The sequence below is a fragment of the Malus sylvestris genome, chromosome 3 (assembly GCF_916048215.2).
Source record: "Malus sylvestris chromosome 3, drMalSylv7.2, whole genome shotgun sequence".
Lineage (NCBI taxonomy): Eukaryota > Viridiplantae > Streptophyta > Magnoliopsida > Rosales > Rosaceae > Malus > Malus sylvestris.
The window spans coordinates 16,156,560-16,300,738 of NC_062262.1; the positions used below are offsets into that span (position 1 = coordinate 16,156,560).

At 38.6% G+C, this 144,179-nt stretch overlaps 9 protein-coding genes, 2 long non-coding RNA genes and 1 pseudogene across 13 annotated transcripts in view; 8 read left to right on the forward strand and 4 right to left on the reverse strand.

Moving 5' to 3' along the window:
- The first annotated feature begins 849 nt into the window (after positions 1-849).
- Positions 850-1,462, forward strand: LOC126617022 (uncharacterized; annotated as a pseudogene).
- Positions 1,463-10,677: 9,215 nt separating this feature from the next.
- On the reverse strand, positions 10,678-12,103 carry LOC126617386 (protein FANTASTIC FOUR 3-like). Its single transcript, XM_050285434.1, has one exon. The coding sequence runs from the start codon at positions 11,928-11,930 to the stop codon at positions 10,893-10,895; it is 1,038 nt and encodes a 345-aa protein (XP_050141391.1). The 5' UTR covers positions 11,931-12,103; the 3' UTR covers positions 10,678-10,892.
- Positions 12,104-12,287: 184 nt separating this feature from the next.
- LOC126617387 (uncharacterized) lies at positions 12,288-13,739 on the forward strand. The gene is made up of 2 exons (XR_007621349.1): positions 12,288-13,272; positions 13,384-13,739. It is a non-coding gene; the product is annotated as an uncharacterized LOC126617387 (long non-coding RNA).
- Positions 13,740-21,044: 7,305 nt separating this feature from the next.
- On the reverse strand, positions 21,045-27,645 carry LOC126617462 (rho GTPase-activating protein 1-like). 3 transcript variants are annotated; one of them, XM_050285517.1, is made up of 6 exons: positions 26,816-27,645; positions 25,973-26,123; positions 25,711-25,830; positions 22,808-22,861; positions 22,631-22,693; positions 21,045-21,867 (listed from the first exon to the last, which is right to left on the reverse strand). In XM_050285517.1, the coding sequence occupies exons 1-6, from the start codon at positions 27,232-27,234 to the stop codon at positions 21,364-21,366; spliced, it is 1,311 nt and encodes a 436-aa protein (XP_050141474.1). In that variant the 5' UTR covers positions 27,235-27,645; the 3' UTR covers positions 21,045-21,363. The 3 variants fall into 3 exon arrangements, with proteins under 3 accessions (XP_050141474.1, XP_050141472.1, XP_050141473.1); XM_050285515.1 differs by having other exon boundaries at positions 22,631-22,861; positions 26,816-27,643; XM_050285516.1 differs by having other exon boundaries at positions 22,631-22,861; positions 26,003-26,123; positions 26,816-27,640.
- Positions 27,646-41,859: 14,214 nt separating this feature from the next.
- On the reverse strand, positions 41,860-42,770 carry LOC126616416 (uncharacterized). Its single transcript, XM_050284466.1, has one exon. The coding sequence runs from the start codon at positions 42,671-42,673 to the stop codon at positions 42,122-42,124; it is 552 nt and encodes a 183-aa protein (XP_050140423.1). The 5' UTR covers positions 42,674-42,770; the 3' UTR covers positions 41,860-42,121.
- Positions 42,771-62,251: 19,481 nt separating this feature from the next.
- On the forward strand, positions 62,252-64,184 carry LOC126616414 (peroxidase 60). The gene is made up of 4 exons (XM_050284464.1): positions 62,252-62,580; positions 62,687-62,866; positions 63,311-63,470; positions 63,622-64,184. The coding sequence occupies exons 1-4, from the start codon at positions 62,353-62,355 to the stop codon at positions 64,062-64,064; spliced, it is 1,011 nt and encodes a 336-aa protein (XP_050140421.1). The 5' UTR covers positions 62,252-62,352; the 3' UTR covers positions 64,065-64,184.
- A 150-nt stretch (positions 64,185-64,334) lies between these two features.
- Positions 64,335-65,330, forward strand: LOC126616415 (putative germin-like protein 9-2). Its single transcript, XM_050284465.1, has one exon. It carries the CDS (start codon positions 64,596-64,598, stop codon positions 65,217-65,219), a length of 624 nt encoding a protein of 207 aa, XP_050140422.1. The 5' UTR covers positions 64,335-64,595; the 3' UTR covers positions 65,220-65,330.
- Positions 65,331-91,728: 26,398 nt separating this feature from the next.
- Positions 91,729-92,699, forward strand: LOC126616417 (uncharacterized). Its single transcript, XR_007621153.1, has 2 exons — positions 91,729-92,034; positions 92,432-92,699. It is a non-coding gene; the product is annotated as an uncharacterized LOC126616417 (long non-coding RNA).
- A 5,098-nt stretch (positions 92,700-97,797) lies between these two features.
- Positions 97,798-98,400, forward strand: LOC126617023 (uncharacterized). The gene has a single exon (XM_050285105.1). It carries the CDS (start codon positions 97,798-97,800, stop codon positions 98,398-98,400), a length of 603 nt encoding a protein of 200 aa, XP_050141062.1.
- Positions 98,401-103,263: 4,863 nt separating this feature from the next.
- Positions 103,264-104,643, reverse strand: LOC126617024 (uncharacterized). Its single transcript, XM_050285106.1, has 3 exons — positions 104,092-104,643; positions 103,551-103,785; positions 103,264-103,409 (listed from the first exon to the last, which is right to left on the reverse strand). The coding sequence occupies exons 1-3, from the start codon at positions 104,641-104,643 to the stop codon at positions 103,264-103,266; spliced, it is 933 nt and encodes a 310-aa protein (XP_050141063.1).
- A 30,982-nt stretch (positions 104,644-135,625) lies between these two features.
- On the forward strand, positions 135,626-137,078 carry LOC126616689 (uncharacterized). The gene is made up of 2 exons (XM_050284775.1): positions 135,626-135,822; positions 136,438-137,078. The coding sequence occupies exons 1-2, from the start codon at positions 135,693-135,695 to the stop codon at positions 136,836-136,838; spliced, it is 531 nt and encodes a 176-aa protein (XP_050140732.1). The 5' UTR covers positions 135,626-135,692; the 3' UTR covers positions 136,839-137,078.
- Positions 137,079-143,414: 6,336 nt separating this feature from the next.
- LOC126617025 (uncharacterized) overlaps positions 143,415-144,179 on the forward strand; it is a 1,475-nt gene continuing 710 nt past the window's right edge. Inside the window, exon 1 of the mRNA XM_050285107.1 lies at positions 143,415-143,742. Coding sequence (XP_050141064.1) covers positions 143,415-143,742 — 328 coding nt within the window. The remainder of the gene's footprint in view (positions 143,743-144,179) is intronic.

Below are 144,179 nucleotides of genomic sequence, written 5' to 3' on the forward strand. Positions count from 1 at the left end.
CCTCTTCTCCTCCAGCCCGATTTGTGCAAGCTTCTCCGTCTTGGGCCAATCTTTCAAAGGTACATCATTTCCCTCAAAACTTGTTATTTTTCCAATTCTTAAGATCCAATCTCTGACTTGACTTTGCTCTTTTTAGATAAAGACAAGCACTTCAGCACCTGTAACTCAACAAGCCCTACTTTATCTCATTCTCAAGTTCCTCTAGCCATAACGGTGATTCCCACTTCTCAATTCAACCTTGCAACTAGAGAGTTGTTTCATTTTGTAGAAGACGATAATACCCCTGTAATTTTCTTCTATTAGGTGTTTTTCATTATAAGATCCCCATTTTTATTATTATTTGGAACCGATGCTTTAAACTTTGTCTCTGCCAGTCTTCACCTCTTCCAGAAGTTGCCAAGTCTTCTACACTAGCTGCCAAGGAACCAATGGTTCTTGAGATACCAATTGTCTCAGAGGTGACTAGTCCTAGAGCCTCCTCATCTCTATTTCCAGTAAACCAACCATTTCCCCTCAAAGCAACTACATCTGAAATCCTTCCAACCATGGCTCAAGACTCAGCTAAGGTATACTTAACTCGATAACTTGTCTTTTTTCTCATTTTAGCTTAAAGTTAGCCTCTTAATTTATTCCTTTTGCATCTAATAGGCCTCTGGTGAGGGTTCAAACAAGCCTTCTCAGCCCGTTGTGAGCTGAGTAGTCTCTCATCGACTCCCTCAGGCTATTAGAGCTTCAGGGATTCCTATCCCTAGGCCTAGGAAAGTGGCCGCTACCCGATCTTCTTCCTCCTCCAGTGCTGCCACTGCAGATATCGCCACTACTGCCGCTGCTTTAGGTGGTGTCGGCGTTATGCCCTCTTTATTGGCTTTTCTCCCAGCCATAACTTCATTGCCCAAGTTAGTTAGGGAGTTCGGTCAAATTAGGATTAAAATGAGGTTTCCAAGGCACCCTTCTGAGCCTCACCATATTAAAGAGCAGCGCAGAATCTTCCAAGAATAGATGCAGATGGACCTTCTTTAGTTTTAAAGCACTTTAAGATGCGGAGAAGGCTTTAACTGAGTTGTACCAGTTCCAGCAAATGACAAAGGTGCATTATGAGTCTTTTATCTCATTTTTCGAGAACTTAAGGGCTTTGAAAGATCAGCACCTCAGGGTTGAGAGGCAAGCCAATAGGGTAAAGTGCTACAAGGAGAATCACACTCGGACTTCCACCAATTTGCAACAACTTATGGAAGAAGGGTCAACCATGGAGGATATGATCATGGTGGTGGCCGCAGAGATTCAGAAGCTAGAGGAATAACTTTCTGCTTTGAAGGCTGAGTAAATGACCTTCTCCAACAAACTATATAAAAAGATTGAGGAGGTGAAGAATGTGAACCAGAAGGTAGAAGAACCAGAAGCTCAGCTAACCAATAGCAACGTAGATTTAGAAGAACCAAGTCATATTTTTACCATAATTTAGACTTATCATTCTAGGATAGCTACTCTGGCTAAGGATGTAAACTTGTAATCTTTAGGAATTATGTATTCTCATGATTGCTGAATAAAAAGATTTTTCCTTGTCTCACTACCTTATTTGCTTATTTACAATTTCCAAAAGTAACTTCTTTGAATATATAAAAGATTCCAGAAAACAACCTTAAGTACCTAATTTCATCAATGTAACAGTCTTTTGCATCCCACAGAGTTGGGTGATACTTTTTTAAGAATTTAGCATTGATTTGGTGTTTCTGAGAACTTCCTTCAATATCTACCAAGTAATATGCCCCCCTTATCTAATACTTTGATAATTATAAAGGGGCCTTCCCAAGTAGGACTCTATTTCTCAAATTTTCTAACTTGAGCTCCTAATGGTAGAACTGCTTTCCATACCAACTCTTATTCTTCAAAAAACTTCAATTTTACCTTTTTATTATAAGCTCAGGCAACAACTCTTTTTCCTTCTTGAACCTTGTTCAAAGCCTCAATGTGGATGACATCCAAATCTTCTTTCCCTTGACACATGGCTTGCACGAACTCATCACTGTGTAGATCAAATTGGTTTTATATTCTCATGGAGTTCACATTGATTTCCGTAGGAAGCACTGCATCTTGTCCAAATGTTAATAGATAAGGAATAGTTCCAGTTCCTACCATTTTTTAAGTTCTGTAAGCCTAAAAAGTATCTCCCAACTTTTCATGCCATTTTTTTGGGTTGTCTACTACCATTCTCTTGATGATATTAATCAAAATTTTCTTGATGGCTTTTGCTTGACCATTAGACTGGGGGTAATAACTGGATCATCTTTATCTTAAAATGTTTTGCAAACTCCTCTATATCTTTGGAAACAAATAATGGTCCTTTATCTATGAAAATGACTTCGGTCCCACCATACCTATGTAGTATCTTGGTCTCAATAAACCTCTTGACAGTGGTTGAATTGATAGTCTTTACTGCTGAAGCTTCCATCCATTTGGTAAAGTAATTAGTTGCCACAATTATAAAGGTGTTACCTTTGCTGGAAGCTGGATATATTTACCCAATAAAGTCCATAGCCCACCCTCTCAAAGGCCATGGCTTTACAATCGGGTTTAGAGGTACGGATGGAGTGTGTTGCAAATGACCATGCCTCTGGCATTCTTCACATCCTCTAACATAAGCCTTGCAGTCTTTCTCTATATCGGGCCAGAAGTAACCATATCTTCTTAGCAACTATCTCATCTTTGTTCCTGCTTGGTGAGCTCCACAAATTCCCTCATGTACCTCAACCATTACTTTCATTGACTCTTCCAGACCCAAACATTTCAGCTGAAGCCCATATGGGGGTTTTCTCAACAAAATCTTTTCCCACAAAACAAACTTAGTTACCTGTTGTCGAGTCTTTTTGCATGTAGAGAGAGAATGATCTTTTAGGTACTGAAGAATATAAGACCTCCAATCTCTTATCTCGGGCTCTCCTGTCATTACATCCAAGTTGAATTTTCTCTCAAAGATGGAAGAAAGCCTCATTGTTTGTATTTTCACTTTTATCTTAGGTGTTTTTCCCTGGTCATGTGCTCAAGAAGCTAGTTGTGGCATCTCATTTACAACCAAATTCAACTCCCTAGGAGTATGATTATTTGTGACTTCACTTCCCCAATATGCCAACAATTGAGTGACAACTATATAATATCCTGCCATTGTGATATGTCTACAACAATTGAGTGATAACCACATAATATCCTGCCATTGTGATATGTCTACACTTGTATTCTCCATTCAATTGATTAATCACTAACTCTGAGTCTCCAAAGAACTCTAGTTCATTTGCCTTTAATTATATCATAATCTCTAAACCAACGATTAATGCTTCGTATTCTGCTATATTATTGGTGATACCATCATAATTCAAGAGAAATGAATAACAATGGTGAGCCCTTTATGGATTGACAATGACTACCCCTGCGCTTGCAACCCATTGTGTGCATGATCCATAAAAATATAACTTCCATGGAGTGATCCAAAGACTGGATAACCTTTTAATTTCTTGTTGGACCTAAGCCTCTTTGCCTAAGCTGCGTTCTCTTGGTGGAAACCATACACTCGTAATTTCCAAAGTACCAGGAGTATTGATAAACTCATTTTTTGGTTCTTGGTGTTCCGTCAAAAAAGTCTACAATTGTTTGTCCCTTCACAGCTCTTTGAGGCACATATTAGAAACTGAACTTTGATAATACCATAATCCACTTCCCAATTCTCCTAGTCAAAATAGGTTTGGACAACATGTATTTGATCACATCATTCTTATCAATTATATGAGTGTGACAAGGCAGTATGTAATGTCTCAACTTGCTAGCAGTGAAATACAAAGTCAAACATAGCTTTTCAACAGGGTTGATCTTGTTTCTACCTCAGTAAGGATTCTACTGAGATAATACATTGCTTGTTCTTTCCCTCCTTCATTATTTTGAGCCAATAAACTCTCTATGGACTTCTCAGATGCTAAGATGTAGAGCTTTAAAGGTTTTCCCCCATTTGGGGAAGCATAAGCACTGGAAGAGATGCTAGGTAAGCTTTCACTTTATCAAAGACTTCTTGATGTTGAGGGCCCCACTCAAACTTGTCTTGATTCATTAACCTTAGCAAGCGAGACAAGGGTTGAATCTTACTTGCTAGGTTAACAATGAATCTCTTTAAGAAATTAATCTTTCCTAGCAATTTTTGCAATTGTACTTTGTTGGTAGGTGCATGTGACTCTATTATGGCTTTAGCTTTATTCTTGTCTACTTCCACACCTTTTTGATGAACCAAGAGCCCCAAAAAGTTGCTCAATCTGACTCCAAAGGCACATTTTCTAGGATTCATTTTCAATTTATGGGTTCTCATTCTTAGTAAAGCTTGTCTAAGATCCTCTAAGTATTGCTCCTCAGTTGTAGACTTCACCAAAATGTCATCAATGTATACCTCCATGCTATGCCCGATGAGGTCATGAAAGATAGCATTCATTGCCTTCTGATATGTAACACCAGCATTCTTCAATCCAAAGGGCATCATAACATATTCATAAGCCTCTACGTGTCTAGGACACCTGAATGTCGTCTTATGTATGCCATTTTTAGCCATTTTTATCTGATTATATCTAGCATTTCCATCCATGAAAGATAACACTTCGTGTTTTGCAGTATCAATGGATAAGTCAGCCATGGGCATAAGGTATTCGTCTTTAGGCGTTGCTTCATTAATGTTTCTATAATCTACGCAACATCGAATGTCATTAGTTAATACTTTTAATATAGGTACAATGTTTGGCAACCATTCTACATACTTTGTAGGTCTAATAAAGCTTGCTTTCATAAGTTTCTCAATTTCTTCTTTAACCTTCCCTTCTATCTCTTTTGACATCCTTCTTGGGGCTTGTTTCACCGGCTTGTACCCTTCTTTTATAGGCATTATGTGTTCTACCAACTCAGAGTCTAATCCTAGCATCTCTGTATAATGCCATCAAAACAATCTCTGAACTCATGCAAAATATCAACTATTTTGGCCCGATTAGCAGGTTCTAGCATGCCACTAAATTGTATTGGTCTTGGATCCTCCTTATTCCCCAAATTAATGGTTTTTAAGGGGTCTTGGAGTTCCGGTGCTGGCTTGTCCAGCTTTGTAGATAAAAACTCCATTGCCCTTGGGGCTTTAGGCACATCATCGGGCCAATCTAGGTCATATATACATTCTACCATGTGTACGACAACTCTTATACATTCTTAAAAAAACTTTCCTTCCTGACTATCCTTTGTGCCAGAACTTACATCCTCTCACTCTGCTATTTCTCTGGCTGAGCATTGCTTAATTTCCTTTCTTTCATTCCCATACTCTAGCAATTTTTTTATTAAGGACCTGATTGCTACCACCTGGTCCTTCTTCTTCTGGTCTGTCAACATTGGTGGTGGTGAGCTGGGATAATGTGTGAGGTTTATCCCATTCCTCCTTAGTGAGTAACAATCCTTATTCCAAGACCTTCTGGGCCGTCACCTTGGTAGGGTGGCCGTTCTGATCAGCTCCTGAAAATTGTAAAACTCCAACATTTGGGTTGTAAAAGTTGGCCTCATCAATATTGGCAGTAGGGAGAAATAGTCATTATTCGGCCTCCACTATTTCTCAGAACCCTTGCCCGACAGTAGTTAGTTCATGGTAGACAGTAACTTGTTGATGTAGGGTTGATGGTATGGACAAACTTTGGTGTATCCAATCTTTTCCCAATAAAGCCCCATAAGTGGAATTGTTATCCACCACAAAGAATGCCATCATGATCTTCTTGGACCTCAGATCCCATCTCCAAAGGCAGTATAACATGTGTCTTAGTAATAGCCCCAGAAAAACTGGACACTGTGAGATCCGTTGGAATAAGATCTTCTTCACTTCTAGCAAGTTTCTCATCTACTTAAGTGGTAGCACATTAACTGTTACCTCTCCATCTATCAATATTCTTTTGAAATGGCTCCTTCCAAATGAGCTGTCACATAGATAGGTTTCAAATGGTTTGCCAATGTCATACTTGGCTTTTTGAACACAATTTCATCAATGTATATCCTCTCAGGCATTTTTCCTATGGGATCGGGCAAGACTACTACTCTTGATTCTTCTTTGCTGGTTCTTTCAAGGTTCATAAGGGCCATTATTAGTTCCTGTGATAAATAATCTTCTTGCATCACAATTGGTTGATCGAGATCAGCGCAAAACATGGAGGACAACACATAGGTCATTTTAACATAAAAGTTGTTAGATCCAGATGCCTCTTCTTTCTTCTCCCCAATCTGGCACATGAACTGATCCATCCAAGCTTGTGCTTCTTCATTCAACATCAGTTATAGTGCTTCATCTCCTTCTCCTACTGGATTTATGTTAAAATCAAGCAGTTGCTCTGTGGTCTTAAAAGGAATGCCCCCTTGTAAGAATAGGGGTGCAATCCTTTTAGGAGGCATAGTCCCAAAACAAATTGGCATTAGGTTCCACCCTGGGGTGGGCACCATCACCATGCTTTCCTGCATTCTTCTCAATATCTTGTACTTCCCAAGGTGAGGAGTTTGAGGAACATGTTATCCTCATCCCCCCGTCTTGTTATTAGATTTCTAGCTTTCTCTATCCCCCTTTTACTTCTCTAGCTTGGATGCCTCTCACTTCCCATGATAAACTTTTCAATCTTGACATTCCTAGAACCTTCTGACAGAGTATGGATTTGTAATGAATTCATATGTGCTTTGTGTTGTCTTTACACCATTTTTATCATAGATGCCCCCATTTCTCTCATAGGTCTTCCATCATTTCCTACCACATACCTTTTTCGACCCAGTCGAGTTGAATTTACCTTTGTGACTGGTGGCATCAGGCTCATATTCCTTTCTGTCCTTCTTGATCTTGTGTTACCGTGACTGGTTGAACAGGGTACTTTAACATCCCTCTATCGTGGTAGCCTTCCATCCTTATCTTCTACCTCTTAAGAGAATTCAAAGTTCCTGAACACTTTAGAAAAATTCTTAGGTTTTGAATCTTTTCCCAATTTATGAAATACATTCTTTGAGGTTTCCTTCTTTAAGTCAGACGCCCAAAGGTTAGCCCTGCGGGCTTTTTGTTCTTCTTTCTCCTTTTTTTTATCTAACTCTTGGTCAATGATGGCACCTAGTGCTGGTACCTCTAACTCACATTCACATTGGCACTTACTACATAACATTACTCCCCTGATTACCGTTGCCTTAGGCCTATCAAGCAACCTTTTAATAGCTTTTCCTTTCCCTTTCTCCACCCAATTAAGGTTTATCATATTAATTGGGACTTCGGGGAAATGATCTGCATCAATCATCATGTTAGCCTAGGGTTTTTCTAGTAACAACTTCCCCTTGACAATCAAGTCTTGAATCCAATCTCTAAACTGCACACAATTGGTGATGGAGTGATTGAAAGTATGAATCTTGCAATACTTCTTCCCTCTTAGTTCCTCAAATTTGGGCATATTCTTGGTATTATTGAGCAAGATAACTTAGGCTCTTACTAGTTCCTCAGCAGCCTTGGTTAAATCAAAGGAATATGCTTGATATTTTGAAGGCTTAATAAGAACAAACCTTCCATTACTCATCACAATCTTTTGATCCTTAATTGGTTGAACTAGAGATTTCACTATCAAAGGCTTGAAAGGAGTAGTCATCTCGGTCGCACACAAATCTATTCTTTATCTTAAGTTGTCTTCATTATCTCCTGTTTCCGAGCTTTTAAACTTTAACTGATGTATTGGTGCTTTATTTTTGTAGAATGGGGGAGTCTTGGATGAGCGCTTTACTTGTTGTTCTTCTATCAACAATTTCTCATACTTGGTAGCTGCAATCACCAACTCTTGGAGTTCATTAAATTGTACATCGTAGAACTTCTTTCTCAAGAGCAACATTAAAGCCTTATGTGCAATGGCTATAAGTTGAGCATGATTGATAGGAAACTGGCACCTCATCCTGGTCCTCCTGAATCTCATTATAAAATCCTTTGTAGGCTCATGTTCATACTGTTCTACCTCTACCAAGTCGTTAATGGTCATCTCTGGCTCTACTGTATAGAATTGTTCGTGAAAAGCCATTTCCATCTGCCCCTAATTAACAATGGAATTAGGGGCAATAAAGAATATCACTGAGAAGCCAGCCCCACCAGGGAGTTTCCAAATAGCTTTAACTTGCAGTTGGGGTTGTCTTCAAAAGCCACACAATAGTTTGAAAATTTGAAAATGTGATATCTGGAGGACACATGGCAATCTTCCCTACTAAAAGTTGGAAAAACGAGCATCTTGAAATTAAGAGGAAAAGGATTATGTTCATCCACGTATGTTGGGTAAGGCTTTTAGTATATGATTCTGCTTTTAGTATATGATTCTGAACATCATACAGGCTTAAGGCTGAGCATTTTGCATCACCATCCCTCTTAGTTCTGCTAGTTCATTCCCAAGTTGCTGATTGGCCATAATATTCTTTGGGGAGGAAGAATTCCCCCACTTTAGGCCATGATCTATGCCCGATAAAAGTTCTTTCATTACGTCAGGCTACCTCCAATTAGCCTCTTCTCCCCCTTTATTAACTAATGGTGGTGGTTGATAGGGCGGGGTTTCCCTCCATCAATGGGCAAGCTTCTGGTACTAGGGCCCTCACCTGGGTCAAGCGTACCAAATTTCATCACATCTAGCTCTCCTAGCTTTTTGACCTCAAGTGGTGGTGGCAAGAGATTTGGCAAGCCTACTTTTATGGCTCGTCTCTAACTTCTCCTTGGTTGTTGGTTCCTACATGTTTTTTCTTTTTTCCTTTATCTGTTTTCCTCTCTAGTAAGGGAAATTGAGGGAGGGTTGGTCATTTCTCCACCTTTAGCCACAGTTCATTCCCTTGGTGGGGAGTACTCTAACTCTAACTTTCTCTATAATGTCCCTGTTAAAGATCATGGTAGCTTGCAAGTCTTCATTGGTTACATTTCCTCCAGATTTTTCAGAAGAAGTTTGGCTCTCTATAATCCTGGTACTGAGTGAAGAAGAAAAATCTCCCAACTGATCTGTCATGTTTGTCTTTGTAGGGCAAAGATGCTGCTTGAATTCCACCTTCCACTTGAACGTTCGATCCTTCCTTTGTCTTGGCATGCAATACTACAAGTTATGGTCCCACCGAGCGGGCCAAAATTATGTTTAAGCTAAAACTGTCCCTTGCATAACTCCCCTGGCCTTTCTCATCAAGCAAAGTTTAATGTTTAGTTCCTTGCAACATAAATTTGGAATTAGTCTGAGAGTTGCCTTTGTGGGGCCTTTCTTAGGCCTTAAGGCTCATAATCAAGATTAATAGAGATTCGAGTGTGCCACTGTTTTTTTTTTTTTTTTGTCTAACAGATTGTTTACTTGATTGTTCAATTAATCAATTTCTTGAGCTACAAGTCACTTTAACTTCTTGTAATATCATGATTGTTCACAGATAGGTTAAGTATCTTTTCTTTGCCTTTTGATCAAGGACTTTCATTTGTAGCATCACATGTTTGTATATAAAGGAAGTTGAGATTAATCAAGTTGATTTCTTAGTTATTATTTTAGATCGACAGCAAGGTAACCAAAATAATTAGTTGACAAGATTAATTGTGACTAAAAGTTGAGCAAAAATAATTAGAAATGACTTGAAGTTCAAAGGAAGAAACAAAAACTACAGATCTACTTTATGTAAGTACAGATAAAGGAGATTCGGGCAAGATTACAACCTTGGCGGGCAAGGTTTATCTTCTTGCGGACACCTCTCCTTGTATTTTACAGTGACTGAGATCTTTGGAAAATGAAATATAAACAAGGTTTACTAAATGGATTCGATACTACAAAAAAGGGAAGGGTAGTAAAACTTCTAAAATCAAACAAAAGAAAGCTTTTTATAGTGGACATGAGACTTGAAAAGGACAAGGGATGAACAAACTAAAGTTTTTCTTCTGGTTTGAGTGTACTGATAGTTGCTTGATTGATTGGTTGAGAGAGACTTTATGCTTGTGCCCTTCCTTACTTTTATAGACTTTCCTAGCCCGATTGTCCAAGCCTTCCCTTTTGGTGATGGCTTCCAGTGCATGGTGAGTCATCATCTGATTTTGTTCATTACCTACCGATACCATGGAAAAGTACTTTTTCGCTGAAAGTGAGTTGTCCTCTACCGCTTGTCACCTCACATAGGCTTGCTGCCTATTAGTTGGTAGAAAATGGTTTTAAATTCATCTTGGTCTACTACATCCTCAACCCAATTCCTTTCTGATTTACACATGCCTGGGCCTTCACTTGTCTTGAGCCCAATATTAAATATCCACCCAAACACTTATTATGGTGGCAAGAGTCCTATGGTTGTCTTGACTGAGATGACAAAAAATAGGGAAGGAATGGCTCACTATCTTTACTCCATCACTCCACATCAAACACTAACACTATGTTTGGATGAGAGAAATGAACTTGGAATTTTGACAAAGTTATTTCTCTCAACTTACTGATGGCGCTCAACTTATTTCTATCGATTTTCGGCTCAAAAGATTCGGTACAATTATTCTCGGCGTGGGGTAATTCTTAATGGAATAGGGATTGGTCTTGTAGTAGTAATTTAGGTTATTCTTTTTTTTCTTATATACATGTTTAATGAAAATGGGTTTGGTATAAGGAAAAAAAAGAAGAATCTTAAAATACTACTAAGAGATGAACAGAGAGAGGTCATGAATTATCAGACATTGGCAAAGGCTAAGGCAAAGCAATATCTATCCATTTTTGTTTCCTTTCTTTTATCTAACATTATTTGCAATTCCTTAACCCTATTGGCAGGAATTAATCACAGAAGTTGAAATTAAGCCTTACTGGCATCCCATGCTACAAATTCAACACTGAAACTTAATTTCCTACCTAAAACAAACAACCTCATGGTTGTACCTCATAGTTATTTGTCTTTGCCTCATCATTTCCTTCATTATTTATTGAATCACGAGCACCATCTTCATGTAGATGATCTTCTTGTTCTTGTTCTTCATCTTCATCTTCTTCTTCTTGTTCTTCTTCCTCTTCTTCTTCGACGTGGTATGATAGATCATCATCAACATCATCGTCTTCCTCACCTAGAATTTCGTCGTCGGACATGACGAAGTGCAGTTTGAGGCGTCCATCTTCCCTGTAAGCATGCAAGAACTCTTGTGTGGGAATTCTGATTTCTTTGAGGACAAATCTGCCATCATGCCTGTAAGACTTGAAACAAACCCAAGGCTTCCCATTCTTGCTTATGCAAGATATCGGCGGAGGGAATCCCCCAACACTAGTACTCCTTGACCTCCTAAACCCTAATTTACCACCAGAACAATTATTATTTGTATGATAACTAATTTCTGATATTGGAAAATATTGCTTTGTAAAACTAATCTTCTCCTCTTGGACAATAATATTTTCTTCATCCTTACGATATCCATGATCACTAGGAGGACTTTCCTTGAACAACTCCTCAATCTCGTCCGAGCTTTCGAATCCAAGTCCCTCCGTGCACAGCTGCAAGCTCTCCGAATTCATTGATGAAAAGCTATCACTGCTTTTGTGAGACTGAGACATATTGTAATTGCTCGAAAAGGACTCTTTTGAGGGGCTCTTCTGGCCGTTCATCTTCTTCATCTCCTCCTCAATTTTCTCATTCTTGGTTTTGGGGTCAAATCCTACGTCGGACAACGTCAATGAGGAGGAGGAGGAGGTCGACATGGAAGGTGATGAAAATATTGGAGAACTAACATTGTTATTCTCTTTGAAATGAAGCTCCCCAAACATCTCAGTGAGGGTCGACGATGGATTATTGTCGATGTTGGATGATTTGGGAGGCTGGATTTGGTTCCATGAGGAGGAGAAGGATTCAAGAAGTGTTGTCGGGGTATCGGGTAATGGGGTTTCAAAGATGTGTTGGAGGCTTCCACAGGCAGCCATGGCCTAGATTTGTTCTCAACTGGAGTACTCCTACTCCCTCTCTCTCTACAAGATGATGCTTGGGACGAAAGAAAGAAAGAAATAAAAAGGGTACTACAACTTTCCAGAAAGAAATAGAAGGATGAGATTTTGATGGTGGAGAGAAAGAGGCACGGGATCAGACGTGTGGTGTGAGTTGAAAAAATCAAAGGGTGCTGTTGCAATTAATAAAGATTGGTGGTACGAGTTGGTTCTTCTACACCTAAATTTGGTGGTTATTGTTGTACCCTTTTTTTGTTAGGGTTTTTTGAAGCTTGTAGATAGGGCAGGCATATGGCATATGCTCTTGCTGACTTTCTACGAAGAATTTTAGTTTGAGACAAGATGGAACTCAACCTATATTATGCTAGATAGTGCAATTTTCTATCGATATGCTTTGATTCATTTAGCGTTGAGTGATTCCAATTTTACTAGTTGTCTTTCTGAAGAGTGGGATAAAATAATGAAGATTCCCAAGTTTTTGGGGTACTTTTATGAGGTTACGTGCTTATTCTCTGGGACAAAGTACCCCACATCAAATTTGTTCTTCCCTACGGTGTTTGTAATCCAACTTCAAATTAAGGCAACCACGGATGACTCTGAAAGTTTCATGAAAAAGATGGGGACTTACATGTACATGAAGTTTAAGAAGTATTGGTTAGAGTACAGTTTGATTTTGGCAATTGCAATCATCTTAGACCCTTATTATAAATTGCATTTTGTGGATTCGGCTTACACAAAACTTCATGGTGTGAATTCGGTCGAATTTACAAAGGTTAATGACAAATTGAATGATCTTTTTGGTGTGTACTTGGAAAAACTTCTGCATCTTGATAATTCAAATACTCTAGTGAATTCAGTGCCTAATCATCAAACAAAATCTATAGATGTTCTCTTTGAGGTAATCTAATTTTGTTTTTATTTACTTTATATATTTGTAGATTGTAGTATTAGTACTATAAAAAGTGTTGATATTATATTTGAAATTGACATGATGCATGATTTTTTATGATGTAGGATTTTGATAATAATTACGATGGTTCAAGTTCGATTGAAAAAAATGAATTGCATAAGTATTTGGAGGATAAAAGAATAGATAGAAAAGTAGACATAGATGTTCTTTCTTGGTGGCAAATGGAGCGTTTTTATTATCCGATACTTTCTCAGTTAGCACGAGATGTGTTAACAATTCACATTTCAACTGTTGCATTAGAATTTGCATTTAGTATTAGGGGTAGAGTACTAGATCAGTATCGTAGTTCATTGTTACCAGAAACAGTTCAAGCTTTGTTGTGCACACGAGATTGGCCGTTTGGAAAAGGAGGTAATATATTTTTATATGGTATAGTACTATTGTTTTATTTCTGTTCATAATTATTTTGGTAAACTTCTCATAATTTGAATGATTTTTAATGTTTGGTTTTTCTATACTTAGTTTATGCAGAAGAGAGTTCTGATGTGGAAAATCTTACTAAAAACATCATCAACATAACTCATGAAGGCCAAAGTTCCAATACAATTTCCTCATGATGATTGATGTAAATTGAGGATTTTGTAAAAGGAATAACACGCAAGCTTTGAGTTCCATTGGCAAGGTTTAAACTTTTGAGAATGGCTTCACAACCTTGAAAATAAAAACTCTTTCATTTTGCATATCCTTGCACATTTAATATTTGTAATAGATTAGTAGTGTATGTATTATTTTTTTATTAGGCTCTTATTTTCGAGTGTAGATATAGTACTTAAACGAAAAATGTATTTTAATATTTTGAAGTAATATTTATGTGGCAATGTGTGGTATATGCAAATTTAAGAAAGAAAATATATTTTTTTTAACGGGTCATAATGGGTCGGGTCACTTTACCTGTTGGGTAAAGTGACCCGACCTATTAAGGACTCATTAAGATAACGGGTGTGACACGACACGACCCGATAAGATAACAGATGTTACACAAACATGACAGACACGACCCGTTTGCCAGGCCTACTTCTAACAATTCAAACCATCAATTGTCAAAGTCCCTATTTCAAAGACAGACTATTCTAATAATTTTATTTAAAAATATCAAAATACATTGACAAACACAATAAATAAGACCAATCGAAATGTTCAAAAGATAATGGAAATATGGTTTCTGAGTTTGAAGCAATAATATTTGAAATATAAATCTGAAAATTAAACGGTTTTGATAATCAAATCATATTTCGCAACAAATGTCATCTTGATGACTCTTAAGATCGAGACTCTCCATTTGATATAATTGTGATATTATGATATAGGTGGTGATGTGATTTGCTAGAGGATTTGAACCAATAGCCTTTCAGCATGTATAGTTCTTCAGTCTTTATATCATCTCTACATTTCTTGTCGATGCCTCCCCACTACGGGCTTGTGATATCAGAAACGAAAGTGACTTGGTATAAACACTATACACGATGGAATTAGGAATTGTTCTTGATTTGTTTCTTTTTTTTTTTTTTTTAAAGAAAGAAAAAGGGGACCAACTAGTGGCTTAGCCACGGCGGTCCATCTTTTCGGGAGCCGGGAAGACTTACAGAGGCATTTCAACCTCGTCCTGGCCACCATTGTGTGATTCACTGGCACTTGAAATCAAATTTAGGACGTGCCGTATGGAATATGGGCCTGGAATTCATCCCAACTATTGGGCCACCCCATGATGGTTATTCTTGATTTGTTATTGGATATTTGTATATTAATGGATGATTAGTGATATTATTCATTTTAATGATCGAATCAGAAATCGAAAAAAAAAAACCAAAAACAAAGCAAACTCTAGATTTATGTTAGAAATGAAATTTGAAATAACATTCTCCTTAGACTTGAAATCCATTTCTTTCGCAATGGTCGTTTAGCGTAAGTGGTTGAGAGTTATAATTGCACATGAGTTCTTGTGTTTCAATTTCCACATCCTTCAGTATCGCCAATATGAAAAAAGAATACAATCTGTGACAACCTGTCCCAAATTTTATTATTTTATAAAATTTAAAAGCGTGATTTTACGAAAATGCCCTAGAAGTGAAGGGTTTTGGACTTTCATTGACCAACGTATAGTGAGACGTACGGAATTCTTTTAGCTTATTCCTGAAGTACTCGACAATACGGGCTCATAGGCACAATCAGAAGAGGATTTGGAGTTACGTTTAAAGTTTTACGGAACTGTAGACCCGAAAAGTATTTTGGTTTCAGTTAATATTTTTACTTATATATATATATATATATATATAAGTATTTTTTTATGAGTGTTGTTAGAATATGGGAAAAGAAAAGAAGAGAGTTGAGGAGGAAGAACAGAGGGCAAACGAGAATAGGCAAAGCTGCCCAATTTGGAAGAAGAAAGAGAGGGCGAATCAGGAGAAGAGAGAAGGAGAGGACGACCAACTAGAAGGGGGAAAAGAGGGAGAAGGAAAAGGAGGGGAGTAGTCGGGTTCTTTTAACCCGTGCGAAGACCCGGTTTTATAGGGTTGTTTTCCCAACGGTTTTCCGTCCAAATTTCCGGTTTTCTTCAACCTCCCATCACCCTCAAACACCCTTAAGATATCCCAGCATCCAATTTGACCCAAAAATCAACGAGTTTCATTGTGATTTCGCGAAGAACACCCACACGGGTGCCGTGAGATCTTTGCTCCAAATCTACCATTTTTGAAGCAATTTCTTCCAATTACCACTACCCATACACTTCCCTTGAGCCTAGAAACAATGCCCAATTGTCGGTTGGAGCGGAGGAGTTGAGTAGAGGACGAATCGATCAAACCCAAAACCTAGGGTTTCCGAAAGGTTTGAGCAAAATTGGAGCTCTTTTCAGCCAAATTGGCCTTGGCCGTAGGTATAAAGTTTGCTCTACTCTTTGAGATATTCGTATAATGTAGATTGATCGTTTGGACCTAAATTCATTATGATACGTTGCTTGATAAAATGTGAATTGATAATCCTACCGTCGGATCGTCACCAAACTTTAATATGTTATAGTGCGTAATATTTGAGAACCATATGAACTTACGAATCGGGAATCTGACATACGGATCTTTCCAAATTGGATTTGTAAGTTCATAAAATAAAATGTTAACCGCCACTTGGTTTTGGGCAATTGGCAGAGATCCGACCGTTGGATCATAATGAAATTTTGGGATCATGTTTTAGAAGCATAATGTGGATCCTTGAAAGTTACTAATCAGAAATCTGAGGAGCGGATCTTCCGGATTGAATTATGTAGGGTTGTGGACCCTACCGTCGATGACTGACGATCAACTTGTGGCCATTGGGGCTTAAATCACTCTAAAACGTCTTTAGGGATGGTTTTACATATATTACATGTTTTGTTGATAAGAATTATGAGATGTGGTTGATAATTGGCCGCAGGCGCCGATTGCTCGAGACGCCTCGATGGTTGTGCTAGGAAGTTGTAGCACGGTAGGAAGTTGTAGCACGGATTCCAGGTGAGTGGATCTTTCTCTTCCTATTGTGTGTGTGTGTGTGTATATATATATATATGATCGATAATTGTGTATATATATATATATATACATATGATTGATAATTGTGTGTGTATATATATATACATATGATTGATAATTCCACAAACGTTATTAAGTTGATTTATGCATATTACCCACTTGTAATTATTATGAATACCTTGAGGCATTGTGTGAACTACGAATGACTTGATCCCCGCTTAGGGTACATAGGCAGTCTAACAAGACGTTAGATGTAGCCATATAATAAATGAGAATGAATAATCAAGGCAATAGTCTAGTTTGGGAAATTGAGCAATTTGAGGGACATTGGTGGAAAGATTATAAGATTTGACCCTATGTTTTAGTGGTTAAATGTCGATCATAAATCATTGCGTGAATAATCAGGAAATTGAAGTAAGGAAAGAGAATTAATTGATAGCTAATTTAGGTAGTGTCTAATTAGGCTTATCATCAATGATTACTCTCAAAAGTAAATAGTTTGGGAATGGGGCATTACAGTTTATGCATTCTAGACCACTTGTTTATATGTTTATATATCTGGAAATATTATGATAAGTTGAATTTTAGACTTACAGACTGGTATTTCCATCTGTATATTCCTTGCACATATTATTGTGAACGCTCCGAAGTGCAAAGGTGAACTCAGGACACACAAGTAAGTTCAAGTAAGTTTAGGTAAGTATACAATATTAGTTGAATTGATGGGGTTATGGTATGACTACATTTATATTTTAAGCAACTCTGACACTGTCGTACAAGTTGCAATAGTAGGCAACTCCGACATTATCGTACATGTTGTATTAGACACAGTTAAAGCTCATAAAATTACACCCCGGTGTTAGTGCTTCCGCTTGTGGCCAAGGCACAGTCCTTCACGTAAAGTACACCTCCCGCACCACACATTCACCTTGAATTCAAGGTAGGTGCACAGGTCTGTCGTACAGACCACTATAGGTGGTTCCGACTCGTAGGTGACTAGCACTTGGGCGTATTCATTTACACCCAATCCTGTCGTACAGACCACTACAGTGGTTCCAACTCGTATGCAGGCGATATGCCGTATAGGTCACTATATGTGACTCCGGCTAGATTGATTGATGGGATAAGAATATATATGTGACTCCGGCTAGATTGATTGATGAGATATGAATATGCCGTATAGGTCACTATATGTGACTCCAGGTAGATTAATTGATGAGATATGAATATGAGATTGATTGATGAGATATGAATATGTCGTATAGGTCACTATATGTGACTCTGGCTAGATTGATTGATGAGATATGGATAAGTTGTACATGTCACTAATGGTGACTCCCGACTTATGAGCTAGCATATGTGATAAGATATGTGATGAGCTAGTATATGTGATGAAATATGTGATGAACTAGCATATGTGAGGAAATAAATGATGAACTAATATATGTGATGAGATATGGGTAAGTCGTACAGGTCACCCTAGGTGACTCCGACTTGCGTACTAGTGTGAGTTATTAATCGCATGATTATTTGATATTACTGATGAGATGATGTGTTGTGGTATATTATGATTTTCTGGAAATTACACAACTGTTGCAACGAGGGGTTATAATGTTTTATATAGTTTCTATTAAAATCTTACTTACTGGGCCACTGACCCTTGTCTTGTCTTCACCCTGTAGGTTTTATCAGCTGAGCTTTCTTATCGTCGAAGATTCGTGATGATTCTTAGTATTGGACATCATTTCGAGGGTACGATTCTTAATTCACTCTTCTGTACTTATTTATGCTCTAACATCACGTGTGAAGTGGGTTTATTCCCGCTCACTAGTGCACTCTGGTATTTAGGCACTCTTAGGTTTAAATTTATTCACAATTTTTCCACATCATCATCACACTTTATGGCTTCGTCACCTTCTAGGTGTCGGCCAGCACAACTCGATTCGGAGTCCTAGTGTACATTCCGGGTCGGGGTGTGTCACAATCTCATAAGGATTTTGTTCACATAAGAAGCTTAGGGAACATTTGATTACCAATTTGTTTTAGTTTTAAATTTTCATTTGTTTAAAAACTAAAAACTACATTATTTGGTAACTACTTTCAATTTTCAAACAAATGAAAACTGAAAGCTAAAATTTGTAAACTCAAAGAAGTTGCTTTCAGTTTTTATTTTTTATTTTTTTTTAAACTAAGTATTTATCTGTGGTAAAAAAAAAAAGTGGTTACTAAATGAGTTTTCAATTTTCAAAAAAATCGAATACAACTAAATGGTATCAGATAGCTCTTAATATTTCTAAAAGTTAATTAATACTTTCCACTAAAATTTCCAATCTAAATCCACCATTTTTATCATTTTAAAGGTTGGAAATTTTCTTTTAATGAAATATCTCAGAACTTTGATGTAAATAAACAAGATGAATCATATGCTTTCAAATGTATGCCACAAACATCAATTATGTATGAATAGGATTTGCTTTCATCAAATTTGATCACACAAGACTGTTCAACGAATGTTGTAATTTCGTACATGAGGAAAAGAAAACTTCCTAACAAATTATAAGGGTATTGATGTGTATGCAACGTTCATGATATTGAGGGGTTGTTATTTTGTTATATCCAAAGCAAATCAAGCTTAATCATTCTCTTTAGTATTTCTTTTATTTTTGTGACTGTGTAGATAAAGATCTTATCTAAGGTATGATGGTCTAGTTTTCTTATTTTGTCTAGCTGTTGATTACTCTAATTTTGTTTTCAGTTTTCAATTCTTAGCTACCTTCAATATTTTTAATTAGTTACTTGATGCAAACTAGAGTAAATACCAAACCAAATTTTTTTTTGGTCAAATACCATACCATACCAAATTTGAGGCTTGCTTCTTGTGCGTAAGAGTTGTAATTCTTTTAGGACAAACTATCATATTCCTATTCCTAGGAGTACTATGTGTTCACTCTTGTACTGAATACTATGAAAAAGTTGTATGTAGAGATATATTAGTCTAAATACAATAGATTATCTATACGAAAGGAAAACAAACCAATAACATCAATTTGCTTAATCAACGGATAGGTAAATATGAGGCTACATTGGACTTGATTTTCAAAGCTCTTCTTGTATAATTGTCTTCTTAAATTTCTTGTTAATTTTAGTACTAAGCAACCATTCACATCAATCAAAAGTTTTTTTATTTTTTTATTAAGATTTGAGTGGTTAATTGGTCAATTCTCATGGAAACAGCCTTAGTTTTCTCTTCTTGTACTATTATTAATTTTATGTAGTTACTTATGTTTAATTTATCTATTTCGTAAATAGTTTGAACTCAGATCATATTATGCGTCTGAATTTGATTCTAAGATAATTTGTTTGTTTCAATTTTCTTTTTGTTCATAGAAAGAAGGCTTCATAAGTTAATCTAGTTAGATTGAATCTATACCAAAATTTAACAATTTTGAACTTAATGCCTAGTTGGGTGCACCACATCCAACCATCGTCCTACATTTCCTCCTCTAATTTTCAATGGCATGGTGAGGAATATTCCAGTGGTTCATTTACAGTAGCCACCTGTTTTATAAGACAATGGTTGGCTCCCATCACACAGTAGTCTGATGCCTCATCTAAATATACATTAATATATAATAAACAAGCCTTTCATATTTGATGGATGCCGACTGCTAGTGTTTGTGGAGAGTTCCATAATCCGATAGATTTTGTATCGTCTTGGTATAATTTTCTTTCCCACGTCGTGTTTATTGGCCATGGATTTGTGGTCCCACTGCGCATACGATGGGAAAGGACTTACATACTCGACGTCACGTTAATGTTCCATGGTGTTTCAGGAGAATGATATAATGTTATTTCATATGTATATCTTTTTTCTTTTCTTTTTTTAATATAAAAAGTATCTTACTATACATTGACGAAAGAATCATCTCCCTCTTTATACATCTTTGGTACCATGTGAGGCGGCAACATACTTTTGATCAAATGGGACACCAAAGCAGAGTCAATAGCTCCAAAGAATGCATTCATTGGAGTTCGAACTTGGGATGGGGATTCCAGACCTTAATCGCTTTCCACTGTACCAACTTATTGAGGGATATGTGTATATCTTTATTTACATGAAATCGTGATACTGATTTGAGATACCACTACAATGGTAACTTAAATTAATAGTATGCGAAAAACTCGTTTGTTGACAATTTAGATTTTAATTTTCACATTTTTACTTGAGACATGAGGAAAATAAAGAAGAAAGAATGGAAACAAAATCTAAAAAGCAAAAACAACTTAATATAGTTTTCCGTTATCAATATGTTTGCTTTCCTATTACCTTTCTTCTACATACCTCCAACCAACCTTCTCCCACTCTTCTAGACCCTCATTTTTTTCATGTGCTTCACCTCTATCATAACACAAAAATAAAAACCAAAAGCTAAATACGAAATGGTTAACAAACAGGTGTTAAAAATTTTTAAATTTCACTAAAATTTTCTGGTAGATTTGTGCATCACTCCTGATCAAGTTCCCATTGATTGTTTAATGATAGATAACGTTAAGAGGGTCTCCGGCCATGCACTGCTCGTGGGCGACTGATACTAGCATAGTTTCTGAAAGTGAGAAAAATGGTTCCAGAATTCATTTTTACTGACCAAATGAGAAAATAAAAAGAAATGTTTGATCACACTCATACATCAGGAACCACGCCAATGGAGATTCCTATTAACAATGTTGGTTAATACTAACAAATCATCCATGAAATACGAAACAGGTTGTTAAGCAAACCACCACCCAGCAAGACAGAAAACACATACATGAACAATGCACACTCTTCCCGGTCTTGCAAATCATCCAAACTTTATATTCACACAATGTCATAGAATCAGTTAAATCCACAATTGTCGGGTCGAGCTTTTCTTCACCGCCAGGCTTCAATCCGCTCCATCGTTCAATCTATGCGACTCAGAGTGCTGATTCCCCTAGCCTTCTGAATAGGCCCTGTTCCGCGTATTACAGACTGCTGTTCACTTGGTCTTTTAGGCACCATTTTGATATTTGAATCACTCGATTGACCAGGCGCGCTCTTAGAGAAGTCGTGCGCTTGAACTTCAGAAGTCATGTTGTTGACTCTGCCAGCTTCCATTTCATTAACCAACGAGTCATCTTGCACCACATCATCGCAACACCCACTGACTTTATTAGAGTTGGAGGAACTTCCAGATCGAGGTTCTTCCGTGAACACCGACTGCTCTTTCCCTTCAATAAGTTTGCCAATACCTTCCTTCAACGATTGTGAAGGGCTCTGGTGTCCATCCTCATCAGAGGGTTCTACATAGCACAAAGGAGGCTCTACAACAAAATCCTTCCTTTCGCGCAGTGTCTTCAAAATAAGTGTTATCAGGAAGTTCATCACTTGGGCTGCATACATCAATGCTGTCAATGGATCCGCCATCTGAATCCAAAAAACTCAGTTAATATCCGTCAACGCTCCAACCATTCAGTAATCTGTGATCCTCGGTGGCTCATTGCTGTCAACATTGTATTTTTATGTTTTACTTCTATTTTTATAAGGGATTACAAACTTAGTCAGAAAAAATTTAATGACTTTCTATGTATGTAAAACTAGAGCAGTGGGAGGCGTTCCGCTGACGGTTTACACCTACGTCAGTCATATAGTACAAAGCTTAGCCTACAACATATGACATAGTAACATCTTCAACATTAAACAAAAAGAAGATGAGAACAAAAGAAGATGAGAACTAACTGGAAATTTAAAAACTTATTACATGTACCAAAGTAAAGAACGAAAATAATACAGAACTCATACGTGCAGCGAAAGCATGTATTCAAGTCAGCAATTTGATTACAAGAAAGCCTACATGCAATCTTTCAGAAGATATATTAGAGCTCGTTTGGATATGCTTTTAAAATGACTGAAAGCACTTTTGGTGAAAATTTTTGTGGAACCAATCCTTGGTAAAAATACAAGTAAATTCTGGAAAAGCACTTAAAGTCATTCCTGGAAGAAGCACATAACTGGTGCTTCTTGCAGAAAGCACTTTAAGTGCTTTTGGAACCAAAAAACATTTTCTCTAAAAGTGCTTTTAGTCATTTTAAAAGCACATCCAAACGAGCCCTTAGTTATACTTGCCACAGTACTGGTATATCAAACGCACTCTTCAGGCAAGACAGAAAAAACAGGAAACTAAACACACCTGAGTCATGTTTGGTGCAAAAACCATGGCTATGTTGCGTGCATTCATCTTGTTTAGATGTTCCTGTTGGACAACATCAGCCATAAGGTTAATGACCCAATCCAGTAGAGAAACTTCAGTCGGCGGTAGAAGCCTCACAAGCTGGGAACAGTCATCTTCTGACTGGCATTGCATTACCTGCTCAGGCGATAGAGAATCCAGAACCCCGGCTGGGAGTTCCCTAAACCAAGCCTAAAAAATAAAATCAAACATCAGGTGAATGTATCAAGAATAAAGATGATGCAGGATGAAGTAAACAGCAAGAAAGCACTTTTCCTTATGGCTGCTCACAAAAATCATGGATAGGCGTGGGAGTCACAACCATGAGAAAACAATTGAAGATAACATTCAAGTCATGGGAACTCAATAGTCCTAGAATTTCCACCAAACTCAAGAGCAGCATTAGAAAACGTGCACCAGAAGAAAACTAGACAATGAAGTTTGACTTGTAAAAGAAATGTAATGATTGCGATAAAAAATGCACTGATTACAAAATTAAAAGTGAATGAAAATCCAAGAAGTTTTGACTGTGCAAACTAAAATAAGGACCTTAGTAAAGTATAAAGAGAAGAAGATGTAGAAGAGAGACCAGGTAAACAGAAGAAAGGAAGCGAAGATCAAAAGGGAGCCCATCTGATTTCATAATTTCATAAATCAATCTGTCCCACAAAAGTTGCACCATAACCTAATTTGAGAACAAACTCCTTTGTCAAAACTCTAACAAAATCAAATCAGTAATCGAAACCTTAATTTACTTCTAAACAAACCCTTAAAATATGATAAAAGGTCTCAAAATAGTAATAATTCTTTTATATTCTTCATCACTTTCCCTGGACCCCAGCTAGAGGAGCTTGTCTCCTGCGAGTTAATGTTCTGGTTGAGAACAAAAAATGAGCATGTGATGCTGCAAGTATATAAACTTCAAAATCATTCTTGAGCACTTCCATTCGATATCGAGGAAAGGTATAAAAGATAGCGACAACTGACCAACTATACCTGGAGTTAAAGCAAGCGCAACAAAGGAGGCTCAAGGGTTCCTCGACAAAACAACGATCAAGCTCCCATTTGTCAACTGTTGCGCCTTAATTAAGTTCATACTGTGCTTTTAGCATGAGCCTTTGTGGTTTTTACTTTTTAAATGGAATTCACAATAAAGTTAAACACGTTCTGAGTAGAAGACAATTCACAGAGGCACATAAACAACAAACACAGAAAAAATTATCCAACCCTTTCATCTTCCATAAACCCAATCTGAAAAATAAGAAGGATTTGAGAGAGAGAATGAATTCCCAGTGAAATGTTTTTCTAAGGGCTTCTATAAGGGCATCTCCAAACCATAGTGGAATCTCACCTGTTTTTCCATTTAACTTTATTGTTTGTCCCTGACTTTATAGAGCCAGTCTGAAACTCCCACTTAATCAAATCCCATAGACAACTCCCTTGAAATTGAATCACTAATTGAGTACTGCTAAAAGTCTGAAAATAGTTAAGTAATTATCGCAGGACCTTCATTACCTGGACATTTATTTAGAAACTATATTCTAAGCAATGTAAAATATGGCAATTTGAAAATTTCTTTTTCACAAACTAACTACGGAAATACATTTAAATTTATACATGTTGATGCCAAAATTAGATCAACCATTCCATTCTTTGTGCCTTGAACATTCATTAAATCAAGGGGGAAAGTGGGATCATTGAGGTGGACAGTGTAGAGTCAAGTCAGCCAACGACCCCAACAATCAAATCAGTCAAGCCAATGTGAGAAAGCACAGAGGCAGAGATTTGGCTTAGCAAAAGACAGTGAGCATACACTACTCTTCAACAGCAATGTGGTATTTATAGGATTCCTTCTGATCGTTCTTGGTCCTTTCCTAAGAGCATATTTGGCAAAAGGTGACATCTACACTGTGGAAGAAGATACTCCTTGCTTTCAGGGCTGGCTACCCTACTCCCATGGTAGCCTACACCTGTGTTTGCCCACATTACAAACCATATGGATGTTGTATCTTGAAGATAAGCTGAACCAGATTACAAAGGACCTAATAACTACCCAGAAACGATACATACCAGGACATCATCGAACTTAATTTTCCTGTTATAATTGTCATTCTATAAAAGAGGTGTTTTTTTCTATCAAGATTCATCAACCCAACTACCATGATAATCAAAGGTCTAATGTACACATAGAAACAGTCATAGCATGACAAAATTAAGCACAAAATTAATGCAATGGCCTAGAATAGTCAAGAACTTTGTGACCATGCTATTCAAAAAGTGGTGGTACATGTACCAAGGTGGCAAGGGTGGAGGTGGATCACAAAAGCAGCATCAGTGGTGACTTTAACGTAATGCAACACTTAGAAATCATGGTAGAATAGGATTTCCTTTTCACTTTTCCTTTATTAGGATGAACTTCATAGACACGACACCTGTATTAAATAATATAGGACGCTTTTGAACTCCTTGCTCTACATTGCAACATAATAATGTACAATGCGGCTGCCAGTGTGTAAACATCCATATAGTTGAGGGGCACAAAAAGCTGATTATTTAGACGTACTCAAAATCCATTCCGCCAAAAATGGTAAAGGGGTCATCTACAAAACACGTCTTCTGCAAACGAGTTCGCTTTAGTTATATAATATAAAAGATTCTAGCTTTGTATGTTTCATTTTATTCAGATGTATAACTGCAATGGTTGTGTGAAATAGTGTAAGATTGACACTGGAATTAAGAGTTTTAAAACAAGCTGACAAAAGCATACACTTGAAGTTCATTGTTGAAGTCTTAAAACACAGAGTTATTTAAGACACATTAAATTCATATATACATTGAACTTCTTTTGGGATTTTTTTGGCACGTAATTTCTGAGAACTTGAAAAGGAAATAATTAGTCCAAAAGAAGCTATTAAGTACAACCCTTTTTGGACTATCCTAATTCATCACTCAGATCAGCTAACCTTCACATATTTCTTGCGAACAAGCATATGCCAAAAATGATGCAATACATTAACTATCAATCATATTCATAACTCTACCTTGATCAGTCCTGCCAGACAGTGTATATCAATGCCTTCTGGTACATCTCCCCTATTTAATTGGTCCCTTACATGCTCCTCTTGACTGTTTTCAGCATTAATTCTGAAAATCCCTTCCGCCTACATGTATAATTGAACAATTTGAGAAAACTTCAGGGGAAATAATATAGAACAGGAACTACCCCATATCACACGGGAAATACAACAGATGAACCAGAACTATAGTTTTACCAATTCTTAAATCAGAATTCGTGATATGTACCTGGAAAGCATGGAGGGAATAAGTGAATACCTGAAGGCCTCCTTCTGCATATAACCGTCCTTGCATAAGCAAGAGAATTGTTGGCACACTATTACCTCTAGAGTCGTATGACAACTGCATGGACTCCGTGGATACTCCAAAAACAGTTGTACTACATATTAAAAACTTAAAGTCAAGGGATAAACAGAAAGGCAGAAATGTTAATACTTGAATGATACACGTTATCTTTCCAAGGAAAACAAGCACTACCAAGCTTTGAGTCGGGAACAAATAAATTTACAAACAAATAGTTGAGCTCATGTAATGTTGTAAAGGGTTCCTTACACATTGTACAATTGTAAAGTTTAATCTCGTTCACCTGCCATGATGCTGGATGAGATGGAATCCGCAATTGTCAATTTCATTGCCCTTACCGGATTAAAGACACCACCTTGATCAACCCATTGAGAAGATTATACTAAGCAATACTTTTGACCAAGTCATAACTAGACCAAAATCAAGGAGGTCAATAGAACATAATCAGGCAGTGCATGTACCCTCACAATGTCGAGGTTTAATCAAACCCGACCGAACAGACAAAATCAGAAACCGGTTGTAGTGCACCCTCAGAATCTCAATAATGCCATAGCGAAAGAAAACAATACTATAAAACATGCAATAGTTAAGTTCAAGAAATTCACAATATTTTTAATATCGACCAAAACCAAATGCGAGCAAAACCCATCAACCAAAACCAAATGCAAGCAAAACCCTTCAACCAAAACCAATAATTTATCAATCGCAGTAATTGGGTCAAACCCACATTGACATAATTTCACCCAGAAAAGTAAAAAATAAAGTTACCTTGCACTGGGAGGTCTCCTGGGCACTTCGGGTTCAAACTCCACGGGCAAACCCAAGAACCCATTGAACCTATCAAAGGTTACATGTGCCACGTGTCGCACATTGGTTGGCCAGCCGATCTCCATAGCGCAAAGCTCCCTCCTGTCACTCTTGCAAGGAATCAAAGATTTCCTGAAAAAGGTTACCAGCAACGCCAACAGAGAAAGCTGCTCCCTTCTGCGCTTGTCACGGTCCTTCGCCTCACAGTAAGTCGCCGCAGAGTCGCAATCGTCGTCGTCTTCGGTGGGCCGGGGTGCGCCGGATAAAGAAGACGGGGCTGCGCAGGATAAGGAAGAATTGGAAGGAGGAGAGGAAGAGGAAGAGGAGCAGGGTCTTGGGGAGGAAGAAAAATGGGAAGGGGAATGGAGGACCTCAGTCATGGCTGGCAACGAAAGCAACCCTTTTGCTTTAACTCGATTAAAAAACAAAAGAAAGCGTTTTCAAAGATTGTTTCTTTGGCTTGGTCTTGTTCAAGGTTTTACAGAGGAGCGAGCGAGAGTTGGATGATAATTGGATTGAAAGAAAAGGGAAAGGGTCTCATTGGGGGAGATGAGCAATGTGGGACGTGAGTATCATTAACTGAAATAAATATGGTTCCTTTTGTTTTCAGATGGTGGAGAGAGAGAGACACAGAGACTTGGTGATTTGGTGGGAAGTCTTGAGAGGGAAATAAAATACGGTTGGGGTCGGCATTAAAAAATGCACGATAATGCTGAACTTTTGTATTAATGAAGACATCAAGAAAATGAGAATTGTAATTAGGGGGTGATTAGGAGAAATTATTAGGTCAATGCTGTCATCCGTGATACTTCCTTTTAAAATTTGACATGTGAACTTTTTTAACACAACTGAATTTATAATTTACATTCTAATATTAAATTAAAGATACATCCTTCGCCATCTGAATTATGCAACACCACACTCTGACGTCGGTACAGACACGTTCTTCACCCTCTGGGTTTTGACCATGGTATAAAATATTGATGATATCGGAAATATCGATAGTCCATAAACACGGAAATTTCGATGGAAATATCGGAATATTATCGATATCGATAAAAATTGAATAAAAACCACGGAAATTGTAAGAAAAACTTGGAAATTTTTATTGAAACTTTGCAGGATGTTTATTTAGTCAATTTTCTATTAGTTTATTACAAAAAATTGGTAGGAAATGCATTGCATGATGGATTTAACTGATTTAAGTTGATTATATAGTGAGCTGGCAAACATTGTAAGTGTAGAAAATATGTAGTAATTAATGAAAGAAGTTTAAACACATCATAATCATTTATATATAATGAATTAGTACAATATTTTATATTTTATACATTGCATGGTAAGATACATGAGTGACTTATATGTAGAGTAAGTGTATTGTGAAGAATAGTCATCAAATGATAAATCCCCAAAATAGTTTTGCATGTAATTGTTAACATGCCACCATATGGATCCGAGATTGGTTGACGTTGTCCATAAGCAAAATCATTTGAAGATTGAGTCTCGGATTCTTTCCATGAGTCGCTCGATTCCATCCCAACATGAATGGGATATGAAGGGTAGGGAAATGGAGGTTTTTCAATCCCAACAAGAAACGAAAAGGTGTAATAGAGGTTTTTCAATCCCAACAAGAAGAGAATGGGATATTAAGATTGAGTCGCTCGATTCCATCCCAACAAGAAACGAAAAGGTGTAATAAAGGTTTTTCAATTTTCGAAGGGTAAAAAAATGTGTGATGATCTGATACTCCACCTCTGAGAATGTGAAAAAATATCACGCGTGACACACGGTTTTGAATCTTGATGAAACCACCATTATTTTTGTCTTGTCAAAAATTGTACAAGTTGTAAAAGTTGAATTATTTGGATGCTTTTTTTTTTTTTTTCACAGGCCACCACACACACACACACACAGAGTCAGAGACTCTCACACGCCACCACACACGCACACAGAGATCACACAATCACACAGAGGCCTCAGCCTCTGGATCCTTCTCTCTTCTCCTTTCTCCCTTCTCCCACACACACGCACAGAGACCTCAGTCTCTCGATCCTTCTCCCACATGGCCTTCTGCTCCTCCCTCGCCTTCCTCCTCGTCCGGGTCTTCCGCCTCGTCAGCGCTGTCTCTATCTCTCATAACCTCTACCTCAAGTCGGTCATCCCCATCGGCGCCCTCTACGCCCTTCGTAGTACTCTGTCAATGGCATCATCATCACCATCTAAACCTCGTTTTTCTCTCCCTTTCTCTCAGTGCAGCTAGGACAGTGGAAACCATGAACTCTTCGGCGAGTTCTCTTGATCCTTTTCCGGTTAGGTAAGCCCCGGGTTACCTCAATTCATCTTGGATGTTGTGTGGTTGAGATATACTAAGTTTTATCTCATTTTTTTAACAAGGTTTTAGAACAAGATCGACCCGGAGGAAGGCACACCAGCTCCGTGTGAGGCCGTGAGTGTCGAGGAATTTTCCGAACACCTCCAATCGTTTCACAGCAAACGGAAGTTATAAAAATATTCCTCTTGTCTTGTATTTCATTTTGATACTTAGAATGGAGTCTAAGGTGCTCTTTTACAGTCGGCCAGAGCTATAGAAGCTCCGGCGTTCTTCTCCGATTCGCACCAGCCTAAAATATCACGATATTTTGACAAAAATTCAGTTGATAAGTGTGAAAATATCGCTCTCACAAAACCGATATTATCGGCGAAATATCGCTGATAATATCGGTATTTCAGACCATGGTTTTGACCTCAAAGCCCTCGAATCACAAGCCAAAACACAAACAATTCTTCGAAATTTTGAAATTTGTTGTGAAAAAAAAGTAAAAGTAGCAAATCAAATGAGGATCAATTGGGAGGAATTTTGTTAGGATCAGACAGAGCTAGAGCCAAATCGTTTATACATAAAATAGGACCAGACCGGCAGAGGAAGAAGAGAGAAAGAGGATCAGACTAAGTTTTTTTTTTTTCAAGTATTTTATTTATTTTTAATTCCTAAAATTATAAATCCAGTTTTGTTAAATAGGTCCAAATGTCAAATTTTAAAAGGAAGTATCATGCATGACTGATAGTACAATATTGCCTAATAATTAGGGGTGGGTTCAAAAAACCGAAAACCGAAAAAAACAGAAAACCGAACCGAACTGAAGTCGAAAAAAATCGAACCGAAACTGCCAAACCGAACCGAAAAAAAAAACCATATATAAATTCCTTAAAAATATGTTGGCGTCAAGGTTTTGAACGCCTGACCTCCAAGCTGGGATTGTTGCTTTAAGCCAAATGGACCGTAAGCTTTGTGTTGTTATAATTGTACCAATACGTTATTTATAGGTTTCTAACATTTAATGTTTTATAAAATTTCTTAAGTTTACAAACCCTAGCCGTCGCTTACTCCCATTTCATTTTTCACCTTTTCTCAGACACACACACACACACTCTTTCTCTCCCCTTCCGTTGCTTCCTCTCTCTCTCTCTCTCTCTCATCTTCAGTTTTACCTTGGCTCTAGCTTTGCTTCATCAGTCTCTCTCTCTCTCCCCCCCTTCTCTCTCTCTCTCCTCATCTTCAGTTTTACCCCCGCAAGAGAAAAAGAGACGACATGGTGGCTCTGAACCAAAGTTGTCAATCTCCTATCTTCGTTTGTTGGTTTGATTTATTTTTCAGTTTATGGGTTTTTAATTTTATGGTTACCCATTTGAATTTTATGTAATTTAAGGTGGAAAAGTTTGTATTTTTCTCTGAATATGTTTTGGAATTTTCTAGATCTATTGTGGACTTGACTTTGAATTTGAATGTGAGCATGCGATATTGGAGTCCGATTATGGCATTTAGACGAACCCATTTGCTTTGTTTTTGTTTCGATCTGCATCGATCAGTTAATTTGTTGAATTATTTCATGATTTTGCAAATTTTAAAGTTTTAGAATTTTGAATCCTGGCGATGTACATTTCCTTAAAGAATATATCTTTCTGTATTTGCTGATATATGAGAATTGGGAGGTTGATAGGCATTAGGCAAGTTCCTTCCATTTACATAATTTTTTTTGAAAAAAAAACCGAACTGAAAAAAATTAAATCGAATCGAAATTTCGGTTTGGTTTCGGTTTTGACAAAAAACCGAACTGTTTCGAACCCAACCCAACCCTACTAATAATTTCCCAATGAGGGCAACTTCGATGGAAGATGCAAAATGGCTTAAAATGTGTATTTTGCATTTTTGGTTGGTCGGAAAACCTTTAGTGGAGAGAGATGTAAAAGATATATTTTGACTAGAAATGAAAATAAAAACCTAAATGTACATATTTATTTTACATCTTTGGTGGTGGGTCCCTCCCATTGAAGTGAAAATCTCATCTAACTCCCAAAACTCTTTCGAGGCCAATTTGAGACATATAACCATCATAATAGTTAATTAAATTGTTTAATTAATTATTTTTCCATGTTAATTAATCTAATTAATTATTCTAATTCTTTTGCTGGATTTGAAACTCATCTTTTAATCTACCTTTTTGTGATTACAACAATGATCATCTTTGAGGATCTCATAGACCATGAGAGATGCCTAGTTGCATATCATGGTGATTAATGTACTAATTACAAGAGAACCTATTCCGTTGTAATTACAATGTAATGCAATCATTCTCTAATACAATGCTCTCGATCACATTATTTAGCTTATTTTATGTCAAGTGCTTAAGTGATCACATATGATTTAACTCAGTAGGTTTGGAACTTCATTCTAAATCATGGTGCTTTGGGCAACGACTTCTGAATCACGTTGATAAGCATTCTCCTTCAATTGTGAAGATTAGATATTCTTTGTTGTACATTCATTTGCCTTTATGATTAGGTAGTTTAACTCTAACGATGTCATGGATACCCTCTCACATCGGAGTGTCTTTAACATAATCTAAGAATAAGGACCTAATCACAAGACATGTGTGATGCCTCATATCCAAGGATTAATTTGCATTATTGTAGCAATCGAGTTCTTATTGACATGAGTATGTATCTAGTATACATAAATAAGATCTCGAGGAGATCACATTTAGTAAACTTAATCCTTATTAAGCACCTACACACTTGTCTTAGCTACTCTCGCTAATGACTTGAGACTAGACAATTGTGTAGACATAGTGTGTACCAATCTTATTGGAGTATATGATATCCACTCAAACAATACAACGTCCAGGAACAATGTTTAGGATAAACACATATGAAAAATGTCTTTTTAACATTATCTCAAGGGTGAATTGTCAATTTAGTCCCTAAATTATCACATGAGTGAAAATTAGGTCCCTAAACTATTTTTTTTTTCAGAAAAATGAATTATAAAAATTTGCCAATTACATCCTTAGTATTATATTCAAAGCTACCCTATTCAATTTTTCGTAAATTTTAGTCACATTACTTGCATGTGATACACATTAGGGGGTAGATTGATAATTTTTCATAAAGAAAGGAGTTAACTTTGGAGGGTAAATTAGACATTAGATTCACAACCTATATGAAATGTTAAGGAAAATGTTAAGGGCTTATAGGTGAGAAAATAACTATATTACATTCTAAAGTGTGTCAAGTGACTTAAATTGACAAAAAAAATGGATAAAATAGTTTTGCATATAATAGTAGGGATGAAATTAGCAATTTTTAATGAATTTAGGGACTCATTTTACAGAAAAAATAATTCAGTGACCTAATTTTCACTAGGGGGATGGTTCAGGGACTAAATCGGCACTTCACTCTTATTTCAAAGTTACATCTTACACATATATATAATCGTTATACATGGGCTCACTAATGATATTGCATTGGTAATCTGTCTATTGCGATCTTGCCCAATGAACAGATTATGGACTAATCCTTGTTTTCCCTATAGATTTGATTGATTTTAAGGCATATTTCCAACAATCAAGTGGGATAATCTTTGTTGAAACGGTGGTGTATGGGAATGATGCTCATCCGTTGGTGGACACGGGGAATCTCGTAACTTCATGACCGTGGGGGAAGCTAAAAGACTTGGGTACAAGTCTTGAAAGAAGGTGAGATGAGAGTAATGAAATAGTCTGCCATCATGATTAAGGGAGTAGCTCGTGGAGTGAAGCGACACCTTGGCACTTGGAGGGGGAGGTGGATTTCATTGTGATGACAATGGATGACTACAACGTCATGTTGGACATGGAGTTCATGGATAACATTCCCCATTACTCATACTATGTGCATTGTACAAGATAAAACAATGACTTGCATGGTGCCGTTGATGAGATCTACTAAGCTAAAATGAGAAGTTCATGTCCGCCATGCAGTTTACAAGGTCGTGGAAGAATGGTGAGGTGATCTTCCTTGCAACGATGAAGAAGGATAAGCTCGTGGTGGACATCTCCCCAGTCCCTAAGATTGTGCATCTCTTAAAGGAGTTTGGCAATGTGATGCCAAAGGAGTTGTTGAAGAAGCTACCGCCAAGGATGGTGGTAGACCATGCCATCGACAATTGAACTAGGTGTTAGGCAGCCAACCAAAGCACCTTACCGCATGTCAACTCCAGAGTTAGAGGATTTGAAGAGACATCTAAATGAGTTACTCGATGCTAGATACATCCCACCGACTAAGAAAATTAATTGAGTGCCTGAGCTTCTCCTTCAACTTAGTTCCGGCACTAGAAGTACGATTAAGAGAGGTACGACTACTATGTCCTGTAAATATAAAGGTAGTGGGGAGCCGAAAGTTATTGATATCATACTCTTGTTGTATAGTTTGCATGAAGACCTTATCAAGAATTTTTTTTTGGGGGGGGGGGGGTGCAAAAGTTATTAACATCGTACTTTTTTGTATGCTATGCATGGAGACATTATCAAATTCAGAATAGGAAGTAAAAGGAAATGAAACACCACTGCTTGTTCTATTCAGTCCAACAACTCAAAACAAACCCAAAAAAACAACTTTTAGGTTACATTTAAAGGGAAAAACCAATTGAAGTACTTGAAAATTAGCTTGAAACCTAAATTACTGAAGATCATAACATTATGCAATTGCAAGCCCATCACCAGAAATTGAATTTATCAGTCCAAGATTAAAAACAAATAAAAATTTCATAACCCAGGAAAGCAATTGACAAAACTCACAAAGAATCCCAAAACCTCTAAGAATACATAAATTTTGCAGTATTTTGTAATACGAAAATAGAACAAAAAAGCGTGATCTTAACAATTTAAAAAATTCCAAGAATCCACAGATCATTGCAAAACCAAATTCATCGTCAAGATTAAGAGCAACCCAATAACACAATAACAAAACAAACACAAATCAACAATCCCAAATCACAAATCCTGATGCAATAAAACCTTGCCTACCCTGCTAATTTCTCAAAATTAAAACCCTAAATAAAAAATTAATCCCTAAATCCCTAATTTGTAAATCCCTAATTCAAAAGCCCTACATTGTAAATTTGGTTATAAATATGAAATTGGTTACCTTAAATGGCTTGAACATCGGAGGTAGAGCAAAGAGAATTGTTAAGAAGGCATGATACAGTGTGCCAACGTTCGTATGGAAACAACTTGCCTTAATTCGAAGACCCAGACCCTAGCCGCTTACCACTTGAAATCGATTTGTTGGTGTAGACATCGAAATTGCGGTGAAATAAATGTTCACCAACGCATTAAAATTTTGACGTGTCAAGGCATACATGGCATATGCCACGTGTCATACAAATTGTACACATGATGTGTGACTCAACAAAATAAAAAGAAATACCCTTGGAGGATTACACAAGTTTTTCTTCTCATTTTGGGCAATGACAAGGCAAGCACATTTCAATCCATTGAAGATCAAAACAAGGTTTTCTTCTCATTTTGGGCAATGACAAAGCATGCACATATCAAGTTTAAAATGATATTAAGTGGAAAATTAGGCCATAAAATTACCACTTCAAGTTTAAAATTGTATTAAGTGGGAAATTAGGCAATGGTGCTTGGAAAAGAAAAAAATATTTTGTGGTGGTGATTCATTCTCAAAACCTATAAATAGGCTTCTACATCAAGGTATCATAAACCAATTCACAAATACATTTCTCTACTCCCAAAATGGAAGAGAATACTCCCCACACATTCAAAATCCTTGAAGCTTTGAAACTCTAAAGCTTTCAAGCATCCAACCTCCCAAATTCAAGCAAATCCCGAAGGATCAAGAAAGCCCTCTTCGTTCTTCGTCAAATCCTCCTTCAAGATCAAGCCCCAACGGCCCTTGAAGAAATTCCTCCTTCAAGATCAAGCCCCAAAGGCCCTTGAAGAACTTCCACCAATTCAAGATCAAGCCCCGACGGCCCTTGGATCAACAACATCAACAAATCCACACATCCAACCGCTCTTTAAGATCAAGCCCAAAAGCCCTTGAAGATCCGTTCATCACCGTTATTCAAGATCAAACCTTAACGGCCCTTGAAGAAACACTCATCCTCAAGATCAAGCCCCAACGGCTCCTTGAAGATCCGCTCAAATCCACCTTCAAAGATCAAGCCCACGGCCCCTTAAAGAAACTTCCAATTGTTCATCCCAAGATCAAGCCCCAATAGCCTTTCGATCAACGAAACATCCACAAATCAACACCTTACGGAGATCGAATCAGAGGATCAAAATTTGAGAGAGATTGTAACCCAAAATCATCAAATACAAACATTTGTTTGTGCACGTTGTTCTTGTCTCTTTCGTTTCAGGAATTTTCCGTGTTCACAGTTGGTGTTATGATCCCAATTCTGATATTGCCTTAATCGCAAGACATTGGATGCAATTGTAATAGGGAGTTAATTGTTAAGAGCATTATTCTAAAAATTCCCGCCTAGCGCCGTCTAGCCCCGGCCTAGGTGCTAGGTGCTAGGCGGTTAGCCACCGACCCAATTAATGCCTAGGTGTTTGAAAATTAAAAAAAGGTACTTAGACCTACTAAGATGCTTGCCTAGACAGCCTAGGCATCCACTTAGCCCGCTCAGACCCGCCTAGACATCCGCCTAGGTTACGACTCACTTAGACAGAAAATAGATAACTTTTATTTTGCATTTTATTTTTTCAATAAATTGTAAGAGACTTGTTGAATACTTAAAGGAACACACATTATATACTTGTTTTCCATGTTTTCATTATGTTCCAATGGCTCATAATATATATGTCATTCCATTTTTTTATGATGAAATCATATATATTTTAAGTATAAATAGACACTTATTTACACAAAATATAATAGATTTAATTAAATCCGCCTAGTCCGCCTAGACCCTGCTTAGCCGCTTAGGCGCTAGGCCCTAGCCCATCACCCGACTAGCGCCTAGCATCTTTTAGAACCTTGGTTAGGAGAATTTGGGGTTTTTTTTTTTTAATAGAGTCTAATATGGGGCTGGTTTAATAGACTTTTGTTTTGTTACGCTGAGCTAGCATTCACGCACGCACTTGGTGAAGGCTGCAAAAGGTTGTTAATCCTCTTGGATTGAGGCAACGGTCATATATGCAATTAATATTAAAAAATACTTTTCAATTGTTCTCCTTTTCTCTCTGCAATTCAACCATTGTTGCAGGTCAAGGTTGAACCCAGATTTTGGGATACTAACATTGGTATCACCCAACGATCTTGGCTCCTTTCCATGCATGCCCCGCCAAACCGCTACTACTTGCGCCACCACCGTGGATGCTCGAGTTTTTTCAGTGGAAATTGCTTTTGCTTCCATTCTTACTCTTATCGCCGAGCATGTGAACTCCTCCATTAACGCCACCTTTGTTACTGCCATGGATTCCCAGCTCTCGACACAACTAGGTCATCATCTTCCTATCTATTTCGAGCAATTTCGTCATGAACTCACTGTTTGTGGTGAGGGTGAGAGTTCTTCCACTCTAGAAAACTCCGATCATTCTCCACTTGCCGTTAGGGATCAAATCCAATTGCCTTAAAGCCCAAATAGGACTAGTGGTGGTTCATCGCCTCGTCCGATGTGGACTCCTCAAGTTAATTTTCCATATTTCATCGAAGGCGACGATCCGTTAGCCTGGATTTATAAGGCTGACCAGTTCTTTGCCTTCTACCACATACTAGAGAATCAAAATGTGTTCATCACCTCTTTCCATCTCGATAGGAAGCCTCTGCAATGGTTTTGGTGGATGGATTATACTTGCTTTACTCCTCGTTAGGAGGATTTCACTTGAGCATTTTGCAGGGAGTTTGGGCCATTTAAGTTTGACTATAGTGCTGAATCATTGTTTAAGCTTCGCCAAACAAATACATTGCATGATTATATCTCTGAATTTAGGAGGCTTGCTAATCGAACTACCAATTTGGGTCATATTTTACTCGAGAGTTGTTTCCTATGAGGTCTTAAGCGTGAATTGAAATTCGATGTTAAAATTTTGAAATTTGCAAATGTTCATGAGGCCATTGCTATTCTTGTGCAATTGGACACTAAACTTGCTGAGTTAAAACCTCCCCCATATAGGGCTCCTCTTGCTGCTAAATCTATTCCTACAACACCTACTACCCACAATGTTCCACGCCCTGGTAACTTGCCAATCAAGAAATTGACTCCTACTGAAACCCAATAGAAATGTGAACGTGGAGAATGTTGGTTTTGTTATGATAAATGGGTTTGAGGCCATAAATATGGTCTTAAGCAATTGCTTATGATGAATTTATTGGATGCAGAACCTCCTGAAGACTATGTTATTAACGACTCTAATCCTGAATTGCAAGCTATGGAACTTAGTTCTTGTGCTTTCTATGGCACAGCTGATAAACCGACCTTATGAACCATGAAAGTTGAGGGTAACATTGGTGGCCATACTGTTACAATCCTATTAAACTTAGGCAGCATTCACAATTTTATTGATTCCAAGTTGCTGAAACTTTGGGTACAACAAGCTCATGCCACAAATTCTTTTGAAGTCATGATAGCATATGGGGGTCAAGTAAAAGGCTCAGGGTGCTATAAGTCTACTGCTCTTTCTTTGGGTGGTTATAATTACACAGTGGACTTGTACTTACTACCATTGGGGGGCTATGATGTAGTCTTGAGTGTTCATTGGTTGTCCACAGTTATTCCAGTTTTGTGGGACTTCTAGCAACTTACCATGGCATTTACTAAAGATGAGCAACATTTAAATTGTACCACACTCCTCATGTGGATCTAGGATTGTTTTTGTATTCCATGGAGACTAGGAAGTTTGAGGCTAGTGAGCTTACTCAACACTAATTACAAGAGATACAATATCTCCTTGGTGACTTTGATGAGTTGTTTGTTGTCCCTTCCCAATTACCTTTTTATCTAATATGATCACCATATTCCCTTGCCTCCTAATGCCAAACCCCCGAACATTAGGCCTTATCACTATGGTCATTTACAAAAAAAATGAGATTGAGAAGGTTGTGCAAGAGATATTGGATGCAAGATTTATTAGTCCCAGTCATAACCATTTTTATTTTCTAGTGCTTTTGGTGAAGAAGAATGAGGGCACTTGGAGGATGTGCATTGATTATAGAGAACTTAATGCCCTCACAATTAAGGATAAGTACCATATTCCCTTGATTGATGATTTACTAGATGAATTGTTTGGTGCCAATTACTTCTCCAAACTAGATTTAAGGTCCGGGTACCATCAAATTCTAATGAATCCAGCTGATGTGAATAAAACTACTTTCAAGACACATGAAAGGCATTATGAATTCTTGGTCATGCCTTTTGGCCTCACTAATGCCCCGACAACCTTTCAAAACTTAATGAATGACCTTTTTAAACCTTATTTGAGGAAGTTTGTGTTTGTCTTCTTTGATGATTTGTTGATCTATAGCAAGAGTTGGTCTGATTATTTAGCACATCTAAGAATGATATTTGACATATTGCAGCACCACAAGTTGTACCTTAAGAGGTCTAAATGTTCATTTGGGCAGAGTAGGGTTGAGTATTTAGGCCATATTGTGTTTCGAGATAGGTTGGAAGTTGACCCAAATAAGTTGCAGGCAATCAAAGACTGGCATGTGCAAAAAAAAGTCAGCAATTAAGAGGTTTTTTTGGATTAACAGGTTATTACAGGAAGTTTATCCTAAGGTATGGGGAATTTATCAACCTTTGTACAATCTTACCAAAAAAGACAGTTTTGAATGGAATAGTGTTGTTGCTGAAGCTTTTAAAAAACTTAAGGCTACCATGGCCTCTCCTCAAGTCTTGGCACTCCCTTATTTTTCTAAACCCTTTGAAATTGAATGTGATGCTTCGGCTTATGGTATTAGTGCAGTATTACAACAAGGAAGGAGGCCTATAGCTTTCACTAGTTAGTCATTAAGTCCTCAAAATCAAGCTCTATCCACTTATGAGAGGGAAATGATTGTCATTGTCTATGCAATTAAGAAATGGAAAAGTTGCCTCCAAGGTAGACATTTTGTGATTAAAACAGACCATAACAGTCTTAAATACTTCTTCAACCAAAGGGCTAAGACATATTTCCAACATAAATGGGTGTCTAACTCTTAGGTTTTGATTATGAGATCCAATACAAATAAGGGCATGACAATGATGTAGCAGATCAATTATCTAGGGTCCATGGAACTTCTCAACTTCATGAGTATCCTCCTCTTGCTTCTACTGAATGTGCATCCATTTCATACCCCTATGGTGGATGGTTAGATGATCTCAGGAGGTACAACGAACATGATAGTTAGATTGCAGCAAAGACAATGGAGGTTTAAGAGAGTCTTGATATTAGCATTGGTAGCTCAACACTTGCTAAATTCTCACTTGCGAATGGATTCTTATGCTACAAGAAATGAATTGTTCTAAGTTTGGACTCTGAGTGGAGAAGCAGATTGTTAGACGAGCACCACTCTACTCCTGCTGCTTGCCATCAAGGAGTACTGAAAACCTATTATAGGTTGAAGAAAATGTTCTATTAGCATGGGATGAAGAAAGATGTGAGACAATTCATAGTTGATTGTCATGTGTATTAGCAAAATAAGTTTGAAATAACCTCTCATCCAGGTTTGTTGCACCCACTGCCTATTCCACTTAAGATGTAGACTGATATCAGTATGGACTTCTTAGTTGGGCTGCCTTTGTGTAAAGCTAAATCAATGATCATGATTGTGGTAGATAAGTTATCTAAGTACTCACACTTTATAGCTTTGTCTCATCCCTACACTGTTGTTGGAGTTGAACAAGTTTTCATTGACAATGTGTTTAAATTGCATGGCAAGCCTCAATCTATTGTTAGTGATAGTGATCCCATCTTTATCAATGCATTTTCGAAAGAGTTCTTTAAATTGTAGAATTCTAAATTATGTATGAGCTCTTGTTATCACCCTCATAGTGATGGGCAAATTGAGGTGATGAATAAGTGTTTAGAAACCTATTTAAGATGCTTTGTGGGAAGAGAGCCTAGGTCTTGGGTGAAATGGCTTGCTTAGGTTGAATGGTGCTTTAATACTTCATATCACACTTCTTCTAGGTTCATCCCTTTCAAATTGGTGTATGGCTATCCCTCACCACACATGGTTGCTTATGAAGTGGGCAGTATTACCATAAACTCATTGGAACAAAGTCTTATAGAGAGAGACAAGGTGTTAGTTGTGTTGAAGTGTAATTTGGAGTTGGCTTAAAACCGAATAAAAGTTCAAGCTGATAAAAAGTGAAGTGAAAGACAATTTGCAGTGGGAGATTCAGTGTTCTTGAAATCAATTCCATATTAGTTACAATCTGTGGCAACAAATAGCTTTCACAAACTACAACCAAGGTATTATGGACCCTATGAAGTGATTGAAAGGATTGGAAAAGTGGCTTATAAGCTCAGGCTTCCTATGGAGAGCAAGATTCATCCGGTTTTTCATGTGGATGCCTCAAGAAGAAGTAGGGAACTGGCACTAAGCTGCATGATGCCTTACCACAGGTCCTTGATGATGGATTATCCTTGAAAATTCCCTAAGAAATTCTGGCCAGAAGGATTTACAAGAAGGGTATCTCGGCTGGAGTACAACTATTGATTCATTGGATGAGACAAGAGGTTGTTGATGCATCTTGGGAAGATTTTGAAGAATTTAAAGCCCAATTTCCAGATTTTTCTCTATAAAAACCTCGTGGATAAGGTTCTTGAAGAGGGAAGTATTGTTATGATCCCAATTCTGAGATTGCCTTAATCGCAGGACATTGGACAAAATTGTAATAGGGTGTTAATTGTTAGGAGAACTTGTGGGTCTTTTTGTAATAGAGTCTAATATAAGGCTGGTTTAATAGACTTTTGTTTTGTTGTGCTGAGCTGGCATTCATGCACTTGGTGAAGGCATCAAAATGTTGTTATATCCTCTTCGATTGAGGCAACGGTCATATATGAAATAAATATTAAAAAATACTTTTCAATTGTTCTCTTATTCTCTCTGCAATTCCACCATTGTTGTAGGTCAAGGTTATTTTCAAAGTTTGATTAAATGTGGGATTTCTCTTTATTGATTTGAGGGTTTGAGGTTTTTTGCGATTTATTGGTTTGAGGTTTTGAAAAATTTTACGATAATGTGAGCAACGGAGATGAAGATGATGAATTTTTGCGAGATTAGGCGAGGAAGGAGAGGGAAAAAAGCGGTGAAAATAACACGCGATCCGCCTCATCCCTCTTTTTCTCGCTCTCTCACCGAATTGAAATAAAGCACAAAGACACCTTGCGTGCTTCTGTTCAAAGCCTTACTTCTTCCTGTTTAGCGCCCCTACCCCTCCCGCTTTCCGTCTGCCTCTGCAACCCACCTACCTACCTCGCTCTCTCTTCCTGATTTCCCCTCACCAAATCTCAAACCCTAAACCCTGAATTTCAGCAACAGAACCCCACCCTCTCCCAAACCGAGAATGACAGTAATGCCCACCAATCTTTTACTATTGGCCCTTGGATTTCAAATCAAAATAGGCATTACAGTCATTTTGACACAAATGTCTCACTTTCTAACAGCCCGAATAAAGGACCAAAGTGCCAAATCAAGACCTTCGGCCCAAAAAAATGAAAAAAAAGCAATTTCGTAAATAAAGTGAAATCCCTGAATTCCAAATTTCATCACCACACCAGCACAATCATCACATTTGCTCGACCGAGCTTGGTTGCGATTTGACACGCTGGAAACTATACAAGGAGAAGGACGGATTTTGTACTTTTATGTCGAAATTTTTCTTGGCTTCCCTGCTAGAATAAAATAAAAAAATAAAATCACATTTTTCATTGCATTGACCAAATGCATTTTGCATAACACAGAGCTGTAGTTCATGATCCCAACCACTAATCAAGCAACAAAAATCTCCATCTCGGACTTACTTTCCTGTTCAATGACATCAAGAAAAACCGGATCAACCGTCACGTGACTATCCACGTGCACCTTAAACTTGTGATCCCACAGCAAAACCCTCGCCGTGCCCGCGATATCCACAGCGGCGTCGAGCACCATCTCCCGCTTCGCCACGTCGGCAACAAAGCTAGCAGCGTGCTGGGCCAGCTGCAGCCCGTCGAGCCGAGCCGGCAGCCGGAGCAGCTGGCACGATTTGGGGGGCTGAGAGCCGGCCTGGACTTGGGCAGAGCCGAGAAGGGAGCCGTGATAGAAGATGGACATGGCGGTGGAGGAGTAGTGGACGGGGGTGATGTTGGGGTTGGTGACATGTACGGTGAGGATGAGGTCGGCTTCGAGGACTGGGAGGTTGAGCTTGAAGGAGGTAAGGTTGATTGAGATGAGGTGGAAGGTTGGGTCTTTGGGCTTTGACGACAAGAGCGCCGTCATGGCTAGAGCCGATGCCGCTCCGATTGCGGCGGAGGTCCAGCTCCATTTGACCTTTTTGCCCATGGAGTGCCAGCAAAATTACCACTCTTTTTCGGAGTTCGGACAGAGAGCGAGAGAGGGTTGGGATTTTTAAGGGTTTGAATTGGATACTTGGAGTGACACTCCAATCTGATATCGTTTTGGATCCTAGACAATGTGGACAGATGGCAGTAGGAGATCGCGTTTAGAGTCGGTGTCGCACGAAAGGTTTTCAAGTTTTCAACCTTTTTATTTTGGTCAATTAGGTTTTTTACTTTTGTTATTCCTTATTTCATTTCTTGAACGAGAAATTATTTAGCATTTGGTTTTGTTCTTAATTCAAAAATAGTGGTATCATATTACGGTTTAATGATATTTTTTTTCATTTTTAAATGAGAAGTCTTATGTTCAAGTCTTATTAAAGATAATTTGAACCATATGAAGCTTATCTCACCCTTCTCACTTAGCATAAAAATAGCGTTGTCCAAAAAAAAAATAATCAAGAATAGTGGTTTATATGCTGAAATTTGCAGATTTAAAATTGAGAGATTATATTCACACATCTCAGATTATTTTCCCAACAACTTTTTATTTTTTTAAAATATTTTTTGACACACCATTAACACTTGATAGAAAAATATTAAAAAATTAAAAAGGTCATTGGAAAAAGTAATTTAAGATGTATGAATATAATCTCGCTTAAAATGGTAAATTGTGTTTCCGAGTTCAAATTCGTCTTCTTCGTCTTAGTCTAGTTTTGAAATAGTAATATTACTCATAGCAGCCAATAACTATAGATGAATTTATAAACGTATGTGAATCTGCAAGACATGTTTAATTTGTTAGTGATTGTATGTGTATGCGATTATCTAAGGATAGTAAAGTGCATGCAGTGATTTTCTTTGTTACCCAAGATTAAACACTCTAAACTAAAACAAAGATGCAAATCATGCATAAAAACTAGAGTATCTAATCAATTTTCCCCAATAATTAACTACATGTACCTTATTATTGATTTGCCAGCTAAAATTTTATTTTGGACAATTTACTCTTGAACTATTATAAGGGGCTAATTTCTTCCTATTCTCAAGTTTTCCCGCATTTCATCCAATTTACCATTAAAAAAAGTTTACATGCATCTCATTAAGAGCATGTTTACTTAGAAATAATAGATTTGTAAGGAATGGGTGTCGTGCACATTATTAGGTTTACTAATAACCAAGAAAATGGGTGTGCTTCACATTCATGTGTTTACTAAAAGCCAAATTTTTTAGTCCGGAAAATTTAGCTTTTAGCACAGAAATAGGTTTTTTGCTCCAACCCTTCTGGCAAAAAATTTTAGCCCGAAATTATTAAAGAATGAACTTAGGCTAATTTTTTTTCTTAAATTTACTTTTTAAAAAAAAATTATATAGACTATTGTAAATTAATTTTATGAACATTTTAATCTAAAAATATTTAAATTCCGATAAATATTGAAAAATCACTAAATCGATACATGAAACTCATGAAACACTATGAAAGAATATGAAAATCATGATAGAGATGTATAAACACAAAATATATAAAACATACAAGACACACATAATACATGTAAAGCACATACAAAACACATGTGAAGCATATACACATGTGAAGGACATACAAAACACATAATAGAGATGAAGCAAACACAGAACACAAGTGAAACACATGACACACACGAAACACATACAAAACACATGATTGAGATGAAGCACACAAAGAACACATGTGAAACACACGACACACACAAAACACATACAAAATACATACAAAACAAGTGAAACTGAAACCTTCAATCATCCTCTATATTCAACAATCTTTCAACTTTCAAAGTGTTTTTGTTTCCTAAAAATCTTCAATATCTCATCAATGGGTGATAGAAGAAGGCGTAGCAGGGCAATGCAGATGGCACAATACCAAGCTAGCATTGACATTGAGGATGCATAAATGATCAATGCAGAAGCTGAACTTGCAAACTCGCTTATGCAATATGAGCATCATGCCGAATCTAGCTATCGTGGTTCTGTCATGGGGCGTTCATTTGTGCAACGTGATAGAGAAGAGTGTCATGAACGAATGATGAAAGATTATTTCATTGAGCATCTAAGATTTCGTGCTCATGATTTTCGAAGGCTGTTTAGGATGAGGAAAGAGCTTTTTGAAAGCATCTTGAACACAATTGTCAATTATGACCACTACTTTGCAAGAAAGATAGATGTTGTAGGCCGACAAAGTCTATCACCTCATCAGAAGCTCACATTTGCATTTCAAATGCTAGCTAATAGGTGCTCTGCAGACTCAACTGATGATTATTGCTGACTTGTTGAGACTGCTGCTATTGAGAACCTAAAGTGCTTCTGTAAGGAAATTGAAGCCATTGAAGGGAAAACTATGAGATTCATGTATGGGATTTCTAAATGACTATCATGCATATCCAAAACAATTTTGATATACGAAAGCAGCGGAAGCATTTATAACATATTATCAAAGCTATAGTCATGCAAATCCCCTTCAAGGTTCATAGGTTTATATATAATGCATCAAATAAAATTTTAGAGAAAAAGAACAAAGTGAAGGTTTAGTCTTATACCTCTTGATCTAGACTTGAGACCAAGGATGGACCACCTCCAAGCCCTTTGTTCCTTGAACTCCTTGAGCCTAGCTTCCTTCCTTGCCTCCTCCACTTTGTTACAATGAGTGCTCCTAGGTTCTCTTCAAGTTCCCAAAGTAGGAAACCTCTAAAGATCCTCACCCACTAGTGTAGTGAGAAGGATGAAGGAATAACCAAAAGGGTGAAAGATTGTTAGCTAAATCACCCTCTTTGGTGGCCGGCCTTTGTAGTGATTTTAGAGAGATATTCTTTTGCCTCTTTGTTGTTTTAACCACACAAAAACCCTAATGAACAATATCTTATAAAGTTCCTTAGATAGACAAAAGAAAACTTAGTCAACACTTGACTAAATATCTCACCCATTCCACCTTAAAGTGGCCGGCCTCTTTGTTGTTTGTTTGGGCTTTGGGCTTTTATTATTTCAAGTCATCCAATGCTTGAATAAAAGCCCAATGGGTTTAGGCCCAATGGGCCCAATTAAACCCGAACGTTTCTTAAGCCCAAAACGATCTTTATCGCTTTTATGATTTCTTTAGACTTTCTAAATTAATCACAACAATTAATTAATCCAATTAATTATTTCCATCATCCATTAGTTACTCACTCCAATAGTGTATTGGTGAACAATCTTTTAGGTTCTAATTAGCAAGGCAGTGAGGTGATTGGCACCAATCCAATTTAATTCAATCACTTAGTGAATTGAAACTTCATTTCAATTCACCTTTCTTCTTTGATGACTACATTTAATCATCTAGAAGAACTCACAAGCTATGAGTGACATCTAACCATATGTCATAGCTACCCAAGCTAATGTAGAAGTTTATTCGGAGAACCTATTCAGTTGGAATTACAATGTAATTCGATCCTTCTCTAATACAATACTCTCAATCACATCATTAGGGTATGGATATATTATGTCAAACCCCTAATGTGATTATTCCTTCTTATATGATTCAATTGAGTCGTATAGGAACGCTTTCCTTTATTACGCTCGATACTTCGGCCGAAGATTCCCGAATCATATCTTAGAGTATTCTTCCTCTCTTATCGAGGATTAGAGATTCCTTGTTGCGCATACACTTGCCTTCATGACTAAGTGGCTTAACCCCAATTATGCCGTGGACACCCTCGAATGGGGAGACTTTGACATAATCAAAGATTAAGTACTTAACCACAAGACAACGACGATGCCTCAGGTTTAAGGATTACTTACATCTTTCCAACCATTAGAGTTACTTGCTTGACATGTGAGTAGACCTCCATGCAAGTACTCTCGTTCGATTGTGTTCAGTGAACTCATTCCCCTAATGAGCACCTACATACTTGTCTTAGTGTCACAACACGAATGGGATGAGACTTTCCATCCTTCCAATTGAAGCAGACACAGTATGTACCGGTCTACGCATTGTCAGTATCCCTCCGACAATCCAACGACCAAGAACCTTTTTGGACATTTGGTTATGTGAAGAAGGTCTCTGTAGTCTAACATCATTAGATTACTTCTTCAATCGATCCACTGTCCATGGATACACTATTTAGGACATATATCGTTTATTGAGATAGTCCTAATTCGTGTCTTTGCCATTTGATGTATAAGAATCATCCATACATCAATTCATTTGTCCTGAAAGGTTTCTTCCAAAGATTGACTTTCAGGGCATATTTCCAACAACCATATGGAGCCACATTCCTCCACAAGTCAAATTGTAAAAACCTGAAGAGGCTTCTACGCAAGGCAGACAAAAAAGGCTTTCCTAGCATGATAGGAAGTCTTGATTGTATGCATTGGGAGTGGAAGAATTGTCCTATTGCTTGGGCTGGCCAATTCAAGGGCCATCATAACAAGCCAATCATCGTGCTCGAGGCTGTGGTGTCTTACAACACTTGGATTTAGCATGCATTCTTCGGCGCTTCTGTATCAAACAACGATATCAATGTTCTTTGGTCTTCTCATTTGTTCGATGATGTTGTCAATGGATGGGCACCAGAATTTCGATACAAGGTAAATGGTAATAGGTATGAGTTAGGTTACTACCTAACTGATGGTATTTATCCTAGTTGGTCTACATTTGTCAAAAGTTTTTCTCATCTCAATAGTGTAACGAAGAAATTATTTTTGCAGAGGCAAGAGTCTTACACGAAGGATGTGGAGAGAGCGTTCGAGATCCTACAAGCTCGATGGGCCATTGTTAGAGGGCCTACACGACTTTGGCATACCGAAGACATCCATTCAATCATGATGATGTGCATAATTTTGCACAACATGATTGTGGAAGATGAGTACACCGAAATTGAAGAAGATTCAGACAAACATGTGGATGATGACCAACCAACACATGCAAGAGCTATGGGAAGAGATGTTGAATATCTCGCTGCAACCACATATGAGACCTAATAGGATAGGGTCACATTGAGTGAGTATATAAGACGTTTAAATAGAATTCAAGCTCCTCAAGGTCATGACATACTCCGCAAGGATTCGGTTGAGCATGTATGGCGCCGAGAAGGTGAACGTTGATGATGTTGGTGTATTAATGTGTTCTTGTGTGTAAATTGAAGTGTGCTATGTTGTTATTTTATGTAAAAATTTTAAGTGTACTATGTTGGTATTTCTAGTAATAAATTTAAGTGTCTTCTTGTGCAAAGTCTTTTGTCTAGTACATTGGATAAATTATTGAATGGAGGTTGAATTATTGAAGGCATCTATTCTACATCAAAGTATGGAATAATAAGTACAATAATTATTGAAGGCATCTAGATTAATAGAAACAATAATTAATAAGCCATAAATTTAATACAAACGACAATTAATAAACCACAAAAACTCAATACAATCGATAATTCATACACTACATAAACTTAAATAATGATATCCACCATTTTGTCTTAGTGGTGGACTTCGTGGTGGACTTCGTGGTGGACTTGGGATATAGGGTTGAAATGATTCATCATCTTGAAATATACTTCTTCTGGCATACTTTCGCAAAATTTCCTTTTGCTTACAACATAAGAACTTCTTCCTCTCTGGAGTGTATTTGTTGAGGTCCTCCATCATGAAATTAATTTCAAACCTATCTTGCTCCTTATCCCCTTCTTCCTTCATTTGCAAACGCATTTGGGCCGCTTCTTCTTGGTGAGCGCTATGGGTTTCATTCAATCTTGCAATTCCGGTAGCAATGTGTCCACTCATTGAACCTTGGGACTTCCTTTTTCTCTTTGCTTCCTTTTGCTTATCTCTTCCCGGGGGCCTTGCAAAAGAAGGAGTTGGGGTCATTTCATTGACACCTTCATCTCTGGCATTTGTTGGTACGGCTTCACGTTGAAATAATCTTCCCCATTGTTGGTTCGCATCTGTTCCCCACCTCGGACAATCCTTGAAGACATCCCAAGCATGTTGTAACTTAAAAACTTGATTTTTTGGTGTTACTCTTTGTGAACACGAAAATTTCCTGAAAGGAAAGAGACAAGAACAACGTGCACAAAATAATATTTGTATTTGATGATTTTGGGTTACAATCTTTCTCAAATTTGATCCTCTAATTCGATCTCCGTAAGGTGTTGATTTGTAGATGTTTCGTTGATCTAAGGGCCGTCGAGGCTTGATCTTGGATGAACTGTTGGAAGTTTCTTCAAGGGCCGTGGGCTTGATCTTTGAAGGTGGATTTAAGCGGATCTTCTATGAGCCGTTGGGGCTTGATCTTGAGGATGAGTGTTTCTTCAAGGGCCGTTGAGGCTTGATCTTGAATAACGGTGATGAACGGATCTTCAAGGGCTTTTGGGCTTGATCTTGAAGAACAGTGATGAACGGATCTTCAAGGGCTTTTGGGCTTGATCTTGAAGAACGGTTGGATGTGTGGATTTGTCGACGTTGTTGACCCAAAGGGTCGTTGGGGCTTGATCTTAAGATGAACGGATGATGAACGATGGTGCTTTCTTCAAGGGTCGTCGGGGCTTGATCTTGAATTGGTGGATTGTTAATCCAAGGGCTGTCGGAGCTTGATCTTGAATTGGTAGATGATTGTTGATCCAAAGGGCCGTTGGGGCTTGATCTTGGATGAACGAAGAACGAAGAACACTTTCTTCAAGGGTCGTCGGGGCTTGATCTTGAATTGGTGGATGATTGTTGATCCAAAGGGCCGTTTGGGCTTGATCTTAAAATGAACGATAAACGAAGAACGAAGAACGAAGAACGAAGAACGAAGAGAGCTTTCTTGATTCTCCGGGAACCTGGATGCTTGAGAGCTTCGGAGTTTCAGAGCTTCAGAGCTTCAAGAATTTTGCCTAATGATTTTGGTTCTTTGAAATGAATGAAATTGGCTTCTATTTATAGAATTCCAAAACTTGATTTTTGGGATTAAATAATCAGATGAAATAAATCATTTCTACCGGGCGTTAACACGTTGGTGGAGCGCGGAGCTGTAGCTGTTATCGAGCTCGGACAACGATGAGTTCTTCTTGCTTTTCACCGTCATGAGAACCTACGGGAAGCCAAAGAGCAAGTTCGTTGCCTTGCTAGAAATGTGAGTGAAGCTGGAATCGCTGATTGAAGCGGAGGATGCGAATACGCGGTCGCACAGAACCTTTTTGTCGTCGAAGAGCATGGAGATGCCATAGCTGTCTGATTTTCCACGCCGGCGTGGGTGAGGAGGTTAACGACGAGGGCTGCCAGCGGCTTTGAGGGGTGTACTAGAGTTTCGGGGATCCATGGAGGAAGAGCACCGGTGGGCCTGCTCCTATTGAATAGAAGTTGGCGGTGATTTTTATGCAAGTCACAGCTTTACAAACCTCATCGATGCCGATTATGGAAGAGTCGAACTGGATGTCACAGAGACGGCATAGCTCAGCGGTTCATCGGATGATGTGCTTGGAGTCGTCGAGGTCGAGCTTCGAATCTCTCTGCACACCCATTCTCAAAAGCTTCCTCTGGCATGGCGGCGATGGGCCTGGTGTTGGTCTTGATGCAAGCTTGGGCCTGGTGGTGCTTTGGAGAGATCTGGGTTTGGGCTTCTTCTCATATGAAAAGCCGAATTTGGGCTTGTGGCTTGAGCCTTTTGTTGCGGCTAGCCCGAGACACTCATACATATACATTATTTTTTTTTTTTTTGTAAATACATAATAACATATGTATTCATTTTTTTTCTTTTGTAATAAAATTAACTTTCTTTAATAAAACATTTATTTTTTTATTTTGATATGACTGAACTCAAAATTAAATGTTCGAGCCGCCTACGTACCCTTCCAAAGAAGAGATCAAGTCATAACGTAGTTCAAATGAGCGATGAATTTAACAATGATTTTGATGATGATTTTGCCATACACAGTTTATGCTCTTACGGGCCAGGAGCGTTGTACCATGCATTTTAGGCTCGTGCGGACAATGCGCTTTGGTTCGTGCAGTTTAGGCTCGTGCGAACAAGGAGCATTGGTGTTGCCTTTTATACTCGTGCAGACCAGGAGCGTTGGTGTTGCCTTTTATGCTCGTGCAGACCAGGAGAGTTGGTGTCCTGCAGTTTAGGCTCTTATGGACAAGGAGCTTTGTGAACTTGTCAAATGATCCTGGAGAGGCATTCCTTGCAATTTTCATAGCAAGGAGTCTTGACCGAGTGATTGAAGAAGTCTTCAGGAAAGAAATCGCGCATCGTGATGGGGATGGATGATCTATGTGTCAAAATTTCATCATCTTCAACACGTTCACATTGCTTTGAAGGTTGACAAAAGCTGCTTTGCCCTCTTTCCGATTGGCGGACTTGTGGAGGAGACGTATGCTTCTTATGCAATTTCTTAGGAGTGACTTGAGTCCATCTTTCAACTTTGCTTGTCTTGGAGGATGCCCCCGACGGTTGAGGTAAAAACTTTGAGTCGGAAGAGCCAGAAGTGATGGTGGTATAGTTTGACTTCACCACATCGTCAAGATCTAGCTCGATGATTCCTTTCTGAGCCAGCTTCATGATGAGATCTTTCAGCACGAAGCACTTTTCTGTCGATGACTGATGAAGCGGTGGAATTTACAGTATCTTGGACTGTCGGTACAATTCATCTCTTCCGGCCGTCTACACTCAGGCAAACCGATCACCTTCTTGTCCAACAAGTCATCCAGTATGGTAACCACATCAGAGTCGGGGAATGGATAAGTCTTCTCCTCAAGCTCCTTCAAAGTGCGTCTACGCATCTCTTAATCACGAAAAGCTTCGGCTTGAATCGCCTTGCCTCGTGTAGGGATTTTGACGGGAGCTGTGTTGACCGTCATTGCTTCCTTGGTAGGTTTCCATACAGTCTTCTCCACCTTTGGCCCAACAACTTTGTCATTTTTGTAGTCGGCGATCGGTTCCTTCTTCCCATGATGGGCGATGCTTAACTCCATGTCATGGGCGCGGGTGGCTAGCTCTTCGAAGGTCCGTGGTTTGATGCCTTGAATGATGTATTGCAAACCCCATTGCATGCCTTGGATGCACATCTCGATTGAAGAGGTTTCCGAGAGCCTGTCTTTACAGTCGAGGCTTAGAGTGTGCCATCTGTTGATGTAGTCAATGACTGGCTCGTCCTTCCACTGCTTTGTGCTCGTTAGCTCTAGCATGCTCACAGTGCGGCGGGTGCTGTAGAAGCGGTTGAGGAATTCCCGCTCCAATTGCTCCCAACTGTTGATGGACTCAGGCTTTAGGTCCGTGTACCACTCAAAGGCGTTTCCTTTAAGCGAGCGCACAAACTGCTTGGTGAGGTAGTCCCCTTCAGTCCCTGCGTTGTTGCAAGTTTCAACAAAGTGGGCAACGTGCTGTTTTGGGTTTCCCTTTCCATCAAATTGCATGAACTTTGGCGGTTGATAACCCCTCGGCATCCTTAAGGCGTCAATCTTCTTTGAATACGGCTTTGAGTACAACCCGGAGGTATTTGAGCTCTATTCGTACTGTGCCTTGATGGTGTTGGTGATCATCTCCTGCAGCTGCTGGATAAAAAGAGATCCCATGAGTGTCGCTGCTTGGTCTGGCTCCGGTTTCACATCGATTCTCTCCACCGAAGGCTCATCTTCTTCGCCAACTCATCTTTTTTGTGGATCATCTTCTGGGTTAGGGTTCTCGCCGTCCTGTGGCTCCAGTCGGCTGACGAGTGCAGCGATTTGCAAGTCTTTTTCTTCCACAATCTGTGTTAGCCTTGCAATCGCTTCATTCATTTGAGCCAGTTGTTCTTCGATGAAGGTAATGCCGATAGTCATGACTTGTGCAACCAATAGACGTGACTTTCCTTTAGACATCCAGGATGCTGACGAAGAACGTCGTTGGCTACTTTGGGATGTCATCTTGTGTGCCTCAGCATCATGCTTCGTGCCCCCAGCGAGGTCAGGTTGATGACGGACTCGCGTCCTTGATGCTCCCCTTGCTCCTTTAGCTGCACCAACTTTGAAGTGGCATGTTGAGGAGCGGTTGTGGCGCTAATGGATGCTCCGTTCATGGCGAAAGTGCTCAGGCTTCTTCCCTTTATGAGAGCGGCTTGTCCTTTGCTTGATGCCATTGATTTTGGAAGTGTGCTTGAATTTCTTGAACGGAGAAAGAGACGAGAGGTAGAGATTGTCCCACTGGGCGTGCCAAATTTGTGAACACGAAAATTTCCTGAAAGGAAAGAGACAAGAACAACGTGCACAAAATAATATTTGTATTTGATGATTTTGGGTTACAATCTCTCTCAAATTTGATCCTCTGATTTGATCTCCGTAAGGTGTTGATTTGTAGATGTTTCGTTGATCCAAGGGCCGTCAAGGCTTGATCTTGGATGAACTGTTGGAAGTTTCTTCAAGGGCCGTGGGCTTGATCTTTGAAGTTGGATTTAAGCGGATCTTCAATGAGCCGTTGAGGCTTGATCTTTAGGATGAGTGTTTCTTCAAGGGCCGTTTAGGCTTGATCTTGAATAACGGTGATGAACGGATCTTCAAGGGCTTTTGGGCTTGATCTTGAAGAACGATTGGATGTGTGGATTTGTCGACGTTGTTGATCCAAAGGGTCGTTGGGGCTTGATCTTAAGATGAACGGATGATGAACGATGGTGCTTTCTTCAAGGGCCGTCGGGGCTTGATCTTGGAAGAACAATGAACGAAGAACGAAGAACACTTTCTTCAAGGGCCGTCGAGGCTTGATCTTAAATTGGTGGATGATTGTTGATCCAAAGGGCCGTTGGGGCTTGATCTTGGAAGAACGATGAACGAAGAACGAAGAACACTTTCTTCAAGGGCCGTCGAGGCTTGATCTTGAATTGGTGGATGATTGTTGATCCAAAGGGCCGTTTGGGCTTGATCTTAGGATGAACGATGAACGAAGAATGAAGAATGAAGAGAGCTTTCTTGATTCTTCGGGAACCTGGATGCTTGAGAGCTTCGGAGTTTCAGAGCTTCAGAGCTTCAAGAATTTTGCCTAATGATTTTGGTTCTTTGAAATGAATGAAATTGGCTTTTATTTATAGAATTCCAAAACTTGATTTTTGGGATTAAATAATCAGATGAAATAAATCATTTCTGCCGGGCGTTGACACGTGTCCTGTTTGATGACTTTTCCAACTTATTTTGATTTTTTGTTTAGACACACGCTACGTGTAAAATTTATGTAATATATGAGCGTTGAAACTTTGATTTATCGGTCAACATTTATTTACCGAAATTTCGATGTCTACACTGTTGTCTTGTAAATTTCCATTGCTTTGTCACCCTATGCAAAAAATACATAAAAATAAGTAGTTGCAAAATAATATTATGTACATGACAAATAAAATATCAACAAAAAAACTCACAATTTCTACGACGCTCCTTCCACTAGCCATGCCAACCACAGCTCTCTCCAATCTTCCCTTCCATAAAGTGCATGCTTTGTTGATAGTCTTCCACCGATCGTAAACACCACCACCATCCCTCCCGCCGCCGTTGCAGTTTTCATGAAACTTTTCAATGATTTTATCCCACAAAACCTTTTTATTTTGATTCGTGCCAACTGCACCATCTTCGCTAATAGAAACCCATGCCAAGCATAAAGCAACATCTTCCTCACAGGTCCAATTATGACCTCTAATATGCTCTCTTTCCATGTTGAACAATTTGGAAATGGAAAGAAATGGTAGAAAGAAAAATTGGAAGAATTGTAGGAGAAAATTGAGTTTTGTGTGGATGTTTGAACAAATACATAGGTATTTATAGAGCTTTTGGGTGAATTTTGAGTTAAATAATTTTTTTTATTATTTTAGCAGTTGGATTTAAATTTGGGCCATTAGATCAATTTTTTCACCATTAGATTTTATTATATTCGATCTCAGCTGTTGGATTCAATGTATTTTAAAATAACATTTTTTTAAAAACAAAATTTGAATCTGGACCGTTGGATCAACCAATGATCCAAAAAGGTGAGCCGTCCGATGAACAAAAGAGTCGTTGGGCTCATAATTGTGGCCGACAGCGGCCCTGACAATGGGTCCCACCCTATCGGGCGCTGAAGGCTGACGCTCGCGTGGGCGAGTTGCGCGCGTCACCAGTCCAAGAGTGGGCTGGGCTTCGATGCGCCCACGCATTTTTGGGCTATTTCTTGGGGGGTATTTGGCCTTGGTTTGGCATTTGGCTTTTAGCCCAAAGATTTGGCTTGGGTAGGGTTAGGTTTGGGGGGGGCAATAAGTGGGAAAATTTGGCAAATAGCCCAGGGTTGAGTTTAGTCTAACATGTCAAGGAATGAAAAAATAAATGAATTTGCTAACATGTCAAGGAATGAAAAAAATAAATGCATTTAGATATTTCATACCTGAAAAGTCAATGAATGGGATTACCATGGAGGATGAGGAGGAAGAGAAGGAGGATGAGGAGGGATGGAGAGGAGTTGTTTATCCCATACCCATTCCTTTATATTCTCATTCATTCTTTGTTATTTTTTGTTTATCATTTCTTAATGTTATTGATACTCTACATTTCTTGAAACGTGACAATTTTTAATGAAAATTTAAATAATGTAAGTAAGGTATTGGGTCCCAAAAATCATGTCCCATGGCCCAATTATTGCAAAAGCGTCACAAGCCAAGTTAAATCCATGCAAAGTGCGAAAACGAGGAGTATACAACTTTACGATCATGCCATGCCAATAAAATAATAGTTTATTTGACGTTTGTAAAATAATGCCAAGCCCATGTAAATCAAGCATATTTATTGTGCCAAACCATATTATAATATTAATGTATTAATATTATAATTCGAGTGGTGCCAAGCATACAACACGCTTAAATGAGCCCAAGCCACGTAACGGGCTTGCCGAGTGGGTCGTGGTGTGGATGGTTACAAAGTTTATTGGGCCTACGTGGATTTAGAATTGTGGAAGAGTTTGAGCTACTTGGGAGCACCAAAAGTTAAAACCAGTGTTCTAAAAAACGGCCTAGGTGGCGCCTAGGCGCTGGGCGGGCACCAACTGAGGTGATTTTGGGCAAATCGGGAGGAAAAATCGGGTTGGGCCTAGGCGGCCGCCTAGGCGGGCTAGGCGGCGCCTAGGCGGCGCCTAGGCGGTCTAGGCGGGCTAGGCGGCTAGGTGGGTTAGGCGGGCTAGGCGGTCCTAGGCGGCCCTAGGCGGTCCTAGGCGGTCCTAGGCGGCCCTAGGCGGTCCTAGTGTCACGGGATGACTCTTTAAGCCTTCCGCCCGTGCGGCACTTAGACTTGAATACCTCGATGAACAAGCTAAGTAAGCCTTCGAAGCCTCGCTTCCCCGGATCGAATCACCAAGAAAGCTAAGATAGCTTGGAGAATGCTAAAATCACTTAGAAGATGGGAGAAAGGAAGCTTTGTATTGAAAGTTAAGAGAACTTTACAATTGCTTACAATTCTTGGATTCTTGGATGGTTTGGCCAAATGGCCTTACCTCCTATTTATAGGCCTAAGTCACCTCCTCAATGGAGGGTTCTAGAATCCCCTACTTACATCCAAAAATATCTAGCATAGTTCTAGATACAACTTGCCTAATCTAGATTATTCTAGGTGAGGCTTAAATATGTACACTTGTGTGGAATGTTCCGGAATGCTCTAGATTATCTTGAATGCTCCGCCACGTTCTTGATTTCTCCGGGACGTTCCAGAAGCTTCCATGAAGACAAGGCTTCATGGGCTTAGATATATGATGTCTTGGGCATTTTCTTTGTTTTTAACATGCGGCCCGTGACATCCTCCCCCACTTAAGCCGTCGACGTCCTCGTCGACTCCTGCCTCTCGAATGTCTGAATCAAGTCCTTATATTGCCATAAGGACGTCTCCTTCTCCCATGTTGCTTCGGAGTATGGTAGCCCCTTCCATTTGACAAAGTACTCCACATGCTTTGGTTGTCTTGGTCGCACCACGACACGCTTGGCTTCAATGCTCTCCACTTCTTTGTCAAATGCCTCCGTCATCAAAGGGGGTGCTCGATGAGACTCACCTCGACTTGGTTCCTCATCGTCCGCATGATAAGGCTTCAAGTTGCTCACATGGAACACCGGGTGAAACTTGAGGCGGGGTGGGAGTTCCACAACATACGCGGCTTTGCCAACCTTCTTGATGATAGGGAATGGTCCCTCATATTTCCGCAACAAGCTCTTGTGCAAGCCACGAGTACTCTTGTGCTGAGACGCATTGAGCTTTACAAAGACTTGGTCGCCAGTTTGGAACTCCACATTCCTTCGCTTGCGATCCGCCCATTTCTTCATCTTCTTTGAAGCCTTCTCCAAATGAGCTCGAGCAAGTTCGTGGGCTAATTGCCACTCCTTAGCGGTTTTGAAAGCGGCTGGACTATTCCCCGTGTAGTCAGTCACGACCGTGTTCGGGGTCAAGGGTTGTTGCCCTATAGCCAACTCGAACGGACTTTTCCCCGTCGACTCCGAACGTTGCAAGTTATAAGAGAATTGGGCAACATCAAGTAACTTAGCCCAATCTCGTTGATTGGCACTAACATAGTGCCGTAAATAAGTCTCCAACAATGCATTAACCCGCTCCGTTTGTCCATCGGTTTGGGGATGAAAAGCTGTGGAGAAGTCTAACTTTGTGAAGTACCTTGCTTCACCAAGTTGATCGAATAAGTCGGCGATCAACGGAAGTGGGTACTTGTTCTTGATGGTAATCTTGTTCAATGCTCTATAGTCGATGCACAACCTTAGGCTACCTTCTTTCTTGCGTTGGAACAAGACGGGTGCACCATATGGGGACTTGGAGGGTTGGATGTAGCCAGCATCAAGCAGCTCGTTGAGTTGCTTCCTCAATTCCTCCAACTCGGGTGGCGACATCCTATAAGGTGATTTGGAGGGAGGCTTAGCACCAGGCTCCAACTCAATCGCATGGTCGACCTCTCTCCTTGGTAGCAACTTCTTTGGAAGTTCCTTAGGCATCACGTCCGCAAACTCCACAAGGACGTCTTCCACTTGTTTTGGCAAAGGCCCGTGCTTCTCCTCCCCTTCATTCAACATTAGGGTTGCAAGAAATGTGGCCTCGCCTTTCTTCCAAGACTTGGCAAATTGAATTGCCGACAAGTGCTGGGTACACTTCTTGGCTTGCCTTTCCAATGGCACCAGGCAAGGTTGTCTTCCGTCGGCTAGGATACAGAAGATATTGTAGAAGGGAATGGGAAAGGCTCGTACCTTGTCCATGAACTCTAACCCAATGACTACGCCATAGTCGTCCATCTTGACTACGGTGAAGTCGATATTTCCCTTCCATGCGCCAATGCCTACTTGTACATTGCGCGCAACTCCAACAATAGGGGTGGCAGCGGAATTTACCGTCTTCACGCTACCAGGCTCCTTTGTGACTCGGAGGCCAAGCCTTGTGGCTTCCTCCGACGTCATGAAGTTGTGTGTTGCTCCCGTGTCCACCAACACACGCGTCGTCTTGTCACCAGTCTTGACGTCGACGAACAATGATCCTCCTCCAACCTGAGCCTTGGGTTGTGGGAGGGTTGTCTGGATGGCATTCAGTAGACGGATGCATCCCATGCTTGCATCGTTACTCTCCTCGGCCTTGTCCTCCTTGAAAGCCATGGCCTTAAGGGCCTTCTTTTGTGGGCAATCTCGCATCATGTGAGGGCCGTCGCATAGGTAACAGTTGGGTTGCCAAGACTTACCCTTGCCTTTGTCATGCTTATCGGCTTTCTTCTCCTTCGGTTTGCTTGTCTCGGCCTTATCCTTCGGCTTGTGTTCTCCCCCACTTCTCTCATGGTTACCCCTCTTCCCCGTGGATTTGGAATCACCTTGGTGGCTTGATTTAAACTCAATCAAGGATTCGGCGGCGGCAATGGCATCAGACAATGTTTGCACGTGTCTCCTTTGTAGTTCGAGTTTTGCCCAATTTTGCAGTCCACTCATGAAGTACATGAGCTTGTCTTCCTCTAACATGTTGGGCACCTCGAATAACAAGCTCACGAAGGCGTTGACATAGTCTTTGACGCTCCCCGTTTGCTTGAGCCACCTTAGTTTCTCCTTGGCTTCGTACTTGGCATTTTGGGGATAGAAGTGCAACATAAGATCTTTCTTAAATTCATCCCAAGTGGTGAGAGAAAACGTACCTTGCTCAATCTCCATGCTCCGACGACGCCACCACATAAGGGCATTGTCAGCTAAGAACATGGTTGCCGTTGAGATTTTGGACTCGTCATCTTCAAGCTTCAGGTACTTGAAGTATCGCTCCACGTTCCACACGAATGTGTCGAGCTCCTTTGCTTCCCTCTTCCCATTATAGGATTTGGGTTTAAAGGAGTCGATTACCTTGGAGTCCAACGCCTTGATTTCCCTCGACCCTTGCACGAATTGCTTCACGACTGCTTCTTTACAAAACGCCACATCTCCCTTGAGTTCCCTTGTGTCCTTTATTTCTTCTTGAAGCGCCACAAACCTTGCCTCTATGTTGTCAAGGTGAACCTGGACTTCCCTTCGCATCTTGTCTGCCATGGTGTTGAGAGCGCCAAAGAGCTCATCTCGTAGCCCTTCCACCAAGCCACGCAGTTCATCCTTACCATTGTCCACCATGGTTTGGATTTCCTCCTTGTCGACAACGTCCTCATCAAGTCGAGTATCGAACTCGAGTATGGTTCGTTCCACCTTCTCGAGTCGCTCTTCCATGGTCTCCATTGATGCTTGCAAGTCCTTTAACTTTGGCTTGCTCTTGGCAACGTCTTGGACCTCGGCAGTACGCTCCCTTAGGTCGGAGACTCCGGACACCATCTCTCCACTTGCCATATCCTACTTTCCTTCAAGTGATTCACGAGCTTGGCTCTGATACCAGCTGTCACGGGATGACTCTTTAAGCCTTCCGCCCGTGCGGCACTTAGACTTGAATACCTCGATGAACAAGCTAAGTAAGCCTTCGAAGCCTCGCTTCCCCGGATCGAATCACCAAGAAAGCTAAGATAGCTTGGAGAATGCTAAAATCACTTAGAAGATGGGAGAAAGGAAGCTTTGTATTGAAAGTTAAGAGAACTTTACAATTGCTTACAATTCTTGGATTCTTGGATGGTTTGGCCAAATGGCCTTACCTCCTATTTATAGGCCTAAGTCACCTCCTCAATGGAGGGTTCTAGAATCCCCTACTTACATCCAAAAATATCTAGCATAGTTCTAGATACAACTTGCCTAATCTAGATTATTCTAGGTGAGGCTTAAATATGTACACTTGTGTGGAATGTTCCGGAATGCTCTAGATTATCTTGAATGCTCCGCCACGTTCTTGATTTCTCCGGGACGTTCCAGAAGCTTCCATGAAGACAAGGCTTCATGGGCTTAGATATATGATGTCTTGGGCATTTTCTTTGTTTTTAACATGCGGCCCGTGACACTAGGCGGTCCTAGGAGGTTTTTTTATTTTTTATTTTTTATTAATTGCGTGCTTTTTTCTTTTTTGGTTTCATGGTGGTATACTTATGGAAATGGTGTATCTAATTTGCAAATGATGAATTTACTACAAGTTCATCCAATACTTATGGAAATAGTGTATCTAATTTGCATTTTATCATTATTTTATTATCCATACAAGTATAGTTTTTTTTAGGTGTCAATATGCACTTATTTACAAGATATACAAAAAATTTACCTAAATCCGCCTAGGCCGCCTAGGCGCCCGCCTAGGCACCGCCTAGCCGCCTAGGCGCTAGGCGCTAGCCCGCCGCCCGACTAGCGCCTAGCGTTTTTTAGAACCTTGGTTAAAACCCATGATTTTGGCTTCACATGGGAAGGCTTGAGAGAGAACTGCTTTATCCTTACCATTTCCTTTACAAACCAGCTAAGATATTCAGGAACCAACCAAAAACCCAAGGTTGACCAAGCTAAATCACGTTCCCAAAAACCTAAACCTAAGTAACTAAAACTGTCACTTTTTGACCTAGAGCCGCGCACCCTTTTATTGTAGAGAAAAGAATCTTTCCTTTCTAAGCTCATACAGGAAAACAAGACGAGAAAGCATGGGGAGTGTTGCCAAAGATGTAATCGTGCTATGAGACTTAGTGCAGGAAAGGTGCTATGGTACTTGATGCAAGAAAGAGGAAACTCTTGGGCATCGTGTTCAACCTAGGCTTCACGAAGCTCCTAGCCTTTTGCAGTGTTACACCAAAAGGGAACTCAGTAGTTGCAGCTACCGAAAGAAGAAGGGAAGATTAACACATGTGGAAGAATTAAAGGCACCAGTATGTTGGAAAAAGGAGGAAGGAAAGGGGAAAGAAAGCACCAAGCAGAGAAAAAACTATCTCTACATGCTGGAAACCCTAACTCGAGAGTTCCAAACCTTTTTCTTCACTCTGATTCGTACCATAAGCTTACTAGCAAACCATTTAGAACCCTAGATTAGCTACTTCAAAACCATACAACCTCTCCCTCTCTCTCACGCCATACTAGTGGGCTTTTAGCTTCCACACCACACATCATTCGGGCAAGTCATAGTTTATTGTGATTACTTAGTCATTCCCAGTGTTTGTTAGTTTAACAAATACTCCTCAAAGCTGCCAGAATCACTGAGGGAAAAATTCATCTATCGTGGAAAGCACTTTATCAGTGAGGAAAAAAATCGACTAGCGTGGGAAACATTCCAATGGAAGAACTTCTTTGGCTGCGGAAAGAAATTCCACAATCACAAGAAGATTATCAGCTACCACAGAAACACCTCATCAACAGTGGAAGCAATTCATCAGTGTCGGAAGCACTCAACATAACACCAGACCAAACACCTAGGAGTTGATGGAAGAACAATAAAGCATTCCCTAGGACTTACTTTTCCTTCGAGATGCTTTGGGCCTAGTGCTTGCTAACTCAGAAATAAGGAACATGAATGTTTTGGCTCGTCTGTGTATAACACAAGCCCATCAAAGCCTTTGATGCAAAAACCTTCCTACATAAGGTAACATGACCGTAGAGCGAAATTGGCTATTTATAAGAGTTCAGCAGAGAATAGTCAAACTAAAAGTTCAAGGGGTAAGCAATCAATGAAGTACAAGTTTAGGAAATAAATCGGTGTAATGCTTAAAACAATGTTTTTCTTTTGGGAATTGTTATTAGCAGTCCAAAAATCTAATTTGGCACTCCAAACTTTCTATAATTAGAAAGAAAAATACACTTGTGATGTGTGTAGAATGAGATTTTTGAAGTATTAATAACAATTCTCTTTCTTTTTTGTCAAAAAAATACTCAAAACGCTGTTGAGCATAGACATTTCAGGCGAATTAGCGCCTATTGACATATATATATCCACACGCAAATGGCTCATGGTCATCAAGTGACACCGGATCAAGAGAAGAAAATAAATATAAGAAATAAGAAAGTTCGTGAAGGTCCACACTGTAATTATGTATTAAATCAAGGACCAACTAATCCAAGATTTCAATGATACCTAAAAACGCAATCTTTGACCCTCCCATTTTCTAATTCTCATTGGAAACTCTTGGCTGTTCTTTCAGTTGTATATTCCAAACTCCATTGTACTCTTACATGACTGCACGTGTAGTCGGCAAGTTACAGCATACATGACTGCATGTTTTAGTAGGCAAGAAGATGTGCAAACCATACAACTTGAAACAGTTCTAAACTCATAGTATTCCATGCATATATATTGTTCATCAATTAGCATTTCCACAATTCAATTACGATCAATATGAAAATGTCTAGCACAGCTGCAGTGGCACTAGCAATTGGGCTCGTACTCGGGGCATTCTCAGGCCACTGTTCCAGTGCACTGGAGGTAGGATTTTACAGGGGGAAATGTGGGCGGGCTATAGATGTTGAAGAAATTGTAGCGCGTGTCGTAAAGGAAAAGTTTTTCAAAAATCGGACAATTGTTGCTGCCCTCATTCGCATGCAATTTCATGATTGCTTTGTCAATGTAAGTTTATTTTTAGTAAGACAAAAATCGGACCACATTTACTGCCCACGTTTCTATTATGAGTAAGATCTGCATAGGCTAATATGCTACTGTGTTTCTTGAAAAGGGATGTGATGCATCCATTCTACTAGATGGAAGCTCCACTGAGAAAACAGCTCCTCCAAACTTAAGTGTACGGGGTTATGATGTCATTGATGCCGCCAAGACCGCCGTGGAAAGCGAATGCCGAGGAGTTGTCTCTTGCGCTGATATTATTGCAATTGCTACCAGAGAAGCTGTATTTTGGGTAAATAAAATATTCTTCTGTATAAAATTTGATTCTGATTTTAATTTATTTGGAATCCAAACTAAATTACTTTATTATCGTACCTAAGCTTGATCATTATAAGCTGTTATAACATAGTTAATTGCACCAATAATCATGGATTAATGCTAAATAGCATTTAGATATCATGGTATGTAATTATGTAAATAATGACAATGACAAGCATAGCTAGTTCATCACAATGAAATTCGATCATGTAATTTAACAAGACTTAGTGTGCTTGTAACTGACAGATGATTAAAGTGAGTGATTGTATATGGTGAAAACTAAGTAAACTGGGTGAGATATCAATTGTTCGTATCACCACTCTGGTGAAGTTGAAAATAAGCACCCCTTAAACTTTGTTAGTAGGGCAACCTATTAAAATTACATTGACAACGTGAAATTTTGATTTATGTCTTTCAGGGCGGAGGAGGGCGATACGAAGTACAAACAGGGAGAAGGGATGGCTTCGTATCTCAAGCATCAGATGTTGACCTCCCAAATCCCTCAATGTCAGTGTCTGATTCAGTTGCAGCATTTGCTAGAAAAGGACTCAATGCGAGTGACATGGTTCATCTTCTGGGTAAGTTGGTTCTAAAACAATATATATGCTTCAGCTCCCTCATTTCGTGTTCTTCAAATTTTGAATTTTTTTTGTTAAAATAAAGTCGTGATGTGTTATATGCCTGGCTTGCTGAGTTTGTTAATGTATGCGTGCTGCTGTAATGATGTAGGTGGTCACACTGTTGGGGTGGCACATTGTAACCTCTTCCAAGATCGTCTTTACAATTTCAAAAGCACCGGAAAACCTGACCCCGACATGGAATCTTCATTATTGGAAAGGCTGAGACTTATATGCCCTGAAAACTCAGAAGGCACCAATGCTACTAATCTGGACCAGAACCCTCAAAGTTCATTTATTGTTGATAACTCATTCTACAAGGAGATAGTAGCCCACAGAGGAGTTCTTCAAATCGACCAAGAACTAGCTGGGGACCCCATAACTCAGGCTATGGTGAAAACCTTAGCCAGCGATACAAATAGCTTCTCCGCGAAATTTGGGCAGGCCATGGTTAAGTTGGGAGCAGTTGGAGTCCTTACTACTGAAAAACAAGGAGAGATTAGGAGATCATGCCGGGCAATTAATAACCTTGGCGGTTTTTTAAATTTTAATTGATGAGACAGATTTACTGCTGGGTTGTTTTGTACTATTTAATTTAAATCCCTTTTGCCTTCATGTTTATTCTTCCACTTATATTTGTTATGGACAATGAAACATATAATCGATTCGAATTTACTTGCCTGTCTCTTTAGTTTCGACATTGAAAGCAATGAAATGTATTCGAATACGTCTAGGAATATACAACAGTAGGACGTCTAGGAATATACAACCAATTAGTTTAATATCTGATGTTGATGAAGATAAGAAAAGCTGCAAAAGTTAAAAGTAGTTCTTCGGTATGTTATTGACGACAATTATCAAAGAAATTAACAACTGTAAAACAACATTAAACGATACAAGGAGGACATTGTAACCTCCATCTATAGTTAACGTTAGATAGGCCATCCTTCAATAATATAATGACCCCTTTGCATCTTCTTGGCATTATGTTTGACTCAATCCCAACTGTATAAGAAGCCCGAAAACCTGATCCAACTACCCGAAACAAGTTAATCGAGTTTTTGGGAAGAACCTGTTACTCCAACCATGGCCTCAAGAACTTATACCCTCAAATTCTTGTCACTACTAATCTTTTCATTTGCCATTGTTCAAATGGCAATGGCTGGAGATCCAGACATTATCTCTGACTTCATAGCGCCCCCAAATGGAACCGTAGATGGAAACTTCTTCACATACACTGGCTTTCGTGTTGTCGGAGGAGGCCCTCCCGCAGACTTCAAGATACTAAAGGCAAGCATGGCTCAGTTCCCTGCTCTCAATGGGCAGAGTGTTTCCTATGCCGTCATTGAATTCCCATCCGGCACTACTAACCCACCACACACTCATCCTCGCTCTGCTGAACTCCTTTTCCTTGCTTATGGTACCCTTGAGGTCGGTTTCGTTGACACCAAAAACAACCTCTTTAACCAAACACTTAAAGCGGGTGATTTGTTTGTGTTTCCAAAGGGACTTATGCACTTCCAGTACAATGCTGATTCACAAAAACCAGCTCTTGCAATTTCTGCCTTAGGAAGTGCAAATGCAGGAACTGTATCAATCCCCTCCACCTTGTTCACAACCGGCATCGGCGACAATGTCTTGGCTATCTCCTTCAAGACTGATGTGGCCACCATTCAAAAGCTCAAGGCTAGTCTTGCCACCAGGCCATGAGAAATAGAGGCTCATTTAATTGGAGCAATGTATCTTTGTACTTATCTTTATCTGCTGTAAATAATTACCAGTTATGGGTTGAAGGGGTATGTCATCATCAAGTTGTACTGACACATTGTTTGTCATAGTTCATTCAGTAATTGTGGTCTGGGAAAAAGATAAACAAAACATGACAAGAACTCAAACTGGATAAGTTTAATACCAATCACATCCTAAAACCCTTCATTATCTTATTTGCAAAATCTCCACCCTATCATATGAATATGTGAGAAAGTTATTCATTCATGTGGTATATAAATGTAAGTGTGTATATGTATATGTACATATCTTAATGGCTGAAGGTAAGAAAACCTCACTTCTGTTCAATTTTTTTTTTCAATTTTGACCCCATGAATTGACAGGAATATTGATTATTCAAGGTATATAATGATTCTTCGATTAGTTCTTAACTGAAAATCTAAAATTAAAGGGATTAGACAATTTGAGACTAGAAACCTTAAGCAAAGCTCCAAATAATGATTTCACGCCCCAATATTGAGCAGATGTGAAGTTTTCGCAATGTGTCAAAAGCTACTTACTCTTTTGTAAAAGTGAAAATTGTTGCCTCAGATCCAGCCATCTTGCAGATGGGAGATAGATCAAAAGGGAGAGACACCGGCATCTCAGACAGTGTTTTTAGGGCCCTATGCGAAAATTAAAAAGGAGACCCCTCCTTAAGATAATATTTTCAAGAAATAAATTCTTTTAAATAACGTATTCATGCCAGAAAGCAAAACTTATAATTAAAACAGAAGCAAACTTTAACAATGATTATCTATTAATAAAAATCATCATCAATTTACAAATATCATTAAATAACTAGCAAAGAAAGCTACAAGTAGAAACCAAGGAAAGTTGGAAGTAAAGATTACATTATAAGCCTCACTTAACCCATTGTATTATGTACGTATAAGGATGTTTCAAAACTAACAGTAAGGTGCAAATTAATAGCTATAGTGTTATGAGATTGTGACATTTATTAGTTTGTGATTGATTGAGTTTGTTGTAAGAATGAAGTTTGTTAAAATGGTATTTTAGCCAATGGACCTTCCAATATACTTGAATACTATGAAGATATCTATATCATTTGTGCATAAAGAGAGTTGTGGGGTCTCAAATCGATGATCACCAATGACATGTTGATTTACAACACATCCTAAATTAGCATACACTATATGATAATATTGGGTCATTATGAGTATCGACAGCTAAATTATAGTTGTCCAAATTTAATTTTTTTTTTTTTGGAAACTATTGTCCAAATTTAATTTGGAGAATACTTAGATACTCACTATTAAGTACAACGTATATTCACTTTTTGATTTTGGTTCAATGATATTTTAACACATATTTTATTGTTTTAAAATATAATAGACTGTTAATTAATTTTTTTAGACTTTAAAAACAAAAAATATGTAACATCTTTTAATTGGACTGAATAAAAAATAAATACATAAGGTACCTAAGTATTGTTCTTTTAGGTTGAGGCGATCCATTATACCCAGAGGGCAGGACTAGTATTCATTACCAAGCCGGTTGGACATGGCTGAGCTCATTAAACTATCCCTTGGGTACTGCATCGTTCATGGACTTCGCAGATTCACGGCTGATCTGTAATGTATATGAACGCCGACATTCACGATAGAAAGCTTAATTAAGGACGTGCAAAACACTTGATTAATTATAACGAGCATATGCCTACACACTTTATGTGTATAAATACTTTTTAATTTTGTGTAATAAAAGACTAAGTACTGGTTTGATACTGAGGTGTTTTTTTAAGAAGTGAGTATAAAAAAAAAAACTGAGCTAAAAAAGGTGTTTGGTAAACATTTAAAAACAACTTATTTTCATAGTTTTGAATGAAAAAAAGCTGAAAACATGAAACAGCAAAAATGAGTATATTCTCACAGCACAGTAGAAGCAGTATTTTTTTCAAAGCATAGCAATACAAAACCAATCATAAATAGTCTTTTTACCATCTTTTAGTCGACAGAGAGCATTCTATTAATAGTTAGTTTAGATTAACATCGGCAAACTACTTCCTTAACATGTGCAAACCAACCCATTACGCTTGTGCAACTGATCAGAGATATAGATGTTCTCCTAATACATGGATTCATTGACAAAGCAAATTTCTGATAGGTAAGCTACAATTGAGATGTTGAGACAACTTTACGTGCAATGCCTTACTATATTTTCGGTGCCAACTTTACTTCATTACTAGGAACCTCTATGTGCTAGAATATATGGAACGTTCAGTCACAAGATTCAAAAGCATTGGTTGAGTAGTCGGTAAATCATTCTAGCAATATGGAGAATAGCAGAACTCTATAAGCACATAAAATTGTTTTTTTTTTTTTTTTTTTCCAAGTGAAATTCATACCCTCAACACACTATTTTGTGTTTGTCAAACAATTCATACGCCTACTCGAGTGACCAGACGTTATTGTGATAAGTGGGTGGAGGAAATACTGGGTATGGCATATGTATGCATGCATGAAACTGTCACTTTCACTGTAGAAAAAATTCATGTGCAACAGCAAGTTGCAAGTTGGTAGCCCTAGCTAAGAACTCAATGAGGGACATATAAATTTGTACACTTGCAAGTTGCATTATTCCAAGAATTAAAATAAGAATAATATCCAGTATGTATGATTCATGGGTGGCGTAGAGGCCTAGAGAAGGACGTTCAACCTCCCCCGCCCCCCCCCCCCCCCCTCCCCAAATAAATAATTTGTCAGCCACAACGAAGAAAAAGCTGCTGCAATATTTATCAACCCCGAATTGGTTGTGCATTTAATTCTGCTTGCTGCTAAATGCATGGGAAGCCTTTCTCACTTTCTATTCTAGCTGTAAGAATAGGATTATTGTTGTTCACAACTTTCAAGTGATTGTAATACTCATCATCTTAATTATAATCATTGAAGGAGTTTAAATTTTGAGATTTGTGTGTATTAACTACACATATTGAAATTTAAATTTTGAGATTTGTGTCTATTAATTACACATATTGAAATTTAAATTCATCTAATGATAATAAGTAGGGTGTTGAGTATTACTACCATTTAAAGGTGGTGAGTAAAAATGTCACCCATAAATTTGCAATTTCACTATGAAACCATGTAATACAGTGGTGAATCTAGGATTTTAAAATCGGGTACTCCCAATGTAAAGGCTTTAAAAAATATTAAATATAACATTGAAAAATTAAACAATAGACTACAACTTTTAATTCATAATTTTTGTACAAACAATATGACAAGCTACAAAGACTAATTTGTCAACAACGAGATATGATTTTCGTTTGTAATATCGTTTCATACTTCTAATTTCTACACATATTAATTAATCAAAACAAAAAACTATATCAATTGATGAAGCTAAAAAAAAAATATAAATGAACTAGCCAACACATGATCCAAACAATATAAAAAATCATAAAAATTTAACAATAACTATATATTATGAGTTTAATATTCTATGTGATTAATTTGGACTAAAATAAAACGATCACTTAAATTTATAAATGAGGGGATTAAGTGGTGGTGGACAAAGGACAGCAGAATGGTAGGTTGTGTCACTGGTTTGGACCGTGCGATGAACCTGATCGTGGTCTGTGGAGACTAGAGAGGTGACTGGTGCTGTGTTGGTGGTCTTCGGTTGGGTAGGGTGGGGTTTGGAGATTGGGAATGGGAGAGAGAATTGGAATTGGAAAAGTTCTGGCTTTTTTTTTGAAGTTGAATCCTTTTCGTTTTATTAATAAAAAATGGTGAAAACTTGTATCAAAGAACATGGCTTGGGACCATATGTAAAGGAATGGATGCTCTTATTGTCAACTTTTGGTGGGATCAAAAAGGGGATGAAAGACACATTCATTAGGTTTCAAAGGAGACGATGGGCCTGCCAAAAGGGAATGGGGGGGCTTGGGTTCAGATGTTTTATGGATTTTAATGATGCCCTGCTGGCCAAGCAATGTTGGCAACTGATCTAAGATCCAAATTCCCTATGGGTAACGGTTCTGAAAGCCCGTTACTTTCCACATTGTTCAATCATTGATGCTAAGCGTGGCGGGCGTGCATCATGGGCGTGGTCTAGTCTATTCTTCGGAAAAGATTTATTGCTTAAAGGGTCGCACTGGCAGATCATGAATGGTAAGGAAGTGCGGGTGTGGATTGACAGATGGCTTCCCTCCCTTCCTATTGGGCACCCTCTCCCACGTGGCACTGCCCAGGTAAGTCGGAATACTTGGGTCAAGTCTCTAATTTGCCAGACAAAGGGGGAGTAGGATATTGATTTTTTAAGACCTTTCATTTTGGTAATGGAGTGTGATGCAATCCTGGACACTTATATTGGAGACCATATGCTTAGAGATAGATTGGTGTGGCCACTTGATAAGAGAAGGATCTACTCCGTTAAGTCAGGATATCATTGGGCTCACTCATGGGCATTCTTGAGGGTAAACTACGGATCTTCCTCTTCTGCGTCCATCCCGGGTTCTATTTGGAAAGCTGTGTGGAAGCTAGAAACCCTAAAAATACGTTGCTTCATGTGGAAGATGCTTCATAAGGCACTTGCTACAACAGCAGCCCTCTTCAGGTAGAAATCCGCTTCATCACCACTATGCCCCCTTTGTAACTCCTAGGAGGAATCGATAGAACACATTTTTTTGTTGTGCCCATGGGTGGAGACGATGTGGTTTGGTGGAGCTTTAAACTACAAAATTAACCACAGTGAAATCACAACTTGGGCTAACTGGCTTCTTGCTCTTATCAACTTTAATAGTGGCTCAAAATGTGATCGGGGACTATTCTTGTCTTATGTTGCATTTTCATGTTGGCATATATGGAAAGCTAGATGTTTCTTTCTTTTCAAACAATAATCGATTAACCCGAGACAAGTGATTGCGGCCATTTCCACCAATGCCAATGCGTTTATGGAAGCTTTTTGTGTTCTCACTTTAAATTTGGTGTCAAGCAGCCACGTCACCCTAGCGACAGCCTAATGGTTTCCACCGGGCCCCCAGTTTGTCAAAATTAATGTTAATGCCCGTTGGTTGGTTGCTTCGCATGCGGAGTTTGCTGGGGTTGTTTTACGGGATCAAAATGGTAGCTTCGTTGCAGCTCGTAGGTACCGTCTCTCTGTTTCATGCGCTGCAGCGACTGAGGCACTGGCCATTCTTCATGGGTGCGAGTTGGGTATTTCCTTGGGTCTGAACTCAGTTATCATTGAATCTGATTCGTCTGAGTCAATTTCATGCCTTAGGGATACGCTAACAAATGGCAGTTGGGAGGCTTTTCCCGCTCTGGTAAAGAGCAAGAAACTGGGAGAATCCTTTCAAGACAGTCGCTGGTCTTGGATCCCAAGATTAGCCAATATGGTGGCGGACCACCTGGCGTCGTGAAGATGTTTGAAGATGTGTGACTTTACTTGGGTCGATAGACCCTTATTATTCTCTTGTTTATGTCCTAAACAATGATGGGTTACCTTGCCCCCCTTAAATTTATGTATTGGTAGTGTAAGGGGTGATGTCTTAGCTTTGGTAGCAATGTCGGGTTCTCTTTCACCCCTTTACATTGCTTAGTTTTCATCCTTGTTATTTTGCTTGCCTCGTTGTAGACTTTCATTTGTACTTTTGGCATCTTTGCCCTGGTAATGAGAGTTTCTAGTTCACAAAAAAAAAAAAAAAAAAAAAAAAAAAAGAACATGGCTTAGGATAGGACTAAGGAGGGTGTTTTCAAACCATACATCAAAATACACTATTTTACTTAAATGACTTAGCTCGTTTAAAAAAAAAAAATAGTCTTCTTCTTCTTCTTTCAACTCCTAGTTTGCAGAAGACCCACCCAGAACAACATTGTGCAGCTCTTCCTCTCTTCCACCACACTTGGGTGGTCTTCAGATGTCCTCATAACTATTTATTCGGGCTTCTGAGTGGTCCCGGAATCACCCAGATCCCTCAGTAGATTCGCCCCTGATGTAATATAATGAGTAATCCAACTATTTATAAACTTGTATAAGTACATTCTTTTCCTGATGTGAAATTCACTCTCAACATACCCCTTCTTGTGCGATGAATTATCAAGCCTAACACATGGCAATAAATCAAATGACGTAGAGCTCATGTGGCCATTGAGCTTCACAATTGGGACAACTTGCTCTGATACCATGAAGAAAATTGGGGTTCTACCATAAAACCAATGGCAATATAGGGAGTAACCCAACTACTTATAAACATACAAAGTCTCTTTTCCTCCGATGTGAGATTCACTCTCAACACTAACTTTTACAATCGAGGAATTGGCTATGATCATAATAAATGCAAATATCATAAACAAGTCTTACAATCATAATAAATAGAGTGATGTTAAGTAGACCAAGTTGGTAGACTAAATTTGCAAATTATATGATATGTCACCAGTAGGAAATAAGTATGTTAGTCAACACTTAAGTATTAAATCAATCATTAACAACCACGTCATATGATTTACAAAATTTGATTTAAAAAGTTGGCTTTCATAGGATTACCCTAATGATTATGTTAGCCATTGTAAATCTTTTTCACAAACCTTCGAGCTGGTTAAAATTTTAGGGCATCATGACTAGCATTATCGAGGTTGATAAATTTGAACTTGAATTTTGGAGAAATTTGAAGGTACTAAAAAAATGACATATTTATTGCAGACCTAATTTAGTTAGGAATGTATTTGTGTAAATCCTAATAAAACCTATTGGGATTCTACAACATCTTTTTGATTGTATTGTAATACCTAATGGGCAAGGAATTTACTTCCATGCTACTATAAATAATGGCACAATGGGGTGAGATAATACACACCTCATAATTCACCTATTCTCTCTCTCTACCTTGTCTCCGCACCATGTCTCTCCTCTTTATAATTCAATTAAATAGGCCTACAACACGTTATCAACATGCTTTTGAAGTTGTGCTAAAGAGAGTTTGTCCACCTTTAATCCGGGGAATATTACATTTCAATCATTCTTATTATGATTAAGGTTTTATTTTATTGAATTAGTATAATTGCTATTGATTCATTTTCTTCTTTTTAAGTTTATTTTAAGAAAAGAACTTAGTTTACAACAAGTTAGCCTAGTCAACAACAACATAGTTCTTAAATCATAATCAAACAGTATAAACTTGAGCATAAACACATCAAATAACAAATCATATAATGCGTGCAACATATGATTATAAACTAGATATGTGAACAAGTTTAATTAAGAAAGAACAAAAGAAATTTTGACCGAAAAAACCCTTAACTGGGTTAAAAAATCGGGGACTCCACGGAGTCCAATCCACTAGTGCAAATAAAATTCAATACAAAGTAGCACCACAAGCTCAAATCCTAGATCTAAGAAATAGCTTTTACCTTTGTGCAACTTTACGTTGCACGTAGCTGGAGAAGTCTTCAATTTTCACAAGAAGGCAGCTTCATCCCTTGAGCTTATCTCCTTGTGGCACCGAGACCAAACACGATCTATGTAAAATGTTATGATGATGACGATGATATGTAACATGGATTCAAAAATGACGAGTCAGTTTCTACAGTTAAACAATTGAAGGAAGAAAAACTGATGTGAATCCAACCTAGGTCTATATGAAGATTTGAAACTTAAATGTAGACTATGAAACAGTGCAAACTTATTTCTCAATGATTAGGAAAGTTAATGCCAATATTCTGCTTGAAAAATGGTTCAACAGCTAGGGTTCCAGAAATGAGGAAGAGGTGAAGCTTAAGGCTTGAATGCACTCTATCTCTCTGTTTGCAAAACTAAAACCAGATAAACCAAATAGCATATGAAAACCTAGGAATATTTTATCACAAGGGCTTGTCTATTTTCAGCCAACAAGAACGAAATGACACTTGTGAAAGGGAAAATCAATATGAGCAGATCAAGGGTGAAAAGCTTACTCTCGTAAAAAATGTGTCAGTCAGCCTATGTGGGCTGTCTTAAATTGTGTGCATAGCTCGCAAGATAATAGGAGTAATTTTGACGAGGCAAAAACATTAGACAGAATGTAACAGGAATTTAAACGTGAAATGCATATGTATGAACAAACATAGAAGAGATGAGCCAACCCCATGAACATTGGTTTCCAACAGCAGCAAGGCTCAATGACAGTATATCGTGAAAACTAACTAGAGAATATGTGGTACATATATACAATATTAACAAGGAAAGCCAAAACACTTAAATCTAGACTTCATATAGCTTCTCTGCCTCAACTTCTTGTGCTTTCGACATAGCCTACTATTGCACGCATGCATTCTATAGCTCCGCTGATTGGGCAATCATTTGTTCCTCCAGTGGAGTCTTGATCTCAGACTTGTTTCGCTAAGCCACTTCAAGGTTACAAAACTGTATTGTCTGACTTAGAAGGGTTGCATCCGTCCAAACATGAGTATGGCCATCACAAACATAAACAATAGGGCATATAAATAAAAAATTATTCAAAATGCGAACAATGGCAAAGACGAGAATAACCGTGTTTCGACTTTCATGGCATCTCGTGAGGAAGTCTTCAAAGGATGAGCAGGCTTCCTTGTAGTCCGTTGGAGCGATTACAGCTTAAAGAAGAACATGTGCATGATCCGTGTTTTGGAATCCACTCGCATTTGTGGGAAGAGCAACACGATCCAATGAGAGTCTGATAACTAATGGCGGTTGTGTCACCCATTCAGCTTAAGTTTCGATAAACGATGGCATAGATCTGGGTATGCTCTCGATTATGGGAAGAGAAGGAATTGGAGCAAAGGAAGATTCGGGATTCCAAACTTCACTTTGAGCTAGTAATGGAGTACTTTGTTATTGTAGCAGAAGAGGTTCGGACTTGGGTTAAGAGGCTTCACATTGTTGTTGTGGATAAGAAAAAGGATAATGATGTTGTTGTATTGGTTGCTACGGTGGAGAATGAGGAGGTGAATGATGCTGCTGCATTGGTTTGTTGTATAAAAAAAGAATGAGGAGAATGGTGCTATTCCATAAGGGGTTGCGGGTCTACCACTTCATGAGTTGCACTCATTCAGGCATTGGAAGATTTATTTTTCTTATTAGAGGAACTTCTTCTGGTTCCTTAACTTCAAGGTCCTTAAGTACAACATCGAAACCTCATCCCTTAAACGATTTCTCTTTTGGGACCACCTTATAAGAGGCTTGAGAGATACGCCACTGGATTGCTTTTGTTTTTTCTTGTCTGGGTTTGGGGAATTGGTGATCTTGAGAGTGTGGACTCCTTTCTGAACTTTTTTTGTGACAATCCAGTCCAAATCAGGGTTAGGAGACTTGGAACAATGTTTCTCGAACCTTTTTTGCGCTTCGTAAATTGAGTAGGAGAAGTTCACCACTTCTGACTATGGTGTTTCGCTAGAACTTTTAAGGCACACTTTATTAGCTGCGGTCGACAAGGCTTGATACTCTTCAAGTCACTGTCTGGGCGAAGATTGGACATGGGGACGCTTTTAACTCGAACTCTGGAAATATCACCTTTCCAATCGCCATCCACGACAAGAATGTCCTTTTACCAATCTTTGTTCTGCCATGTACAAAGACAACGTGAGACTGGGTATAGGCTAGAAAAAGTAATGGCCATCAGAACTTCTTCGCACACTGTATAGTACACAAAATTCTTGAAGTTCAAGATTAGCCCCATACCACTGGTTTAATAATTTTAAGCAAGTTATAAGCCTGAAGACTGGTGGAGCCAAGTTATAGAGGGCCATGTCATAACAAATCAAGATACCTTTCAAAAGATCAGGTATCGGGGGTGGATTCTAGGGCATAGGGGCAGATGATTTGAAGGTCTAGGCATGGCGGCCTAAATCCTAGTGGTGGTAGACGAATGCTTGACCTTTATGTTAACTGCCTACTCTCATTAATGGAAGGTCATAAAGAGAATTGGGAGCCGTCGCATGTGCTTTGCTTGAAGATGTAGCCATTAAAAAAGAATGAAGAAATTCAAGAAGATGTTGATGGAAAAGTGATCAATTTCAGGCAAAAGAATAGGAAAAAGTTTAGTGTTTTTCCTTCAATGAAAGTGATTTGGGGATTTTAGAGGAAGAAATTCAAAGATATTTAAAGGGATATATCATAATCATTTCACCATTGAATTCGGATCATCTTACCTTGATATCAAGAAATCCGGCGGCTAAATTTAATTGGGGAAAGTAACATATAGATCTTCGTTCTTCGTGCACATGCAACTAAGACTTCTTCATCATTGAGATATTGATGGCATGGTTTACAAGGCAATGAATCCGGAATGACTTGGTACATCACAACATTAAGGTTCGAAGCCAAGATGATACATGTCAAAAGAACTAAAACTGTACACATTTTGACTTACTCCAAAAGGCATGGTCTTTGGGTAACTATCAATCCTTAAGAGGTTCAAGTCTTTTCAGTTACATAGCTAAGGCCAATTGTGGGACCATGATTTTCTAGGACCAGAGTAGGACAGATTGGAATACGTATCCCTCAGAAGTCGGGTCATGGATTCGACAACCTCCGCTGCGGAGCTAAATAAATGGAGCACTGAAGCCACCATCATCCTATTTTGGAATCAGTGGGCGAAATCCTACAACTTCACTGAGATTGACCATACTTGTTCACAAGATACAGAAATCTAATCCAGCAAGGAATCAACAGGTTTTCTATAATCTTGGAGTCTTTACAATCTAAGGATAGACGTGCGTCGCAAGTACTCACACTCATAAGAAGATGCAACATCTCTCCCTGGACATCCTATGGGATTTTCCTGGTTTAATAAGAATTCTACTATCCTAAAAGGTCTCATCATCGACTAGTATAAATATACCCTTCTAGAGTTCATCTCTAGTAACAAAATTATTATATACTTATTCTCTTGTCCACTGCTTGAATGTTGTATTACTCACTAATTTGACCGTCGGAGAACTTTTGACCGGCACACCCACCCCTTGGGATCTTTGGCTTGCTCATGGTTGTTTGTTCTTTTATAGGTTACTTCGATTTAAGCATCTCCACCTCCTTCGACGGTATGCGAATTAAGAGAAAAATATAGATACGTATTATACCTACCTAACATATAGGCTTTTAGGTATTTGGAAATTTTCTAGTCATTACATAGTTCCTCAAATATATATGTATATATGGTTGTAGTATTTTATTTCTATTAGTTTCTAGCTTAGTTGACTATCTCAGGACACACGTGTTTAACACACATTTTGACGGTGATTTTGTAGGGTCTCACTTTGTAATGGATCTCAACGATTCGAACCATCTATATTTTAGTACATTATTAATAGACCATTCTTGCAAAAGATTAGACAAATTCAAAATAAATAATGCATTCGAAGTGAAGAACATTGAATATGGTTCTACAAGGAACTAGTAAATTTAATTCAATGGTCATATGGTTTTCAATAATTTTTAGTATACTTGATATTTGAGGTAAGACATGAAAGATAAATGGTTTCGATCGCTGATATACATTACGAAGGGGCCCTAAAAATGGATGAAAAAAAATGTATGTCACAAACGTGTGTGTAAGGTTAGGATCTAAGATCACATGTTTTTGTATCACGCTTTTGTGGTTCATTAATAAGACATTCATTTGTAATGAAAAATTGGATTAATACGGTTCTACAAAAAAAACCACTAAATTTAATTGAACAATCATATGATTTTGAATTTTAGTGGTTTTTGGTAGACATGATTTTAGAGAAGACTTAAAAAGATAGACAATTTTACGTCATTGAAATACATTACAGAGTAAGCTTCACAAAAACGTGTGTTAGAATATACGTCAAAAGTGTGTCCCTGATTCCTCACTGATATAAATATAAATAGATGGATCCATGTTGTAATGACTACAAAAGAGAAGGAAAATTACATTTTTTGACAAAGAAATTAACGGTAAAAGTGAATTTTTATCCGAGAGATTAAATTAAATCCATTTTGGTATTACTCTTGAACATTGATACGTTGGGACCAAAAACTTAAAAACATGCAAAAGGATCATCGTCGGATCCTTTTTTTGGGGATCCAAGAGATCTATGATCGTGTCCGTTCATCGTATATCGTGAAGTCATAAATCATTTGAATTTTAAAATTTAAAATTAAATATAAATAATACCTAATAAAAACTGATAGTATAATGTACGATGAACGAACATAATTACAGAATCTCATAGATCCCCAAAAAAAGAATTCGACGAGAATCCTTTTCCTAAAAACATGGATACACCCCAGCCTTGAACACAACGTAGGACCTAAAACCGCGAGCCATTTATAAGACAAGGGACTCGGCTTCTCTGCCTTCTCAGTTTCCATACACTCTTATTCCCTCATATTTTGTGCGGTTACGGTTAAGTCACGTCAACATTTTATATTGAATTTTTTTTTATAGAGATAATAAAACAAAAAGTAATAGTGATATAGAATGTTGACGTAACTTAACCATAACAGTATAAATAAGAAGCGATGTGAGTGTATGAAAACTGAAATGGCAGAAAAGCGAGGTCCTAAGGCACGTCCTGTCTGAAGGGAACGTAGTCATCTTGAATAACCAGTTCACGGAGCTAGAGGGAAAGTCGCCACCTAATTTTCTGAAAAGACCTACCCGACACAAGTACCACTTGATCAGTTGGATGCATAGATCTTCTGGTTGTGTGGTTTGACAAATTGGCCTAGTTAGTATTAATTTTATGACCTAAATCTGTGCTCCATTTATTAGGCATGTCCTTTCTGAAGGGAACCTAGCTATCTTTAATGGATTAGGATTATCTCCTTTCTTCTTTGGACTTGGATTATCTGTCTTCCTTATCTCATATCTTTTCTATGCCCTCTTATTTTTGTGATTATGGTTAAACCACGTCAATATTTTATATTCTCATTACTTTTTGTCTTATTATTTCTATAAAAAAATAATATAAAATATTGACGTGGCTTAACAGTGACCACATAATATAAGAGGGCATGGGAAGGGCATGGAATGGAGATGGCAGACAATCCAAGTCCTTCTTCTTTTCATTCATTCCTCTCACATTCTTTTATTTTGTCTTTTTTTTTGTTATAAAAAATTAATATAAAATGTTGACGTCGTTTAACCATGACCGTTCAAATAGGAGGGAAGGGAAGGGGAGGGAAGGGGAGGGAAAAAAAAAGGGGGGGAGAGAATCCTACTCCATCTTGAATAACCAGTTCATGAAGGTGGAGGGACAGTGGCCACCAAATTTAAACCTGACTTTTGTGTCGTGTTTTTTGTGTTTGTGTCATTTTCGTAACATATTCGATATTTTAACAGGTCGTGTCATATAACACTCGTTAAAGTAGACGAGTACTATAACACGACCTGAAATCGACCTGTTAATATTATCAGGTAATATGACCCGGCTTGTTACCCCTTTAAAGAAATTATAGTTTAAATTAATAAATAATGAAATTGAAAAACATAATTTGACCAAAACAAAAAAAGAAAAAAAATACTAAATCAATATATGCATACTACATTGTCACATAAATATTACTTTAAAACATAAAAAAAAAAAATTATTCATGTGGGTTTATATGGTTTTATTAATTTTAAACATTAATGATTATGAATTTATTTATTTTGAACTCTCTTAATAATACTATTTATGAGGGTTTATATGATTTTAAAAATTCAAATGACGATGTACCAATCCTCAAAGCAAAGGGAATGCGATCACGAGCGTTTACATATTTTTTTACACTTTTCGTACTTGTAAACTAAGTATTATAATTTTTTAAATGTGTTTCGTGTTTTTAAATTACTTGATATTTTTATTTTAATGTGTTTATAACTTTTTTAATCTCACTTTTTGACTATAGTTTACTATAAAAATGGGTGAAGTGTCGATTCAGTCCCTGAACTATCACTGTAGTGAAACTGAGGACCTTGATAAGTCCCTAAATTCATTAAAAATTATTAATTTCATCCATACTATTATATTCAAAGCTATTTTATCCAATTTTTTGTCAACTTAAGTTACTTGGCACACTTTAGACTGTAATACAGTCATTTTCTCTCCTATAAGCCCTTTAACATTTCATATGTCTAATTTACCCTCCAAAGTTAACTCCATACCAATCTATCCTCCAATGTGTATCACATGCAAGTAATGTGACTTAAATTGACGGAAAATTGACTGTAGTAGTTTCGAATATAATATTAGGGATGTAATTGGCAAATTTTTATAATTCAACGACTGATTTTTCTGAAAAATAGTTTATGGACCTGATTTTCATTCAGGTGATAATTCAGAAACTAAATTGGCAATTCACCCTATAAAAATAAATAAATAAATAAAACTTATATATTTTTTTTTAAATTTATATAGAATAATAATACAATAATATATACTTAATATACAATACATACATAAACACTATGGCTATTATATTTTAAGTAGTAATTTTTTTAGTAGTTTTAAAAAATTAAAATCATCAAAATAACTTTTTTCTTAACATATCGAAACAGGTTACCTGCTGTGTCATCCTTGTGTCAACATGTTAAGGGCCCGTTATTAACGGGTTCTTATCGTGTGACTTGATAACTGAAGGAATTATTTTGAAAAACATGTTCATTTGAGCAACATCATATAGCATGCAATTAACAATTAAAGGCGGAATCATGCTTGCATGCACTCAAAAACAAAACATTACCATGAAATTCAAAGCCTAGTAGATTGGTGAACCAATAATCAACTCAAAACAAAGTGAGTTGAAATTAATACCTTTGTAGATTCCTCTTTGCATAAGCAAAGGCTAATCACCCAAAGAGATAGGGCCTTCATTCCTTGCTTCTTAGATCCATGGATTTGGATGGAAGAATAGGTTCTCCAAGTTCCCAAAATTGAGAACCTCTAAGTCTCTTCACCAAGGTTAGATTGTAGAAGAAATGAGTGACCTTGGAGTAGTAGGATTGCTAGATGTACCCTCCAAGGTGTTGGCCTTTTTAGAGAGAAAATGGAGAGACAATTCTCACCAATTTTCCCCCAAAATAAACCCTTAATTTTTCCTTAATGAATTTTGGCTATAAAGTCATTTATATAGTCACTTCTTTAAGTAACCTAAACAACCAAAACCCTAATTCATCTAATATGGCCGGCCATTTAGGGATGTTTGGGCTTTTGGGCTTTAATGAATCTTTATTCATTAAATTGTCATACAATTTAAGTTAATGGGCTTGACGTTCGAAGCCCATTGGGCCTTAAGGTCCAAAACTATCCCGAAGTCTTTAACGAACTTATTCGTTTGATTAATTAACATATTAATTAATCCTTGCCATAATTAAATGATTAAACCATTTAATCATTCTTACTCATTTCCGTTTAATCTCCAATCTCTACCTTTTACGGTGTGCGATCCATTAGGTTCCTTTTAGCGAGGTAGTGGGCGATTAAAACCATTTTACATCGATTGTGAATTGAAACTATTTTCAATTCTCCCTTTAGTGATTACACACGTTTAGGGCTTCCACAAACCATGAGTGACACCTAGCAGCATATCATGGTTACCCAAGCTAATCAAAAGAGGTGGAGAACCTATTCAGTTCGGGATTACAAATGCAATACGGTCCTTCTCTAATCTAATACTCTTGACCACATTGTTTGGTATGATAGTTTATTTACTCATGTCTACTATCCAATGTGAATCGTTTGCTTATATGATTTCCTTGAATGTGATTTGGAACGCATTCCCCAATCTCATTCATACTCTGGCCAGAGATTCCAAATCATATCATAGAGTATTCTCCCTCAACTGTTTGAAGGTTAGAGATCCCTTGTTGCGCATTCACTTGTCTCCATAGCTAAGTGGTTTAACCCCAACGATGCCGTGACACCCCGAGGGGGTGAATTAGACATAATCAAAGATTAAGGACTTAACCACAAGACAACTGTGATGCCTCAGGTCAAAGGACTACTTTGCATTATCCCAACCATGAGTTCTCATGTGACATGGAATATAAGAACTCTTCGTTGATCACGTTCAGTGAACTCATTCTCTTATTGAGCACCTACGTACTTGTCTTGATGTCACACACACCAATGACTCGAGACTAGTCACTCTCCCTGAGAGAAGACACAGTACGTACTGATCTTAACGGACTGTCAATGCCCAATTGGTAATCCTATGATCAGGAACATTTAGGATGTGTCTACGAAAGAATGGTCTCATTAATCTAACTTCATTAGATTGCATTCTCCCAATCACATATTCCTTGGACTTTATCGTTTAAGCATATAACATTTATATGAGACGGCTCAAACAATAATCTTTGCCCTTTATATGTTAAACTAGATTAGTTTAACATTTGAAATGTCCGTAAAGTATCATCATATGATTGGTTTTAGGGCACATTTCCAACAATCTCCCACTTGCACTAGAGCCAATCAGCATTGGTCATCAGTGATGATACCTCTTTTGTAGTCATTTCATAAATGGCTGAAAAGTAGGCCTAGACAATGGATATCTATATGTTATCCATAGAAGCAACCTTGAGAATAACGACGTCACCATTATACATGATTCTCAATCATGTGGTTCAGTCTCTCATTTGTGTTCGGATCTTGATGAGACCTTGATTCCCAGGCTTGAGCTATCGCCCCATTAGTGTCATACACTTTCTGGTTGGAATCGAATAGAGAGTTCATAAATGAACTTTCCCATCCAAACAACATTGTTGTAAACTTCTATATGGCAATATATCTTGCATTCATAATGGAACACACTAAAGTCATTACTTTAATGTTTCCATCCAAATATCTCTTTAGTCATAATAAAGAGATATTTGTTTATCTCTTCATTCATAATGAAGAAACATCCAATGATGGATCAGATTCATAATCTAATACATTTACGCTTCCATTACGTTACTCTAATTCTTCCTCATTCTTTGAGGAATCTATCCTTAAGTATTTCTTAAATACTTAAGGACTCACTTGACAGTTGCCACGGTTCTGATCCTGGGCTTGCACTGATATCGTCTTGTACCGTTCTAGGTACAACTCATATCAATGTTTTTCATACAATATGAAATACATAAATCACCTTTTTGCTTTATGCATAAAGGATTCAATTTACGCATTATTTCTATGGGAGTCAAAGGGTACGTTCCCTTTGAGAAGGGCAACTTGCTAGTCTCACTAGAATCGTCATTCTTATTGAAGTTTATCATCATATGAGAAACTTCCTAGCATCCATTGTCTATTATTAGGGATTGATATAATCCAATTATATCATGAAATATATCATTATAGATTTCCATCCCATATATATAGACTATATCTCCCATATACATTCTATCTTCATATAATGTATTAAAGTCATAACTTTAACGAAGAAGTATTCTTTTCATTTCCAAAATTAATATATCATATATACTTTAAATTTTAGGAACATGATTAACTCTCACTAATCTTTTGTAAACCTAGTAAACAAAAGATTCATTTACATCTTTATAAGCAATCAAACGATTTGATCTTTTTCTCATAAGATGCAAATAGCTCCCACTAGCTTGCTAAGATCCACGATGGATGGATCTCTACAACTTAGTCCAAACATTGAATCATCATTTAGTTGTAGCTAGCAATCTTCGAATTAATTGAAACCAAGACTTTCTCAAAGATGGTTTCTTCAAAGTCAACCATTTTATTTGATTGTAATCACCATAAGCTACCAATTAGCTTATGAAGGTTTCATTATTTCGGGTCAAATGGTACTTTACCATTTCCTTGAGCATGTATCATATATACACTCAATGTAGTCATAAGGATTTTCATTCTTATTTCTTTCAAATTAAGAGGTGCAACTTTATGACATAGTCATAAAGTTCAAACCATTCAACTGAGACGGTTTATAAATCCTTCTCGACTACCTTGGAGCTTTTGGTATAGGAACTAGATTGTTATATTTGTTGATTACTTTCTTGTCTCTCAAAGAACACATTCTTTGAGTTCTATCTCTCGTTCATTTGCTTTTAGGCAAATCACATTGTAGGATTACAATGAACTATCCAACAAAACAACATTTGTTAGTTGGTTTATAGAAGCGATATCCAAAAGTTAATTTAAGGATATCCCACAAGATTGTTATCAAACAAATATTGCTTATTAGCACACAACCCCAAATCTTAACATGCTTAAGATTTGTCTTTCTTTTCAACTACATCTTATGGAGTTATGAAAATTTTGGAAGATCTTCTAATTGACAATCATATTGTTTTAGAAGTATATATCTTATATATGGGTAATAGATAACATCTAACGAACTAAATCTTATTCAAGTTCGTTCTTCTCCTAATGGAGAAATACATTATCTCATGATGCTTCTTTCCTTGATATCTTTCAAGGAGAGACTCATCTAAAGTGTTACTTTTCCTTGGATCAAATCTAAGGAGATAAATACTTTAGACGTCTTACTCATCTATTTACATTTCTTGAATTCTTTGAAACATTTTACAAAGTATTCGAACTTGTGTTTATTCAAAATAAACTATAGTCCAACCGAGAGTGATCTTCGGTGAATGTCATATAACATGAGTAGTATTAAGTCGTGGACAAGTGCCACTAACATCTAAGTGAATTAACCTCACCAACCTTGTGATTCTTTCTTCTTTCCAAAAGAATAAAGATTCGAACATTTCGCCTCTATACAATTTTAACAAGAAGGTATTGGATCCGGATCTAACGATCCAAAGCATCCATCTTTCACCAACCCATAACTTATGTTTTTAGAGGTATCACAACTCAGTTGGGATTAGTCACTACCTTGCAACCTTTTGGGTTTTAAGCATCATTATTTTCTAAACAGTTAACACTACCATATTATCTCTACTATAGAGACAATCAATTAGATTACTATAATCCAATCATTGATTAATAAAGAACAATGCTTTGTCAAACAAAACATTTATCCATCTCTACTATAGTGATGGAATTAAATTCCTTAAAATTGGAATGTAAAGACGATCTTTGGCTTTCTGATTTCTTTGGTAGTTCATATGAGGAAGTAAGTGCAATCTGCTTTCGCAGAGATCTATATTTTATTCACTTTCCGAATGTGAAGCACCTAATCTTCTCTCATATATCTTCTACTTCTTATTAGTCACACTTTTACAACGATTGTAAAACATAGTTACTAATACGGAATCATGCATTTAAGTAGAAGAACTAACTGTTTTGAACTTTTCAAGAACAATTTACAACACCTTCGAAAGGTGTGTTCTTGACATTTGCAAGACATTTCTTGCAAATACCCCTTCCAATGTCCATCCTTTCATAAAGAAAGTTTGTTCCCTTGGAGTTATTATTATCTTCTTCATTCGACTTCTCCTTTGACTACAATAGTCATGGTCCCTAAACTCCCACTATCTCTCTTGAAACTTTTTTCAATTGTGTTATACACATCAAACATTTTTGGAGAGCATGTGGTTATTGTTCACTACATAGTTTACAATAAACTTAGTGAAGCATTAGGATAGGGAAACAAAGGTGAAGTCCTTGCCTACTTTCCATCTCGTTAAGTGGTTTAACACTTCAACACCCAATGATTCAAAATCATCATAAGTCCATGTTATTGGACTATTTTTGTCAACCAACCATTATGTTCTAAACATAATTACAAACTTTCAAGAGTTGTACAAGGCAACTCTCATTTCTTCATACAACAATTTGTAAGTGAAGAATTATGGCACATTAAGTGTCCATGCCTTTGTGCTTTCTTCTCAAGTTCCTTGTTCATGTAACAAAGAAACAAGCACTAAGTGTTTGCATTGATTAAGGGTTGTTCAAAGCAACTCTTATTTCTTTATACAACAATTTGTAATTGAAGAATTATGACATTAAAAGTGTTGTCCTCTTTATGATAGACCTATTCTAACATATTCTTCTAATGATACATTATCAATAGGAAGATTGTGAGGATGAGACTACTTAGGTACATTTACAAGCCATTAAAGACAATCTATGGTTTTGTAGTACCAAGTCCGTAAACTAAACGTTCGGCTTTTATTTGTCAAGTGTTGGATAGCGTTTGCAAATATATTGGTAAACAAATACATAACGAATATAAATTGATTGAATTTAAGCCATTTGATTTAGGTCTTTAAATCAAAATAGCATCACCCACTATTTTTGGCAAATTCCATATCCCTCATTGGAATTCGAGAGTTTTGGATAAAACTCTTAGTAGGTTATGGGAGGCTCACTATTACCAAGCCCACCTCACAATGATATGATATTGGCTAGCATTAATAATAATGAGAGAGTACGCTTACTCATTTGCAACTAATGCAAGTACCCATCTTATTTGGCCTCTAGAGAATGTAACCTCACAATGATATGATATTGGTTCCATTGCACTTAGTTAAGTTCTTCCCACCATGCTTAGTTCATGAAGGGGTTCAAGAATAGCCTCACAATGATATGATATTGGCCATCCTCGTTGCCTACACTCACCTCATCATATGTGTATGGATTCCTCTTGAGTATAAGCATGCACTTTGTACTCCCCCATGATAGGGTGAAGCCGGTGTACAAGTCATAAACGATTGGATCCCACCACGGTGGAAGGCCACGAAAGAGTGTTCTAAGCACTCTCCGCTTATCAACTTAATATTGGTTTGGTTGAGGGTTTTTGGTCTCATCACATATAAACATACATTTTAATCTCTATTAAAACAATTTTGGTCCTATTACAACTATTGGTCCATATGATTGTTTTAGTTGTACATAACACTCCCACTATGCTTTTAAAACGGTTTTTAAAGCAAGAGTATATGTTACTACTAACATAAGGTTTGCATTCATTTGATGGACTATATAGTTGCCTTAGGGCCTTAGGATGACTATGAACCTTTGTTTAGATTCAACACGAGCCTTGTGTTGAATCTCGGTCTAGGGATGGAGATTGATTTTAGTTACGCGTTTAATAACATTAAGGCGTGTTGTCTTAGGGGCGTTGGACCCAATTACTTCATTTTCATGCATATCATATAAAGCAAGAAAGAAATACTTCAAAGTAAAGGATGAGCTTATGCTCATTACAACATTTGCATAAAACAAATTACCTTAAAGTAAAGAAGGACTTATGCCCTTTTACAACATTTGATCAAATCAAATTACAACCAAAATCTAATCTACACATTCCCATGGTTCAAACAAATTTGAAACGCCTTTCACATAGCTCAATTATATTAGGCTTAGGTTCATAATCATCCTTTAATTAATTAACGCTTTAACTAATTAATTGAATGCAACATTTTCATTTGGTTTTTTGTATCCATAAAATTGATTTAAGTGGAGCTAAACAAAATGAAAATCCAATTCTCATTTAAAGAGACAAAACAATTTTGTTCTCATCTTATTTGGGCCATCATGCAATAACCACAACTTTTTGGGCCATATTGCAAAAACATAAACTTTTGGGGTCACTTTGTAAAAACACAAAAGTCACTACTTCATGTAAATACAACTAGAACCCAAAATTTAAATAAATTCAAAACTTCATTAAAGGAGCAAAACAATTTGTCCTTTAGCGTTTTTAGGCCTTAACGTCAAAACGTAAACTTTCGGGTCAAAGTACAAATACACAAAAGTATCAAAACTTTATGTAATTGCATAAAAGCCCCAAAAGTACTCCCTTTGAGGGAGTGGCCGGTTTTGGGGAGTAAAAGGAGTGGTGGGTGTGTTGATTTGTGAGTTTTGTCAAAAACAATCAAGTAGTGCTTCACCTTTCATAAAAATAATATATGTTTTGATGATTGATATTTCTTTCATCATTTATACAAATATTTAACACTTTAATTACTTTCATAAAAATAATATATGTTTTGATGATTGATGTTTCTATCATCATTTATACAAATATTTAACACTTTAAATACATGATAAATCATTTGAAAAACATATATCATAAACTTTATGAAATAAATCAAAACTTTGAATCAAAACACAAACCTTTGTGTTCTTGGCAAGAACATCAAGAACATATGAAGAACATCCATGAAAACCCATAAGAGCTCCATGAATGTTTTCATGCAATAAAACTCAAATTTTTATCATCCAAAAGAGGGCTAACATCCTAGGGTACTTAGGGGTTCCAAAAGTCACTTTAAAACCATTTTAACAAGACAAACATGAACCCAAAAAATCACCCTTTGGATTTGGCCGAATTTCCCAAAACACATGGCACCAAATTTTAGCTCCAATATTCATGCTCATATGAACTACATCTACAACATTTGAGATGGCAAATTTTCAAACAAAATTTACATTCAAAGAAGCAAGAATAAAGCTTGTAACAATTACAACTTTTAAATCATAAACTTATGAACTACAAAACCCAAAAGGATTCACCAACTACTAGACCTAGGCTCTGATACCACTTGAAGGAATTATTTTGAAAAACATGTTCATTTGAGCAACATCATATAGCATGCAATTAACAATTAAAGGCGGAATCATGCTTGCATGCACTCAAAAACAAAACATTACCATGAAATTCAAAGCCTAGTAGATTGGTGAACCAATAATCAACTCAAAACAAAGTGAGTTGAAATTAATACCTTTGTAGATTCCTCTTTGCATAAGCAAAGGCTAATCACCCAAAGAGATAGGGCCTTCATTCCTTGCTTCTTAGATCCATGGATTTGGATGGAAGAATAGGTTCTCCAAGTTCCCAAAATTGAGAACCTCTAAGTCTCTTCACCAAGGTTAGATTGTAGAAGAAATGAGTGACCTTGGAGTAGTAGGATTGCTAGATGTACCCTCCAAGGTGTTGGCCTTTTTAGAGAGAAAATGGAGAGACAATTCTCACCAATTTTCCCCCAAAATAAACCCTTAATTTTTCCTTAATGAATTTTGGCTATAAAGTCATTTATATAGTCACTTCTTTAAGTAACCTAAACAACCAAAACCCTAATTCATCTAATATGGCCGGCCATTTAGGGATGTTTGGGCTTTTGGGCTTTAATGAATCTTTATTCATTAAATTGTCATACAATTTAAGTTAATGGGCTTGACGTTCGAAGCCCATTGGGCCTTAAGGTCCAAAACTATCCCGAAGTCTTTAACGAACTTATTCGTTTGATTAATTAACATATTAATTAATCCTTGCCATAATTAAATGATTAAACCATTTAATCATTCTTACTCATTTCCGTTTAATCTCCAATCTCTACCTTTTACGGTGTGCGATCCATTAGGTTCCTTTTAGCGAGGTAGTGGGCGATTAAAACCATTTTACATCGATTGTGAATTGAAACTATTTTCAATTCTCCCTTTAGTGATTACACACGTTTAGGGCTTCCACAAACCATGAGTGACACCTAGCAGCATATCATGGTTACCCAAGCTAATCAGAAGAGGTGGAGAACCTATTCAGTTCGGGATTACAAATGCAATACGGTCCTTCTCTAATCTAATACTCTTGACCACATTGTTTGGTATGATAATTTATTTACTCATGTCTACTATCCAATGTGAATCGTTTGCTTATATGATTTCCTTGAATGTGATTTGGAACGCATTCCCCAATCTCATTCATACTCTGGCCAGAGATTCCAAATCATATCATAGAGTATTCTCCCTCAACTGTTTGAAGGTTAGAGATCCCTTGTTGCGCATTCACTTGTCTCCATAGCTAAGTGGTTTAACCCCAACGATGCCGTGACACCCCGAGGGGGTGAATTAGACATAATCAAAGATTAAGGACTTAACCACAAGACAACTGTGATGCCTCAGGTCAAAGGACTACTTTGCATTATCCCAACCATGAGTTCTCATGTGACATGGAATATAAGAACTCTTCGTTGATCACGTTCAGTGAACTCATTCTCTTATTGAGCACCTACGTACTTGTCTTGATGTCACACACACCAATGACTCGAGACTAGTCACTCTCCCTGAGAGAAGACACAGTACGTACTGATCTTAATGGACTGTCAATGCCCAATTGGTAATCCTATGATCAGGAACATTTAGGATGTGTCTACGAAAGAATGGTCTCATTAATCTAACTTCATTAGATTGCATTCTCCCAATCACATATTCCTTGGACTTTATCGTTTAAGCATATAACATTTATATGAGACGGCTCAAACAATAATCTTTGTCCTTTATATGTTAAACTAGATTAGTTTAACATTTGAAATGTCCGTAAAGTATCATCATATGATTGGTTTTAGGGCACATTTCCAACAATAACGACCCAATTAGTTATCATGTTGACCTGATATCGTCATTTTTGTGTCGTTCACATTTCGTGCTAATGGGTTGTGTAAGAAATTGCTAGGTCTAACCCAATTTATTGAAAAGACCTAACCCAACACAAATATCACTTGATCAATTGGATGCATAGATCTTCAGGTCGTGTCGTTTGACAACTTGGCCTATTAAGACATGGTTAGGATTAATTTTCTACGCAACTTTTTTGCTAGAAGTGTTTTTATTACAAAAAGGTCGAAATCTTTATTAAAGTGTCAATGTTTTCTGAAAAATTACCTGCAAGTGCTTTCTAAACAAAATTACCTGAAAGTGCTTTCTAAAAAAAATTGCTTGGAAGTGCTTTCTAAAGAACATTTGACATGTGTTTCTGTTAGAACATATATGATTGGATCGAAATAAACAACTCCCTCCCCCTTAGGTAATATTTGTACATTGATTTTTCCCCTACGAGAATGTATGAGAATGGGAATGATATCCATTCCTTAGAAATCCGTTCCTTGTATGTAAACATTCCCTTATAAGAGCAGTTCCAAAGACAGCTAATTACCCCGTTGATGGGCAATGGAATCCACTGTCGCCACCTCCCAAGTGGCTCCAGCCTAGTCAGGCAAGAAGTCAGGCAAAAATCTACGGGCCTAGCGCCTAACCCATGTGATGTAAGGCTAACATCAGCGTGATGTCATCCTCAATTTAAAGTATTAAAAATATTAAAAATAATATAAATTATAAAAATTAAAAATACAGAATTTAAAAATAATTATATTTTTTTTTCTAATATACCTAACCATACTCTTCCACCTTTGGTTAAAAATTATATCCGAGAAAATTAAAAATAATAATTTTTTTTATTTTATTAAAAAAAAATAATTTTTTAATACCAAAAACCTGGGCTATTTAGTTTAAGGGTGGAGATGCACTTGGGTAGTCACTGTTCACTAAAGCAGTTACTGTTCATTTAAGGAGATTGAGTTGCCTATTACCCAAGGGGCCTTACAACTGGAACTGCTCTAACAATGTAATTAATATAAGACTCTTGCCACTTAAGATTCGAGTCCAAGAAAATAAAATTATAACGAGAAACCTCAAGTATAACCGAGTCCAGAACAATCAAAGAGGAAAGCATTCCAAGCTTTCGAAGCCAAGGAATGATCCCTAATATCACAATTGTGATTAACATGACCACATCTTGTAATCCACAAATAGCTTTTACGTACTTTCAATCAACTGAATCAACTCCTAATTCATCGGGGTGATCTTGGTTGCCTTTTTCACCTTTGCTGGGGTGGCATGGATATAACTTGTAGTATTGGATTGGATGGGATAAGACTAGACTTGGTAATTCGTACACGATCCTTTAACATGACATGTAAAGGACACATAACACATTTCGGATCAACATGATAACTAATCGGGTCGTTATCGGGTCACATGATAAGAACCCGTTAATAATGGGTCCTTAATAGGTTTACACGAGGGTGACACGCGGGTAATCTGTTTCAACACGTTAAGAAATAAGTTGTTTTGATGATTTTAAGTTTGTAAACTACTAAAAAAACCTTCCTATAAAATACAATAGCCATAATGTATATGTATATATATTGTAATATGTATTGACGTACCGTCCCAAATTTAAAATTATTTAATTCTCTAACTTTAGAAAATTACGAAAATGCCCCGAACGGGTGGAAATCCTTCGTGGACATTCGAGTCCTTATCACTCTTTGTTTCTTTGCACATGGTACGTGTTCTTACGAGCACTTGAGCGTGAACGGGCATAAATCAGACGATTTATGCACGTTTCCTAATGAGGGTCAAAATGGTAATTTTGCACTCTAGAGAATTTATTACTTGTTTATCAAGACAATAGTGAGTTGTCGGTATTGCAGGCTGCAAAGTATAATACCGATGGATTATTCGTTGGGTTCGTTAAGCAAGTGGTCAAGTAGACTTGTCTACATCAGTATTTTATTAATTAAGCCTCGTGCCTAATTAATTATTATTTGGGCTTGACTCAATAACACACACTTATTCTCGTAGTACTTGACGATATGAGCACGTGGTCGCAAGCAGAAATAAATTTGGAGCTATGGGGAAGATTTTATGAAACTCGGAACATAAGGGTGTTTTGGTAAATTCACATTTACTGAAGATTTTTTTTCTTCGGTTTTATCGTTTGTGACTTTGGGCTGGGTGCCGAAGGGGCCTATACTCCATTCCTCCCTCTTTTCCGTGTCTCCCATTTCTGGGCAATCTCTCTCTAACTTTCCCTCATTTCACTCTCTTTTCTTCCCCTCTTCCTTATCCATCTATCACCTTCTTTTCTCTATAATAACTGGAACAGTCACCACCATGTTTCACGGAAAACTATCCAGATCACCATACTTCTACAGGTTACATGTGTGTTTTGATGATGATTGGATGCATAATCATCTCGGGGAAACATTCCCCAAATTTTACGATTAATGAACACGCCACCTTCAAACCACTTTTATGACCAACTCTGGGCACGACTCAACCTCATATTGGTATGGTTTTATTCTTCTTATGTTAAGCTTCAATTTCATAGGTAGAACGTGGAGGATGATTGAGAATTGAGCTCAATCGAAGCTTTGAAAATTGGCCCTGCAAACTGGACAAACCAGCTTTTACGCAAAGATAACGAGTACTATTATACTCGCGGACGCGTGAGGCATGTGTATAGCGCATGGCTGCCTATGCAGCTATCTTATGGCGTTCCGTGCGGTGATGCGTGGAGGAGCTCGAGGTCCCTCGTTAGGTATCTCGAGGTGCCGAATCAGAATCTACGCTCAGTTTTCCAAAATTTGATCGTTTGAAAATAGTTCCTTTATTAACCGTACTTTGTATGAAAACGCGTATTTATGTTAGTATATTATATATTTATGTAAATGGTTTCATTTCTAGGTGAAATGCATTGCAAGGATCTTCGATGCACGCGAGGTGGGTTCGACCAGAAGATATGATTTCTAAGTGGATCTTTGCTTTTAAATATTATATATTTATTTAGTTTCCATTTATATATTTAATAAAAAAAAATTTCTACGTTACGCCTAGATTGGATTAGCGTTTATAAGAATTAGTGCATTGACGTAATTTATGAAATTATTCTACATGCTACGGGATGCACATGTATGCGTATTATTATGGGATGCCTTAATTATATTTACAACCATGAATAGTGTTATGTTGAGTAGAATTATCTATTTATTGTTGCATAATCATACTTATGTTAACTGCTCATCATGTGTTACATGGGTTTTAGTACTTGCTCGGGCCATGTTGGAAATGTGCCCTAAAACCAATCATATGATGATACTTTACGGACATTTCACATGTTAAACTAATCTAGTTTAATATAAAGGGCAAAGATTATCGTTTTAAGCCGTCTCATATAAATGTTATATGCTTAAACAATAAGTCCAAGGAATATGTAATTGGGAGAATGTGATCTAAAGAAGTTAGATTCATGAGACCATTCTCTTTCGTATACATATCCTAAACGTTCCTGATTATAGGATTGCCAATTGGGTATTGACAGTTTGTTAAGATTAGTACAAGCTATGTCTGCTTTTAAGGAGAGTGATTGGTCTCGAGTCATTGGTGTGACTGACACCAAAACAAGCATGTAGGTGCTCAATAGAGAATGAGTCCACTGAACGCAATCAACAAGGAGTTCTCATACTTATTGTGGAGCAAAAAATATTCAATCGGCGACACGTGGATTTTTGGACAAAAAAGGACAAAAATACCCTTGAGGCATACCAGGATTCCTACGCGCGAGTAGGGGACAATCATCTTTCAACCAAGTCAAAAGTGCCCAAAATAGGTAACAATTTAAAGCCTATTTCATCAAATCCTTTCTATAAGGTAATTCCCAAAACCTAATTTATTCTATATGTTTTATATTCCATTGTTTAGCTAATCAATTAGCTAAATAATATATTCCTTTCATATTTCCTAAAAATTGACTAATTAACGGATTAATTACCTAATCAATCCCTTAATTATCAATTAAAACACCCATTCAAACCTAAAACTACTCAAAAGGCTGGCTATCCCCATTCAAAACCTAATCCATCACTTTTTTTCTACCTTTTTTCACCATTTCTTCCTTTTTATTAGCCAATTAATTCCATAACTACCAAAACATTCCCTTTATGTTTAATTAGCCAATTAATTGGCTAATTAAACCAAAATTTAACCTAGAAAACCCTAGCTAGTGGCCGGCCACTCCCTCTCCAAAAGGGAATGGCCTATCTCTATAAATAGGCTCCCATTTTCACCCAAAAATCATTCCAACACTCTTGCAAAATTCCACAAATTCTCTAAACACTTTTTTTCTCTAAATTCTAACTTTGGCATCGGAGTTTCTTCGGCCAAAGCCCCTCCAGTCATCGTGGGCGTGTGAGACTTTTGGCCTTAACTCTAAGGTGTTAATTGTTTTGTAGGTGCAATTTAGTCCAAGAAGGAGGAAGAAATTTGCATCCACAAATTGGTGCTTTCATTGAGAGTTGAAATCCATACTCCTAGAAGACTCTCGCACAAAAAGGTTTTTTTCTCTATTTTCTAGTCCATTTGAATATTTTTCATACGTTCTTATTATTAGAATTTTTCACTTGTAAAGGTTCTTTGATAAAACGTATAAGAAAAATATAATGGCTAAAAATTTGTAAAATACCACAAGTGAAAATTTTAATACTCAAGAAATGGGATTGTAGAGATCCACGAGGCAAAATACGGTCGTAAACAGAGTGGCACCACCACTACGAGGTTCCACCATGGACCAAGCCATGCCATCCAAGTTTGCATGGGCCCAAGCCCAAGCCTCGTATTTGCATGCACCACGCACTGAGCAGCCTGCTTCCGTAGCCCAGCCTGCTCTAGTAATCCAGCCTGCTCCTGTGATCCAGCCTGCTCATGCAGCCCAACCTACTCTCATGGCTTCCCAAGTCGGCTCAAGACTATCTCAACTATCCAGACCAATCATCAAGGCTAGGGCGTTTTCACCACATTTCTCTGCAGATTTGACATTCCCTAACTCAAATCTCGCACTCGGAGTTAACCACCATTCTATTGTTCAAGGAGGTGCATTCCATCCAAGTTCTTCCAATCCAAATGGCGAACAAAACTTGTCCCGACAAGTCATATAATTGACAAGCGCCCTTGCACAACTTTTGCAACGCACCGAGATCTAACGTGCCCCAGATGAAGTATCCCGAAGTAGGACAAGGGTAGACGAGAAACCTCTCAAGTAGCATCCTGAAAAGCAGTCGCTCAACCAACCACAAATCGAGCATTCAGGTAGTGCACACTCTCGATTGGGCCCCCGAGATAGCGTATACTCCCATCTTAAGGCGCGGAGGAGTGTGCACTCTCAACTAGGCCCACGGGCAAGTATACATTCACGATTGGGGCCATGCTTTGATAATCAACATGGGCAGCCTTCCAAGCAAAGCATTGATTCGCGGTTAGGCCCGCAAGGAGTATCCTCTACATCACATCAGAACAGGCAGCCTGACAAACGGAAGGAAACAATCGTTCAATCCGACTTTAGTTCAACCGGTAGCCTGCAAAGAAATCCCTCGCCTGCTAGGAATCTATCTTATACACCGCAGCCACAACATAGACGAGCCAAGCGTGTAGAAGAGCAGCCTAGACCGGCAGGTAAAGACCAGGGGCAGCTGAAGGCTCCATTACCCCAACAAAGGCAAATCTAAAAAGAGGTAGAAAGGTTTTTCAATGAACGGATGCGTGATTTCCGACCTAACGAAATGGTTGATGAAGCACTAAGGCGAGATATGACCAACATAAGTAGGTCACCTTTCACGAATGAGATCGAGCAGGCAGAGCCTCCACGCAAGTTTAGCATGCCGCACTTCACATCTTTCAAAGGAGACGGGGATCCAGAAAGACAATTGAAGCATTACCGAAGTGCGATGGTTTTTTATCGAAATAATGACGCCCTTATGTGCAAAATATTCGCCACCACTCTACAAGGCAAGGCACTGAAGGAAGATTTTGTGAAAACATGTTCATTTAAGCAACATCATATAGCATGCAATTAACAATTAAAGGCGGAATCATGCTAGCATGCACTTAAAAACAAAACATTAACCAAGAAATTCAAAGCCTAGTAGATTGGTGAACCATTAATCAACTCAAAACAAAGTGAGTTGAGATTTATACCTTTGTAGATTCCTCTTTGCATAAGCAAAGGCTAATCACCCAAAGAGAGGGCCTTCATTCCTTGCATCTTAAATCTATATTTTTTGATGGAAGAATAGGTTTCTCCAAGTTCCCAAAGTAGGGAACCTCTAAGTCTCTTCACCAAGGAGAGATTGGAGAAGAAATGAGTGACCTTGGAGTAGTGGGATTGCAAGATGCACCCCCCAAGGGGCCGGCCTCCTAGAGAGAAAATGGAGAGACAAGTTCTCACCAATTTTCTCTAAAAGAAACCCTAATGAATAAAAGGCTATAAAGTCATATTTATACCTTTATTCATTTGAGTGGCAAACTTGTAATTAAAGCAAGTTCACTACCCTTCCTCTAAATGGCCGGCCATGGGGTGTTGTTTGGGCTTTTGGGTCTTAGTGAATCATTATTCATTAAGTTGTCATACAACTTAAGTCAATGGGCTTGACGTTCGAAGCCCATTGGGCCTTAAGGTCCAAAACCTATCCCGAGGTCTTTAACGAACTTATTCGTTTGATTAATTAACATATTAATTAATCCTTGCCATAAATAAATGATTAAACCATTTAATCATTCTTACTCATCTCCATTGTTTCTTCAATCTCCACCTTACACGGTGTGCGATCCATTAGGTTCCTTTTAGCGAGGCAGTGGGCGATTAAAACCATTTTACATCGATTGTGAATTGAAACTTACTTTCAATTCTCCCTTTAGTGATTACACACGTTTAGGGCTTCCACAAACCATGAGTGACACCTTGCAGCATATCATGGTTACCCAAGCTAATCAGAAGAGGTAGAGAAAACCTATTCAGTTTGGGATTACAAATGCAATACGGTCTTTCTCTAATCTAATACTCCTGACCACATTGTTTGGTTTGATAGTTTATTTATTCATGTCTACTATCCAATGTGATTCGTGTGCTTATATGATTTCCTTGAATGTGATTTAGAACGACTTTTCTAAATCTCATTCATACTCTGGCCAGAGATTCTAAATCATATCATAGAGTATTCTCCCTCAAACGGTTTGAAGGTTAGAGATCCCTTGTTGCGCATTCACTTGCCTCCATGACTAAGTGGCTTAACCCCAACGATGCCGTGGACACCCCGATGGGGTGACTTTGACATAATCAAAGATCAAGGACTTAACCACAAGACAACTGTGATGCCTCAGGTCAAAGGACTAATTTGCATTATCCCAAACATGAGTTCTCATGTGACATGAGTATGAGAACTCTTCGTTGATCACGTTCAGTGAACTCATTCTCTACTGAGCACCTACGTACTTGTCTTGATGTCACACACACCAATGACTCGAGACTAGTCACTCTCCCTGAGAGAAGACATAGCACGTACCGATCTTGACGGACTGTCAATGCCCAATTGGCAATCCTATGATCAGGAACATTTAGGATGTGTCTACGAAAGAATGGTCTCATGAATCTAACTTCATTAGATTACATTCTTCCAATCACATATTCCTTGGACTTTATCGTTTAAGCATATAACATTTATATGAGACGGCTCAAACAATAATCTTTGCCCTTTATATTAAACTAGATTAGTTTAACATGTAAAATGTCCGTAAAGTATCATCATATGATTGGCTTTAGGGCACATTTCCAACAGGCACAAGATTGGTTTCATACCTTGCCATCGCGGTCCATCCAGAATTTTGATGATCTTTCCTTGGTTTTCACCAAAGAGTACTCGTCTTACCGCTCGATCAAGAAAAAGTCTGATCATTTGTTTAACGTAAAGAAAAACCCAAATGAGTCACTTCGTGACTACATTAAAAGATTCAAAGCCGAGAAGGCAAAGATCGTCGAATGCAATGACTCAATAGCAAGTGTAGCCTTCCAAAAAAGACTCCTAGACCACCCACTGTTCGGAGAAATGATCATGAAAGAAAACCTAACTCTAGCAGATTCTTTTGCCCTGGTAGAGAAGCATGCACTTTGGGACGAGGCTCGATGAGCAGAAAATACGCCTGAGCAGCTTCGAAGAGAATCGACAGCTATTCAAAGAAAGGAGGATGGGAAGCAGCCTAATAAGGGTAAGCAGGAGGCCAAGCGTATGGATCGACCCACGACCAAAGAAGGCCCGACAACCAAGAGCTATTCTAAGTTCTCAATTTCGATTCATCAAATTCTTCGTGACATCAAGAACGAACCATGGTTCAAGTTGTCGAAACAATCAAAAGGAGATACTTCCAAGTTGGACCACACCAAGTATTGCGCATTCCAGCGAGGTCCTGGTCACACAACCGACAACTGCTACACTTGGAAGAATTACGTAGAGAAGCTCGTGAAAGAAGACAAAGTCGATAGATACTTGGATAAGCCAGCTGAGCAGCAAAAAAGGAATGCAGACGGAGATGAGGAGCCACCAACCAAGATGATTCGAATTAATGGCATTTTCGCCGAATCTGAGCATTTGGGGGCCACTAATAACTCCAAAAAGAAGAAGATCCAGCAGGCTTTACTAATTTCACAAGTCCAAGCAGTCGATACCCAACCTGGACCCATTATTGGCTTCATTGAGCAGGATGCAGAAGGCGTCGATTTCCCACACGATGATGCACTAGTAATATCTGTCCAACTAGCCCATGCTATAGTTGATAGGATGATGGTTGACAATGGAAGTGCAATCAACTTACTTCAACTCTCAGTCATTTAGAAGATGGGCCTGGAAAACACAATCATACGCCGAGCAGAGGTACTTATCGGATTCAACGGACACATCTCAACTGCCATCGGCCACATCATACTTGACGTAAAAACAACGCCAGTCATCTTAAAGCAAACGTTCACGATCGTAAGTGATTCTTTTCCCTACAATAAGATTCTTGGAAGACCTTGGTTGATTAAGTTGGATGCTGTCACTTCCGTCAAGTATCAAAAAATCTGATTCCGCATCCCGGGAAAATGAGTAAGAGATATCAAGTCTGACCATGTTTCATCCCGACAATGTACTGTGCAAATGTTGAAAGAATCAAAGAAGAAGACCTTTACCCCCGTAGAGGTTACCGAAGTCCAAAAGGACAAAGAGGCTATCAAATAGCAATTATAGCAAGTGGATCGAGAAGATGGTGCCTAAGCAGACGAGATAGGATGGAAACCTGAAAATGACACCGAAGACATCATTCTTGATCTCCAGAAGCAGAAAAAGACGACTACAATTGGCTTACGACTAAACCCAGATGAAAAGGAATAACTCACGATTTTCCTTAGAGAAAACCGTGATATCTTCGCATGGTCACCATTTGACATGCCCGGTATTGACCCTAAGATGGCCTGCCACAAGCTGCACGTCGACCCTACTGCCAAACTGGTAATCTAAAAAAGAAGACATTTCCCACGCGAACGAGTAGCAATCATTGAGGCAGAAATCGACAAACTATTAGAGGCCGGGTTCATAGAAGAGGTAGCACACTAGGCATGGCTTGCTAATGTCGTACTAGTCATGAAGAAAGAGAAGGGCAAATTGAGGGTTTGCGTAGACTACACTAACCTTAACAAAGCATGCCCAAAAGACCCTTATCCTGTCCCCCGGATCGATCTATTAATAGATTCAACTTATGGGAACCAGTTGCTCAGCTTCTTAGACGCATACTCCGGCTACAATCAAATAGCCATGTATGAGCCCAACAAGGAGAAAACTGCGTTCGTGATAGAGCGGGGCACCTACTGTTACAAAGTCATGCCCTTTGGCCTAAAAAACGCGGAAACCACTTACCAAAGGCTAGTAAATATGATGTTCAAAAAGCAAATTGGGGTAACCATGGAGGTCTATGTCGACGATATCATGGTAAAGGGTAAGCAGTGATCAGATCATATTTGCAATTTGGCAGAAACTTTCAATATCCTTAGAAAGTACAAGATGAAGCTCAACCCTACCAAATGCACGTTTGGAGTATCTTCAGGCCGATTCCTAGGGTACTTAATAACCCAACGAGGAATTAAAGCACATCCCAAGCAAATCCGAGCAATCCTAGAGATGAAGTCTCCAACTACCTTGAAGGAGATCTAAAGCTTGACCGGACGAGCAGCTGCCCTCAACCGCTTCATCTCACGATCCACCGATCGATGCAAGCCTTTTTTCAAAGCTATCAAGAGGGCACAAAGAGACAAATGGGATGAAGAATGCGAAAAAGCTTTCCAAGACTTGAAGAATTATCTCACATCACCTCCCTTACTATCCAAGCCGGAAGCAGCGGATGATTTATACATTTATTTGGCAGTCTCCGAAGTAGTAGTGAGCTTTACCCTCATACGAGAAGAGCTAGGGGCCCAACTGCCGGTATTCTACACTTCTAAAGCTTTTCTTGAAGCCAAAACAAGATATCTGAAGATCGAAAAATTAATTTTGGCGTTAGTTGTTGCGGCACGGAAGCTTAAACCATACTTCCAAGCTCATACAGTTATTGTCATGACTCAATATCCCTTACGATCAATATTACATGGTTTGGACGCTTCTCAACGAGTGATGAAATAGGCATTGGAACTTGGCCAATATGGTTTAGTTTTTTGACCTTGCATAGCGATAAAGGCCCAAGCTTTGGCAGACTTCGTAGTGGAATTCACGCCTAGCCTAGGCGACGCAACAGAGTGGCCCAACGATGCCTCAGAAGTAGTCGAAAGCACCTTAGCCACGCTTGTTCCATTCGATAAAGACTTCTGGAATTTGCATGTCGACGGAGCATCCAACTATAAAGGCTTGGGAGCAGGTGTAATCTTTGTTACTCCAGACAGTTCAATGCTCGAGCAGGCGATCACTCTAGGCTTCAAATCATCCAATAACGAAGTAGAGTACGAGGCCCTACTAGCAGGCTTTCGAATGGCAAAAGACTTGGCAGTGAAGAAACTCGCAATTCATTCTGATTCCCAACTAATTACCAGCCAGGCTACTGGGGAATACACGACAAAACACCCAAGGATGACACAATACCTAAAGAAAGTACGCCAGCAGCTTGATGCATTTCAGACTTACACTCTCACTTAAGTTCTACGAGCAGACAACGCTTATGCAGATGCACTAACTGGTTTAGGCTTCGCTCTCGACCACCAATTTAAACGCTTCATTTCGATGGAATATCTAGACAAGCCAAGCATAGAGATGGAGCCGATAGCCGAAGTGTCACAGGTTAGTGTAACTCCCAACTGGCAAAGTTTTATTATAGACTACTTGGTCAACGGCATACTACCCACCAAAAGATTGGAGTCAAGGAAGCTCTAAATCAAGGTGGCACGCTACTATATGTGGAATGGCATTCTCGTTCGAAGATCTTACACCGGACCATATCTCCGCTGCCTAGCACCTCCTGATGACTTGAAGGTTCTAAGCTCAATCCATGAAGGTGTTTGTGGGAACCACTCTGGAGGTCGATTATTAGCCCAGAAGGCTCTTAACGCAAGTTACTACTGGCCTACCATGCACCAAGATGCTAAGGAGTTAGTACAAAAGTGTAATCGCGACCAACGCTACAAATTGGTACCAGCACTGCCTGCCAGTAAGCTACACCCGTAGATGAGTCCTTAGCCATTCATGCAATGGGCAATCGACCTGTTAGGGCCCATGCCGCCTGTTACTGGGGGCAGATGCATGATGATCGTGGCAACCGACTACTTTACCAAATGGGTAGAAGCAGAATCCATGACGACCACGACTTAGACAGATATAAAGCGCTTCATATGGAGGAACATCATTTATCGATTTGACATCCCTCAGTCCATCGTCACGTACAACGGCCCGTAATTTGTGGGAAAAGATTTGGCGAAGTTCTTCTAAAAATATGGCATCAAACAACACATGTTCACGCAAAGATATCCTCAAGGCAATGGGCAAGCCGAAGCATCCAACAAGACGATCCTCGACTGCCTCAAGAAATCCTTCATCGACAAAAAGGGAAAATGGCCAGATGAGCTCCCTGGATGTTTATGGGCATATTGCACCACCAAAAGAAGAGCGACCAGTGAAACTCCTTTCTCTTTAGCATTTGGTTCGGAAGCAATCATTCCTCCCAACATCATCGTGCCAAGCATCAACACTCTACTACTAAGCATTGAGCAGAACATTAAAGAGATGGTCATAAACTTAGATTTGACAGAAGAGAGGCGCGAACAGACCATCACCCGCATTGCAGCCTACAAGCAGCATCTCATTTCCAGCTACAATAAAAGGGCCAAGATGCGGCAGTTCCAACCTCGAGATCTAATCCTAAGAAAAGCCTTCATCACTGCCCGCAGAGAAGGCTCGAAAAAGATGGATCCCATCTGGGAAGGTCCTTACAAGATTAGCAGAGTAGGCGGTAAGGGTAGCTACACCCTTACTACGATGAATGATAAAGAGATCGAGAAGCAATGGAACGCTAAGAATTTAAGGAAATACCATGTGTGACTTCTCACTATACAAAGACCTGAAAACTCAAGCAGTTCAACGGGCACCACCTCGTAAGTCGAAGACTATCTAGTCGTTATGTAGTCTTTTGCAGCCAAGTTATTCACTCATTTTATTCATTTTTCAATAAAGAATTCAAAAGTAATTTGTAACTAGCTCGATTACATGTCTACAACAACTTATCTTTCCTGCACTTTAAAAGAACATCGCACCCCCGTTTGGGACTTACTGCAGGAATTGCACCCCCAGAGGGACCAACTATGCTCTCCAAGGCGGGAGGATAAACTTAACACTTCGAATATCCAGACGTAGATGAGCCTGGCTGCCCTAGTATAACTAGGTGCATGATGGCTTGCGCCGAGATTCCTAGAAATAGCCACAATGGTCTTTTTCAAGGCTTAGCTAGTTGAAGGATTATGGGTCTATTGGCCTAATCCGCAAGGAACTAAGCCTTAGAGACAGAGGGGGCACATTACACAGCACACCCAATGGGCGGCTGCCCTGGAAACCTAAAGCTGCTACCGAGTGCACTAAGGTAGCCTACGGATTTCTGGAAGATTGCCTATGGCCAGCCCTTCAAGCAGTAAAACCACACTAAGCTTATATAACATCACATTCTTATGAAAGGTTAAACAAGCTAGCGTGCATATACGAAGCTTTATCCAGTGCCGACATGCTACGTAGTCGATAAAGCTTCACCTCTGCCAAGCACAGAACAACCTACACCGAGTCTTAAAGTATTGTGATACTTGCTACACAACCTATGGAATTGGAAAAAGCCAAGGTTAACAACCTAGTGGTTACGTGGATTTGTCTGCTTCTGTAAGCAAGGCATCCGGCTGCCAACCCTATGGCTAACAGCTTTGCAAAAGTTCTACACCAACACCTACGGCTGCGTAGGCTACGCAAGCCTGTCTGCTTATAGAAAAGTAACACGCCTGCCACTGGTTTATAAGGTCTAAAGGTTAGGGCATGGACAAAAAAGAAGCGAAGATGGGAAAAGCAAAGGAAGCAAGTTTATTAAATTTTATAACAAAATTGATAAACAACTAGCAAATACCGAAGGAGTTTAAGCAAAAGCAACAAAGAAAATCATAAAGGCTACCTAGAATACTACTTTTCAATAGCTTGGATATCTCACGACTACTCGGTCGCCACACCTTTAGCAGCCTTGGTGTTCTCAGCAGTGGCATCTTTCGGTTCTTTACCCGAGGCTACCCCAGCTTGGGCACCAACTTCTCCAACTACTTCACTGATAGAAGACTTAAAAGTAAAAACGAGCAAGTTTTCTGGAGAAATAGAGAAGGTCTTGAAATCTTTACTAGAAAACTCAAAGTCAGATGGCCGCCCATAGAGATGATCTACATAGACCAACTTGTAGAAATCGGCTTGACTCTAAGTAAGCAAAGCCTTGAACCCAGCCTTCTCACCCTTCAACTGCTCATTTTCCTTAAGCAGGCAAGCACGAACCTGCTGTAACTCCTCAATTTCCTTATTCAGAATGTTGTTGGTCTTCAAAGCACTTTGAAGTTCCAACACTTGAGGCTCAAGCTTGTCAACAACTTTTTTGAAGTGGATCACTTGGTTATAAGTAGCAATCAACTCTTTATCCTTTGCATAAGCTACGGAGCGAAATTCAGAAATGGAACGCTCAAGATCTTGAATCTGAGGTATGTAACGCTCGATTTCCTTCTCTGCACTTTCATACTTTACTTGGATCGCAACAAGCCTAGTCTTCAAATCCACGATCTCTTGGCGAGCGGCCTCAAGCTATAGAGAAGTGGGGGCAGAAGTGTTAGATCCCTTCAAAATAGCAAGCTCAGATTCCAATTTCTTGATTTTTTCGACTGAGGAGTAAGCTTTTGCAGCCATTGTTCTTGCCATCTCTTTAGCAACCTTGGTATCCTCTCGATCAAGGAGCATAAACTCGGCTTTCAGAATTGTTGTTTTCTACATCATGGCTAGCAGAACAGTCTTCCTATACTCGGATGTGTGCTTCGCGAAAAGACTCGGACCAATAATCTTCTTGACGCCATCAACAAACTTGGCACATATATCCATGTCTTCAAGTAGATCTGGTTTTAAAAGCACACAAATCTCAGCAACTTCCCCAGAAACAGCCTTGGTGGATTCATCAAGCTTTCCTGAATGAACAGTTTCCTCCTTCTCAGCAAATGAGTTGGTTGCAGCAGCAGAAGAAGCAGGCTTTGGCACCACTTTAACAGGCATAGACACTTTGTCACTCTTCATAGTAGCAAGTCTCTCCAAAGGTGAGCTAGACTTAGCTCCAGACGAACGCTTTGACACAAACTTCAGTACCGGAGGCACAAAGGAACTTCTGCGCTGGGCAATCTTTTCAGCAATCGAGCTAGAACCCTTCGAAGCAATAGGCGTTATCGGCACAAATCTAGTAGTTCGTTCTTTCTCCCCTTTAGAGGAAGTCAAGTCAATCACAATCTTGGGAACAGTTGATGAACCCTTGCGAGCAGTGGAAGCAATCTTTGGTTTCTTTTCAGCAGGCATCTCTTGAGCAGGCGAGGATTGTTTCTTTTTCCCACCTTTATTGATAGTAGGCTCCGTCACAGTGATAGGACGAGCCATCGCGTCTGCCTTGATCCGTTTTATCTCTTCTTTTAGGGGTAGCCCACTTTTTCCCTGCGAAGAGGACTAAGCAGCCAACGCCACTTGCGATTTCGGAAGGGAAACCCAGAGCGACATGCACTTTCTTCATGTTCGGAGAAACCTTAGGAGTTGAGCCGAATTCTGAATCTACAAAAAACAACGGAAAAGAATCAGAAAATTGAAAAGTAACTTGGCACTAAAGCAAAACAGCCGAGAAGATTAAGCAACCTGCATACCAGATATGAAGACTATTGATACACGCAGCTCGAGGGAAGAGTCAGACTCCCATTCTTCACTTATCTCCAAAGTCTCTTTGGTCCAGTCATGATCTCTCTTGCTCGAGTTATCAAAAAGCTTATGACGAAATTGTAGTTGCCCAACTCCGCCAATGTGACCTATGTCAAAAAAGTGCCAAAATTCATTGACGGCTAGATCTAAGTCAAAGAACTGGCTTAGATTGTGGAATCCCACCATCATGCGGACCGCGTTCGGGGAACATTGGGCGGGGGCACATCTCATGGAGTAAAGCACTTCTTGGAAGAAATGCGGCATAGGGAAAGTAAACCCTAACACAAAACAGTAAGGATGGAACTTGATGGCTCTCCGAGTTCCAATGCATGGTTCTCGGCTGCTACCATCCTTAACTTGCCTCATACGCACTCCCGACGGAATGGCATGCCAATACGCTTCAAGAAAATCTCTAAACAAATCATCGGAGCTAATCTTGAAGTGAGCAGCTTTGAAGTAGCCAACCTTTCTCAAAGACCCGCCTTGATGATACAATGGGGGCACACCATCATCATTCTTGTGGCTCGAGGAAGACATGCTTGAAAATTCTACAAAAGTACAAGGAAGATTTGTTAGAGAGTTGTTTTCAAAAAAAAAAAAAAAAAAAAAAAAAAAAAAAAAAAAAAGCTTAAAGCCTAGCCGCAAAAACCCAAAAAAGGGCATAAGGCCCTTCAATTCTTTCCTAGGGCACGGGCCCAAAAAAAAAAAAGTGTGGCAAAACAGGTAACTTAGCCCACGCTGGCTCCCCCATCATTCTCCATGGTCCAATTTGCAGCCCAGTTTAGTTGACAGGGGGCAGGTGCCCCCACACTCTCTCCTTCCTCACAGCCCAGGCACAGAGGCCCAGATTGCAGCATCAACCCATGGTCCAAGTCGTAGGAAGCATATCACCCATGCCAAACTCCACGACATGGTTTGTCTAATCTCTCAACCCACGGCAACAGTGCCGCAATCTCATCGACCATTGCCAAGACAATTTTAAGCCCCGAGGTATTAAAAAAATCAAAAAGACAAGGAAAGTAATTTTTTTTACCTATAAGCAACGAGAAGACGAAGCAAGCAATGAAAGACGATCCTTTGCACGGGCAAGATGTAGAAGATGGCTAGAGGAGGGGGAACAAATATCCTTTAAGTTTTCTCTCGTTTGTAGGGTGAAATAAGTTTCTCTCAAGAAGTTGATTTAATAATCCACTTAAGGTGGACTTAAATAAACTTTGTGGGGGATTTATTTCTCTTCTCCTCGAAGGATCTAATTTCCTATTAAAAGAGAGAATCATCACCAAAATAGGAAGCAATTCGAAAGTTTCCTAAAGCAAGAGAATCTCTACACCTGTTGCCCTTTTCTGTGAGCAGCCTAACAGGTGTGGGGGCATTTGTGGAGCCAAAAATATTCACTAGGCGACATGTGAATTTTTGGACAAAAGAGGACAAAAATACCCTTGAGGCATACCAGGATTCCTACGCGCGAGCAGTGGGCAATCATCTTTCAACCAAGTCAAAAGTGCCCAAAATAGGTAACAATTTAAAACCTATTTCATCAAATCCTTTCTATAAGGTAATTCCCAAAACCTAATTTATTCTTTATGTTTTATATTCCATTATTTAGCTAATCAATTAACTAAATAATATATTCCTTTCATATTTCCTAAAAATTGACTAATTAACGGATTAATTACCTAATCAATCCCTTAATTATCAATTAAAACACCCATTCAAACCTAAAACTACTCAAAGGCCGGCTATCCCCATTCAAAACCTAATCTATCACTTTTTTCTACTTTTTTTCACCATTTCTTCCCTTTTATTAGCCAATTAATTCCATAACCACCAAAACATTCCCTTTATGTTTAATTAGCCAATTAATTCCATAACCACCAAAACATTCCCTTTAAGTTTAATTAGACAATTAATTGGCTAATTAAACCAAAATTTAACCTAGAAAACCCTAGCTAGTGGCCGGCCACTCCCTCTCCAAAAGGGATTGGCCTATCCCTATAAATAGGCTCCCATTTTCACCAAAAAATCATTCCAACACTCTTGCAAAATTCCATAAATTCTCTAAACACTTTTTCTCTCTAAATTCTAACTTTGGCATCGGAGTTTCTTCGGCCAAAGCCCCTCCCATTCATCGTGGACGCGTGAGGCTCTTGGCCTTAACTCTAAGGTGTTAATTGTTTTGTAGGTGCAATTTAGTCCAAGAAGAAGGAGGAAGAAATTTGCATCCACACTTATGTCACATGAGAACTCATGGTTGGGATAATGCAAAGTAGTCATTTGACCTGAGGCATCATAATTGTCTTGTGATTAGGTCCTTGATCTTTAACTATGTCAAAGTCACTTTTTCAGAGGGTGTCCACGGCATGGTTGGGGTTAAGCCACTTAGCCATGGAGGTAAGTGAATGCGAAACAAGGGATCTCTAACCTTCAAACCGTTTGAGGGAGAATACTTTATGATATGTTTAAGAATCTCTGGCCAGAGTATGAATGAGATTTAGGAAGTCGTTCCAAATCATGTTCAAGGTAATCATATAAGTAAGAGAATCACATTGGATAGTAGACATGAATAAACTATCAAACCAAACAATGTGGTCAAGAGTATTGTATTAGAGAAAGACCGTATTGCATTGTAATCCTAAACTGAATAGGTTCTCCACCTCTTCTGATTAGCTTGGGTAACCATGACATACTGCTAGATGTCACTCATGGTTTGTGGAAGCCCTAAACGTGTATAAACACTAACGGGAGAATTGAAAGTATGTTTCAATTCACAATCAATTTGAAGAGTTCTAATCACCCACTGCCTCGCTAAAAGGAACCTAATAGATCGTACATTGTGTAAGGTAGAGATTGAAGAAACAATGGAGATGAGTAAGAATAATTAAATGGTTTAATTATTTATGGCTAGGATTAATTAATATGTTAATTAATCAAACGAATATGTTCGTTATAGACCTCGGGTTAGTTTTGGGCCGCAAGGCCCGATGAGATTTGAATGTCAAGCCCATTAACTCAAGTTGTATGACAACTTGAAAACACAAAGGGCTTGAAAGCCCAATGAACCCTTAATGCTAGCCATATAGAGAAGGGTAGGGAACTTGCCTTAATTGCAAGTTTGCCACTCCATTGTGAAATGGTATAAAGGCAATTTTATAGCCATTTCAACATTAGGGTTTTCTTTGAGGAAATTGGAGAGAACACAAACTCTCATTTTCTCTCTAAAAGGCCGGCCACCTTAGAGGAATATAGCTAGCAATCTTCCTTCCTCTATGTCACTCATCTCCTCATTAATGCTCTCCTTGGTGTGGAAAAATTAGAGGTTCTCTATTTTGGGAACTTGGAGAATCCTTTCAACCATCCTCCTTCAAGAAATCCATGGAGTTAAGAAGCAAGGAATGAAGGCCCTCTCTTTGGGTGATTAGCCTTTGCTTATGCAAAGAGGAATCAACAAAGGTATAAGATTTCTCAACTCACTTTGTTCTTGAGTTGAGTCTTGGTTCACCATAACTACTAGGTTTTGAATTTCATGGGTTAAGTTTTGTTTTTGAGTGCATACAAGCATGATTCCACCTTTTAATTGTTAATAGCATGCATAGATGTTGCTCAAATGAACTTGTTTTCACAAATTTTTCCTTCAGGCCAGGGCCAATCTTCACTTATATGTTCACATCACACCGATACGCTCACTTTAGATCCATTGTAGGTGCCAGTCCTGTCCTAGATTGCTATAGGAAATTAGGACTTGTATGTGACACACTTAGCGCTAGTCTTCACATGTATTGTAGTACTAGAGCATAAATCATTATCACACCCACTCTTGTTCATGTCAGAATATCTTTGCATGACCTCGTGTGTCAGCATATGTCGATGTGCACCTGATATTATATGTTCGTTTATGTGAGATATTGTGATTACCAGTTGTTATATGTTTTATAGGTGAAATATTGTGATTCGTAGTTCTGAAATATATATATAAACTATACTTGTTTTACGGCGAAGGGTTATATGTTTTTGGAAAGGTTTTTTACAAAACTTTATTTTCAGACCCACTCACCCTTATTTCTCTCCCTTTCCAGATTTTAGTGGCAGAGCTCTTGTGTTGGCGAGTATTCCTGGTAAAAGTTGGTATCAGAGATCACTTCCGATGGTATATTCTTATACTAATTTTATTGTACTTTACTTAAATTCTGACATCACGTGTGAAATGAGTTCAATCTCGCTCACATGCACACTCTTATATTTAGTCACTTTTAGGTTTTAATTTATTCACATTTTCCACATCACCACATTTTATGGCTTCATCACCTTCCCAGTGTCAGCCAGCACAGCTCGATACGAAGTCCAAGTGGACATTCTGGGTCTGGGTGTGTTAGTTTGGTATCAAAGCATAAGTTTGGGCAATATTGCATTCATCATAAGAGTGATATAAGCATTCTTGGTACTTGAACCTAGTGACGAATTTGGCCACTTCGTCGAGCACGTAAAACGTGCTAGATTTTCCTAAGTTTTGGGTGACTTAGACGACATATCGATCTTCTAGATGAACATTTTGGCGACTGCCTCTAGATTTTAAATGCGGAACCTTATTGCCAAGGAAAATCCCGATTTGGAAATGAGTTATTAGCCCTGAAGCAAGGCTGATGTATCAATAGTTGTGTACCAACAAAGTTTTTACCAATCAATTACACTACTATCCAGTCATCATTACCAACCCGTTCGAGATAGGAAACCATAACTAGTTTTGATCCTTAGTAGTGCTCGTTTAGTATATCACCTATTAAAATTCTTACGAATTTCTACTTTTCGTTGAATTTCCAGAAATGTTTCGAGTGACAATGTGGTGCTAAAGTGGTAGCACTCAACGAAAGAATACCTGGGGGACAATCATCTTTGGGCCTTAATATCACTAATCTTTCTAACGTACTAATTATAATTTTGGATCTTCAGGAGGAAGATCTAATTCTGTTAAATCACATTTCGAAGTAAAGTTAATAGAAAATTTCTATACCCGACCTTAAGACACTTCAACCATCATTAGTTCCCAAATTTACTTACAATGCAGTATCCTTCACTACGGTATGTATTTGCATGGAAGTTTATACTTATAGTTAGCAGGAATACCATAAGTAGTAATCAATTTTCCTTAGATTTAGCAGAACCAAATCACATGGCAAGATCCTTACCAATCAACTGAAACTATCCATTGGGATAGGCTTTAACTTGTAGTCAGCCTATAGTGATGCTACTTATTAATGATATTTTTCGGTATCCAAGAACTATTAACCAGTATTCAGGTGGTATGATTTCTAATACCGAACACATATCAGTATCTGGGAGTGATACCTGAATGCCAGAATGCAGGTTCACAGTTTTAGGTTGGTGAACAAAATTAAAATATCATTAATGTGTCAATTAGCGACATGACTAATATACTGACTCACATAGGCAACTTGGGCCGAAGAAATTGACATCGTGGAAATTTAGGTTCAAGCCTTGTAAGAGGACAGTAAACTTGTAGTTGTGTTAACCATATCACCCACCTAGGTAACCAAAACATTCCCAACCTAGTCACGAATACGTATTTTGGACTCTTTCCTTAGGACTTTGGTTAATTAGGGCACCATTCAATTCGTCGTATCATCTGTAGCTATTCAAATATTTCAATCACCTAGTACCATAGTCGGGTACGTCTTGTGAATCCTAATGCCATGAGGAAAAGTTTGTCTTATCGTGTGCGAATACGGTGGATGCACCATTTTTTTTACCAATCTGATGATGCTAGTTAGTCTATTTCGTTGGACATCATGAATTTCCACGTAATCTAAGGGATAAATTGACTACATCATAACTATCCCTTTGGTGAAGCATTGACTGAAAATGGTCATTTTCCCGACTATTAGTCATCCTTATGGTCACTTTCACAAGCAAATGCTAGAAACTGATTTATGAGTTAATTTTCCACCATAAGAAATGAATATTGAGAAAGTTGTGAAGGTCTATTTGTACTGGTAGACTATTAATACGTGTCGTAGAGAAAGCAGACAGTATGGTACGATTCAAGGACATATATCTTTGACGTCATTTCCAAAATTTACTTTGAGCACTACACCAATTCTTTTTTAATCTTATCATTCGACTCCTATAGCATTGAAATAACTTATTCATTAGGGACTTATCCAACTCAACTTTATCTTAGGGAACCTTAAACTTATTCATGAAAACGATAGACAGAACCTTAGAAATGTACCTAGATTTCAAGTAATTCAATCGGGTGACAATTAAAACCGTTGACCCATGCTTCAAATTAATGGTCTCTCCGCCCAACTTTGTAGAGCCTGAGTTTTCTTAGGATTGATCTGAGGTCTGGTTACGATCACCTAAAGATCAGAAACGATAATGATCCCAAGAATGCGTTTAAGTCTTGACATGGTCATTATGAATTCTTTATAATGCCATTCGGGTTGACGAATGCTTCAACGACTTTCATGAACCTAACGGACTAGGCATCCCACCCATATTTTAATGGATTCATGATAGCCTTCCTGACGACTTTCTTACCTATTCCAACAACCAGATCAAAATTTTTAAACACCGACAATCAGCTTTATACCAAGTTCGTTAACTTTGTTTAGATCGGGTACTTTTCTTGGGAGATGTGATCTTCGCAAACTATATTCTTTTCATCTCCACTAAAGGTTGTAGCTGAAGAAAATTGAAATCCTCACAAAGTGTTGTGAAATACGAAATATCATTGATTTTGAAGATTACTATCGGCGGTTTATTAACGATTTTTCAACTGTAGCATTTTTCCTCACAGGTTGACCGAGAAAAGTTAGTCTAGTTTTGAGATGTGGAATGTGAATAATTTCTGACAATTGAGGTGTTGTCTCACTTGGCTTTTGTCTTACATTTTTCGATGACATCAGTAATTTTGAAATCCTACAATGATGTTTCACTGAATGTTTTGGTTGTGTGCTACTGCGATATGATGGGTATCGCTTATACCTTCTGATGGTTGAGACCACATGAAGTGAACTACCTTACTCCCAACCTAGAGTCGATGATTACCTTGTTTACTCGAAAATCCGATGACACTTCTTCCTGGAGAAATGTGTTAAAATCTTTACTGGTTTCATAAACTTCTCAAGTACATCTTCACTTAAAAGGACAAAAATTTTAAATAGCGGTGATTGAAGAAACAATTCTATACCTACGATTGCACCATCGTGTATCATCCTAGTTGTGAAAACGTAGTTATGGATGACATCAACAGAAAAACACATGAATGACCGATTACTCTTCAGCCTGTCCTATTCCACCTTCAGCAAAACTCACAAGTACTGATGTGACGTTATTTACTATTCATCAGAAAATTTGTTAGCCAATTTCGAAGTTTACCTTTCTACTTTGGTTTTGGAATGAAAAAGGAGATTGCTTAGTTGTTAAGTAAATACTTGATTTATCACGAGTGAAAGCATAAAGAAATCGTTCGAGTGGTTATAATCACTTCCCGTATTCGAATGGAAATATCACCAAGGACTTCTTGTACGAGCGATCTCGTACACACGGAGATTATGATGATGTTTCGATGGTTGTCGACCGACTCGATAAATTAGCTCACCTTCTGTTCTTCCAGAGAGACTGCATTTTAGACCACTTGGTAAAGTTTCTCATTCCTAAATTTATTATACTTTCTGGCATTTCGGCCAACATCTACTCTAACTATGATTCCATATTCACCTCCATGTACTGGAAGACATTCCGGTTAACCTTGAGTACGCATCCACCATACAACACTTTATATCTTTCCTGAGATTGACAGATTGTCCAGGAGAACCACTTTGACACTAAAGTTATGGTTAAGGCCATTATTTCTTCATTTTCGAACAAACTTTTTATGGAACGAATCCTTACTGTACGTGAGTGTGTATCTTTGACGCTACTATCGTAGCGAGATGTTATGAATATTTTAAGAGAAGATTATGTTCTCGCCTAGTAGATTGTATTAGACTACCGATCAAGTTGAAAAGGTTACGCGTTGACTCAACTTGCCATAATAGAATCAGATTAGGTACTTACACGTGTTTATGCATTAGAGATATGCATTTAATCTAGTTATCTTGTACTTTAGATTTGATAGACTTGTTTTGACCTTTAAATTCTTAAGTGTTTTTTTAGCTTTCTCGACATGGTTTCTCGTTAAATCTGAGGAGACATGTTGACGCGTGATCTCCTTATTTTCTTACTCATTCTTCGAGGAAGTTCTTGTGTGACGAAATTTATATACAGAGGGTAGATTGTGACATCCCTTCCCGAATTTAATATTATTTTATTCTCTAACCTTAGAAAATTACAAAAATGCCCATGACGGGTGGAAATCCTTCGTGGACATTCGAGTCCTTATCACTCTTTGCTTCTTTGCATATATATCTAGGTGTATGTGTTCTTACGAACACATCAGCGTTAATGGGCATAAATCAGACAATTTATGCATGTTTCTTAATGAGAGGCAAAATGATAATTTTGCACTCTTGGGAATTTATTATTTGTTTATTGAGCCAACATTGAGTTGTCAGGATTGCAGGCTGCAGACTTTAAAACCAATGACTTATTCGTTGGGTTAGTTAAGCAAGTAGGCAAATAGGCCCGTCTACGTTAGTATTTGCCTAATTAATTATTATTTGGACTTAACTCAATAACACACACACACACATATTTTCGTAGTACTTAACGATACGAGCACGTGGCCGCAAGCAAAACTAAATTTGGAGTTATGGGGAAGATTTTATGAAACTCAGAACATAAGGGCGTTTTAGTAAATTCATGTTTACTAAAGATTTTTTTTTCTTCAGTTTTATCCTTTGTGACTTTAGCTTGGGTGCCAAGGGGGGCCCACACCCGATTCCTCCCTCTTTTCTGTGTCTCCCATTTCTGGGCACTCTCTCTAACTCTCCCTCATTTCACTCTTTTTTCTTCCCTTCTTCCTTATCTCTCTGTCACTTTCTCTTGTCTATAATAACTAGAACAATCACCACCATCACCACTCCTCCTATGGCGAGCGTTACTAAACCACCACCTAAACACCATTACCCTGTCATCATTCCTAAATCTCATAAATGAGAAGATCAAACTCCCTCACATCTCCTTTGGACCCCTTACCTCCCTCACCCATTCTGTGCTCGCTGCATAGAAGCAGTTATGGCGATCGTTGATGCCATGTTTCACGGCGAACAATGCAGACCACTATCCTCATTGTCTTTAACCCACCACGAACACAGCACTAATGTAAGCGTCCTGTTTGGCCATCCAAACCCGAAAACTTAAACTCAAAGTTCTCCAAGAATTTTTCGTCGTTCTAAGTAAAGGTATGGCTCGGTATACCTTCGATCCTTCTTATTTTTTATGTACTGGGTCAATCTACAGGTTACCTGTATGTTTTGATGACGATTGGCTCCAGATTTCAGACCACTTTTACGGCCAACTCTAGCCACGACTCGAACTCATATTGGTATGGTTTCATTCTTCTAATGTTAAGCTTCATATCCGTAGATAGAACAAATGATTGAGAATTGAGCTTAATCAGAGCTCTGAAAGTTGGCCCTGCAAACTGGACAAACCAACTTTTTTGCGAAGATGATGAGTATTGTTGTACTCATGGGCGCGTGAGGTGTGCATGGTGGTCGGCGCGTGCAGCCACCTTATGGCGGCACATGGAGGAGCCTGAGGTCCCTCCTTAGGTTTCTCAACTTGCCGAATTTGAATCTGCCCTCCGTTTTTCAAAATTGAATTGTTTTAAAAGAGTTCCTTTATTAACCATACTTTGTATGAAAATGCATATTGACGTTAGTATGTTATATATTTATGTGAATGGTTTCATTTTTAGGTGAAATGCATTGCATGGATCTTCGATGCCCGTGAGGCGGGTTCGACCCGACAACATGATTTGTGAGTGAGTCTTTGCTTTTAAATATGATATATTTATTTAGTTTTCATTTATATATTTAATAAAGAGTTTTCTACGTTACACCTAGATTGGATTAGCGTTTATAAGAAATAGTGCATTGAGGGAATTGATTAAATTATTCTACATCCTACGGGATGCACATGTATGCGTATTACTATGGGATGCCTTAATTATATTTATGGCATTGAAGTGTGTTATGTTGACTAGAATTATCGATTTATCGTTGCATAATCATACTTATGTTAATTGCTCATCGTGTGCTACACTGGTGTTAGTACTCGCCCAAGCCAGGGCCAGTCTTCACGTGTATGTTCACATCGCACCGATACACTCACTTTGGATCCATTGTAGGTGCTAGTCCTGTCCTAGATTACTATAGGTAATTAGGACTCGTATGTGACATGCTTAACGTCAGTCTTCACATAATTGTAGTGCTAGAGCGTAAATCATTATCACACCCAGTCCTGTTCATGTCAGAATATCTCTGCATGAGCTCGTGTGTCAGCATATGTTGATAAACACCCGATATTATATGTTCGTTTATGTAAGATATTGTGTTTATCAGTTGTTATATGTTTTATAGGTGAAATATTGTGATTAATCGTAGTTCTGAAATATTGCTACTTACGGTAAGTGTTTTCATACTATATGTAATGTGTGTGTGTGTGTGTGTGTGTATGTATATATATATATATATATATATATAGAAACTATACTTGTTTTACGCCGATGGGCTATACGTTTTTAAAAAGGTTTTTACAAACTTTATTTTTCATGCCCACTCACTCTTACTTTTCGCCCCTCCAGATTTTAGTGGTAGAGCTCTTGTGTCGACGAGGATTCCTAGCAAAAGTTGGTATCGAAGATCACTTCCGATGGTATATTTCTTATTTTAATTTTACTGTACTTTACTTATACTCTGGCATCACTTATGAAATGGGCTTAATCCCGCTCACATGCACACTCTTATTTAGTCACTTTTAGGTTTTAATTTATTCACATTTTCCACATCACCATATTTTATGGCTTCGTCACATTTCCGGTGTCGGCCAGCACATCTCGATTTAGAGTCCAATGGACATTCCAGGTCGGGGTGTGTCATGTATTATTGTAAGACAAAATTTAAGACAAAATTTAAAAATAATAATAATTAAACTTTCAATATTTTCAAATATAAGACAAATTTTTTAATAAAAGGGAATTGTTATTAGTACTTAAAAAAATTCATTCTACATCCAAACTTTTTATATTAGAAAAAATATAAATATACTTGTGAGGAGTATAAAATGTATTTTTAAAGTGTCAATAACACTTCTCTAATAAAACTAATCAGAAAAATAAATTAACGAAACCATATAAAAATAAAAAATAAAATGATAATAACAACAAAGAGGCACAAAGGCTGGTATTTCTCTACGCAACAACCTCTAGCGACCTACCTAGAAGAAGCAATCAACTCGCAACGCCGCTGCTCGAGAACCGCAACCCTCGCAGACCGCTCTTAACACGCGACCCACCATCAACGACCCGCGACCCATTCCGAATAAACCAAATCTCCGATTCACCAGAAAAGGGGAGGTGAGATACCGTCCTGCGAAACGAATAGGTGAGTTTGCCCAAGTTGAGGAAGGAAGAACATTTTAATTTGTTGCCAAAACAAAGAAAGTAGAGAGGACGACAACGAAGGCGGAGGTGATCGGCTTCATAACCCATGGTCGTGTTATGGACTCAAATCCCGTCCTATTACGGACTGAAATCTCGAATTCCAAATCCAGTCCATGATACAATTTAGCTAAGCGAACATGGGCTCTACATGGGTGCCACATCAATTAACTAACTTGTTTTTTTTACGGAGTTGAATGGTATGGACAACATTAATGGTCAGAGTATAAAATAAGGGATTTGGATCCTCTCCTGAGCCTAATGAAAGGATCCTCCTGACCAAGGATTGTGGGTCGTTGGATATTTATTCAACGACTACAAACAGGAAATCCTTTTAAAGTTATAATAATTATAACCGTTGGATTTTGAAAATCCAACGGCCTACAATCCTTGATCAGGAGGATCCTCTCCTTGAGCTCAGGAGAGGATCCAAATCCTAAAATAAGAGACAGAACTGATTAGCATAAATAACCATACTGATGAGTTGACAAAATATAGAAAATCGTTTTTGATAAATGTTTTTTTAATATTAAAAATATCATATTGTTGTGACATATGTTCTTATCAATATGTGATTGTGTAAATCCTAAGTAGAGATAAAGTAGGAATCCTTTGGGATCTAGAAGATCTTTCCTAATATACTTTGTATTACTTGGAGAGCAAGTTTCTCTCCTCCTAATTACTATAAATAAAGGCACAAGGACTGGGGAATTAACACACAATTCCTCAAGTCTATTCTCCAATCTCTCTTCTTCTCTTTGCCGCATATCACTGTAAAATATAGGCCACAACACGTTATCAGCACGCTCTTCACGCTGTGCTTAGAAGAATTTAAAGAGAATTTATTCGTCTACAATCAGGGGAGTATTACGTTTCAATTATTTTTAATTGATTAAATCTTGATTTTATTGAATTCATATATTGTTATTGATTCAATTTATTTTTCTTCTTATGTTGAACGTGATACAAGCTTGAAGATGAAAGCCGAAATTGAAGAAATAATTTTTCTGCATCAAACCAGTTCATTCATATCATCACGCAATCAGGTTCTTCCAAAACAACGGCTTTTAACTCGATATTTTTGAAGCCCTGATAACATGAACATTCACCATGATGCATGACCCAACTTTATGTTTAACGTATTTTAGATTCTACATAAATTGTGTATGCCTCATAACCAAAATTGCTGCAATTATGTGAATTTGATATTTTTCATGAATTGAATCTTACTTATGTACATGCATTGAAACTATTATTTGCGTATGCATCAACGTAAATATGTGATTCATTGAATTATATATGCCTATAATTGAATTGAAAAAATTTTGCGATCCGGAAAGTTAGGGTTCTTTGAACCCGTGTCTTGCCCTACACCATCCTGAAGATGGCCTACCCCGTGCACGTATAGTTTAGCCTTTTTGGGCTCCTATTATCTCCCATGTGCTGCCAAGCTGGCAGCTTACGCCGAGCCCAAAAACCAGGAACCATCGGCTCATTGCCTGCCCTACGCAAGCCGAGAGCCTGCAGCTCTCCTTCTCCCCAGAACAACCCACGGAGCACGACGCTCCGAGACTTAAACCCAAAAACCCTGACATCTCCCCGACCACAGTAAGGCCTGCAACCACTGCCCTGAACCTATGGTTCATATCCCCGACGACCAGAAGTCGTCTCACGTCGGAATTAGGCCGAGATTCTTTTGAATCTCATCGAAATTTTTCACAAATTTTTCGATTTGAATTTCTTGGATTTTTGTTAGAACGATTGAATTTGACAAAAAATCCTCGTTCATATTTGAGTTTTCTCACGAACCATGGCTTGCCTAGACTTTGGAAACGTCGTTTTCCGCAACGCCGTCACCTGATTCCGGCGTTCTTCTCCGGTGACACACACCCAGCACATGCTGGGGTGCCTGGTTCCAAACCCGAGCCCTATAGGGCTCTTGGCCTGTTTTTCCTTTGGGCTCCCTGCAGTGACCCAGAAAAACCGTTTAGGCCCTTGTTCCCCCGGCCTGATGAAAAAAAAAAACAAAATAAATTTGTTTGGGCTCGCTTGCAGCGGGCCTCATGTTTTTCACTCTGGGTTTGCCTGCAGCAACCCACCTCCATAGCCCCGTAGGCCTGCAGCCTACACCCAATTCCAAATACATCCCATTCTTAGGCTTGGAATGCATGGACCAAAATTTTTTCAAGCCACCCCATGGCTTAATATTTTTTGGGTCCCGAATTTTATTTGCCTAATTATTTTAGGCCCAATGGGTTTTCATATTTTTCACCCACATTTTAATTTGGCCCGAAGTCCAAATAAATTAATTCAATTATAATTATAAACCTGAAGTTATATCTTTGTATATCCTTGTTGTATATTTGCTTGCATATATATATATATATATATATATATATATATATATATATATATATATGTGTTTGTCTGCAGATATTATGAACTTAAAATTCATACTTCCGAACCCCAAGTTTCGGAAAAGTGCCATATGAACCTGAAGTTTCTTAATGCGCAACACTCATGTTGAGACCCGAAGTTCTCCATGCTTAAATCCGTTTAAACCAAACCATGTCTTAGAACCTGAATGTTCTAAATTTGTTGTTTATGAAAATTTTATTTCCTAAAACACCAATCAAATTCTTGTTTCCTCCATTCAGCGTATTGTCGAACCGTAACAAGTTCGATTTCACTGACTTGGAAGTTTCGAATAGTAAACTACTTTATGTGGATACAAGACGTGAATAAGCATCCGCCATGATCCTTATTCGAAGAATTATGCCTGAAGCATATCCAATGGAAGTACCTCCCTGCTGAGGACTCCATGGCTCTTTAAATCCGTTATGGACTGTTTCAATTCATGCAAAGATGAATTTTTGCCTGAAGCAAAACATGATTGAAACTGTTACGTCCATGAATAGGTACAATTATCGTAGTCCATTTGTGAGACTCATTTTGCTCCACCTAATACATTTGGAAGAGCGAAATTTGACATGGACGGCCTATTGGCCGAACCCCATTGTTTTTTTTGGTTTATTTTGTGAATAATTTATTTTGTTCTCGGATTTAAGATTAGTGTTTGGATGTCACCATTATTCTCGAATAAAAGAGTTAATTAACGAAGATTACCACATGTGACTACAATTAACTCATGCTTAGGTATGTTTTGTGGGGAAGTTAGCTGTCTGGTTCTATGCTAACTTCATACCTAATCATCCCCCGACAAACTTTCAGGCTTATCCAACCTGATTGTGGGGCATGGCACTGCCCTATATTGTCCAATGGTATTAACTTTACCATAAAGGGAAGCCTTATACTCACTTCGTTCCGGAAGAACGCCTTTTTAAGTTTTAAGGATATTCGAGAGTATTATTACCATATTGAAACCAATGTAGAAAAATGGAGTAAAATTCCTTGGCATATTACCATTTTGCACTTCTTACGAATATAGTTAAATGCATATTCTAGAGAAGATGAAACGCTTAACGAATGGATTACATCCATTCAAGTCCACTATGTGGCCGGCCAGAAGCCCGCGATTCCTAAGGAATTTTCGCTATGGATGTACGTTTGGGATATCTAGGATGATTCGTGATGCGCCGTTTTGGGCATCCTTTTACCAGAAGTAAAGAAATCATACCTGGACACGTATTATACCTTAGCACCCTCCATCTTTTTACAAAGGATTCAAATGGGACATTTGTGGATAGATTCAACCACCCTACGGACCATTTAAATATCCTATAGTATTGGTTGATGCTTCTACACGTTTGTCACACGTGTGATTGTTGTCCACAAGTTGCATTCTCCACACTGGTAGCTCAGATTAACAAGCTCAGGGCTCACCACCCTGATTATCTGATCACATTTATTTGATTGGATAAGTTGGAGAATTTACATCGACATTTACATCGAACACTTTAAATCTCGATGGATATTGCATGTCGGTTGGGTTTTTTTTGAAGTTGAACATCCAAGTCCCATGTTCATACCCAGAACGACCCAGCAGAAGTATTCATTAAAACGCCTTCAAATGATTGCGTGGTCGACTGGTCATACGTACCAAAGTTCCCGACCTCTGCTTGGGGCTATGCAATATTGCAAGCATCAATGTTGGTCTGCCTGAGGCCCGTCACGACCCAACCTTATAAAGCGCGTGTCAGTTGGTTACCAGATACGAACCCGACATATCGCATCTGCGCGTCTTTGGTTGTGCAGTCTATGTGCCATTTTGCGCCGCCCTTACGTACACAAAAACAAAGGGGTCCTTAGGGAAGGATGGAAATCTATGTCGGTTTTGATTCTCCTTCTAATATTCGTTAATAAATAACCTTTGACAGGCGATCTCTTTACCGCTCATTCTGCGAATTATCACTTTTATGAGACAGTCTTCCCGTCGTTAGGGGAAGATAAGCACGTCAACGTTCCTAAAGAACGACGCGAATTATCGTGGACGTCCCCACTATGTCTCATATCGATCCCAATCTAGATCGTCAGAGTTTAACCAGACATTTCCTCTGATCTAGAAAAAGTGACGAGATCACATATACCAGCTGCAAATGTGCCTGCAAAGATGTGTACCAAATGTACTTCGGACCTTTGTCCTGAAAGTAGGAAAACCACAATTATGGCCGACCCTCGTACATTGGCGGCTAGCCAATCAATCTATCTTATGCCAGAAGCATGGTAGATAACTCAGTTCGAGGATTCACCTCCCCAAAAGAGGAGGAACGTGGCACGAATGAATCCGCCCCTCGATCGCTGTCTCAGACCTTTTCATCTCATGAGATTAAATCCGGATTACTCCCGAGACTTGAAGTTCTTGGTTCAGTATACTAGTTTGGATGAGATATGGAATTGGAATGAGATTATCATAAATGATGTTTCATTTATATGGTACCGACATAAATGAAAAGCGACGATAACGAACCGTGTTCCGTTAATTAATATCAACGTAGAACTGATTGGTCAACTAAAAGAATCAATCTATGATGAATGAGATGAATGAAATAGTGCTATATGACTCCTTGTGGCGCAAGGTTTCTCTCATACGCCATGTGATTGATCGCAGCATTACAAACGTGGTTGTAGTATCTTTGGGATCGTGATATGAACCTACATGGAGTTTCCAAAGGACTTACATGTACTGATTCAAATAGTTCTAGACCACAAGAACATCCTCTTGATTCCCAAGAAGCCTTCACTTTACGGATACAGAACTATCCGGGCGGATGTGGTATACCCGTCTAAGTGAATATTTGATCAATTAGGGATATATGCCCCTGCGTGTATAAAATCCGAAATTGCTAGAGTTGAGCAAATTAACTCGCATGTCAGACTATAAGATGAATGACCTTGGGAGAACTTGATATTACCTCGACCTGAAGTTTCGAGCTAGTTTTGATGGTATTCTGGTCCACCACTCAAACTAGACCCAGAAGGTGTTACGTCTGAGTATATCCTGATCATTTGTATGCTAGATGCAAATGAGACCTTTAACGGAGGGTATGGAGCATAAGGTTCCATATTGGAACGTGAGGCAGCCATATCTAAGTACCATTGGCGTTTGTTGTACTTAGCTCAAATGCACTAGATCAGACATCTTATGTGCTGATAATCTTTTAACATAAAGCAGCACTGCGCCTAACACGCCGCCACCAAATTTGGTGTTAAAGACGTTTTTTTCGTTACTACGGATTTGGGCTTATTCCCTATACATCTCAGAATAGATCACACCCCCTTGATCTTCGAAATGATGCCTACCTTGTGAGATTCGCTGAATCAGACCGTCTATCTGATCGCACAAGGTACGTTCCCGCATGGTTATGTCTTTACCATTAAGGAACACCGCAATATCTTGGAGGTTAACTAGATAGACCTTTTTGTTGCGAAACTTTGAATCGTTCCAAGACTCACTATATCTCATCACGTGAAAGATGTAGTCGAGAATTCTTGTTGAGCATATTCAAAATCCTTGCAATTTTCATCCATCGTTGAGTCCCAACAACGATCCATGAATACAACACTGTATGTATCGACCAGATCATGATACATCCAACAAGTCAACATCAAGCATATTGTGTCTACATCAGCATGAGCATCAGAAGATTGAAGTCAAGCAGTCCAATCCCAGACAACCTTACCGACATCTACACAGAGTCACTACCAAAGTCTACCTTCCAGAAGCTTGTCCAATGAATTGGTATGCGTAACTTTCTCATTTGCAATGCTTGTAGTTTCATTTGGAAGTTTTGTCAAACTCAGGGGGAGTATCCAGAAGCATACTCACTTGATCTTAATGTACTCTTTTTCCCTACGATTAGGAGCATTTTTCCCACTGGGTATTTGCTACCTAACTAGGTTTTAACGAGGCACCCATCCTGGGCTGGTCATACCCTTGTGAGCTCTTCTACTTGCGTCCAGAAGACGTATAGTTTTGACTTGATGTAACTTCTCACTTTTCTCCTTAGCCTATGGGTTTTTCTCCCACCTTGGGTTTTTCCATAGCAAGGTTTTGTGAGTTTTACCACTCCTGCATTCTTCCGTCTTTTGAGACTCGCATTCGCTACTTGTGCCGACTAAACGAGACGATTTCATCCACTACTTCTACATTTGCCTGAAGATCTGATGCGCCATCTACTTGAGTATTTGCACACTAAAGGGGGAGTGTTGTGACATATGTTCTTATCAATATGTGATTGTGTAAATCCTAAGTAGAGATAAAGTAGGAATCCTTTGGGATCTAGAAGATCTTTCCTAATATACTTTGTATTACTTGGAGAGCAAGTTTCTCTCCTCCTAATTACTATAAATAAAGGCACAAGGACTGGGGATTAACACACAATTCCTCAAGTCTATTCTCCAATCTCTCTTCTTCTGTTTGCCGCATATCTCTGTAAAATATAGGCCACAACACATATAACAGTCTAAATTTTCACCATATTCCTTTGCACAATTTTCTGAATTAATACATTAACTCATTTTGCATCTCTCTTTTGACACATATTACAGTTTAGATATATGAAGGATAAAAAGACAAACTACTTTCTTCTTTGTTACGTAATTGCACTGTTTTGAACGTCGACCTAAGGCAACCGCCCGGTAGGGTTGGTACAATGTTGAGATGATATATAAATACTGATAACAATCAACTACCTTTCTGCACTGAAATTAATTTTCTTGTCGAAAATTTGATTCTCCCTAGTGTCCGATACTGTCTGTCAGCCAATAGTTCAACTAATAAAAATCGGATTGACACTGGAATCCGGTAGGTCGTCAAAATTCGATTGGTACGTGGATCCTAGCTACTCCTACGGAAAATTCAAGTAGATGGAATTGACAGGGACCGCACAAGCGGTGTTGATATGTGAGGCAGATTGTCTGGTCTCTTGTTTGGATAACCTTCTCATCCCCTCCTATTTTGTACGGTTACGGTTAAGACACGTCAACATTTTATATTAATTTTTTATAGAGATAATAAGACAAAAAACAATAAGAATATAAAATGTTAATGTGGCTTAACTGTGACCATACAAATAGGAGAGGATGAGATGGGTACCCAAATAGGAGGGCAGACAATCTACCTCTGTTGATATGTCCTATCCACATAGAAAGCTTACCCTTTTCCACGCATTACTGGTGGATGCTACACCTGCTAATACTTTGGCTGTAGGGGAATGGTTTAGTGAAACTCTCGACATCTTGTTTGGTAAACGGAATGTTTACTCAGATGCCATAGTCTTGCCTAACTGTTCGGTCGGAGATACCTTTGTATGGTATAGCAAACAGTTTAGCTACTTGTATTGATTTGATTTCTCGTTTAATATGGATACACGGCAGAGCTTATATGCCTACTTCAAGGGTGTATTAAGAAAAAAAAAATTAAATATAAAGAATTGCTAGAAACTATTCTAAGTGAAATTTTATTTAAATATGTGTAATCTCTTTCTATACCAAACTTCAATTTAAATGTTAATGTCCTTTTTATCCTAATACATAATTATCATCAAGTTTAAGATGAAATCAATAATAAAACTAAAATTTATCAATAAACTCACACATTATAATTAAACCAAACCCTACCATGACTCCTTGTTTATCCTACATTCAATCTGGCTAAAACCCAAATAGCTTTTATAGAGAAAAACAAATTTTTAATTGATGGATAGTGACTTTGAAGTTTTAAATCCTTCAACAAAGGTATGACTTATTTATGAAAAAAAATTGTTCGTTTGATTTGAATTTTTTTTAAAGTTTAGAAGTTGAGTATTTGTGCTTAGTTTGAACTTTCTACAACAGCTGTAAATAGAAAAAATACGACTTTGTTGCTGTTTATAGAATTTTCGAAAGCATATCTCTATGAATGTCGTGTTTATTTCAATATTGAGTTTAAAAGTTGAGATATGGCTGATCCTCCCCAACTGAAACACCCACTTTAGTTCATCATTACAGCTTCCAACAGCCATTAGTAATGTTGGACCTCTTGGACGCCATCTCGGTCTTGCTTTCTTGTTCTTCACGCCATAAGACAACCCACTTGTTGAAAACTCGGTCTGTGGACTGAACATCCGTGAAGCATCAAATATTTAACAGCTCCAATTTTGATGCACAATTACTGTGACTACATGGTGTTGGCAAGGTATAAAATATCGATGATATAGGAAATATCGGTAGTCAAAAAATACGGAAATTTCGATAGAAATATCGGGATATTATCGATATCGATAAAAATTGAATAAAAACCACGGAAATTATAAGAAAAACTTGGAAATTTTTATTGAAACTTTGCAGGATGTTTATTTGGTCAATTATCTATTAGTTTATCACAAAAAATTGGAAGGAAATGCATTGCATGATAGATATAGCTGATTTAAGTTGATTATATAGCTAGCTGGCAAACATTGTGAGTGTAAAAAATATGTAGTAATTAATGAAATCAATTTAAACACACCATAATCATTTATATATAATGAATTAGTACAATATTTTACACATGATACATTGCATGGTAAGATACATGAGTGACTTAGCAAGGTCTAAAATATCGATGATATCGAAAATATCGGTAGTCCAAAAACACGAAAATTTCGATAAAAATATCGGGATATTATGGATATTTTAGATCATGGGTGTTGGTGATGAGAGAGAGAGAGAGAGAGAGAGAGAGAGAGAGAGAGAGAGAGAGAGGAGGTGAGGTGGGGTGGGGTGGGGTGGGGTGGGGTGGGGTGGGGTGCGGGGTGGACAAAGGGCCCAGAATACTTTTTGACTTTAGAGTCTCTTTGAAAATAAACTATTCAATTTGATATTTCATTTTATAAATGAGTGTAAGATAATTTTATATTTTAAATTGGGATTGGAGGATAATTTAGGTAATAAATTTTAGTTTAAAGATATATGATTGTTTAATAAAATATAATATAGGTGTAAAGAGTAAGTTAGATGTAGAAAGATGTTGCATGGATTTAAATAAAATTTTTCTTAAACTAATTCCCGAAAGAGTAAAAAATTGAGTTTAAATAGACTCCACATCTTTATCTCCATCTATTATTTTATGATAGACTTACAATTAAAAGTCTATTCGATAACTATTTCATTTTTTATTTTTGTACTTTAGACAAAAGAAGAAATATATGAGTTTCTCTGTATCAGACAAAATAATTATCAAACACAAAACTAAAAACAAAAACAACTGCATTCTAATTTGACTATTATTTTGGAAGTAGAAAGAAAAGTAGTGTGCTCTAAAATATCGTAGCTCTGTATCTGCATACATTTCATTTCTTTGTAATTGTTTTAATAAAGTCGTATATAATTGACCCCCAAAAAAATGAGATTATGCTCAAATAAACTTATGGGTGATACTGAAACAGAAGGGAAGAGGCAGTCTTTGACTATTTGAAAAATGAAGCAGGAGAAAATGTACAGGTACCATGGCATTCTGCACCAATACACAAGTGATAGATTGCCCCGATAAAATATGTTTTTTTATCTTAAATTATCTATATCCTGAATTTAAACCCTTATTGTGAACACGAAAAATTCCTGAAACGAAAGAGACAAGAACAACGTGCACAAAATAATATTTTGGTTTGATGATTTTGGGTTACAATCTCTCTCAAATTTGATCCTCTGATTCGATCTCCGTAAGGTGTTGATTTGTGGATGTTTCGTTGATCCAAGGGCCGTCGAGGCTTGATCTTGGATGAACTGTTGGAAGTTTCTTCAAGGGGCCGTGAGCTTGATCTTTGAAGGTGGATTTGAGCGGATCTTCAAGGAGCCGTTGGGGCTTGATCTTGAGGATGAGTGTTTCTTCAAGGGCCGTTGAGGCTTGATCTTGAATAACGGTGATGAACGGATCTTCAAGGGCTTTTGGGCTTGATCTTGAAGAATAGTGATGAACGGATATTCAAGGGCTTTTAGGCTTGATCTTGAAGATGGATGATTGTTGATCCAAGGGCCGTCGGGGCTTGATCTTGGGATGAACAGTTGTGTGGATTTATTGATGTTGTTGATCCAAAGGGCCGTTGGGGCTTGATCTTAGGATGAACAGTTGTGTGAATTTGTTGATGTTGTTGATCCAAAGGGTTGTTGGGGCTTGATCTTAGGATGAACAGTTATGTGGATTTGGTGATGTTGTTGATCCAAAAGGGCCGTTGGGGCTTGATCTTAGGATGAACAGTTGTGTGGATTTGTTGAACACTTTCTTCAAGGGCCGTCGATGCTTGATCTTGAATTGGTGGAAGTTCTTCAAGGGCCGTTGGGGCTTGATCTTGAAGGAGAAATTTCTTCAAGGGCCGTTAGGGCTTGATCTTGAAGGAGGATTTGACGAAGAACGAAGAGGGCTTTCTTGATCCTTCGGGATTTGCTTGAATTTGGGAGGTTGGATGCTTGAAAGCTTTAGAGTTTCAAAGCTTCAAGGATTTTGGATGTGTGGGGAGTATTCTCTTCCATTTTGGGAGTAGAGAAATGTATTTGTGAATTGGTTTCAGAGGATTCTCTTCCAATTTGGGAGTAGAGAAATGTATTTGTGAATTGGTTTCCTTGATTCTTTGATGGAGGAGCCTATTTATAGGCTTTGGGAATGAATCACCACCGTCCATTTGTTTTGGTGGATGTTGTAGGTGAATTTTTGTGGATGTTTGTAGGTGAAACTTGGTGGATGTTGTAGGTGAACTTGGTGGATGTTGTAGGTGAACTTAGTGTATGATGTAGGTGAAGTGAATGAAGGTTGTAATTTTAATACAATGGTCAACATTTATTTCACCAAAATTTCAATGTTTACAAATGTAATCTTAATGCAATGGCTAACATTTATGCCACCGAAATTTCAATGTCTACAAATACCCCCACTTTAAGGTGCGTTGTATACATATGCTTGTTGCATGTAGGAAATGCGTTTTGAAGTCCCTTAATGTAGTTGTCAATCTAAGGGCCATCGAGGCTTGATCTTGAATTGGGCTGGAGATTTCTTCAAGGGCCGTTGAGGCTTGTTCTTGGACTTTGTTTGAAATTTCTTCAAGGGCCGTCGAGGCTTGATCTTGAAGGTTGAAATTGGACCACAAGGAGCTTTATGTGGTAGATGATCTTTGGCTTTGGTAGTGGATGAATCGGCACGTATTTGTTTTTGCGCTTTGTTGACTTTCCACAGCTTTGATCTTGAACTGGGTTGGAGGATTTTTTTGATTCCTCCAATTGTTGATTTTCCACAGCTTATTCTTGAACTGGATTTGATTCAAATATGGTGGACGCTTAATCTTGAATCGGACTTGTGATTTCCTCAAGGGTCGTCGAGGCTTGATCTTGAATTTGGCCGGAAACTTCTTCAAGGGCCATTGATGCTTGATTCTTGAAGGTTGACTCGAACACATGGCAAGCAGGCACGAGGTGAAGGTGACGACTTGTTGCTTTGTTCAATCTTTCTAATTCACACCTGAGCAGTTTGGTCAACGGTATGATCTTCAAGATTGATGGGCTCTTCTTCCAGTTGGTGACTTGATCTTTAAGGACTTAATTCAAGGGTGGTGAAACGGCACATGCAGCCCACAACGCCTAGCAAGTCGACCCAAGAATTTGAGGGTCAAAACGAGTCCTCCACCCAGAGTGATTGCAAACCTGATGATATGAGATACTTTTGATTTTGAAGAAGTAGTGGATGAATCGACACGTGCTTTGTTGTGCTTGTCTCCACATGCTTCAATGTATCATTTTCCCTTGTCTTATCTATTCTTCTGGTAGAATGTAGCATCTTCTCGAGTTCTTCAGCTCAGACTCCTTCTGCTGAGCTGACTATGCAGTCTGTATTCTTCTCTGCTTGTTTCTTCAGGCAGATGTGGCAGCTTCTTGAGTTCCTCAGCTCAGACTTCTTCTGTTGAGCTGACTGTGAAGACTGCATTCTTCTCTGCTTGTTTCTTCTGCACGTTGTCTCCACATGCTGCAAGGTATCATTTTCACTTGCCTTATCTGTTTTCCAGGCAAATGTGGCATCCGAGTTTGAGTGGAGGTTCCGGCATATTGTTTTCTTTATCTTTGTCTTTGTAGGTAAGAACAAGGAAAAAGGAAAGGACAGGGAGAACGCGTGATATGAGATACTCTTGCTTTCTACCCTGGTGATATGAGATACTTTTGCTTTGGTGTCATTTGTTTGCAGAGGTACCCCAAGGAATAAGAAACACTGAGTGACTCAAGAGGCTTCGTTGGGAAGGCATTCTCGGAGATGAAGAAAGGTTCTTGGAGATGAAGAAAGGTTATGTATGTCTGCCTTGCTATGGAGGGTGAAGGTGGACAGTTATAGGAAATTCTTTAGTACCTGTAGAGGTACTATTCTTTTACTCGTGTCGGCAACCAATGCGTGATTGATCAGTATGGCTTCACGTGCTTTCTTCTTTATCAGAAATCTTCGACAAATTGTCTGTAATTTCGTCAAGCTGAGTATGCATGTGACATGTGTTGACGAGGCTGAAAAAGACTGGCGCCTCTTCGATATCTGGGATTGGCGCTTCGACAAATTGCCCGTGATTTCCGCAAAGCTGAGTTTGCGCGTGACGGGTGCTGACGAGGCTGAAAAAAGACTAGCGCCTCTTCGATATCTGGGATTGGCGCTTTAACAAATTGCCCGTGATTTCTGCAAAGCTGAGTTTGCACGTGACGGGTGCTAACGCGTCTGGAAAAGCAAGATGCTTCTCCGATTTCTGAGCTTGCCTCTTTGATTTTTGAATTGGCCTCTTCGAATTCTGAGCTCGCCTCTTCGATCTTTGAAATCCCGTCGAGTGTTGATCTTTATAGAGGCACGCAGTTCGTTTCAAAGCACACTTGAATTTTCGCTTGTAGAAACTCCCTTCTTGCACTTCTAAGATCTTGATTTGTCCGACCTCTTCTTTCTTCAACACCTTTGAAAATGTCTGGACCCTCCGACCGTCGTTTTGATTTGAACCTTGGTGAAGAGGTAGTCCCGTCTTCTCCAGATAACATATGGTGCCCATCATTCATATCCCCTACTGGTCCTCTTACCGTTGGGGATTCGGTGGTGAAGAATGATATGACCGCTGCGGTGGTGGCTCGAAACCTTGTCACTCCCAGAGATAACAGACTACTTTCCAAACGGTCTGATAAGTTGGCTGTTAAGGATTCTCTGGCTCTCAGTGTGCAGTGTGCAAGTTCTGTGTCTAATATGGCCCAACGCCTATTTGCTCGAACCCGTCAAGTTGAATCATTGGCGGCTGAAGTGATGAGTCTCAAACAGGAGATTAGAGGGCTCAAGCAGGAAAATAAACAGTTGCATAAGCTCGCACATAGCTATGCGACAAACATGAAGAGGAAGATTAACCAGATGCAGGAATCTGATGGTCAGATTTTACTTGATCATCAGAGGTTTATGGGTTTGTTCCAGCAGCATTTGCCTTCGTCTTCTGGGGCTATACCGCGTAATGAAGCTCCAAATGATCAACCTTTGGCTCCTCTTCTTCCTGGAGTTCTGCCGAGTGGTGTGGCTTTAAATAGTCAACCTCCGGCGCCTCTCATTTCTGGAGCTCTGCCGAGTGGTGAGGCGGCACCTAATCGTCCTTGAAGATGGGAATTTGATTTGATTTTTTTTTTAAGTATGTATAATGCAAATTTATGTAAAATTTCAAGAAAAAATAAATAAAAACGGACTTTATTTCTCTCAATGCATTTGTTTTGTTTTGTTTTGTTTTTTTGTTTTTTTTTTTGTAAATACATAATAACATATGTATTTATTTATTTATTCTTTTGTAATAAAATTGACTTTCTTTAATAAAACTTATATATATATATTTTTTTATTTTGATATGACTGAACTCGAAATTGAATGTTCGAGCCGCCTACGTACCCTTCCAAAGAAGAGATCAAGCCATAACGTAGTTCAAATGAGTGATGAATTTAACAGTAATTTTGATGATGATTTTGCCGTACACAGTTTAGGCTCGTGCGAACAAAGAGCATTGGTTCGTGCAGTTTAGGCTCGTGCGAACAAGGAGCATTGGTGTTGCCTTTTATGCTCGTGCAGACCATGAGTGTTGGTGTTGCCTTTTATGCTCGTGCAGACCAGGAGCGTTGTGCCATGCAGTGTAGGCTCATGCAGGCGAGGAGCTTTGGTTCGTGCAGTTTAGGCTCGTGCGAACAAGGAGCATTGGTGTTGCCTTTTATGCTCGTGCAGACTAGGAGCTTTGTGCCATGCAGTTTAGACTCGTGCGGGCGAGGAGAATTTGGTGCCGTTTGCAGTTTCAACTCGTGCAGGCAAGGAGCATGTTGTGTCGCCTTTTAAACTCGTGCAGACCAGGAACGTTGATGTTGCCTTTTATGCTCGTGCAGACCAGGAGCGTTGTGCCATGCAGTTTAGGCTCATGCAAGCGAGGAGCTTTGGTTCGTGCAGTTTAGGCTCGTGCGAACAAAGAGCTTTGGTTCGTGCAGTTTAGGCTCGTGCGAACAAGGAGCATTGGTGAATTTGTCAAACGATCCTGGAAAGGCATTCCTTGCAATTTTCATAGCAAGGAGTTTTGACCGAGTGATTGAAGAAGTCTTCAGGAAAGAAATCGCGCATCGTGATGGGGATGGACGATCTATGTGTCGAAATTTCATCATCTTCAACACGTTCACATTGCTTTGAAGGTTGACAAGAGCTGCTTTACCCCCTTTCCGATTGGCGGACTTATGGAGGAGACGTATGCTTCTTGTGCAATTTCTTAGGAGTGACTTGAGTCCATCCTTCAACTTTGCTTGTCTTGGAGGATGCCCCCTGAGGTTAAGGTAAAAATTTTGAGTCGGAAGAGCCAGAAGTGATGGTGGTATAGTTTGACTTCACCACATCGTCAAGATCTAGCTCGATGATTCCTTTCTGAGCCAGCTTCATGATGAGATCTTTCAGCACGAAGCACTTTTCTGTCGGATGACTGATGAAGTGGTGGAATTTACAGTACCTTGGACTGTCGGTGCGATTCATCTCTTCTGGCCGTCTGCACTCAAGCAAGCCGATCACCTTCTTTTCCAACAAGTCTTCTAACATGGCAACCACATCAGAGTCGGGGAATGGATAAGTTTTCTCCTCAAGCTCCTTCAAAGTGCGTCTACGCATCTCTTGATCACGAAAAGCTTCAGCTTGAATCGCCTTGCCTCGTGTAGGGATTTTGACGGGAGCTGTGTTGACCGTCATTGCTTCCTTGGTGGATTTCCACGTAGCCTTCTCCACCTTTATCTCAAGAACTTTTTCATTCTTGTAGTCGGCGATCGGTCCCTTCTTCCCATGATGGGCGATGCTTAACTCCATGTCATGGGCGCGAGTGGCCAATTCCTCGAAGGTCCGTGGTTTAATGCCTTGAAGGATGTATTGTAAACCCCATTGCATGCCTTGGATGCACATCTCGATTGAAGAGGTTTCCGAGAGCCTATCTTTACATTCGAGGCTTAGAGTGCACCATCTGTTGATGTAGTCAATGACTGGCTCGTCCTTCCACTGCTTTGTGCTCGTTAGCTCTAGCATGCTCAGAGTGCGGCGGGTGCTGTAGAAGCGGTTGAGGAATTCCCGCTCCAATTGCTCCCAGCTGTTGATGGACTCAGGCTCTAGGTCCGTGTACCATTCAAAGGCGTTTCCTTTCAGTGAGCGCACAAACTGCTTGGCGAGGTAGTCCCCTTCGGTCCCTGCGTTGTTGCAAGTTTCAACAAAGTGAGCCACGTGCTGTTTCGGGTTTCCCTTTCCATCGAATTACATGAACTTTGGTGGTTGATATCCCCTCGGCATCTTTAGGGCATCAATCTTCTTTGAATAAGGCTTTGAGTACAACCCGGAGGTATTTGAGCTCCATTCGTACTGTGCCTTGACGGTGCTGGCGATCATCTCCTGCAGTTGCTGGATAGAAAGAGATCCCATGAGTGCCGTTGCTTGGTCTGGTTCCGGCTTCACATCAATATTCTCCACCGGAGGCTCCTCTTCTTCGCGATCTTCTCTCTTTAGTGGATCATCCTTTGGGTCGGGATTCTCACCATCTTGTGGCTCCAGTCGGCTGACGAGTGCAGCGATTTGCAAGTCTTTTTCTTCAACAATCCGTGTTAGCCTTGCGATCACTTCATTCATTTGAGCCAGTTGTTCTTCAATGGAAGTTGCTCCAATGGTCATGACTTGCATGGCTGAACTGCCGCTCGAATCGGCATCGGAGAGCATGGATTCGGAGTATTTCCTTGGACTTTCGCCCCTTGGTGCCCTTGGTGAGGCTAAGGTGATCAAAGTCTCGTGCCTTGGGTGCTCTTGTTCCCTTAGCAGAGTTGATGCGGAGGTGAAAGAGGCGGCAGAAGTAGCTCTTGTCTTGCTTCGAGTCGTGATGCCTAAAGTGACACCACTTGCGACGAGGACGCTCTTGTTCTTTGCGCCAGTTGCGGGAACAGTTTGAGCCTTCCTTGATGCCATTAATTTTGGAAGTGTGCTCGAATTTCTTGAACGGAGAAAGAGATGAAAGGTAGAGATTATCCCACCGAGCGTGCCAATTTGTGAACACGAAAATTTCTGAAATGAAAGAGACAAGAACAACGTGCACAAAATAATATTTTGGTTTGATGATTTTGGGTTACAATCTCTCTCAAATTTGATCATCTGATTCGATCTCCGTAAGGTGTTGATTTGTGGATGTTTCGTTGATCCAAGGGCCGTCGAGGCTTGATCTTGGATGAACTGTTGGAAGTTTCTTCAAGGGGCAATGGGCTTGATCTTTGAAGGTGGATTTGAGCGGATCTTCAAGGAGCCGTTGGGGCTTGATCTTGAGGATGAGTGTTTCTTCAAGGGCCGTTGAGGCTTGATCTTGAATAACGGTGATGAACGGATCTTCAAGGGCTTTTGGGCTTGATCTTGAAGAATAATGATGAACGGATATTCAAGGGCTTTTGGGCTTGATCTTGAAGATGGATGATTGTTGATCCAAGAGCCGTCGGGGCTTGATCTTGGGATGAACAGTTGTGTGGATTTATTGATGTTGTTGATCCAAAGGGCCGTTGGGGCTTGATCTTAGGATGAACAGTTATGTGGATTTGGTGATGTTGTTGATCCAAAAGGGCCGTCGGGGCTTGATCTTAGGATGAACAGTTGTGTGGATTTGTTGAACACTTTCTTCAAGGGCCGTCGAGGCTTGATCTTGAATTGGTGGAAGTTCTTCAAAGGTCGTTGGGGCTTGATCTTGAAGGAGAAATTTCTTCAAGGGCCGTTAGGGCTTGATCTTGAAGGAGGATTTGACGAAGAACGAATAGGGCTTTCTTGATCCTTCGGGATTTGCTTGAATTTGGGAGGTTGGATGCTTGAAAGCTTTAGAGTTTCAAAGCTTCAAGGATTTTGGATGTGTGGGGAGTATTCTCTTCCATTTTGGGAGTAGAGAAATGTATTTGTGAATTGGTTTCGGGGGATTCTCTTCCAATTTGGGAGTAGAGAAATGTATTTGTGAATTGGTTTCCTTGATTCTTTGATGGAGGAGCCTATTTATAGGCTTTGGGAACGAATCACCACCGTCCATTTGTTTTGGTGGATGTTGTAGGTGAATTTTTGTGGATGTTGTAGGTGAAACTTGGTGGATGTTTGTAGGTGAAACTTGGTGGATGTTGTAGGTGAACTTGGTGGATGTTGTAGGTGAACTTAGTGTATGATGTAGGTGAAGTGAATGAAGGTTGTAATTTTAATACAATGGTCAACATTTATTTCACCAAAATTTCAATGTTTACAAATGTAATCTTAATGCAATGGCTAACATTTATGCCACCGAAATTTCAATGTCTACACTTATCATTCATCTTAATTAGAGGTGTAATATCTCGTGTAATAAAAATTATATATTTTGAATAATAATGTACATGTACCATGATAGAGGTCGCACTTGGTGCGATGGCAAGTGCCTTCATCCATGAGCGGTAGGTCTCGGGTTCGAGACTTGGGAGCAGCCTCTTCATAAATGGGGGTAAGGCTAGCCGACATTCACCTCTTCCAGACCCTGCGTAAAGCGGGAGCCTTGTGCACTGGGTACGACCTTTTTTTTTAATGTACATGTACCATGATATTGTGTGATAAAGTTTCAAAAAGGCCAATGTCCAACATTGATATTGTTTCCAATTTAATCACCTACTAGCCCAACAAGATCAGAGTTTTATACTAAAAGTCATCATTGTAATTAAGAACGGGACTATATAGTTGTAAATTCTTTCGTCATTCAACATCATGCACCAAACTTTCTGTCAAGATTAAATATCTACAATACTTCACCTTCCAAAATATCAGTACGTACTAGCCATCGTCATTCTCCATATATCTTTTTGCATCTGTTTATCAGAATTCAGAACTCTGATGTAAAAGAAATTCACATGCCAATTAACTTTGGACAAGTAAAATTAAAACCCCTTCACGCAGAACCAACTACTAATCTCACTCAGTGGGGTCATACATTTAATATGGCCTTCTTCTCCTCTTCTATTTATAAGCCTCCATGCAGTCATCTTTTCTTCAAATTAATTCCTGTGCTTCTGTAAGTGAGACAGTGAATGAGTGAGTGACTAGTTTGCTTCAATGGCGCTTTCCTGGATTCTTCCAGCACTTCTCTTTGCTTTGGTTCTTGCAAATGTTGAACTCTCCACATGCCAAGTTCTGAAGGCCAAGGTCACTTGCCTTGACTGCCATCAAAATTATGATTTCTCAGGTTCCATTTGTTAATTATTTTAGTTTTACTCCGTTAATTTTTTTTTAGTTTTACTCTATATATTTTGTTTATTTTTTTTCATTTCAGTCCTAACTTAATTTTTAAGTTCAAGAAACCCTAGTATTCAAAATGTGGAATTCTTTGTCCAATTTTCTAAAATTCTAGAATTTTAACTACTCTAGGGACTTCGATTAACACTACTTAAGGGAGTCCAAGCATTACTTGAGGGAGAGTACTCTTTCGAGGAGGCGAGTTTGAGCAAAAAATTGAAATTGTTTGAAGAGAAAAAAAGAAAAAATTTCAAGGAGGCGAGTGGTTCTTGAGGAGGTTTGAGTATTACTGTTAGGCGACACAAAACCTCAGCCATAATAAATTAGTATCGAACTCGGGAGAATCGAACTTAATGAACACCTTCCATTTACCAGTAGAGATGGCTACTGGCTAGCAGACTGTGGTTTTAGGCAGTTGAGTCGTTTTATTTCTAGATGATAAAGGGAGGGTTAAATAGCCTTTAGGCTATTATAAAAATGGCTAAGTTCTTCCAGATTTCCATATTACCTTTTTTAAAAGTAGACCAAATTCTTGTTTAATTACTTCATGCGTTATATGTTTCAGGAATCAAGGTTTTGGTGAAGTGTGATAAAGTGAAAAAGATGGCAATGGCAATAACAGAAAATGACGGCTCTTTTGAAGCAAAGCTCCCCTCAAACAACAACACTAAATCTCCAGATGCTAAGAACTGCCTTGCCAGGATTCTTGGAGGACCAGATCAGCTCTATACCTCCAGGAAGTTCATGGCATCTGAGATTGTCAAGACCCAAGACTCCAACTCTTATACCACAACAACTCCTCTTGGCTTCTCCACATCATGCCCTTTGAACATCAAAGATGCAGCCTGTAAAGCCATGAACAAGTTCGGCTCATCCAAGACTATCAATGTGCCTCTGCCACCAGAGTGGGGTTTGGCACCTTCAAGCTATTATATTCCTTTCATCCCCATCATTGGGATACCTTAAGTATTGTGTGTGAAGAAGCATGTTATAATTAAGCTGTAGAAGTTCTATATATATATATATGTATGTGTGTGTGTGTGTGTGTACCCAGTCTTTTAGTGTGTGTATCATTGAGGAGTGTTTTAGTGTGTGTTTTAATTTATTTGTTTTTTTCCTTTGTGGCATATAAACCTAGGAGGTATAATGTATTAAGCACTTGGAACAAGGTTGATTTACCAATATGAGACAAGTAGTATTACTGCATCGTGTACATACAAGCACTATAACCGCTTATTACAATAATGTTATTCTTACCACATTATTATACCACAATCTTATACCACATTATGTGGCGGCTGAGTTGGACATACCACCTCACTTAATTACACTTAATTACAGTATACTTGGATTTCCATGTAAATTTGATTAATTTTAATTAGTTTTTGTTCGGAAACAGAAATTAGATTGAACTAAAACACTTCAATTTTCATATTCTTGCAACCCTCGTCCAGTCGGCCTCAAATACTCTTTTCGTCATCCCAATCTCCTCCTCCCTTCTTAAAGTTCCTCTAATTGTCTTGTGCTTCTTCATCCTCCTTCCTTCTCTTTTCCAGAACAAATAGAAAGAACATTAAAACAAAAACAAAAACAAAAACAAAAGGCCAATTGCAAAAGGAAAAAAAAAAGCATAATTAATTTCAATAATTGGCGAGCAACTGTAGTATAAATCTGAGGATTTTTCAAGAACAGTGACCTTCAATCTGATAGAAAACTTGTTCCTTTTGACTCCTTCATCAAATTTTTAAAGATGCATATAAAGTCATTGTTCAATAAAACGATTAGCTAACCCTTATTTTATGACAATAAAAAGAAAAAAAAATACGATCAGTTAGAAACCAAAAAAAATTTGACAAAAAAAAAGGAGATTGTAGGAGGCTGAAGAGGAAGGAGGGAGGAGACTGGGGTGAGAAGGAGAAAGGAGATGGAGTGGAAAACAAAGCGTCAGACCTAATCAATTCTAATTAGGGTGTTTTAATTATTTTATTTTTTTAAAAGACTAAGTGTGTTAATTATAGTAATAATAAAACTAAAACTAAAGATGTGGCATGTCCAAGTAAGCTGCCACATAAGGTGGTATAGAAATTATGGTATAATAATATGGTAAGAATATCATTGCTCCGCTTATTATTCGTTCAAGCGCTATCATCGTTTATTTTTAGGTTCTCGTTGCAAGATTAACCTTAGCAAAATACAATAAAAAAAGTTTATATTGTTTCAAATAACTATCAAATGTTCACGATATTAATCAAATGTTTAAATGATTTCATCATGTTTGGTTAAATTTTATAGGGATGGCCGTTGAACGTTTTGTATCATTATCTGAGTTGATGTTGTAGTTATGTGAAGCTTAGGGTTAAGTGGTTTTTTTTAATAAGAAAAGTACAATATCTCATTAATTGAAAAAACAGCATTACAAATACATATCATAAATAACTCGAAATTCAAAGGGTCCTTGCAAACTAAATCTAAAAAATATTACAATAAAGCATGACTAATCGCTAAACAATGATCAAACTAAATATAAAAGTATTACAAATACATATCAATAAAACCCTAAAACCTTGTGTTCCATAGGTCTTGTAAGAAAATCACAAATCAAATATTGGAACAGGGAGTATACGATGCCATGGATCTATCGCATCACCTAGTCACCACCACAATCCCAAAATACCAAATGAAGTAGATTCAGAAAATCAAATAGCTCCACCCTTCACACATGGTTCCAAAAGAAGTAGCACACCAAAACGAAAATTAAAATCATGCAACGCTCCTAAGGAGTAAATCAAACTAGCAAATTCTCCTAAAGATAGAAATAAAAACCAAACTCCAAAACAAAATAAAAGGATAAAATCATGTCGCCGCTCCACATCATCCAGACATTCAAGAGCCATATCACCGAATTGGCTAAATGCTATTAGGGACCAAAAATCTCACCAACAAGCCCAATCATATCTCGAGACCAAACAATTGTACAAGCGTCACAAACCAAGCTTAAATTTATGCAAAAGTGCGAAAACAAGGGGTATGTGAATTTATGATCATGCCACACTTAAGGTTTTAACAGTGAAAAACCAGATTGACATATAGGTTACAAAGTATTATAACATATTGAAAACATGCGGAACAAGCATTTAATGAGTGTTCATTCAAGTATTCAACAAGTCTCTTACAAGGAAAAATAAAATGCAAAATTAAAGTTATCTATTTTTTCGTCTAAATGAGAGTCGTGACCTATAAGTGTGTCTAGGCAGGCACTTAGGAACGTAGGTCTAAGTGCCATTTCTTAATTTTCAAACACCTATGGATTATTGGGGCGTTGGCCAACCATCTAGTGCCTAGGCAGGGATAGGTACAAAATTTTAGAACAGTGGTCACGCTAATAAAATAATAATTTATAAAACAGTATCCAAGCCCATGCAAATTTATGCATTTTTATCATGCTATGTTATGACATTCATGTTATCAATTGATAGAAGCATATTTATGCGACTTAGAAGCATATTTATGCGACTTAGTTAGCTTGTTCTTGTGCATTTTTGTTGTTATTCCTTAGTTATTTTAGTGTTTAAAGTCATTTTCGTGCAATTTCAAGTTTATATGGCTAATGTGGCGAAGAAATGCATTTGGAGCCTTTTTGGAGCAAAATTGGGCTTGGAATGGATGACACATGCTTGGAGCTAAAGGAATGGACGAAATTGAAGACCTAAAGATGTGAGGATTCCTAATTGAAAGAGGATTCCTAGAAAAATGATGATTCCTACTTGAAGTAGGAAAGTTAAGCCAAGGTTTCCTATTTTGGTTTGACCTTTCCTAATCCTAAATGTCCCTAAGTTCCAGCAACATTGAAGGTCTCCTATGCATTTTAGGACACAAACCAAAGGTTCCTTGCACCATTTAAGGCAATGCTGCACCTTTTCCTTGTTTCCCTTTCCCTTGCCGTGAAAGGGAACCCCTTCCCTTTCCTTATTCCTTTGTGCCGCACCTCCCTTGTCCCTTCTCTTCCTTGCCGTGCAAGGGAAAGGTCTTCTTTCCTATTTCTTGCACCAAATCACATTCCTTTCTTAATTTAAAGCCTTGCCGCATATCTCCTTATTCTTTCCCTTGATTTCTGATTTTGTTTTCCTTTTTCTAGTAGTTTTAACTTAATTTCTAGGACCCTAAATAAGTTAGGGTTTTGATTTCCTAAAACCTTAAATACTTCCCTTAGACACACCATTCGAGCTATCCATTCACTTCCATACACATCTAACCACACCTTTTATACAATTCTACTAATTCCTTCACTCCAGAAACACATCACTCATCCACCACCACAAAAATCATCAACCATACCTTGTGTCGCAGCAAAGAAGAAGAAGGAGAGCCCTTGGACGTGCTTGCCATTCAAGTTAGAGTTGCTGGAACGTTTTAAGTGTAATCTTTCTTTTGTTTTCAATGTTTAAGTTCAATAATCTTTGTTTTGTAAGTATGAGGAACTAAACCCCTCTTAGCTAGGGGGAATTTCGAAACCATGACTATACTTGCAATATGATTTGATTACATCCAGTTGTAACTTCATAAATTGTGAATTCAATTTACTTATCTGTTTGAATTAAAACTTGTTTGTGTATGTGGGTTGAGAGTGCACACTTAATTTGCAAGCATAAATTTGATGCTAGGATATAAGGGAGTTTCACCTCATCGTTACGAACTTATATTCATAAGTAGTGGAGGTTGCTAGTCACAATCGTGTTAAGTAAATTCCTGGCATAAGTATCATGCGCTTTCATAGTTATGAATGCCTTGTCAATACTTATGATTTTCATAGAACTTAATGATCTTTGATTGTATCTCTATTATGCGCTTTCATGTAGAGAACTTTTGAAGAATATTTTGATTGCGACGCGTTATTTCCGTCCAATTCAATGACTTAAGGAAAATCTGAGGGTTAATTTAAGCGTACCTAATTAATCTGGGGTGTTGAGGTTCATGGTTCATTGAAGAAGCAATTGGAAATCATTTTATATGCAAGTGTGTCATGTGTGGAGAAAGACCTTCTAGCTAGCCCATCATCCATCTAATCCAACCAAATTCGTGCCTTCTAGTTTCTATTTTGTTTTTACTTATTTTCATCCAAAACCCAATCCCCCTTTACTTTAGAGTGTCTAATTAGTTAGAATATGTCTTAGTTTGTGTTTTTAACTGTTTTGAATCAAGTTAAAACCAATTTTCGTCCAAAGTCATTCCTAGTGTTTAGTTTGAGTCTATTTAGTTGTTTTGAGTCATTCTAGTTAGTTTTGAGTCTTTTCAGTTTGTTTTGAGTTCTTTGAGTCTAGTTAAGTGTTTTTAGCCTAGTTTTATATATTTGAGTTTGTTTAGAGTGTTTTAGCAATCCGTCCTAATCCCCAGTTTAAGAATGATCCCTACTTATCCATAATACAATTGTCAACAAGAGGGTTTAATTTGTGTGTTAAGTTAATTTTCGCATCATCAATCAATCACATCAACCACGTTGCATGCTAAAGTGGGCCTAAGCCACATATTAGGGCATGACAAGTGAATTGTGGTGTGGATGGTTACAGAAGTTTACTAGGCCTACATGGAACTAAGTTTGTTGAAGAATTTGGGCTACTTGGGAGCTGCAAAAGACCAAGCCCATGATATTTTTTTGTTTCACTTAGGAAATTTTGAGAGAGAAGAAGACCATGCTTTCCCTTTTCGTTACAAACCAAAAAGCACACCTAAGAATAAACCAAATTCCAAAGATGAGCTACCTGAATCATAACAGGATCACATTCAACATAGTAATACACGCCTCACTAATAGAATGAGAATGAACCTTTCCCTTCCAAGCTTACACATGAAAACCAGAAGGAAAACAATGAGGACCATTCCAAAATAAGATGGAGTTTATGGAAACTGGCGTTGGAAGACGAAGCTATGATTGCAGCCATAGAAAGAAACGAGAAAACTAAACAAAAACAAGAAGAATGAAGGAAACCAAAGGATTCTCTAGCTGGAATTTGAGAGAATCCCTACACCTATAAGTTAGGGAAAGTCAGCACGATGAGGAAGGAGGAATAAGGGAAAATGAGAACTATGGAAGATCGCACCAAGAAAGGCAAGCTTTCTCTTAGTGCAAGAAACTCTAGTTCTTAAGGAATAAGCTTTCCTTACACTTTAAGGATTTCCTTAAGTTTTCCTTACGCTTCCTTAGTCACCAAAATATTACCAGAGTATTAAGAACCTAGACTACCCATCGTTAAACCATGCAAGCAAGCACAAGTTCTCTCTCTCTCTCTCTCATGTTAAGCAGTGAACTTTTAGCTTCAATGCTACTCTTCACTCAGGCAAGTTATAATTTGTCGTAATTATTCAATCTTTGGTAAATCGAAGTCATTTATTCAACTGGAATACTTCCTAAGATGTATTAATTCTTTCAAAGTATTTCAGGACTTGTGTCGGAAACAAACCAAGGGAGCTAAGGGTTTCCACCAAGGACCAAATCTAGGTTTATATAGGGGTGTGGCCGGCCCCCTCGGGAGAGGAAGGACCAACCACTTGGATGATTTTGTGGGTTAGGTTCATGATTTTTGTTTAATTAGCAAATTAATTGAATAATTAATCAATTAATTAGCTAATTAATAGAATAAAAAAGGAATGATTTAAGGGTTATCTTGTGGAGAAGATATGATGAGGGATGGATGAAATAGGTTATAAATAATACCTACTTGGGCACTTTTGACTTGATTAAAGGATGATTGTCCACTGCTCGTGCATAGGAATTATGGTGTGCCTTAAGGGTAATTTTTTCATTTTCACCCAAAAATCCACGTTTTGCCTCTTGATTATTTTTGGCTCCACAAATGCCCTCACACCTGTTGGGCTGCTTGTAGAAAAAGGCAACAGGTCTAGAGATTTTTTTGCTTTGGGAAACATATGATTGTTTCCTATTTTGATGCAGATTCCCTCTTTATAATAGGAAATTAAATCCTTTTAGGAAAGGGAAATAAATTCCTCTCAAAGCCTATTTAAGTCCACCTTAAGTGGGTTATTAAATTAACTTTGGAGAATGGTTTATTCTACCCTACAAGAGAGAAAAAGCTTAGAGGATATTTGTTCCCCCCTTTAGTAGTCTTCTACATCTTGCCTGTGCAAAGGATTGTCTTTCATTGTTCACTTCATCTTCTCATTGCTTCTTGGTAAGAAAAAATTAATTTTCTTGTCTTTTTAATTTTTGGGAGCCTCGGGGCTAGAAACTTGGCTCAACAGGAGTTGATGAGGTGTGAAAAGATGATCGGGAAGCCATGGAAAGGTGCTTTCGTGTGTGGCTTTGACTAGTTTGGGCGTTGGGGCGCTGGTGATGGGCCGTGAGGCCTGTAGGTAAGAGAAAACAGGCCAAGTTGTGGGGCTTAGCATAAGTGTTGGGTTCTTGCAGCTTGGGCCTGCACCATTTTTATTTATTTATTTATTTTTGGGCTGAGAGCTGCTCCTTTTTTTTTTTTTTTTGAATAGTCTTCTAACGAATCCCTCTTGTATCTTTGTAGAATTTCTTTAAGCATGTCTTCCTTGAGCCACAAGAATGATGATGGTGTGTATCCTTTGTATAGTCAAGGCGGGTCATTGAGCAAGGTTGGTTACTTCAAGGCTGCTCACTTCAAGATTAGCTCCGATGACTTGTTTAAAGACTTCCTCAAGGCATATTGGCACGTCATTCTGTCGGGAGTCCGTGTGAAGCGTGTTAAGGATGGTAGCAGCTGTGAGCCATATGATGGGGCTTGGAGAGCTATCAAGTTCCACCCCTACCATTTTGTGTTGGGGTTTACTTTTCCTATGCCGCGTTTCTTCCAAGAAGTCCTCTGCTCCATGAGATGTGCCCCCTCCCAATGTTCTCCGAATGGAGTTCATGTGATGGTGGGATTCCACAATCTAAGCCAATTCTTTGACTTAGATCTAACAATCAACGAATTTTGGTACTTCTTTGACATAGGTCACATTAAGGGAGTTGGGCAGCTGTAATCTCGCCATAGGCTTTTTGATAACTCGAGTAAGGGAGATCATGACTGGGCCAAGGAGACTTTGGAGATAAATGGAGAATGAGAGTCTGATTCCTCCCCCATGTTGCGTGTACCAATGGTTTTCATATCCAGTAAGTAGGCTGTTTTGTATTTGGGCTAAGCTGCTCTTTAATTTTCTAAATGTCTTCCGCTACTTTTGTACATTCGAAATTCGGTTCCACTCCTAAGACTTCTCCAAACATGAAAAAAATGCATGTTGCTCTAGGTATCCCCTCCGAGTACCGTGAATGGCGTTGGCTACTTAGTC

Bases quoted from the DNA above. Each gene is read 5' to 3' on its own strand.
- LOC126617462 (XM_050285515.1), bottom strand. From the start codon at position 27,234: ATGACTGAGGTCCTCCATTCCCCTTCCCATTTTTCTTCCTCCCCAAGA. The intron at 26,124-26,815 runs GTAACTTTATTT...TTTAATATGTAG, and splicing joins AGGAGACCTCCCAGTGCAAG to TACAACTGTTTTTGGAGTAT. The intron at 21,868-22,630 runs GTGTGTTTAGTT...TTTTGGATTCAG, and splicing joins TTGCACCAAACATGACTCAG to ATGGCGGATCCATTGACAGC.
- LOC126616689 (XM_050284775.1), top strand. From the start codon at position 135,693: ATGGCGCTTTCCTGGATTCTTCCAGCACTTCTCTTTGCTTTGGTTCTT. The intron at 135,823-136,437 runs GTTCCATTTGTT...TATATGTTTCAG, and splicing joins TCAAAATTATGATTTCTCAG to GAATCAAGGTTTTGGTGAAG.
- LOC126616414 (XM_050284464.1), top strand. From the start codon at position 62,353: ATGAAAATGTCTAGCACAGCTGCAGTGGCACTAGCAATTGGGCTCGTA. The intron at 62,581-62,686 runs GTAAGTTTATTT...TTTCTTGAAAAG, and splicing joins TTCATGATTGCTTTGTCAAT to GGATGTGATGCATCCATTCT. The intron at 62,867-63,310 runs GTAAATAAAATA...TATGTCTTTCAG, and splicing joins CCAGAGAAGCTGTATTTTGG to GGCGGAGGAGGGCGATACGA.
- LOC126617024 (XM_050285106.1), bottom strand. From the start codon at position 104,643: ATGCCTGCTGAAAAGAAACCAAAGATTGCTTCCACTGCTCGCAAGGGT. The intron at 103,786-104,091 runs GTTCTGCTAGCC...TACATACCTCAG, and splicing joins CATCCGAGTATAGGAAGACT to ATTCAAGATCTTGAGCGTTC. The intron at 103,410-103,550 runs GTGAGAAGGCTG...CTATTTCTCCAG, and splicing joins GGAAAATGAGCAGTTGAAGG to AAAACTTGCTCGTTTTTACT.
- LOC126616416 (XM_050284466.1), bottom strand. From the start codon at position 42,673: ATGGGCAAAAAGGTCAAATGGAGCTGGACCTCCGCCGCAATCGGAGCG.
- LOC126617023 (XM_050285105.1), top strand. From the start codon at position 97,798: ATGGATCGACCCACGACCAAAGAAGGCCCGACAACCAAGAGCTATTCT.
- LOC126617386 (XM_050285434.1), bottom strand. From the start codon at position 11,930: ATGGCTGCCTGTGGAAGCCTCCAACACATCTTTGAAACCCCATTACCC.
- LOC126616415 (XM_050284465.1), top strand. From the start codon at position 64,596: ATGGCCTCAAGAACTTATACCCTCAAATTCTTGTCACTACTAATCTTT.